The following is a 144179-nucleotide window of genomic DNA, read 5'->3' on the forward strand; positions in this document are numbered from 1 at the left end:
ATTTATATAATTTTTTAATGGCACAGCAAGAAGCAGGTGGGGTCAGACTGACCACATTTCCCCCCTGAAACTATGAAATTACCTCCTGAGGGAAAATCTCCCCTCGTTGAGAATCTCTACTCTAAAATTTCAGTTAATTTTAATGCATTATTTATACAAAAAGTAAATTTTAACAATAATTTATGTAACATATATAATAATAACAGCCATATAAAAATCTATAAATATTTTATGTTTTATTATAAAGAGGCATGCACTGAGGATTATGTTTAAATTTGCCTTTGTTTTCTAAAATGCTGGAAGGAGAACAAATCCAAGGATCATTTGTTCCTCTTTGCCAATTAAGTAAGGAAAATTTCAACTTTCTTTGTACTGATTCATAAAAGGGATTCATTGCAACATTATTTAATTCATACGGATCTATTTTTAAATCATATAATTCCCACTGCGATCTGTAATAATAACTAGTAAGATTTTTATACCAATTAGTTTCAATTTTTTCTTTTGTTCTATTTAACAAATCCTGAAATGTAGGAGAAATATAAAAGTCTTGATCTATTGGAAATGGCATTTTAAAATTTAAATTATGAATCAATTTATAATTCTTGGTGCGTATAACTCGCATTGGATAATACATTGTTATTTCATGTAAATTGTGACTGCCAAATACAACATCATTTGTTGAGATTTTTGAATTCGTATGAAGCAGAGACTTCCCAGTAAGTTTCACAGTGTTTCCATTGATTTTATAGTCAGGATATGTGATATTAAACCATTCAAGAATAGTTGGTGTTATGTCTAATAAGCTGACCATTTCATCAGATATCTAAAAAAGCAATAAGTGAAACAAAATTTAAGAAAAAGTGAAATAATCGATTACTAAATTATATTTAATATGCAATTTACTAATAAATTGCGTAAATTTTACACTTACTTTATTCCAGCTGTTTTCCTGCTGAGGAATATGTAACAGAAATGGTTCTGCCATTCCTGGATCATATAGATTAGTTCGACCACTTGGAAAAGGAATTCCATTGTCTGACGTGTATATTATTAAAGTATCATTCTGATAATTATGGCTTTGTATTTCCTTTAACACTAATCCAATCCCTAATAATAATAAATTTGATACAAATTTTAAAAACAAAAATGTAAATGCAAATGATGGAGGGGGGAAAGAAAGGATGGAGGGGGAGGGAAAAGAAAATTAGAAATTCCTTTCTAATGTTTTAATTATTTCAATCTTTGAAAAGTTATTTTAAATAATTTTCCAAAAAGGAAATGCAGAATATATAATAAAAATATTTATTAATTTCATTATAGCTACCAAAAACCACTCTGAAATAACTGTTGTATTTAACTGAAAAAATAGCATTTTTAAAAAAAAGAAATAAGAATATGAATAATTTTAAAATATCAGAATTTTAAAATACATTTTCATATTCACACTGTACTTTTAGGGGAAAAAATAATATTAAATTAAAAGGATTTTTATTACATGCAGCAAATTTCTATTAAGAACAGACTTGATATGAGGGAAAAGAGATGAAATAATATGATTTCCTTCCAATATAGAATTATATGATATATATAATATATATATATAATAGTATTAGTATAAAAATTACACCTTACATTATTTATACTAAGAAGTATATTAGTATAAAATATATATGGTTCTAATATGCTAAAAAATGTTTTAAAAGATCTTAAAAAAAGGGGGACCAGGAATAAAAGTAATTCAAAATATACTTAAAACTATATAATTCACTGTCTAGTACTTAACAAATTACACAAGATGAAAATTTTGCTATATGATAATGCTGAATATTATTTAATGTAGAGAATGATGTAGAATATATCAGTATGAAAGAAAAGGTACTTAATACATACTTCTTACAACAAACAATAATGTGGAAATAATTTACACTTCAATGAACTAAGAAAAAATTAAAGGAAAGCATAAAAAATCTGAGTTTTCAGATAATTCTTTTATATTACAAAAAAAAATTAATTTAATAAATATTAAAATAAATAATGTTTAAGCTTCTCATTGTTTTATTGACGTAGTTAATACAATAATATATTAAGAAGAGGAAGTATATGATATTTTTTCCGTTAGTAGAAGATGAAAAGACCTGTGATATGCTTAACTCATGTCATCGTCAATAAGTATCATAACTAGATAAGAAATTTAAATAAAATTATTAATGGATATATACACACATACATGCATAAAAATGAAAATAAAAATTATAATTTAAATTAGCAATAGCCCTTTGAATATTCAATTTAATTTGGGGATTTCCCTCTCTATTCAAAAAACAGTAATTGCTCATAATAATTTTCTCTGGACTGCATTATTTATAGATTGATCCAAATCATGACTTTTACATAATGCTGATAATGTATATTGAACTTCTCTGACAGACAATAAGTTTACAGCATTATTAATTATCTAATCAAAATGTATTGAAATTGAAATTAAACCACTCTGAATTAAGATTTCGTCCTAAACACACTGCGCTTTGCTTCTGCATTTTGGAATAGCTAGACTGATGCTTGCTGCCTCTTTCTTACCAAAACAATATAAAAATAAAATCATCAGGAACAGGCAAAATTAGTGTGGCAAGTTATCCATGACTGCACATGGTTAACTAAAATAAAGAACTATTATTTAAATCTGCTATGACTGCTTTTTATTAGATCAGCTACATCAAATTATTGCTTCATGCTTCAATATCTCATGCCTGCGACATTCTCAAATCATCATCCAAATACACACATACACATATATAAATAAAATAGCTATGGATATATATATATATATATATATGATATTTTGGCAGTCGGGCACTGCTTGGCTGAGTGGAATACAGCAGAAATAATGACACAGAAGAATTTCACGTTTTACTATTCCGTATCTTTATTCCAATTTTCAACGCAGATCATTTTTACTTTAGATGAAATTTTCCAAATTACATATTCAATAGTGATTTTAACTAAATACGATTAAATTTAGACTTTCTGCATCATAACTATTCTAACAAAGGAAAGATGGGTTAAGCACCAGCGAAGCGTTGTAGCGCAAGAGGATAAATGCAAAATGAAGCAATGGGCAGCATGTAGCATTTGGTAGCATGTATCTGCTACATGCTGCCGCTTTAACTGCCTAAGTGAAATAATGGCCTCAGGCGATGCAAAGTGTGGGATAAGGGCGATATGCCCCGCCTTGTAGGCGAACCAACATGAGCACTTTCAGTACACAAGTGGAAAAAGACAAAAATCAAACACCTGGCAAGCCATTCAAGCTGCTGATCAAGAAAAATCAGTAAAAAGCAGTTATAGTGGCATAATCGAAGACAATGGTGATGTAAAATTGAAGAAATGCTGACACAAGGAGATGGAATGTGGATTGAATGGCACAGAAGGGAAGTGGTCAAACAACAAATACAGGTAAGCATTATACATTTGGTAATAAAGTCCAAGCATTTAAAAATTTTAAAACACCAGGTAACTTTCCAAGCTTTAACATTAGATATAGTTAGTAAGTCTGAAAATTAAAATAAAGTCTTTGTTGAAACAGAGCGAGTTGGAGAACAGTAATAACAAGATACAAATTCTTGTTGTAAGTGAGCGTGGTCAGTTCAAGACCTTGATGAATAAAGTACACAATAAATCTATGTATTGGTGGGAGATTAAAATGAATGAACGACCAGGCAAAGTCTCTATCTTTGCAGAGACACGGTCTATAATACCCCCCCCAAAAAAAAGACAAAGTTCATCTTTGCGGAGGTTGAAAAATACACAAAAAGTACAAATACACAAAATATGAAAAGTTGACAAAGTCTCTATCTTTGTAAGCACATTACACTATACACAGGTGTGCAAAAATTAAGGACGAGACGGTTTTTTCAGTATAACTTTGTACAAAAGCTTTCCAAATAAACACATTTAATACCGTAAGATCCCCAATACGTAACGACATGAGTAATGTAAGCAACACTTACTAAAAGGGAAATCAGAGGGATAAAGAGAAGCTTTATTGAAAAAGTAGCATGGAGCGCAATGCGACTGAAGGCCGAAACATCCCTGTGATGGGTGTCCAGCAAGAAACATCCGGTCTTTAATAGGGGATATGATCTCCCCTGACTGCTAGGCAGGTTTCACAGCGTTTGCCCATGCTGACAATGAGTTGTTGACGCATTGCTGCCCATTCATCTTGCAGCGCCAATCAAAGCTCCGGAATCGTTACTGGTGGTAAGGTACGAGCTGCCAAGCGTCTGCCTAGAAAATCCCATACATGCTTGATGGGATTGAGATCCGGAGATCGTGCCGGCCAATCCATACGTTCAATATCCTCGCTCTCTAAGAGCTGTTCGGCAGCTACTGTGCGATGACATGGTGCATTGTCGTCCATGAAAAGGAACTGCGGACCCATAGTGCCTCTAAAAAGATGCACATATGGAAGAAGTATCTCGTTACAATAACGGGTCCCGTTGACTGAACCTGCGTCGAAGATGTAAAGGTCTGTACGATTACCAAGCATGATGCCTCCCCAAACGAGAACACTGCCACCTCCATACCTGTCCCTTTCAATGATGTTCGAGGGATGATTGCGGCTTCCCCGCTCTCTCCAGATGAGTATGCGATGAGAATCGCTACTCAGACTGAATCTGCTCTCATCTGTAAAGAGTACTCGTCCGCATTCATTGTCTCTCCAATTCCGGTGTTCCAGGCACCACAGAGAACGCCTTCTCCGATGGGCAGGCGTTAGAGGTACACACCGTATAGGGCGTCGTGCAAACAGACCACCACCGTGCAGTCTTCTGGCCACGGTAAAACGCGATATCGATCGTCCAGTCGCCTATGTCGTGTGTCTAGCGATTTCTCTCGCTGTCTGTCGCCTGTTTCTTCTGGCCTGTAAGGCAATATACCGGTCATCTGCGGGTGTGGTTCCTCGTGGATGACCACTACTAAACCCCCGGATAGCTGTTCCTGTAGTTTGAAATTGTCTCCAAAGTCGTGAAAAGACGCTGTGAGCAATTCCGAACTTTGCAGCCACACTGCGGCCTTCCTTCAACTTCTCAATGATTCGACCTCGGGTAAAAGCATCCAGATGTCATCTAACAGATTGATGATTCGCCATTTCTCGCTGAGGCAGCAACTCTGTGTGATTTTAACTGCTATACGGCATGCAATCTCTTTGCCAGAAATACTGATCTTACACCGACAACATGCTTTATACTACTCAGACACTCCCCCATTACGTCTACCTGCATATGTGCACATGTGCTACCGTACATCACCTTACTTAATCTCCTGATTGGTCTTTCTGTCTGCTCTACCTCTTCGTTTAGCTGATATGCTAATTTTTCGACTTCGTCCTTAATTTTTACACACCAGTGTACACAAAACAAGTCTCTATCTTTGAAGAGGTACAGTAATTAAGATACAAAGTCTCTAGTTAAAGCACAGTTTAAAGTAAAAATATCATTTAAAAACACAATTTTTTTACTCCATGTAAAGTAAAAACATGTGGTTATGAAATAAAGTTCAAAGAGCACAACACAGGATGTAAATCACTGGCGTTAAAAAGTCAAATGGCTTTGAAGAACGTCAAAATCCTTGAAGTTGAGAAAAATAGCCGATTGGCTAAGTCCATAACATATCAAAGTAGATACACGTAAGGTTAAAATCAAATCTTTGTAGTATAGGTAAAGTAGTGAAAATTGTAGTGAAAATCTTAAATCTTCACCAACTGGGGTTGTGAAAAATTTCATGGGGCCTTTTGGCCGCATTTTTCCCTTGACAGATTGTGGCAGGTGGACAAAATTTGGTTGTCAATGGATTTAATCTTCAAATCTTTGTGTATTTGCAAATTTCGAATAAACCAATGTTCTCTGAGAATCTTGTTTTGAAAGATCTGAAGTTTTCTACGATAAGTTTTAAAGACAGGAACAGCATAGAGCAGAACAGGATGGATTAAGGTTATGTAAATTCTCTTCTTGACTCTAATACTTAAGTTAGATTTCCTGCCAATAAGCGGTAGAAGTGAGATTTTAGCAGCAATTGCTTTATGATAAGCTTTCATAGTATGTTTTTTTTAAAGTAATTGGGAATCTAATTCAAATCCAGGATATTTGGTGCTAGAAACAATAGGTACAGGCTGTCCATTAATTTTAATATAGATTTCGACTGGAGTCAATTTTTTACTGAAAAGGAGGATGTTACTTTTAGAAGGGTTTATTTTCAATTTCCAGGTGTTCAGATAATATCTGATATGATTGACAGCAAATTCAAGTTTTTCAACAGCAAGTTGTGTTTTGAGAGATTTGGCCAAAATTGCGGTATCATCCGCATATTTAAAGATTCTAGAATTTATAGATTAGGAGTGAGAACGCTGCCTTGAGGGACGCCACTTTTCATGACTTTTCTTGAAGAGAAGGTGTTATTTATTTTGACTTGAAAGGTTCTATGCTTGAGGTAACTTTTGATGAGCTTAATGAAGTTAGTGGGCAATCGAGCAAGGTATAGCTCGAAGAGCAAGCCCTCATGCCACAACTTGTTGAAAGCCTTTTCAAGATCTTAAAAACAACTAGCTATGGTATTTTTTTTAGTTAAAGCATCTGCAATGTATTCAGTCATATTTAAAAGTTGATGAACAGTGCTATGTCCTGGTCTATATCCAAATTGCTCATTTTCAATAATGTTATTGTCAAGATGATCAGAGAGTCTCGTTTGGAGAACACATTCAAAAATTTTTCCAATACAGTACAATGTCCGTAATACAGACTCGTTGGAACTTCGGCGATTCCGGATTATGGGTTTTTCCAGAGAGAAGAAGAGGAGTGGTCAAACAACAAATGCAGGTAAGCATTATACATTTGGTAATAAAATCCAAGCATTTAAAAATTTTAAAACACCAGGTAACTTTCCAAGCTTCAACATTAGATATAGTTAGTAAGTCTTTGAAAATTAAAATAGAGTCTTTGTTGAAACAGAATGAGTTGAAAAACAGTAATAACAATATAAGCAAACAGTAATAACAATATAAGATATAAATTCTAGCTGTAGATCATCAATTTAAATCTGGTAAGATGGCATGCAGAAATTATACAATTAAAAATATGAAATCGTAATTTATGAAATAAGGAACAATTATGATCTAAAGGGTATCAAAATTTACCAAAAATAGCTTAATATTTATTTGTAAACTTTATTAAACATTTCTTTCAATGTAGGTTGTTTAAGATGCTTAAAATTCAAAAGTTCCTTTTTCTTGTGTCCTATATTAATGGACTTTCTAATGCCATACTTCTCGCATAATTTTGAGATGGATAGGCCTTTATCCATTTTTTGCAGTAATTCCACTTTTTGTTTAATGGACATTGAAACATGCTTCACTTTGTAGATCTTTTGGCAGCTCCAGAATTGGAAACTCTTTTTGACATAATCAAAAGTTCAAGCTTAATTTTTATGAAATTATTCTAACAGTCTGCAAAAAAATAATAAGACGGATCCAATTAGAATATTAAGGAACAGCGCAATCTGCAACATTAACTGAAATGCCTTAGAATCAGTAAAGAATATTTTAGCTTAGCTTATACCGTCCATTATACATTAAAAGTGCATGCGTAGACGTAGAATGCGTTTACGCATGCGCATAAAGTTTGTAGCTTTGAGGTCCGGATTATAGACCATTCCGGATTATGGACATCCGGATTACAGACTTTGTACTGTCCTAGGCAACAAGCTGATTGGACGATAGGAATTTGGTTCCTTGGGTTTTCTACCTGGGTTGAGAAAGGTGATAATGCTGGTATGCTTCCATTGCTGTGGATAATAGGTAAGGCACATGCAGTCATTAATAATATTAGTAATCAAAACAATATAATTAATAGGAAGAGCTTTGAGAACTTGATTTGAAATACCATCAAAGCCAGAGGCTTTTCTAGGTTTAAGTTTTTTAATATTTTTAATTTCAGTTGGAGAAGTGGGATTCATATGTTCAGTGTCGGTGTCTTCAGAAAGATGAGAATTAAAGCTGTAAACCTCTTCTTCAGTGTCATTGTCACTAATATTGTCATTTTTGAAGGTGTTTTCCAGATAAGAAGCCAAGACTTCAGACATAGCTTTTTCGGAGTATATTAGACCATTAGGAGTGTTAAGTGGGCCGATGTTGTAATCTTTATTTTTACGTAAGTCTTTAGAAATTTTCTATACCGTGGTATGGTCAATATCCATTGTGTCTAAAAGATCATCCAAAGTTTCAGAACGATAATCATTTAAAAGAGTGTGGATCTCTCTGTTCTTTCTGTTAAGCATGGTTTTAAGAGCAGGATCTGCTATACAACGTCAAAGTTTAGCAGTTCTGTTTTTATCTTTAATTTTTTCAATGATATAATTAGGGAGTTTATTTTTCTTAAATTCTTCCAATCGGGTAGATTTCTCAAGGGCATTGAGGATTTTGGTATTAATTCTAGTGATCTGTTCTTCAATATGGAAGATGTAAGATAAAGCAGGATGAGCAGGAATTTTTTCTAAGTAATAATTAAATTTACACCAGTCTGTGACTTTTTTAAGTAGTAAAGATTGTTCAAATCCATAATAAGTAAATTTGACAGGAAGATGACCAGATTGTAATTGGTGGGCAACTTGTAAATAACGAGTTTGTTGAACATTTTTAGTAAGAATGATATCAAGAACTTCACCTGTACCAGTATAATGATATTTAGTGGGCTGATTAGGGCCAATAATTTTAATATCATTAGTAAGAGAAAAATTATACAGGAAGTTTCCATTGTTGTTAGTTCTGCGAGAATTCCAGTGAGGATGAGTTAAAAACCCCAGCAACAATAACAGGGTGAGGGACATTAAGAAATCCAAGAAGATCATTATTATTAATAATAATTGTGTGGAGGATTGTAAGTAGCAATTAAAACAAGAGGATCATTTGTACGAGAATGTATTATAATAGCAGTATTTTCAATGCTACTATGACAGGTGAGAATCTAAGGAGTAGTCTGGAGGTAGTTCTTGGCAAGAATAAGAGTACCGCCTCCGAGGTTATGATGTCTATCAGAGCGATAAGTTTTATAGCCCTGTATCCTGAATTTATCGTTGGGATTCAAGTGAGTTTCGTTTACAAGAAAAATGTCGATATCATGATGGTTTAGAAAATTCTGTACTCCAAGATTTTTATATCTAATACCATTAGAATTGAAGTCAGCAATATTTAAACTACTTGGTGCAGTTATTTAGATATTAGTATAATTATTGTAAGGTCTAAAATTCATAATTTAAGTTTGATAGCAGTTCAAAGGCTTTGAAACCAACTTGTAATTTTTTTATTAGAGATTTACTTTTAATAAATTACTTCGAAGAGATTTTTGAGCCACGAAATGAACTCCTGGATGGAGCTACTTGAACTGTCAGAGCTCGGTGGCTCTCGAGTAATTGGGTTTTGATCTTTAGTGTTGCTATTCTGGTGGGTAGAGGTGGAAGTTTTCAATGTTGTTGACCGGTGGTTCTTTCAATCTTCTTCGATTTTCTTTTTTGCATCCTTTTGTGCTTTAATTTACTTAACATTATCTGGATGCTTCTTACATCCACGATATGAAGAAATATGTGGCCCGCCGCATAGGCAGCACTTGCCCAGCAAATTTCTATCTTTTTTACACTTAAAAGTGGCATAGTTCTCTCCGCATTTTAGGAAATGTGTAGGGTGATGACTATGAGCCTTGCTGTGTCCATAACGCTGGCAATTATGACACTGCTTTGGTCCAGAGGTGTTATTAAATCTTGAGATTTTTATACCTAAATCAAGTACAGATGCTCTTGCCAGCTAAGTTATGTTCCGTCTCAACGACAAAAGTCAGTAATTTGACTATTTCTCCATCAACCTTTTTGGTAATTTGATGAACTGAAACAACAGGAATTTTATTAGCAATTAATTCTTCTTTAATGTCCTCAATTTTGGTGAGAGCGGGAAGTTGTTTTATAACAACTATAATGAGTTTTTCTGCTGGTAACAGGAAAGCATGGTAAGAAATATGCTTTTCGTCAAGATAGTCATTGATTTTTCTGTAATCATTAGAATTCTTCAGTTTTATATGGATGTCTCTTTTGAACGCAATCCCTTTTGAACTTTTTGAATGCAATCCATATGTTGCATGAACTCTTTTATTTTGTCCCTAATGGGCTTCCACTCCTGAAATCCAGAAATAATGATTGGTGGAATACACTTTGAAGTTTTATATGGTTTAGCAAAACCATCTTGTGGTAATTCTTGGGAGTTTTGCGAACTTATAATATTAGTGTCCATATCATTGTCAACGGCAAGTTTAGCACACTTATTTTTAACAGAAGTAACTGAGCTGTTACTAGAATTACTTAAAGTTCTTTTGTGAGCATTTTTAGGGATTTTCCAGACTTTGTTAGAAGTAGAAGGTACACTATCAGGATTATTCATAATGGAATTGTTTAAACATGGATTACTCAAGTTAGGATGAGTATTTGCATTATCAGGATTATTTACAGTAGAATTATTTGGACATGGGTTACTCAGATTAGTATCTTATTTAGCCTTTTCAAATTGTATTTTTAATTGCGAAACAGTAAGATCATTGTCTTCTAATTTTAAGACATGTAGTGTTAATCTAACAATTGCTTCATCTAGCCAAGCAGCTATGTCAGGGGTAACCTGCACCTCTCCATTCAGAATTCTATTTTTAGATAGATAAAATTCTGCATAAACCTGTCTAGCTTCCTCTAGTGTGCCATTTTTGAGGAAAGATTCACATTTGTCCTTATCTCTGACATGATCAAAATCATTCATCATACAAAAATATCCCTATCGTAAATAAATACAAAAAGGTATTGCCTATCATGAAATCAAATGAAAGTCAAAGCAAACTTACCGAACGATGCAATGAAAAACTCAGAGCAAGTCGCGTTAAAAAAGACAACCAACTCAAAGTAAATCCAAAGCCCAACCGATGCGTTGAAAACTCAGATCTAGATGCGATTGACGCAAAATGGCGCGACTTCGTTATTTATAGAAGCGGTTACGTAATTGGCTCAAATGTTCTGGAAAATACTGATCTAGGGAGAAGATCCTGAATTGCAGAAAGTTAATTAAAGGTTGCTGGTCCGATCAAAGCTGCCTTATTTTTTATATTCTACATCTCCCCCCCCCAAAAAAAAAAAACAAAAGGCTGGGTAAGCAAAGCATTAGTAGATTAGTGAAGCAAGAAGTACAAGGAAAGATATGAAGAAACATTCAGGACATAGCTTACAGGTAGTAACTATGTCCTATCATAAATCATGATCTTTCTCATATAAAGTTTTTGAATTATACAATTTTACAATGATTTATAAGTAAGCATATAACTAAAAGACAATAATATATTGAATAATAATAATAAATAAATTACAAGCATAAAAGTCCTCAATTTTTCTCAAAATTTGCATTGAACAGTCCTGTTCATCAAATGAAGATATTGGTGAAGTCTCTTGATGCTAGTAAGTCCACAAGATAAAATAAGCTCACAAATATTATGCAAATTTTTCAATGAATATAGTTCCATAATAATTTTTGAACAGAAGATGTTTAAAATTTTTGCGAGGAACATTTTTTCAGATAAAACTTAAAAGATATACAATTTATGCATAATGTATTACATGCAATCATTCTTCTCATTGTAGGTAATTAACAATACATTGATATATCTTAAAGTAATTTAAAAATTCAATATGAAACATTATGGTATAATACCTTACGAAAACAATTCGAAATAAATCACTAAGAATATAATGTAATATTTCATAAAAAAATAACACTTTGAATAAAAACTTTGACATGTCCTCTCCAACAGATCACTGTGACTAGTTTGCTGATGGTTGGGGGTTGCTAGGTACAAAATATCAAAAAACCTCCATTGCCTAATAAAAGGTAACTGGTTTTTGACATTGTACATTGTATCAAAGCATTTTTTGAAAAAATACAAAATTAAAATTTAAGACAAATAAGTTGTATGGTCAAGTTAGATGTAAAATATAGAAAATACAACAGCTTTGCTCTGAGCGAACCAGCAACCTTTTATTAACTTTCTGCAATTCAGGATCTTCCCTCTAGACCAGTACTTTCCAGAACATTCGAGCCTATTATGTAACCGCTTCTATAAAATAACGAAGTCGCGTGAGCGAAGGACATTCCCTCAGCTAGCTGCCACATTGTTGCTTATTTTGCCAAAGTTTACCATCATCCTTTCCTGCAACCTGAGAAATGGTCATTATGCAAAGTTATCATTTTGTTCCCTGTAGAATCACATCTCCCACAGAATTTAATTCTGCCTTGAATATGTAATTTGGAGAATTTCATCTAAAGTAAAAATGATCTGCGGTGAAAACTGGAATAAAGATATGGAATAGTAAAAAGTGAAATCCTTCTGTGTCATCATTTCTGCTGTATTCCACTCAGCCAAGCAATGCCCGACTGCCAAAATATCACAGTTTATTAACTAAACGGCAGGACTTATCCTCTAGGTGGGAAAAAAGCTCTTCTGGATTTAAATCTAACACGCTTCTAAATTAAACGTCTACTGTAAAACGGGTTAAGGACATTGCATCATGCGTCAATCATCTGTAGATAGAATCTCCCTACGCTTTGATTTTCGTCGACTACGAAATGAGATGTTTTCAAGTGTGCTGCGACCTGCGTTAAGTGTAAAGTGATTGGTGAAAAAATTCTAGTAATATGAAATTGTATTCAATAATCAAAATTAGTGCTTTAAATTTGAATTTTTGTGTAAACTGATTATTGGTGCTTAAATTATGAATATAAGAGCTAAAGCCGTGCTGTCAACCAAAATAACGCAAGAATCAACAACCACTATAGATATAACAAAATTCCAATTTCTTGTTTTTGATAGATCAAAAAGTGATATTCCTATTGATTAGTACATTCTGCTATTTGAACAATTTAATGTCAAAAATATTTAAGATAAAGATACACGATTGATTTTTTTTCGGAATGCTTATGAGGAGAGAAGCAATCACTCTGATGCAAAATGGCGCGATTTAGTTATTTATAGAAGCGGTTCCGTAATAGGCTTGAATGTTCTGGAAAGTACTGATCTAGGGGTATGGTGATTCCTATCATATTGTTACCTATATGTTTTACCACCAATCTTCGCATTTCACATCACAGATTATGTTCTTACTGCATTAATATAAATATTAACAAGACATAGTGCACAATAAAAATTAAACTTTATTTTGGAACTTCGTGCACACGACCCCGACAGCCGGTCTGTTTCGCTCTGCTCACTATTCGTAAGAAACTTCTCCTCTAGGGTTGCCACACATATCGGAGGGCGCAAGGCACGCTCCTTATCGCCATCACCACAGAGTTTCCCCCCAGTTCCTTTGATGGCTATTCAAAGGAACGACATCAGGTTATGAAATTATCTCACAGGATCCGTACTGTCAAGTATTTTTTTCATGATTACAAAATTAGAATATAAAATTAGAAAAGATCAAAATGAAATTCAATATATAACAAGGTATTGACACATATAATAAACATGAAATAACAAAAAATGTGTTACGATATGAATTTTTTTAAAAAAAAAAGGTTTTAAATTGTTATGTAAGAAGCAAGTTTCTTAGGGAAGTGAACATGTCTTCCCAATCTGGTGACAGTTTGTGTCTTAGAGAATTCGTTTGCAGATTTATTCTGCTGAACTGTCTTTAAGTCTTTATTTGTTTTCAGTTCAGGCAAATTAGAGTCCGAAAGCAAATAGGCTGGTTTCACACGGTCTATAGACACAGTACATTTCAGACCGTTAATATCAATTGTGAAAGTTTTGTCCGTTCTAGAAAAGACTTTATGCGGACCTGTATATGGTTGGCACAGAGGTGGCTTTATGCGATCGACACGTAAGTATACATGCATACACGACTTTAAGGTAGCACTTTCGTAACACTTTTCTTGGCAATGTGCAGATGTTGCTATTGGATTTGATTGTTGCATTCTATGGTGAAGATTCGTTATAAATTGAGTGTCATACAGAGATATCTTAGATGACGTTCTCATATCACTAGGCAGCTTGAGAGTTGTGCCGTACACCAATTCAGCACAAGATGACTGTAGATCCTCCTTTACGGCTGTCCAAGTACTAAGCATAACAACTGGTAGTGTTTCAGTCCAGTTATTGGTCTCGTGAGCCTTGAGAGAAGATTTTAAATGTCGATGAAATCGTTCAACAATGCCGTTGGACATTGGATGATAGGCTGTTGTTGTGATTCTGTTCGTACCCAAAATGCGCATAAATTCTGCAAAAATTGCGGATCTCGTTTGAGAACCTTGGTCTGTTGTTATGATCGATGGGCAGCCAAAACGAGATATCCAACAGTTGAAGATGGCTCTGCAAATGGTTTCCATTTTCATATCCGGAATGGGAATGGCTTCAGGCCATCTGGAGAATCTATCTATTTTAGTCAAAAGGTACACGTTGCCTTCTGATGGAGGTAATGGTCCGACGATATCCATATGGATTTCTGAAAAACGTGCATCAGGAAGAGAGAATGTGCCCAGTGGTGCTTTAGTATGCCTAGTAATTTTCGATTTTTGGCAAGATTCACAGGATTTCACCCAATTTTTGATACGACGTTTCATACTGGGCCATACATAACGAGAACAAATAACCTTCGTAGTAGCTGCAATTCCTGAATGTGACAGATTATGCAGATAATTAAAGATGAGTCAGCGAAAGGAATTCAGAACAAATGGACGAGGAATGTCCGTTGATATGTCACAAAGAATATTACCATCAGAATACTGGCACGGTTTAAATTCCAGTTTCAAAGATGATGTGTTGTTTTTAAGAAGGTCTTGTACCTCCGGATCATGGCATTGAGCTTCCGAAAATTTTTCAAAATCCAAAAATGCAGATTTTGTTATGGAATCAATTTCGATTCTTGAAAGAGCGTCAGCAACGATGTTTTTTTAACCTTGCACATGCCTAATATCAGTAGAGTACTGAGAAATAAAATCTAAATGGCACAATTGTTGAGGTGAACATTTATGAGGGTTCTGTTTAAAAGCGTATATTAACGGTTTTTGATCCGTATAAATTACAAAATTTCTGCCCTCTAACCTGTGTCGGAATTTCTTAACTGCAGAATAAATTGAAAATAATTCCCTGCATAAGTGTGCCGCCTATTGCGACGTCTGAGGCATCTACCCAGATGCTTAGCTGGCCTTCGGGACTAGGGTATCTCAAAAGGGTAGCCTGAGCAATCGCATTTTTAGCAGCAATAAAGGCTTGTTCAGCATTCTCGTTCCAATTTAATTGTGGAGATGAATCCTGAACATGAGAACGAGATTTCTTTTTATTGATATAGCCTTCTAACAATTTTATTAAAGGAGAAAGAATATGCACTGCTTTAGGTATGAAACATCTGTAAAAGTTAAACATGCCTAAAAATCAGCAAAGCTGAGTGAGAGTGGTAGGTTGAGAAAAATCTAAAATACATTTGTTTCTGTCAGGAAGAGGTTCAATTCCATTTTCACTATGGTGAAAACCTAAGAAATTAATAGACGTTTGACCAAAGGTGCATTTTGATACATTTATGCAAAGTCCATATTCCTGAAGTTTGGAAAATAAAGCTTTCAAATGCCTGCAGTGTTCCTCAGAATCTTTAGAGGCTATGAGCAAGTCATCGACGAAACCATAAACACCTTCTAAATCCCGCGTGACTTCATCTATAAAATGATGAAAAGTCACGGATGCATTGCATAAGCCGAATTGCATACGGGTACTTTCAAATAAACTGAATGGTGTCCATATAGTGGTTTTGTGGATGTCGGCTGGGTTAATTGGTATTTGATGGTATGCCTTAATCAGGTCAACATGACTAAAAATTTTAGTACCGTGCAATCCAGAAGTAAAATCGGCTAAGCATGGAATAGGGTATTTGTCTTTTATTGTTTGAGCGTTCAATGCTCGATAATCTCCTACAGGTCTCCATTCCAGATTTGACTTTTTTGGAACCATGTGAAGTGGGGATGCATAATTGCTGCTCGAAGGTCTCAAACGCCTCAATTGCATCATAGTTTGAAATTCTTGTTTTGCTATTTTTAAGCGATCTGGAGCTAACCGATGAGGTTTTGCAACCACAGGTGGACCTTTAGTTATGATATAATGAACGATGTTGTGCTTAACAGGTTGGTTAGGATCTGGTAATCTAATAACTGAAGGAAATTCTTTTAAAATTTGTGATATGGTGTATCACTAAATAGATTTTACTGAATAAATGCTTGCATTTTTCACGCAGCCGACGGTTTTAAACTGCATTTTTAAATCTTTGAGACATTTGTTTCTGAGATCAGGCACCAATTCAAAGAAATGGAGAAAATCTGCTCCAAGAATGGGTATATTTCATTTGCTATAAGAAAAGTCCATGTAAACTTTGTCTTAATTTGAAATCCAAAGAAAGTGTTTTTTTGACCATAAACATGAATAGTGGAAGAATTAGCAGCAAAAAGTGTTTGTTGGGGAGAATTCTGTTATTGAGAATTATTTGCTGGAAGTAAGGACACGTCAGAGCTGGTATCGACCAAGAATGAAAGCTTTGTTCTACGGTCACGAACAAACAGGCGATGTGAAACTTGAAGCAAAGAATAAGCTGCCTCTATTCTTTGCTGGTTTCGTTTCCCAGCTATGAACAAGGTTTTGTACATTTGTCTTCTCTACACTTTTTTCCAAAACGTCTATGATACCAGCAAACAGAATAATCTCTCCTTTCGGAATTGCTTCTTTCCTTATTGCGATCTCGTGATTTGGCGAGCGACCACGAGAAAGAGAAATGCGATCAATATGTTCGTTTAATTTTTCTATTTCTTTAAATAATTTATCCTCAAAAGACTGATCAACTGTGCGAGAAACGGCACAAGTCCTTGGGGTTGGATTTACTTCTAAAATTCTGTCGGCAATTTCTGCAGCTTTAGCTACAGTTAATTGGAAACCGCTGCCAAAATAGACTGAACAGTCGAAGGCAAATGTTGAAGGAATAATTCTAACATTAAGTTATCAAGAACATTTAAAGATTCTGCTCGACGTTTCATATTTCTAAGCAAATCGGAAGGTTTTCGAGAACCTAATTCTTCTCCAGATAATAATTGGTGAATTTCTTGCTGAGAAGATTCTCCTGAACGATTTATTAACTCAGTTTTGAGCTTTGTATATGGATCAATAGGGTTTCATAAGTAAATCCCTCACTAGTGATGCAATATCTGGAGGAAGATGAGAAACTACATAATTATATTTAGTAATGGATTCTGTGATAAGTTTGGGAGTGGCAAGAGCAAAGGTACTTTCACACAGAATAAACCATAAAGATGGGTCTGATCGGTTATAAACCGGAATTTGGACGGCATGAACATCAGACATTGTGCAAGGTTCTTGCCAAAATAAAAGCAAAAATGTATCTAAAGAAAATGAAATTAAATGATAAGTAGAAAACAGAATTATAAAATGATCTATAATTACTACTCATCTGTGATCTGGAGGATGAAAACCGATGTAATCCATTACTTCTGGTTTGAAGATCTTGAGCTATGGCTTGTAGTCAAAACCGAAAGTGCTTGAGAACTATTCATACGGCCTGATTTAACACAGTCCGGGTCACCATTATGGTAATTCCTATCATATTTGTCACCTATATGTTTTACCACCAATCCTCGCATTCCATATCACAGATTATGTTCTTACTGCATTAATATAAATATTAACAAGACATAGTGCACAATAAAAATTAAGCTTTATTTCGGAACTTCGCGCACACTCCCCAACAGCCGGTCTGTTTCGCTCTGCTCGCTACTCGTAAGAAACTTCTCCTCTAGGTTTGCCACACTTATCGGAGGGTGCAAGGCACGCTCCTTATCACCATCACCACAGGGAAAAGATCCTGAATTGCAAGTTAATTAAAGGTTGCTGGTTTGCATAGAGCAAAGCCGTCCTATTTTTTATATTTTACACACACACATATATATAACACATTTTATATTATATTTTATATTATATTATATCCATAGATATAATACATTTTATATTGATATGTACATTAAAACACATTTGTACACAAACATATATTATTCCTAAAAATGTAGTTTTCGTTTTTCATGATATACCTCTGATGTATCATGAAATGTTTGGCATGTGGCCTACATTAAATCACATGTTCATCATTATTATTACTATCTGCTTATTCTTTACTTATCAATAGAATGACTTGATTAATTAGACTTCCCAATGGTTAACGGATAATAGAAACTGACAGATAATTGACTTTCTACTGTACATTTTTAAGTTCCAAGAATAAGATTCCAAGAATTTTTTTTTTTTTTTTTTTTAGTGTGTAGATGCAAACATAAACTTTTATCAGAAAACAATGATACCAACATGAATTAGCTTATGTAAAAATACTGCAAGCATTGTATAACACAGTTTTGGAAAATGAGAAGAGAAACTGTAGTTAGCTCGCCAAAAAGTTACCAAAAGTTGTGGCTCCAAGGAAAAGTTCAACACAGTATTAAAAAAACAATGACATTGAATGAGGTGAGATATTAGGCTACTTGCGAAATAAAATGCAAATTATAAAACACAGTAAAATACTAATCATTGGAAACAAGTTAAAGGCAAAAAATAAAACACAGTAAAAAAACCAATTGATGGAACAAGTTAAAATCATATAAAAAAAGTTTAAAAATTAAAAAGCGGAAAATGGTAAATTACCTCAATTCGAGGTCAACCCTGGCTTTTCAAGGGAAATTTCTGGGTGAACATCGAACCAAACTAACTCCATTACGCGTTTCGCCGAAACAAACAATTGAAGCTTTGCGTTACAAAATTTTTTAATTAATTAAATAAACTGTCCTAAAAATTTTTTTTTTAGTCTCAATTCTCTGTTCCAATTTCCCGACGCGTCCGCTCAAATTGACACATTAAGGTGTAAAAAATGTAAATGCAACTCCGATGTACAGCAATAATAAAAATAAAAATAAAAATAAATAGTGGTCTGCTTTTAGTCAAAAAGAAACACGCAAGAGCAATTAATCAAAACATAACACACCATACAAATACACTGAACTTGTAAAGAGACAATCACTTAGTAGATACATATACATTTAATAAGTGGTTGATGTTTTATACCAAACATATGCATGCCTTTAAAAAATACAGATTTAACAAAGGGGAAAAAACATTACACTATGCTAATTAAAAAAAAAAAAAAAAAAAAAAAAAAAAACATATTTCCTTGCAATATATACAATATTCAAATCTAAATGAACTAATAAATGAAAACAGCAGTAGTAGTTTGCAGGTAAACAGAATAACCCCCCCACCATAAATTCATTTCATTAATTTAAGTTGCTGCCCAAATTTAAATCTTACATTATTAAAAATCAATGCAATACAATAGAAATGTACCATTGAAAAGTAATTAACAATTATTTTTAACTATGCACTCAACTATTAAAAATCACATATAGTCAAATTGAAGTAAGCAGGAAGACAGTTTCAAGTTTATGAAGGTTTTCACATAATTTGTGCCTAAAAAACAACTCACATACTATGTAGATATGCAAGTAAATGTCTTTAACAAAATAAGAAGATAACAATTATTATATTGTAGGGTTATTATTATTTTGCATAACCAGTTATTTTATGATTTAGATCTTTACTGTCACTTCTCCTTTCCATTTTCCTACCAGAATACAAACTGGTTTGAGAGCATTTAAGCTGGGGTTTTGAAATTTTAAGATAAAATGTGTTTCTGCTTCTCAAGGCCACATTACTAGTTTTTGCTAGCTCAGATAAGATAGTATTTAGTAGGCTCTGCATTATTGCTGTTGATATTTAAATTATAATGCCTGTGAGAAATTTTCAGCAAACTCTGTACTACACAAATTCTACAAAAAAGTCTTTGACTACTAGACTTAGCTTTAATTTGAATTTGACTGTTTATTTATGTTACATAGCCATGAGTTGCAGTTGCTTATGTGAGCACAAGAGGTGCCATTTATGTTCAAAGTTCTAATTTAAAAACAAGATTATTTTTTAACCTTCTCATGTCTTTGTCAGTATCTCCAGACACAGTGATAGTTTAATCAATATCTACACAGAGTTTGGATATAGTTTATGCTTTCAAAGAATACCAAACTCTATAACATTGTAGAGACATTAGGTATTTTTGGAAGTGGGCAAGATGAAAGAATGAGCAAACGCCTTCACTGGGAATTGAACTACGGACGTCTGGAATACCGGCCCAGCGTGCAGAACCACTACACCATGAAGGCATGCTAGAAAGGTGAATGAAATACCTCATATACTCCCCTTTTAAAGGGCGACTGAGGTTTTTTTAGGGGACCCAATCACCAAATCCTGAGTGAGGAGAATCATCATCCAACACCCTTTTAATTTGAACGCCACAGTAGAGACATTAAGTTATTTGGAAGCAGGAAAGATGAAAAATGAACGCCTTCGCCGGGAATCAAACCGCGGACCTCTGGAATACGCGCCCAGCAAGCAGACCACTACACCACGAACACATGCTAAGAAGGCGAAAGAAATACCTTATAACATATATTAATGATTTAAATCATTTCAATGCATGAAAAATATTAAAAAATAATTAAATTCGAAAAATTAAATTTTTGACTTATTTTAATTATGTTAAATCAAAAATTTAACTTTTTGATCACTTTTAATTATGATTTACGCAAGAAAACTGTAAAAAAAAGTGATAATGGCAAGAAATGATAGGACTCTGATACAGAATAAAAGGACATAAATCCATCTAAAAGTCAGCACAATAATTAGTAAACTGCATTCTTTGGATTTATCAATATTTCTTTTTCTTTTAGTAGAAGAAAGATTAATGTAAACAGAGCAATAAAATCAATATTATTATCTTTTTAATTTCTTAAAGAAAATATACTAAATATTGTTGCATTCTACAGGTTCATGGATTTATAGTGATTGATGACAAAACTTGATGAAAAATCAAAGCACAAGTTATTCGTCAGTATTACACAGGGCAGTTCCAAAGACATGTTATAGTCTTCAAAAACTCTGGTAAACATGCTGAAATAATCAGCCTCATTATAGCCTGACAGCCTTCAGGCTATAGCGGTGAAGATAGCTTCATGGTAAACACTAAAGTACTGTTCCCGACTCGGTTGATCACTCTTGTAGAAAAAGAGATAGAGGGTGCTGCGCCACCCATATGTTTAGCTAATTAAGAGTTATCTCCAGAGAGAGAGTGGATGAGTGTTGTCATACAGAGAGGTGTGGTATTAAACAGTTATTTAAATCCAGCCAATATGTAATACACTTATATATAGTATTTGATTCATAAAGTAGTTAGTTTAAAGAAGAGTGTTTATTTACCAATATGACATTAAGATCCACCGATGTTATTATAGAATATAAGCACGTTTATTCCAAAAAAATTAGTTGTGGTGACATCTGGCCATAAGAAAGGTGAGTAACTTAATTTATCTGCATGATCCACCGATGTGATAATAGAATATAAGCACGTTTATTCCAAAAAAATTAGTTGTGGTGACATCTGGCCATAAGAAAGGTGAGTAACTTAATTTATCTGCATGCAATTTATTTTTGGAAATTAAAATGAGTTTGGAAGAAACTCCAGAAAGAAATAGAAAAATTAAGAGCTTCGGGTTGAACTAGTGTAACAAAATTAATAAGGAAACTGGAAGATGAATTGCAAAATGAAAATCCAAACCTAGAAGTATTGCAGGAATCGCTTTTAGTGTTAATCAAGAGAGAAACTAGTTTGTTAAAATATGATGAAGTTATTAATGCTCAAAGCCCTGTGCAAGAATTAGAAACAGAAATAGAACATTCTTTAGAATACAGCAAATCCATCATTAGATGTAAATCGATAGTTAATAGATATATTCAAAATGTGGGTAAAACCACAACAACTTCACAAGTTTCTGAAATCAAAACTAATTATAATACTAAATTACCTCACATTACCTTAAAAACTATTTAATGAATTTTGGGCTCAGTATAAAGCTACCATTCATGAAAACAATACGCTTTAAGATATTGAGAAATTTAATATTTAAGATCTATACTCATCGGTTCAGCTGTAAAAGTTATAAGCGGATTGCCATTAATAGGAGAAAACTATAAAAAGGCCATCTAAATCTTAACTGACAGATTTGGCAAAAAAGAAATATTAGTTAGCGCGCACATGAACGTTCTCCTAGCTTTGGAGCCAGTACATTCAGTGATGTATCCAGTTAAAGAAAACTATATGATGAAATAATGGTTCAAACAAAAAGTTTAATTCTTATGCCAATCTACTAATTCCTATTTTATAAAAGTGTATATGGTAAGATTTAGTGTTAGAGTTTGGTAGGGAGCAAAAAGTCGGCAAAGAGTCAACAGTGTCAGATTTATTGTTGTTTTTAAAGAAAGAAATAGAAGCATGTGAAAAGTCAATAACTCTGGGTCTTAAACAACAAACACTTTTGATAACAAGCAAAAGATATACTGACAATTATCGTAAGAGTTTTGCTCCAATTAAAAAGAAAATGGTATCGGCGGTGCTGCTTAATACATCAGTTGAGAATTATATTTGTGACTTTTGTTTTAAATCTCACCTCTCAAAAGACTGCGATGTAAGTATTTTAGAGAAACACAAAGCATTATATGAAGAATTTAAGTGCAAGAGCTGTTTAAAAAAAGGTCACAAAAAAGCTTTTGTAAGGCAAAATGGGTTAAATGTAATATTTGCAAATCTATGTTGCATTTAGAGAGCCTGTGTGACGCAAATGTGCAAGAAAATAAATCCATAAAAAATGCTGCGAGCGCAGTAAAAGAGACAAGCATTAGTTCACTATTCCTTGAAACACTGAGTAAGTAAATTCCTAATGATGTGATTTATTATCAAACATTGAGGGTCCAACTAGTCGGAAATAACTGCACATTTAATGTTACGTTGTTATGAAATTCTGCTTCCGAATGATTTATGTTTGTCAGTCTATTTCCAGAACGGCAAGTTTACCAACTATTTATTGGTAAGGAAAGATTAAGAATTCATACATTTGCAACTTCGAATCCACCAGTAAAAGAGTTCAAAAGGAGGAAATATGGGAGAGATTTCGAGTGGGATTCAGAGTTGCCAGAAGTGTTATGTTACAAATGGATAAAGAGGTGCACTGAAATCAAAGAATTACACTCATTGAAAAAACAGAGAGGTACTACTTTACAGAAGTTCTAAGTAAAGGTCATTCGGTTGAAATTCATATTTTCAGAGATGCCTCAGTAGTGGCATATGGAGCATTGGCATATTTTAGATATAAGAATGAGAGAGGAGACGTATGTACGTCATTTAAAATGTCAAAGAGTAGGACAGCTCCATTAAGTGGAAGCAGTTCGTTTGAAATAGAGTTGCAAAAATACAAGACTGTACTTCACCTGATAAGTGGAAATATTGTCCAGGGTCGGAAAACATAGCAGATAATTTAACTCGTGGTGAAACAGTAAATGCATTGGTGAAGGATAATAATTGGTGGTATGGGCCATCATGGTTGAAAAATTCTGAAGATCTATGGCCTGAGCAGAAGTTTAAAGTAGAAACTGATACTCAAAATTTGGAACGTTTAAACACTTATGTTCAGGTGATTGTTCCAGAAGGAGAAACTGCATTAAACATTACCAAATTCAGCAGTCTGGAAAAATTGTTGAGAGTTACAGCTTGGGTAAGGCGGTTTGTCGTCAAGCTAAGAAAACGTACCTGTGAAGAAGGTCATACTGTATTGGAAACCTAAGAAGCTGAGGAGTTCTCAATAAAACAAACACAGAGAGAGAATTATTTTTTGGATATTCAACAACTAGAGGGGAATAATCTAATAACACCAGATTCGAAGCTTTACAGTTTAGCACCATATCTGGACAGCAGAGGTATTTTGCATGTCAGAGGTCCTTTGGAACAAGCAGAATTAATAGATGATGAAAAACACCCTATTATACAGCCAAAGTCGAAGCTCACCGAACTAGTTATATTTAGTGAACACGTAAAAGTATTCCATTCAGGAGTTATGGCAACTTGTCCAAACTCAAGAATAAATTTTGGATACTTAAAGGAAGACAAGTAGTAAAGAAAGCTATTAATGCTTGTCTAATGTGTGAAAAGTTTGCAGTGAAGCCTGCCAAACAGTTAACAGGTCAGTTACCAAGAGATCATGTAGTCCACAGTAATCCTTTCACAGTAGTAGGTATTGACTTAACTGGAACAATTACTATTAGAAAAAAGGTGGAAATCCACAAAAAGGTGTACATAGCCTTATTTACATGCACCGTCACTCCTGCTGTACACATTGAAGTGGTTTCAACTATATCAGCAAAAAGTTTCATTTTTTCATTACAATGTTTATTAGCAAAAAGAGGGAGCTACAAGATAATACATTCAGATAATGCCAAGAATTTCTGCAGCACATGTGAAATAATTAAGGGATTTAAAAGAATCAGCATAAAGCCAAGTCAGAGTTTTTTGACATCTGAAGGAATAACACAAAAATTCATACCTGAGCGTGCCCCATGGTGGGGAAGGTTCTGGGAGCATTTGATGAGAAGCGTCAATGAACGTCTAAAGAAAATCTTGGAGAAAGTATTACTGACTTTCGAAAAGCTCTCTACAATATTAACTGAACTCGAGTGTGTGTTAAACAATAGGCTTTTAACATATGAGAGCAACAAGCTGGGTGAACTTTGCCCGCTCACACCTTCACAGTTTTTACTGCCAGGACATGATACATTTAACTTTCCCGAGCATTTTTTGGAAATTTTTAACAAGGTGTCAAACAAAGATACTTACAAATCTAGGCTCTTAAAATTAACATGGATCAAGTGGAAAGAACAATATTTACTCAATCTTAGAAATGTGCATAACTTTTCTAATCCTACAACTGAGCGGAACCTTAAGACTGGAGACATTGTAATGGTAGAAGGACCAAAACAATCCAAACTACTTTGGGACATAGGAGTGATTGAAAACGTAATTGTAGGATGAGATGGACATGTTCGAACATGCCTCGTTCTCACGCCAAAAGAAAAATTCAGAAGATCAATCCAAATGTTATATCCTTTCGAAATTTAATTTAGAACTTTTGATAATATTTGAGTTTTTACATTATTATATTATTATATTCATTTTGTTTTGATGTATACCAGTATAGATTATTCATTTATATATGTCCTACTATTTAATATTAAACCATTATAAATTAATGTTAATATTGTTATGTAAGTAAGTTTGTATCTATGTAAGTAAGTAGTCTTATGTAAGTAAGTAGTCTTATTAAAGAGTACAGGTGGGAAATGATGTAGAAAAGAGATAGAGGGCTTTGGGTTGCCAGTATGTTTAGCTAATTAAGAGTTTTCACCAGAAAGAGTTGAGAGAGTAGATGAGTGTTGTCATATAGAGAGGTGTGGTATTAAACAGTCATTATGTAATCCAGCCAACATGTAATACACTCGTATATAGCATTTGATTCACAAAGTAGTTAGTTTAAAGAAGAGTAATTAAGACACAATAATATGCTGAACAAATACTAATTCAGAAGTCAAACCACAAAAATCAGCATTATATTTTCAAATTTTCACAGGACTAGTTTCGATGGTTTTACCGAACCACCATCCTCAGCTGCAAAAGCACAAATGAATGTGATAGGATATAATGATTAGATAATATAAGAAAGCCTGGACAGAAAATAAGCTAGTGGCACTATCTGTTGATGAAACCAGAACTAAAACATAATTTCTTTAAAGGCCAAAGGCAAAGATGGATTAGAATTAGGGTCGTTAACTAGAACAGAAATATTTTTTTGAATGTGGAATGCCTCTAGAAAATCCAGTTCTCCAATGGAAGATGTTTTTTGAATAATTCTGGCAGCAGAAAAATTGAAAGTGTGATTTTCGGACCAGTAATGTTCGGCAACAGAAGACTTCTGTGTTTTCTTTTTAACATATGCCTCATGTCCCTTGACATGAAATTTTAAGGCTCTCTTAGTTTGGCCAATGTAAATTAAACCACAGTGGCAAGGAATCCTATAAATACCCCAGGAATTCATATCCGGAATCGGGTCCTTGAGTATGGAACTCAGAATTTTATTGATAGGAGAATAAACAACCTGAAAGTTAAATTTCTGCAAAATATGCGCAACGTTATAGCTAATTGATAGAAAGAAGGGAATGACAACAGAATTTTTATAATCTCCTAAAATAAGAGTGTGCCTTTTAGTGTGTTGAGATGCGAATTTTTTAACTGCTTGATTAATAGTGTAGGGTGAAAAGCCCCTGTCAATAGCTATTGCTTTTAAATAATTTAGTTCTTTATCAAGGGATAGTTTGGAGGAGCAAACTTGAAGAGCATGGAAAATATAGGAATAAAATTAAGCTAACTTTTGCTTGACTTTGGATTAACTTAACTTTGGATGACATGATTTAAATTGTGGTAGAAGGCAAACCGATGGAGGGTTAAGGTAAACCGTTGTACTGAAGTTGGATGTATTACGTGTGACCAGAATGTCGAGAAACAGAAGAGAATTGCAAGTCTCAAGTTCAAAAGTGAACTGAATGGCAGAATCAATAGAATTCATTGTTGAAAGAACTTTATTTAAATCTTCTTTATTACCTTCAAACAGGGTAAAAGTATCATCTACATAGCGGAACCATACCGGGAAGTTTAAAGTTTCAAACAATTTTGATTCATAATAATGCATGTAGATATCAGCCAGGATGGGACTGAGGGGGCTTCCCACCACTAATCCTTCAGTTTGCTTGTAATATTTATTTTGGAAAACAAAATGTGTTTGTTTCAAACAGAATTGAGTGAGAGAAATTAGCTCATCAATTTCGATGCAAGAGAAATGAAATTCGCAAAGTCTGCTTTCTAGACATCTTAATGCACCCTCCACTGGAAAATTGGTAAATAATGACTTTACATCAAAAGAAACCATGAGTAAATTTCTAGGAGAAGTGTTTTTAACCTTTTTCACAAACTCTATTGAATTTTTTATATGTATCTTTTATATGTTTTATGGTGTAAATGTTATTGTATAATATAGTTGAAAATGTAGAAACTAAATATTTAGCTAATGGATACAAGGCAGTATCTAAATTTGATACAACAGGGTGGAAAGGAATACCACTTTTATGAATTTTGGGAAGAGCATATAATCTGGCACAATTCGCAACAGATGGGATAAGTGAATGTTTTAAGTTGCTTGAAATGATTTGTGAAGCTTTGATTGCAGTTTTTATTTTTGACAGGTCCGAAGGTGAAGGATCTTTAGAGATCGGATTATATGGTCCTATCCCTAAAGATCTAAACACACTAAAAGGCACACTCTTGTTTTAGGAGATTATAAAATTTCTGTTGTCATTACCTTCTATCCATCAATTAGCTATAAAGTTGTGCATATTTTGCAGAAATATAACTTTCCGGTCATTTATTCTCCCATCAATAAAATTCCGAGTTCCATACTCAAGGACCCCATTCCGGATATGAATTCCTGGGGTATTCCTTGCCAGTGGGGTTTAATTTACATTGGTCAAACTAAGAGAGCCTTAAAATTTCACATCAAGGAACATGAGGCATATGTTAGAAAAAAGAAAACGCAGAAGTCTTCTGTTGCCCAACATTGCTGGTTTAAAAATCACACTTTCAATTTTTCTGCTGCCAAAATTATTCAAAAAACATTTTCCATTGGAGAACTGGATTTTTTAGAGGCATTTCACATTCAAAAAAATATTTCTGTTCTAGTTAACGACCCTAATTCCAATCCATCTTTGCCTTCGGCCTTTAAAGAAATTATGTTTTAGTTCTGGTTTCATCAACAGCTGGCGCCACTAGCTTATTTTCTGTCCAGGCTTTCTTATCTTATCTAATCATTATATCCTACCACGTTCATTTGCGCTTTTGCAGCTGAGGATGGTGGTTCGGTAAATCTATCGAGACTAGTCCTGTGAAAATTTGAAAATACAACGCTGATTTTTGTTGTTTGACTTCTGAATTAAAGAAGAGTGTTTATTTACCAATATGACATCAAGATCCACTGATGTGATTATGGAATATGAGCAACTTTATCCCAGAACTCTCGACCTTATCTCTGAACTCAAGGCACTACTACTGAACTCACATACTCTAGATACTCTCAATACACACCTACTCAGCGTACAAACAGGATATATCTATATATATGCTAAAGAAAATGCTAGAGAAAAGTCAGTAAGAATTTGTTCTAGAATGTTCTCGCTCTGTTTATGGCATATCGCCGATTTTGTCGCAAAGTGGGTGATTTCACGCCAAATCCGGCAACTCTAAACCCACTTTGTGGGGCAGCTAACTTACTGCAGCTGGGGATTTTGTAACACTGCCCCCTCTCAAGGAATGTACGTCCCGAGCAGCACAACCCTTGGTCAGAAGCCAAATTTAGTACAAACTAAAGGTAACAAAGCAAACAAATAAGCTGAATACATATAATAAACAAATATTTACACTATTTACAAGTTATATACACAAATTATACAAATACACATAAAATAAAGTTATATACACATAAAAATTTTAAATTATATAAATTAAAGTTCAGAATAAATTTCAGTCTCGGGCATTTCATTAAATTATTCCAGGTTAATTACTTTTTCACTGCCATTCTCAGATGTATTTCTGTATCACAGTCTGAAGATTCAGTCCTTTCAGATTTTTTCAGCCACAAGAAGACCTGAAAAAGTTTACTCACAACTTTGTAGTTTATTCGCATCATAAGTATAGTTCACCTCGGTATTTTTAACAGCTGGTACATGCTTATTTTGTTGTATTTCCTGAAAATCACTTCTGATTTTTGCATTAGAGCTATGAATAGAATTTGATTTTTTACAAACAGAAGTGTCCTGGTTTAGAATCAAGTTTGTGTGTGCACAACTTGTATTATGGGATACACACTTAGTTTGTGAAGAGGGTGTATTTCCTTGAGAAAACTGGAACACTCTGCTTAAATTGTACATCAGCTTCTCCCATCTCTGCATCACATGAATTTTCAGATGGTTCAATACTTGCTAACTTCGACTTCATAACCTCACTATCAGTTTCTACAATTTTTACAGCGCTGCATTTTCACTTTATTCCATCTTTACTCCTGGCACTTTAAAATCTGGAATATTTCCATGAATTATTTCTTCGCTTTTTTCAGATGCTCTACTAGCCACTTTTTTTATTTCTTCACCTTTATAAATGGTATTATCTCTTTCTTTACAAACAGTATTTCCAATTCAGGCACTTGAGAATCAAAAGCTTCTTTCCCATCTTTCATTTCTTCATCTTTTCGTTCTTTTTCTTCAATCTCATTAGATGTTCCATTCTTCATTTCTTGATCTTTCTCAGATACTTCACCATCTACTTTCCTCATTTCTTCATTCTTTGATTCTTCTGATGCCACTACTACCATTTCCATGTCTTCTATTTTTACTCCAATTTTTCCCTCTAAACTGCATGATGTCTCTTCTAATCTTCTTTTTAGTGAGTGTTTTGAGCTCAGAGGTTACCTTGAGAGCGACTGAACTGAAACGAGAGCTATACTTTAGCGCTATGCCATGAAGCAGTCTTCATCGCTGTAGCCCGAAGGCTGTGTTGCTGACTGTTTCAGTGTGTTTTTTGTAGTTTTTTGATGATTATAATGCTTTTTCTGAACTGTCCTGTATAATACTGGCAAATAAATTGTGTTTTGATAGTTCATAAAGCGTTGCAACCAATCACTCCAAATCCACGAACCCGGATTGCAACAACTGGTGTCAGAAGTGGGGCTTGCAAGTGAATGCAGGCAGGTATATATATAGCTTTTGACCTTTCTTTGAGAACATTGTCAGGAAAACCGTTAAGAATTCATTCTAGAATGTTCTTTCTCCATCTATGGCATATCGCCAAATGAGAAATTTCATGCCAAATTTGGCAACCTTGCCTTTCTTTGCCACTTTATGGCAACTCTAAATCTGCTTTGTGGGAAAGCTATATTACTGCACCTGGGCATTTTGTAACAATATTTTTCAAATTTGTAAATGGTAAAATAATTCAGTTTTGCTTAATCCCATATAAAAATGCATAAATTATATTTTCCAAAATAAATTACAGATTTCTTTAATGTTTATTTTATTAGCATAATATTAACAGTAGTAAGAATATTATTTCTTATGGATGTAACTACATGGCCCAGAAAATCATGAGAATGTAAATTATTTTACATGTTTAAGGATTCTAAAAAAAAAAAGTTTGGAGCTTTCCTTCTGTGATTTGGAGATGTCCAATTAACTCTTATTGAGAAATCGATAGAGAAATTTACATAAATATAATTTCATGTCACTTAAAACTGTTCCCAAAATCTCAGCTATTTTAAGTAAATGAAATTCAACTTAACTGAGAAAGCATTAACTTTTAGTAATGAAAACTATCAAAGTTTTGAAGATGTAGAAAAGCTCTCGTTAAAAATTAAAAAGGATGTTATTATTTAAGATTTAAGCTTTATAAAAAGTTATGAGGGCATAATTTCACAAATAAACAAATAAATATAAATTTCTTTATATTTTAGGCTGATTGAACTAACTTCATAACTTCAGTTTAACTAATTCAGATATTACTTTTACCAAACTGCACATGGTTTGATTCATTAGTTAATATATAATCGTGCTTAGACTATTGACTGGGCTTGACTACCTTGGTGCTCATTTGTTTTGTTTTAATCTGACCCCCTCACCTTTATGTGCTTTTTGTGACTCTGGACAAGTGCTCTGAATTACTGGACTAGTGCTTAAAAGTTTGGACTGTATTGTAAAGAAGTATTGTAGAGCTTGTTCCCTAATGACCTGATGGTCAATGACCAGGCATTTGATAAAAAACATATGCATAATTGTGCAGATAAATACTTCAGCATTTTTGCATAATAGAGTCAACTTAAACAAAAATTATTATAATTCTGTGAATTCAAAATTACTCATATATATATATATGTAACAGATGAAGTATGAAAAACAGTAAAATAAAGCAGTAATAATTAAGATCAAATTCAACTAATACCCTTCTTGTAAAAATTATATATTATTTACATCACAGTAAAATATATGTTGTTTATCAGTAAATGATGCGTTCAATGGGAAAATTGAAAAGATTCATATCTTAAAATAACATTTTAAAATATTTTCATTGACAAAAACTCTCACCTGGGAAATTAGTTCTTGGTATTAAAATAAATATTGCTATTATGGTAATCTATAATAAATAATCCTATTATTAAGAAGATTTAAAAGAAGTGATGCATAAAAGGTTACAAAAATTTTAACTAACAGACATACCTTGATCAAGACGACTCAAGGTAGTATATTGGGCAGCTATGTCTTGCCTTGCAGCTAGAGTATCAGGTATGAAGTAAGGCACAAGTACATCTTCTGGTTTATAATGGACTGGACTCCAATCTGGTATTAATCCCATTCCCTTTTCACCATTTCCAAATTTTTCACAAAATTCTCCATATTCAGGATTTGTGTGGCCACAGCGATGAGGATCATGAAAAGCGACATACAGAAAAAAAGGTCTACAACAATTACATGAAATAAATGAACTGTACAAATGAAAAGTATAAAAAATAGCACATATCATCATACAACAGCAAAAAGAAAGTCTTGAGTTCTTTACTCATTAGTCTCAAACTTCACAAAAGAGAAGTAACAAGTTTAAGAGAGTTAATAAAAGATAATCATGATAGCTAGACGAGCTGATCAAAGTACAGAAGAGAGGTAATAAGTTAAAGAAAATTAACAAAAGACAAATCAAGATAGCCAGATTGAGCAGATCAAAGTATTTCTGTTATGATAAAGTAGGTACGTAGAATGGTTATAGCGGAACTTTATTTTTTCAACGTGTGGTTCATGGAGAGGCAAACCATAAAACATCAGGAAGATATGGGCATGGTTCATTGCTTTGGATACAAGTGAAAATTATCCATATGGTTCATGTAAGCATAAAGAAGTTGTATGTGACATAAATAACTATTAATTTAATTAAGAAGATATAAGCATAGTATCATTATATATAAGAGCAAAGACCTTTGACCTGGATGAGGACTGCATTCAAGATCAGCTCTACATTGATAGGTACTTCATTAACTCATCGATTCTCAACTATTAACTAGGTTTAGATAATGTCAAATTACTCATAAAACTCACATGATTATCCAAAATAACCATATGTGGCAATCATGCTATTTCCTTTTTTTATGGGGCATAACATGTTTTGAGAAAATTTAATGATAATGGACATCTCCAAGGATTCTACTTTAATTGGGAGCAACATAAAAACCTGAGTCTAGTGTGCAGACTGAGCCCAATATTGACACCACCAAGAGTTAAGAAGGCCGTATCACTCCCCTTGCTACATCATGATGAGGAGACCTCTTGTGACTCGTAGCTTTGACCTTTGACTGATATGGTTATAAGGTCTCAGTTTGTTGGTATGACTGACTACCATTACTATATTTTTATATCTCCTGTAGAAAATGATTTTCTCTTCCATATGTTTTTCGTTTTCATTTTGGATTAAACTACACATCATGCCAGCTAGATGTTGCATCCCTGGATGCATAGGAAACTGTAAGGGACAGCTAAAAACAATCAGATTTTGTTTCCTGAGGGATCCAGATCTCCAAAGAAAATTGATAATGGCAATCCATCGAAAAAACTTCCAGCCTACGAAAGCTTTTAGGTAAGAATTATATGTTTTCTTAATTACTGTTTAGCAACTGAATTTTTTTTTCTAGGTAAGAAATATTTTCAAAAAAATTAAGAAAGCAATTTTAGTTATATAATTTTATATGCAAAATGTCAGATGATTTGAAAATTTCAGTTGTCACCTTTCACAACTTAATAATAAAATACTTTTTGGTGAACATAAATTTGTAATGAAAAAATTTATGATTATTCTAGTTATATTTCTAATCCTTTTAAGAGCTGTTAATTTTAGAAAATGTTAATTAAATCATTTAATAATTTAAATATTGTAACTAACAAATATTTAGAACATGCCATAGTAATATAGAGCGATACTGACATAAGAAAACTCCAATATTAATTATAATATATATTAAAAAAGTAGTATTTTAGGTCCAAAATAATTTAAAATTTAGTTTTCATAAAAACTGAACAATTGATGTCTGTTCTCAAATTGAGCAATATTTAAAAAAGACCAATAAAACATTATGAAGTACAATAATCAAAATTATATTTATAATTTAAATAATGTAAACAAAAGAAGAAAATTTCCATTAATTATACTATTGAACTACAATCATAAGCATTTTAAAAACTATATGTTCACAGAAATTTAGCTTCAAATTTAAGCTAATAAAGAATTAAAAACCATTCAATTTTTAATTAAACATATTTTGTTTTCTTGTTATAAGAAGAAATTTTTTAAACTTATTGAATAATGAAAATTCTTGGTTTTCAATTAAGATAACATTTTCTGCTGTACAATACACTTATTGCAACATTTTAGGAAGGTTAAAAAAAAGGGGAATTTTTGTTCCTTAAAGAATTTTTATGAAGACTCTAATTGTCTCTTTTATTTCATTAGGCCTGTAAGCTTCATTTTGTTGCATGCGACATCGAAAGAATTTTGAAAATGTAAGATGAAAGAACCGGTAGAAAAGTGACAGCAGTTTTACAGCATCCTCGTCTAGCATGCAGTGTTGTTCCTACAAAACTTCCTAACTGTGCTGTTCCTACAAAATTTCCTAATTGTGCTGTTCCTACAAAATTTCCTAATTGTGCTGTTTATTTGTCGAAACGCTGAGAGAAAAGAGAAAGTTTCAACTGCAAGAAAGAAAGATTGAAAAACAAGGCTTTAGAAGCTGCAATTACTGAAAGCATAAAATCCCCCCCCCCTGAAAAAAAAAAAAAAAAAAAAAAGGTATTTACTAGTCTTTCTGAGCTCTCTGAAAAGTTGTGTTTAATTAGTCTACCAGAACAGTTGTCAATCATTCAGAAATTGGAGAGAACATTTCAGAGAACATTATCGTTTCTGCTTTGATAATGTTACGAACTGCACCATGTATTGTAGCTTTGCTAGTGGTGACTGAAGGGCTTGATTGAAATATTTACAATGAAGGCATTCAAGCAACAAATTTAGAAAATACTGTCATACCTAAAAACATAAGTAACTGTAATGATTTTACAACAGTTATTCAGAAAACAAATGCTGTTTGTTGTAATCTTTCTCATAAAAACAATTCAAAACTACATATGGTACAAATGCTAGTAGATGACATAACAGAAACTAATTCAGGCGTTGATAACTTGCATACAATACAGTTCATAAATGACCAAATAGGTCTTTTAATTCACAAAAAAGTATGAAGGTGTTACAGTACAGATGTCTTAATCTTTTGTTCAATGCTTTATACAGTATTCCTTCATGGATATTGTTTCATAATGTCTTCAGGAAATATGATCTTGCCACATCCAAATACCCTGCGTACATTATGTTCTTCATTTCAACCAAACCCAAAAATGGAATGGCATGATAGTAATTTTTTGTCATATATTGAATCTAAGTTCCCATTATTACACCAAAAAGACTCATGCATTGCACTTTTGTTGGATAAAATCCATATTAAGTCCTTTTTGGAATTCAAAGGAGGAAATATTTATGATTCATCACATGACAGTGTCCATGCAGCTACCACAGCATATGTATTTATGATTCTGAGTTTTTCGTCATCTTATAAAGATGTTGTTCATATTTTAAGAATTGGAAAAATAATAGCTGAAGAACTGTTTTTGTGCCTAAAAAAAAGTAATTCTCAAGCTGGAGGAAACTGGTTTTATGGTTATCACAGTGGTGAGTGATAACAATTCTATTAATTCAAGAGCAATTTCTTATTTTGCCATTCCACCTAAAATATCTATAGTTTATAAATATCCTCCCAATATATTGAGACCATTATTTTTTCCTATTGACAGCGTTCACATCTTAAAGTGTGTCGAAAGTAACTGGCTCAACCAGGGAAAAAAATTCGCAATGTTTTCATTTTCCAGACTTTAATGATTGTTGTTTTGACTCGGATTCAAATGAATCTATTCTTATGGAAAATATGCAAATGCTAACTGTATCTTTTTCTAATTTAAAACAAATGCATCAGCTAAAAGATTGTGAACCATTACTTAAATACAGTTACGGCTTGACTTTAGAAGCTCCTAATCCCTCAAATTTACAGCAAAAAAATGTAGTTTTAAAAATATTTAACAAGTTTGTTTCTGAAGGACTTCAGGACTTGGGACACAAATATGATATTCCATACTATTCCCTAACTGAAGACTTCATAGAAATAATAAGCACATGGTTTGATTTTGTAAATATGAAAACACCATTCAAAGGTATTAGATTAAGAAATGTGTATCAGCAGCCTATGACTTATGACACAGGTAAAAGATGCCTTTTACTGAAAAAAAATCTTGCCTGGATTGACACATGGTGTTATAGAAATTGTTCTATGGAAGCACTTACCAAAGAAACAAATTTTGCCTTTTCTCATACAACACATGCTCTCCTTGAATTAACTAGGTATTATATAGAGGAATTAAAATTTAAGTATTTTCTGCCAGGTAAAGTTCAGACAAATGCTCCCAAAGACAGATTTGGCCGGTATAGGAAATTATCTGGTTCACAATATAATGCAGCAATAACTCAGATATATGAATCAGAGGGCAAGCTGGTGGTGCAAAATTTCTTACCGTTGACTCTTGGATAAAAAAAGTTTGCAAAAATTGAAATCAAAAGTTTTGATGCAAATAATATTGACCTGATTAATACTGACAAGGATTTTATTAGTGCCTTCTGTACATTACAAGTAACTCAAAATGAGCTGGATTCCATTACTGTTCTGCCACTCATAACACATCTTGTTGGGTATTGCATATAGAGGTTTCTGAAGACTGTGCAATGTGAGTGCCATCAGGAAAACCTTACCTTTGACAAAACTTTGGAGTTGGATGAAGAATATGGAATGAGGTGGATTGCTATGTCCACAAACAGACATAATAACTGTAGTAGTATCATATACCTTAACTGTAGTAAAAATATTAGTGTCTGAAGAGCATGAAAACAGTTTTTTAAAGGTATGCAATTAGCAATCTCTTCCATGGGCATTAATGTATCGAATTTTAATGGACAGTGAATGCATAACCTATGACCAATGTAATAAAAGACAAACCTTAGAAAATATTCTAAATTTTGTTATAAAAGTATCATGCACTACTTTTCTTAAAAACTACTGTACTCAAAAGAATAATGCGCTGAGAAATACTTTAAGGAAACGAAAATCTCAAACTTTAGTAAAATAGATAATTTGTGTTCAGTTTAAAGGAAGCTTTCCGTTTATGTAGCTGACTGGTAAGTTTTATTTATGTTTGTATAAAATGTTATAATGAAATATATATGCATATTTTTATGGCAATTTGAATGGATTATTTATTTTGTCGAACTACAGTACAAAGTCTGTAAGCCGGACGTCCATTATCCGGAATGATCTATAATCCGGACCTCAAAGCCACAAACTTTTTTTGTATGCTTTTGCGCATGCACATAATGTGTTTACGCATGCGCTTTTGATGCTACGCATGTGCGTTTAATGTTTACGCATGCACATTTAGCACAAAAACGAAGCACCTTAAACAACTTACATTGAAAGAAATGTTTATGTAAATAAAACATTATATTTGAGTTGGAGCATAAGGTGCCAAAGTGAAGCCAAGCTTCAAGAAGAAATGTTTAATAAAGTAAACAAATAAATATTAAGCTTTTTTTTTTTTTTTTTTTTGTAAATTTTGATACCCTTTAGATCATAATTGCTCTTTATTTCATAAATTATGATTTCATATTTTTAACTGTATAATTTCTGCATGCCATCTTACCAGATTTAAATTGATGATCTATAATCCGGAAAAACCCTTAATCCGGAATCGAAATCCCAACGAGTCCGGATTACGGACTTTGTACTGTATATGCAAAATTCATAATTTAATGGAAAATTTTTAATTAAAAATTTAGATGACTTGAATATATTTTAATTGTATTTTAAGATTTCTACTTACAGCTGAAAAGAGAAAGCATTGTTATTAGTTCTGATTAGTGTGATAAAAGAATTATAAATATAGGTGTTCGAGCTAGTGCTTGTGTACTCACAATATTTTTCATTCTTCAGTTTACATGTATACTCAGAGATTTCTCTAAAAACATGCAATGCATGTTTCGGCATTTGTTGAATATTCATGTTAAACTTTCAAATGTCATCACAAACTCTAAATGTTGATTTTAGAAAAAAAAAAAAAAAAAGGCATTTGTAGCAAATACCAGTATCAAAAATTAAGAAAAAACTGAACATTTGAAAAAAACTGATTTTTGAAATTTTCTAATTTAAGAATTAGGAAAGATTGATAAGTAAGAATTATGATTGATTTTACTGATATAGCAAAGATTGATAAGTAAGAATTATGATTGATTTTACTGATATAGCAATCTATATTACCTAATGGACGATAAATAATGGAAACAGTGATAAAATTTTAATGTAATTTACCAAAAGAGCCAAGGAATGTTTTTTTTTGGTTATGTTATACTTAATTAAACTTTAAGTCCTTTATTATTATGTAACTAGCATTATGAATATTCTTAACCAATAGTTCTAAAAACAGATTTATTCTAAATTTAAATGGGGAGAAATAACAGCTTATTTCTATGTATATCATAAAACTCAAAGCATACCATTCTTATTTATCTGTTTATAATTTCTTATGTCATTTCTCTAAGTGCAGGAATCTTAATAGGCTGCTGCAGCAGTATTAATATGCAAATGTATACTATTATTTCATTTTTTGCTAATTTAGTTTTTTCAAGTGGTTTTCTAGAAAAATAAGTATAAATAATTTGAAAAAAAAATATTCATAGAGTTAATTTTATTTCAGTTTTACTAATATAAATATGCTATTTCTATTATTATAATGATCAACAACACTTATGATAACATACAAATTTATTATAAATGTGTGGAAATGAATTCTATAGATCTGATGGAGAACCTTCTGGAACAAATTCTTACCAGTTTAGCCCAGAATGTTCTCGAACATAAGCTGAAAGCTATATAAACCCAGCTACTCCGCAGACAGTGAGTGTGTGTGCCTCACACAGAGTGCGAGAGAGTCAGTTACGAGTAGTATTGAGAGTGAGTTTCGTCTAGCGAGTCAATCCCTGCGGAGTCGATCGAGTTGACAGCCGGGCAGCGAGTGCCGAGTGGGTCGTCGAGTGCACTGAAGGAGTCTGTTAGTGTATCGCGGTTTGTGCATTGTCGAGAGAGCTTGTTGAGCTCTGGGAACGACTGAACTGAAAAGTCGGGAGCTGTGCTCATATGTCGTCGAGTGCATCGCGAGTTGTAGCGTGGAGAGTCTCGAGAGTACGTAGAGTTCCGAGAACGACCGAGGAGAGTCGGGAGCTGTATTCTGGTGCTTTGCAGGAAGCTGTCTCCACCATGATAGCCTGATAACCTGAAGGCTGAGTCGCTGATTGTTCCAGCGAGTGTATATAGTAGATCTCAGACGACTGTAAAATGGAGCTGTCCTGACAATACTGGCAAATAAAGTGTGTTTTGGTACTTCATCAAGTGTCATTGTTATTCACTCCAAATCCACACGAACCCCGTATGAACATGAAGGAAGTGAAAAATGTAACAACTGGTGTCAGAAGTGGGTTAATTGTTACGGTTTTTTCTTCCTTCTGACAGCAGTTCGTATGGGGTTCGTAGATTTGGAGTGAATAACGACACTTGATGAAGCATTGAAACACACTTTATTAGTCAGTATAGCTCCAAAACACATTTTACAATCGTCGATGAACTACTTTAAACATGCTGGAACAATCAGCGACTCAGCCTTCAGATTATCAGGCTATCACGGTGGATACAGCTTCCTGCAAAGCACCAGAGTGCAGCTCCTGACTCTGCTTGGTTGTTCTCAGAACTCCACGTACTCTCGAGACTCTCCACACTACAACTCGCGATGCATTGACGACACACGAGCACAGCTTCCGACTCTCAGGTTAAGTCATTCCTGGAGCTCAACATGCTCTCTCGACGATGCACTAACCATGATACACTAAGAGAATCCTTCGGTGCACTCGGCACTCGTTGCCTAGCTGTCAACTCGATCGACTCCGCACGGCTCGCTAGACAAGGCACACTCTCTGAGACACACACTAACTGACTGCGGACCAGCAAAGGTTATATAGCTTTCGGCTTGTGTTCGAGAACATTCTGGGCTAAACCGGTACGAATTTATTCCAGAAGGTTATTCAACCGTCCATGGTATATCACCAATTTTGTTGCCAAACGAGCAATTTCTTGCCAAATGGGGCAAGCCTGCCTTCCCTTGCCATTTTATGGCAACCCTAAAACTGCTTTATGGGGATGCCATATTACCGCACCTGTACATTTTGTAACACTGCCCCCTCCCAAGGACTGCACGTCCCGGGCAGTAAAACCCTTGGTCAGAAGCATAATTCGATACAAACGAAAGGTTCTAAAACAAACAAATAACATAACTAAAGAAGCAAATATTTACACTATATACAAGTTATATACACACATTAGATACATAACAATTTTAAATTATATACATTATAGTTTAGAATGAATTGCAGTTTCAGTCTGCATAAAATATACCCAGGTCAAATACTTTTCCACTGCAGTTCTCAGATGCATTTCTGTTTTGCATATCACAGTATGAGGATTCAGTCCTTTGAGACTTTTCATCCACAGAAAGATCTGAAACAATTTGTTCACCACGCTGAAGTTCATTTGCAGCATGCATACAGTTCACCTCGGTATTTTTAGCAGATGCTACATGCTTATTTACCTTTATTTCCTGAAAGTCAGTACCAATGTTTGCGCCAGGGTCATGAATAGAATCCGATTCTTTACAAGCAGAAGTATCCGGGTTTAGAATCAAGTCGTCGTTTGTAAAACCTGCACTATGAGACGCACACATAGTTTGCAAAGTGGGTGAATTTTCTTGTAATACTGGAGCACACTGCTTAAGCTGCACATCAACTTCTGTCATCTCTGCATAAGATGCATTTTCAGATGGTTCAATACTTGCGAACTGCGACTTCATAACTTCACTATCAGTTTTTACGAACTTGACAATCGCATTTTCACTTTCTTCCACTTCAGGCACTTGAGAATCAAAATCTACTTTCCCATCTTTTATTTCTTCATGTTTTCGTTCTTTATCTTTAATCCCGTTAGTTGTTTTATCTTTCATTTCTTGATCTTTCTCACACAGTTCATTAGCTACTTTCTTCATTTCTTCATCTTTTGATTCTTCAGAAGCCACTTCTCTCATATCCACATCGTCTTTTATGGCTCGTTTCTTCTGTAAGCTCCACTTTCACCTGTTGGAGTTGTTCTTGTACCTTTTCTTGCCGACATTTATTTCTTCTCATCAGGCGTTCTTCATTTCCAGTGTAGCTTTCATCTCCTTCAGTATTGCTTTCAACTCAGCTTTGATCTCTTGATATCCAGGTTTCATCTCAGCCCTCATCTTGGCTAAGAAGTCCATCAAAGTCTTTGTTTCCTCCGCCATAGCTTTTTTTTTTTTTTTTGCAGGCGGGTCACTGACATTCACTCGCGAATCCCACTTCTGACACCTGTTGTTACGGTTTTTTTCTTTCTTCTGACATAGATTTGAAGTGAATAACGACGGCACTTGATGAAGTACCAAAACACACTTTATTTTCCAGTATTGTCAGGACAGCTCCATTTTACAGTCGTCTGAGATCTACTATATACACTCGCTGGAACAATCAGCGACACAGCCTTCATGTTATCAGGCAATCATGGTGGAGACAGCTTCCTGCAAAGCACCAGAGTACAGCTCCTGACTCGGCTTGGTCGTTCTTGGAACTCCACATAATCTCGAGACTCTCCATGCTACAACTCGTGATGCACTCGACGACACACGAGCACAGCTCCCGACTTTTCAATTCTGTTGTTCCCGGAGCTCAACAAGCTCTCTCGACAATGCACAAACCGCGATACACTAACAGACTCCTTCAGTGCACTCGACGACCCACTCGGCACTCACTGCCAGGCTGTCAACTCGATCGACTCCGCAGGGATAGACTCGCTAGGCGAGACACACTCTCAATACTACTTGTAATTAAAGAACATTATTAAATATTAACAATAGCATATTCTTTATCAACTTAAGAGAAGACCAAAACTGTTTGCAATTATTGGTGATCATTTCAGAAAAATTTCAGTAGACAACTGTCACAAGTGGGCAGAAGGTATCTGTAAAAATTAAGGCAAGTGCTATTTCATTGCATCAGTTTAATATGACTTAGTTAATTTCAATTCACTTATTTACTTATTCATTTTATTTCTTGCTATGTTCAAATTATTTCACCTTTATATTCAATAGATAAAATCTTATAGAAGACTGGTATTTCATTCATTTCAAAACACAGTATTACCATATATTGCAGTGTTTAATGTGCCCTTTTCGGACAAAATATACTATCGAAATTTACAGGTGCACGTTATCTGTTGGCTATAAAAATGATGGATTTAAAAATAAAAGAGGAGCATAAGAAATGACATTTCTTATGAATTTCAAAAATTTTCTTATTTTGATAACATGAAAATTCTATTATAATTTTCTTCTGTTATATCTTCAGGCACATCATCGAATTCAGTTTCATCTTTACCATCACTGTTATTCTGACCCATAAATAAATAATCATCTTCCATTCCATCTAGATTCTTAGACGTATTATATTTTTTTAATGACCTCTGGATTATATCATGCTTTTATTATCCACCCACACACTATTGCATGACTGACATAATGCATTTAGCCTCCTTTTCCTTCCTTGCCTTTGATGTTCACTTCATAACCACAGTTTCAAGTGACTACAAAAAGAGAAAACATATAACTGCTAATTCTGCGAATTCATTAAAGTCGGAACTGCATTATTATATCTAATATCATCATTTTCTTGAAACACTGGAATAGTATTCTTGTGCACACTTGCATTGAATACAATGCACCCCCTCTTTGCAGACTTATTTATCTCTCAAGCATTCCCCCACACAGATACTGCTCCCCTTTGTCAATTCAATATACCATTGTTCAAAAGCCTGGGAAAGATCTTCAAATAAATTACTTCAAAAGATTGAACATATATCTTTCAATTTTTTTCATACGGAAAAAGGTGTATGTTAGTATGAAATTACAGGTGTGTGTTTTATGCCAAAATATACAATAACTGGAATTTTTACACCAGTTTTTTTTTCTTTCTTTCTTTCTTTCTTTTTTTTTTTTTTTCTTAATTTTATTTTGGTAAAATCTTTTTATTTGACTATAAAAATTATGTTCCATATTAATCTTTTAATGGTAAGAAATGAATTTTTAAAATGTTTACCCACATTCATCACGTTAATCAATTACAATTATTAAAAAATAATCAAAATTTCATACGGTACTAATGTACTATCCCATTGACTGGCTAAATAGCATAATTTAAAACAATTATGGATGACCACAGTAATAACTGGCATGTGAATTCCACAGTCATCACCTGGCCAATTGTTTCTGATAATTCCGCCAACAGTTGATGAGATAATACATAAGTACCTTTCATACAGATATTCTAATGTAATGTATAATTATTTGATTTTAAAAATGAAAAAAATTGAACTAAAGCTTGAAAATTTACGTTTAAAATAAAATATGCATAGTGTTTGTTGAACATACCTGCTACTGTTTTCTTCAAGGAATTTATGAACAAGATCCCGTATTCTTGAAATATTTCTTCCTACCTGATTAATTGAATTTGTTTCTTCAGTATATGCAAAATCAAATGGATATACACTGCTTGGGCCAACATGTTTTTTCCCTATTATACCTGAAATTTGTTAAAAATATTACTAAACTTCTATGATTCTTATCGAAGATAAATTTTATCATGTTTCTTAAAGTATGAATCACAACGTATGCACATATACAATACAAGAATAAAAATGTAACAATTTTATTTGTGTTAGAATATGAAAAAATTTACAATATTAAAAATAATACAATATACATGATAAGAATAAATATGTAACAATTTATTTGCATTAGAATATAAAAAAATATAACAATATTTAAAAAAAGGAATCTGCAGTTTTCAAATGAGCAACTATATAAAACAGAACTTACAGATTTGATTTGTTGGAATATGTATTATATACGCAACTCTATACAATGGAATGTGATCAATAGCAAAAATCAAATTACTGACCACATAACAAATTATTTAAAATTTATTTATCTGAAATTTATTTATCTGCACAAAAATATAGTTTATTTCTATAATACACTTTCTTTTCAATGGCATATCCTTTGGACCTCTCTATTTATAACTTATTTACAACAGTACATTAATTTTGAACGTTAATTGATCTAGCTGATTTGTACATCAAAGATATGATTTGTGATATGTTCATTACAATATTCCATATAACTGATGTGTAAATTAACTCGTGATTTATTTTGTCATATTTTGAAGAATAAAAAGTAATCTTTCGATCATTTTAAAGCAACCAGATGTGTTAACATACTAAAGTATCTAGATTTGTAACTAAAAAAATAAAAATTGACAATAAGAATTTGGTGGTTATTTTAGTCTTTCCTTTTCTTAAGGATCCTATCTTAGATCTCAATTTATGACATCAATTAAAATATGCAAATGATTAATAAACCATTAACACTTCCATGCTGCAAACTATTATGGATTTTATGTAAATACAACAACTCTTCACTTTTTACTTTTATTTGAACTTACTTTTACCATTTTAGTAATATTCAATTATGTAAAAGCAAAACTTAAATATATTTAGCTGAGATATAAAATTCCTGCTCATTTAAATATTTATAAGTAAAATGTAGATAACATGTTTACAGAAGTACACTCATGTCCATAAATTAAGGATAATGAAAAATCAGGCAAAGGAAGAGTTAGAAGCAAAACAAATTTGACTTATTTGTAAAGCTCATTTATTAAACAAAAGGTAAAGAGCAAAAAAAGATGCTACATGTTTGATATTATTAAAACAATTAGCAATTTTTTCTCACTGGTACAAATTGCAAAAAAAAAAAAAAAAAAAAAAAAAAAAACCTATTAACAAAAAAAAAAAAAAAAAAACCAATATTACATGGTTGGTATGATTGTTAATACATTGTATGTCTCCCAGACGATGCAATACAGTCCGTACAATGCCTAGGCATGTTGAGTATCAAATTATCGATCTGATCTTGGGGTATATTACACCACTCAAAAAGCAATGCTCTCCGAAGTTCCGGTAGACATGTAGGAGGAGGCTGACGCACTGCAACTCGTCGGTCAAGCATGTCTCACATGTGCTCTATCGGATTCAAGTCCGGTGAGAATACTGACCAGTCCGTATGGGTGATATCCTCTAATTGAAGGCATTCGCTTACAATGTTTGCACAGTGAGGACAGGCGTTGTCATCCATAAACACAAATTGTGCGCCCATGATGCCCCGAAACAAACGTACATGTTGTTCCAGAATGACGTCCCGATAGATTTGGCTTGTCATGGTTCCAATTTGAACATGAAGGTCAGTTCTGGAACCCAGAATAATTCCACCCCAAATGTGCACTCCTGCAAAACCGTAACGGTGTCGTTCAATGATATTTTCTTGGTGGTAATGGGTACCTGGAACTCTCCATATGAAAGTCAGACTTCAAGCTAAACCTGGACTCATCGGAAAACATCACACAAGCCCACTGTTGCGGTGTCCACAATGCATGCTCTCTACTCCAGGCTAACCGCAATCGACAGTAAGTTGCAGTAAGTGGAACGCATCTGACAGGTCTACGAGCTTATAGACCAATCTGCCCTAAGCGTCTATACACGGTCTGCCTTGAAATTGTCGTACCAGTGGCTGAAGAGAGCTGACGAGACAGGTCTGAGGCTGTGCTCCGCCTGTTTCTTTTGGCAGTAACTGCCAAATACCGGTCCTCATTCGGCGTGGTAACTCTGGGGCGACCTGTGCTGTAACGTCTACTCACATTACCATCATCTTGGAATCGTTGCCAAAGCCTGGAGATGACACTCTGGGCAATTCCAAGTTTGTCTGATACTTCCAGTTGGGTACGCCCATATTCCAGACAACCGATAACTCTATCACGTAAAAAATCATCCAAATGCGTCCTTTGTGTCATAACTATTCGGTTATTGCACTGAAATGCTTATAAAGCGCCTGTGAACAATTTTACTCCTTTGCCTGTATTCTTTATACATCACTCTCTTACACTCTCGTCATTGTGACGTATCATCAATGTCATCTGGTTGCTTCCTGAAATTTGCATATGATTCTTGAAGATGTGTGTAGTGATTTTACAGGTGATATATTTATTTTAGAGTTCGATTTCTGCGTCACTCCGAGTTATCCTTAATTTATGGACATGAGTATAAATAAAATTTAATTTATTAATTCTTTTTTCTAAATTTAATCAGTTTTCATCTTTCCTTAAATAACATTCCTAAAAATTTTAGGTACTCCATCAATCACAAAACTGTTGCTAAGCAGCAGTCATGAATAAGCATGATATCATTACACATTTATAACATCTGAACTTAGAAGGTAGTTTCTCCCTCTTTCTAGCATGCCTTTGTGGTGTAACGGAAGCACACTCGTCACATATTCAAGAGATCCAGGTCAAGTCCTAGCGAGGGCATTGCACATTTTTCACATTTCCTGCTTCAAAATAACCTAATAACTCTATAGTGGTGTCAAAACTAAAAGGTGGAGGATTATAATTTGTCACCACCAGGATTTGGTGATTTGGGCCCATAATATCAATCACCCTTTAAAAGGGTAAGTATGTAAGGTACTCTCTCCCTCCTTCCAGCATGCCTGTGTTGTGTAATGGCAGAACACTCAATTGCATATTCAAGAGGTCCAAGTTCGAGTCCCAGTAACAGCAATGCACATTTTTTACATTTCCTGCTTCAAAATCACCTAATGACTCTACAAGTTTTTGTTTAATGTAACCTCAATTGATTCTTGATAAACCACATTTTATTTTTATGAACAAGAATATAAATTAACTGTTAGTGCTGTATTTTCCCCCTTGTATTCAAAAATGTGAAATGCATTTTAAAAGACATGATTAAATTTGGAACTGCCTTGTACAAAACCGCAAGCAGTAGATTATTTTCAAAGTTATGGGATCTTGAGACCTGCCTTGTATAGAACAGCAAGCAGTAAATGATTTTCAAAGTTATGGAACATTACCCTCAAAAAACGTGCACATTAATGGATATGATATGGTCAGCTGAATATGGCTCACAAAACAGCAATGTATTGGAAGAATTACCTGCGAGAAATTTGTATTTATAGCATACTAAACACAGTTTCTAGAAAAATCAGAGATCCTAAAAAGAGTAAAAATCCCAAACATGTCTTTTTATGAAGTGCTTACGAAGCACAAAAATGAAGCAAGTTGAATGCTGATTCTTTATTAAACAAAGAGGCATTAGTTCCTTCAGAATTCTGCTGGAATTATTTAAGGAACTTTCACAGTATCTTTGCCAAAATTCATAGTTTGATGGTAGCCACTTTTCATGGTTGACTAGACAATGAAAGACAATGAAGTACCAAATTTTAATACATAGAGGGAGTTTACACATTTTCAGAATGATTTTGATAAAGAAACAAAAAAAAGGGAAATGTTTTGGAAGAAGAACTTATGATACAGATTATTACTTAATCAGAAATACTGTCTGCTACTTTTAAATTTATTCTTCTTTAAAATGTAGCCTGTGAATTGAAGGATATATGTTTTTATGTTTTCTGAAGAGAAATATTCCTATCCATAATTCAAAAATGTGAAATGCACTGCATTCAAATTTAGTGCAAAATAAATAACATTAAGTGCAACATAAATTACATTATTAACCAGAAACGAAAATCCATCAGCAATTACTTTTACATGGATGCAAGATTCCAAATAAATACCCCAAAAAAGGTATGTACTGTTTCTAAAATTAAATTGCTGCTAATAAAATTAATTAAATTATGAAGATTAAAAATAAGACTAGGAGAAATTTTAAAAATCAAACATACTATTAAGAGAAAAGTTTTATGGCCAATTTTTATAGAAGAAATTCCATTTCTTTATCCTAATGACTAAAAATCACTTTGTAAAAAAAAAAGAAAAAGCAGATCAAAAAATAAAAAATAAATAAATAAATTTAAATAATGCAAAACGGAATGTTGTTTGGCATTGTTATTGCTTTTAATTCTATAAAAATTTTAAAATCTTTAAATTTAAATTTACATATGTCCACAAATTTTTTGAATAAAAAATTCTAATTTTTATGAAATATGACTTAAAATATATTCACTTTAAAATGGTGTGAAAATTTTTATAGTTCACAATTCAAAATACTTTTTGAAAAATTTATTAAAATTACTGAAAAAAATTCTTTTTAATAAATTAGAAAAAAATGTCTGACTTTTATTTAGATTAAAAGTAAATTTCAATATATTAATAAAGAAAGGAAGGACCTACCCAACCAGGATAGTGATTAGTGACTCTGCATACCGAAGGGTTGGGTTTGAATTCCGAAGGCATGGATGTTTGCAAATGTATGATGTCTGTGTGGCACGGGGGCATTCTAAATATGCGATGCGCTAGCAGTCATCTCGAGAAGGTGGTGGTAGGGGATGTAAGCCAATAATGAAAGATAATGTTCAATCAGCCATGACTGCTGTTCATCTACTTCACTACATACCAAACTCCATAATCAAGCCTCTTTACCACCACTGAAAATATTTATTATGACATATGTTTATGGCATACATATATTTACTTGACCTGGAACTTCACCTGGTTTTTGTGCTAGCTTTCTTTTTATTCAAGTATTACAAATACACATAACATGACATTTTTCCACCTAATGACCATGTCATATGGAGGTTACTAGTAATTTTATTTTTTGTCAGGTAAATATTTTTGTATTTTGCTTATGGAAATAAACATATTTCATTTTTGAGGGTATAATCTTCATTGAAATAAAATACTGTAAAACTCAAATTAACCAATCATCAAAAATAAAATTCTCTAACTTACATTATGGTAAATATTAAACATAGAAAAAAGGGGGAAGCAGAATTTTAAATTTTTAAATAAGCAGATTACTGAATATGTAATTAGATTGGGGTCTCAGTTAATTTATATTGGATTAGTTGAATTATTTACAGTGCTGAGCTTATGTGGCTCACAAGGACCCTTGAATAAAATTATCTCTGATTTGTAAGCCACCTGCTCCTTTTATTTTCTTGTTTATTTATTCAAAGAAAAACATGCCTTGTGTGTCATAATCATTATTTTACTTTAAACTGATTAATTTAAATGATTTGATTTTGATTTTAAACATACTTTATCTGTCTCTAACATAACAGAATTTTTAAGATCAATCATTGTAAAAAGAGTAAGAAATTTATGTGTGGCAGCTTCTGGAATAACTAGTTCTAGAATAACTTAAGAAAATTAAGTACACTTGTTACATTGCAATATTTTTTACTTCCATAAATTTTTGAAATTTTTATATAAAAATAGTTTCTTCTTTATGTACATTATTTGTACTTCTGCAAAAAATAAAGCATTTTACTAAAATCTGACATTCTATTTTTACATGATAAAGCATTTTTTATTTTTATAAGATAAAGTTGTTAAAAATTTCACACCTTCCCACTAATTACTTGGGTTATGAGAAAGCACACAAGATCTATATTTCTAAGGGAAGTGATGTGTTTGTGAATGATTTTCTAAGGAAAACTCGCTCATATTTATGTTGCACATGGAAAAAAAACCCATAGAAATTTTCATGCTGCAGCTCATTTATCAGGACATGAAATGGAGTCAATTTATCATGTTCAGGATAAAAGTATATTTACGAGTACCCCTTGGCGAAAATTGGCGATCTTTGGCAGTACATGGATACCCAGTTTGTGCCATTCATTGACTAGGCATTGCGCACTCCCTTGACTTTATCCATGTACACATCAACCTATTTTCACGTACAAAAACATCAGAGGATTGCACAAACTTGGCATTGCACACTCCCTTGACTTTGTCCCTGTACACATCAATATATTTTCACTTAAAAAGTCAAAGGAGCACCCAATTCTAGGTAAAAGTATATTTACGGAACATTCAACTACTCAAGTTACCATAATGAAACAACAACTTGGCGATAAATGAAACAACAACTTTAAAAATGTCAGACATTTTTGTATGCGATAATACGAGGGGTACCCTTCGATCTACTCTAACCCATGTTCAGTGATTTTATCGTCAGTCACTGTTGAGCCAATTAATCTACATATTTGATGCAAATTCTTCTTTTAAGTGTACACAATTTAGAAGCTTATACCTAAAGTTTCTCTGAATAAAAAAAATAGAATTACATCAATTTAATTTATTAAAAAATAATTTTAAAGCATTAAAAGTGATATAGGTTCTTGCTTTTATCAAGAAAACATCGGTACTATTCTGTTTTGAGGACCGTAAAATAATTGCAGTGAAAATGTATGCGCAAAAGCGCCAAATCTAGCAAACGTGTCCATTTAACAGCGCACCAAATCTAGGGTACGCACTGATTTCCCATTGTGTAAGTTTATATAGTTCTATATTTCTTAAGATGCCATTGAAATACTAGTTTAATTTTTAAATCCTTTTTTAATATCCTATAGATTTAACAATTTGGGAATTGCCCATAACGAAAAGTGTGCAATAGAATTTTGGGTAAAGTGCAGAATCACCCGCTGCCTGACGTGTTTTTAAGTATTGCACATACTCGGTATCCATGTACACATCGACCTATTTTCACTTAAAAAAAAATCCCAGAAATGCACAAAAATGGCACTGCGCACACCCTTGATTTTATCTATGTACACATCGACCTATTTTCACTTAAAAAGTAAAAGAAAATTGACAAAAATCCAATTGTTTTTACCCTTGTAAAAAGCGGCAAACAAACAAGTGAGCGATTCTGCACTTTACCGAGAATTTTTCAAAGAAAAGGCACCATTCATTACAGAAAATTATGTTTGAACAACCAATGAGTTGAAATTATGCTTTAGCGGAAACTCGGTAGCGAAATAGCGATGGAGGCATCCATTCAGTTATGTTTAGCAATTTTTTATAAATTATAATAATGATCTGAAATAGTTATTTACTCTTATGCTTCCATTCAGTCATGTTTAATCTTTTTTATATAAATTATAATAATAAAAAAGTATTATATGAAATTAACCTTTCATCTAAATTAAAATATTAATCTTAGATAGTTATTTACTATTATATTTCCTTTCTTGCATTAGGATTGCTGCAATTATTTTTGGCACCACTGACATCAACAATAGTTTGGCGATTTTTTGTGGCCCTCAAAACCGAATAGTACCAAAACATCATATCATCAAAGAGAAACATTTTGGAGAAATCCAATACATGAAAAACAATTTTATCAGCATAATTAAATGGTTAGAGTAGATTTAAGGGTGCTACTTGGATTATCGCTAAGTTGTTGTTTCATTTATGGTTACTTAAGTAGTTGAATGTTATGAAAACCCTATTATGATGTAGATGGTTGCATGATTGTGGTGAATTTGAATGATTTGGAAAGGTTTGTTTGTGCAACGGATTTTGGATAAGAAGTATGTTGTTATTTTGTGGTTTACACTGTAAAATGGCTGAATATAGTAAAATTAATTTGAAGTTTCTGTACGATTTGGAATGAAAGGGAAAAAAGCATTAACTGACTGGTGTGTAAATCAAGGTTTACTTAGTAGCCATTATAAGTGTCCTGTCTGTAGAAAGGAAATGCGTATGGTGGAACGTTACAGGATACTGGCACTACGGAGAATATTTTATACTCTTATTTTTGTGAATTTATGTGCCGATGCCAGTATACAGATAATTTTAGTGAGTTTTTGGAGGCTGTTAAGAAAATTTGTTTGACTGAAGATACGGAAATTTGTAAATAAGGTAGTGGCTATTTCCTTTGTGTAGTGCTAAGATGAATTTCCTTTTTTATGTTATGCTATTTTATTGTTTGATTTAAAATATAGTTTATTGAGATTATATATTTTTTGTTGGCTGCTCCTTTGACTTGTTAAGTGAATATAGATTGATGTGCGCATGGACAAAGTCAAGGGAGTGTGCAATGCCTATTTTGTGCAATTCTCTGATTTTTTGGGAGTGAAATAGGTCGATGTGTACATGGATACTGAGTTTGTGCAATTCTTGGACTTGTTATTTTGGATTTGTGTAGCATTAATTTTTGGTGCAAAAATTGCTGCTACACAAAGCCAAAATAACAAGTCAAAGAACTGCACAAACTCGGTGTCCATGTATCACCAAAAATCACCACGGGGCACCAACAAATATATTTTTATCAATTAAATGACTGATTAGTTGCCTTTTGACACGCATTTTTAGAAAACAAGTCATATGAAAATTTGGTACTTACATATTAATGCCACTGTACTTATATATTAATGCCACCGCAGCAGAAGTTGCGCTAACATGCCAATAAAAAGCAATCCTGCTGCTTGCACGCAGTTATCTTTTGGATTCCTTTTTGCCTTGTTGTTTGCTGATTTTTGACGCCATTTTTTAGTGCTACGAAAATGCGTCTTTGAGATTTGCCAAACACAGAAGGAGATGCTTTTTTTTTTTTTTTTTTTTTTTCCCCCCAAGAGCGAAATATAAAAAAAAAAAAAAAAAAGAAAAAAAAAGAAAAGAAAGAAAAAGAAAAAAGAAAATGTACAAATTTGCATGATATGAAACTTTCAGGGTTCGTACACATTTCTGCGCATGGAAATTAAGTACTTTTAAGGACTTTTAAGGACCATTAATGAAAAAAATTAAGGACCTATGAGCGAATGGGAAGTGAATAAATTCAATTTAAAATATTATATATCACTGAACTTCACTTTTGTAATACCATCATAAAAATAAAATAGATCCGTAAGTAGGATGCATTATTATTATATTAAACACGACTTAATTAACATAATTATTATTAAGTCTGAGAATAAAATATATGAAATTAATTAAGGAGCATTATATATTTTACACTTAATAAGAACTGAACATATTTGAAAGGATATAAGTGACATTTTATTTATGTTTTACTAACAGTTAGTTTTATGTTAATTCTATTTTATATCTCATTTTGTCACATATATGCTCAGTCTAGAGCTTTAGTCAATAGTACGCAGATTTTATGTCAAGTGGTATAGGTTAAAATGAGAAGCAAAATCATAATCAGCACGATTCACAACAAAAGGCTGGCTGTTGTCACTGCTACTGCTTACCTAGAGAATGACCTATTGATCAGAACAAACCTGAAAGGCCTGATGTAGGCACAGTTGGCAAGTTCTGAAATTTAACTGGGCTCTGTCTGACGTCATTAATGTTGTAGCTTCGTGTAGAGTTCCAGGGGTTGTGACTCAGTTAATATACTTTAAGGTTCTAATAAGCCTCTAAAGCACCAGAGGTGATAAGTTTTAATATTTATTAATATAATTTAATATTTATTTATTTATTTATTTACCATCAGATGTGCAGCTGCACCACCTTAAAAATTATCTCTGCATATTAAAGCTTATTCGCTTTAATATGCAGTTTTAAGTAATTAAATTAGGTATACGATAACCTTAGTCATTATGGATTTGCATGGCCACCATTAAATTTTATTTATTTTTTAACAATATTTGTTAAAAAAAGGCCCTATTAAAATCCCAATTTAATAAAATTTCACAGTTTAAAATACATGTAATTTATGACATTGATTCTTAAACGATATTCGGATTAGCACACATTAAAAGCTACGAAACATCTATGTTTTGTAGCAACAATACTCAACAAAATATTTATGCATCTTTTTAATTTGAAGCCATCCCAGACATTTTGGCTAATTTATATCAATTTCCTTTTCTTAAAGCACCTTTTCTAACAATTAGAAATTTGTCTCAGTACACAAAAGAATGCTCTCACTAGTTCCTGCATGTTTTTATCTCCTAACCTGTCAACCTGTCCACAATGTACCTATGAGGGTTTATTTGATTTGGTAAAAGTTAAAAATAGTCCAAAACATATCAACAGATAGCAAGCAAATTATCATCTGAAAGTAACTACAATGTCCGACAAAGGTTTACAGAAGATTCTTATTTATAAAGAACATCAAAAATAAAGGCATGTTCTTATGCTAACAAAATCAATTACAGCTCGTAGTGATGTAATGAAACAAGAAGAGTGAAATTCAAACTAAAAATATGGATTAGAGGTCAAAGACTATACAATTTAATTTCATTTTAGGCTGGCTCAAAAAATCTATCATCATAACAAACTCAAATGTCGGCAACGGTAATCCAAGACGAATAATTACAAATTATCAGAGCTGGCAGGAACTAATGCAGGGAGCAAGTGGAGGTCAGAAATACACTCTTGTCTTACATAATCAGCACGATTCACAACAAATTTCGGTTTAAAAACTGTCTACGTGATTTATTTGCATTCTGGGGAGAAAATGGAAACGGGAAATTATAGTAAGGGCTGAAATTGTAAACAATTGGGTAATTTACAGAATAATAACTGTACATATCTTTGAAGAATAATTTTGTTTTTCTTTATGCATTCAGTTTCTTTCTTCCACGTTTCCTTTTCATTTTAGAATTTCTGGATTTAGATAAAGAATTCTGATATTCTAAATAAATTAAATGTATTTAGAATGTATAGAAAAAGCTGCTAATTTCTATTTCTTTAGTAATATGAATATTCAGAAGAAATATGAAATATATATGGTAAGCTTCAGTTAGAGAGCTGATGTAGCATAACTTTTAGAATTTAGTGACACACTGAGCAACAGGGGCGTAGCTAGAGGGGGGCATCTGTCCCCAGGTGCAGAATCCAAGGGGCGCCAAACTGATGTTACGACATTTTAGAATTAAATGTTTTCCATCCTTGGCAAGCAGTAGGGGGCGCGAAATCTTGAGTTGTCCCTGGGCGCTGAAAACCGTAGCTACGACTCTGCTGAGCAATAAAGTCTAGAAATGGCAAAACATTTAGAATTTAGAACAGGCATTGGAAGCAGAATTTAGAAAGGCACCAGGCAGCAGAATTTAAGATCCACAGAGACTTCATCAGATGGGAAAATGCCTAGTGCCAGCCCTGTGTATGATGCATTAAGATATATTAGATTATCTTTTAAATTGTCAGTTTTCAATATCTTTATTAATAAAAGAATTCCTTTCTATTATGCCAATCCATATAATAAAAAGCACTTTTGATATTTTCCATGTTTGTGTCTAGTGAAAAGTAGTGAAAATAAAGGGAAGATTAAAATGTTAAGAAAAAGATTCTAGTATCAGAAGTAAAACATTCAACTATAATATTTTCATTGTTCTTCCAGACATTCTCCAAATAGTAAAAAATTACGTGTTAATACTATGGAGACATTTTTCATTTTGTCACATTTTTCTGGAATCTGCTGGAATCATGGGCCTATAAATCTTGCCTTTATATCTTTCTAAACTTTTCAAGCTGCAATGTCTAAAATCCTAAAAAAAAATTACCCCTATCAATTCCATAACAGCATTAAGCCAGAAATACTTGGAAAAAAAAAATCGGAGGAAAAAAGTGTAAAATTAATTTTATAGAGAAAAATAGGACTTAATTTCTGAAATGAAATGTGCAGGAGCCCCTTGGAACACCGTCAGGAAAGAGGTACAAAAATAAATAAAAATGGATAATAAAATCACTAATAATTAAAAAATTAAATATTAAAATAATTCAATAATTAATGCTTAAAGAAATTAAATAGTTTAAGTAATATAATTTTATTACTAAAAATATAATTTTCGATATCAAATTTCTACTGAAATTTTGTTCAGGTACAAAAAAGAAGTGTCACAGCTTTCTCATTTAGGGCTCCGAGTAGAATTATGATTTATCCCCAAAACTAAGAAGTAGCGCAGCAGGGCTCGGGTGCAATTTAAGCTCTGGAGAAAACTGATGTATATTTTAAGAATTCTGAATATTCTAGGACAATTACAGAGGCAACTCTTACCATGAAAATATTAAAAATATGTTTTTAATTAATTACATAGCTAGTTTGCTTTTGCTAAGAACTGTTTCGTAAATGGTACTTCACAGCATTATACCTTGCTTATTTTCCACATATAATAAATGGCCAAAATGGAACTTTATAATATCACGGCAAAAATAAAAATGCTTTATTTTAATCTTATCTCATAAATATAATTAAAAAATATTACCATTATTTAAATGAGATTTATCAATGTTACAATGTTATAAAACAAAAACTGCTGAAAAATTACTAGATCTCGGAATTAAAAATTTTCTATAGAAACACATCTTAAAATCGCCAAAATTTTGATAAGTCGCCAAATTTAGAACGGTTTAATTAAAGAATTCACATCCCCAAAAGCGAAAAGTTGTTTAAGAGTTCTTTATTAGAAAAAAATTAAATAATTTCGAAATGCTTATGTTTCACTTCTTGCTCAGAAACTCGAGTATCCCACCATTTATATTAGAAAAAGGAACAATTATAACTCATGAACCCATTCAAAAAATAACCTTATTTGTTAGCAAATCGCCAAAAATACAGGGTGTTTATAAAGTCCCAGACCCATTTTGATGTTTAATAACTCATAAAATAATGAAGACATAACTTATGGCATTTATTGATGGAATAACTTATATATTTTCCTTTTCAGGTTTGAATATCTTTACTTTTGTAAATATCATCTGCGCATGCGGTTAATTTCAGATAATTTCATTTTCCAGTCTAAATATCTGTACTTTTCTAAATATCATCTGCTTATTAATTGCATTTTTTTGTCTTTTGTTTTTGGCAACTATTGCAATGTTATGTTTACTTTTGATGTGTTTGTTCTAGTACGTTTGTATGTGATGTTTTATTCCAGAATTTATGCCAGAATTACAACCGAAATAGCCTATGTGGATGCCGACATGCTTGCCGGTACCTGACATGAAATTGAATATCGACTTGATATTCTCCGCACGACGAAGGGGGCACACGTGGAAGTTCATTGACAAGGGTCATGAAACTTTTTGAGTCTATCTAACCATATATGTTATTAATTTTAATCTATCTTTATTATTTTATGAGTTATTAAACATCAAAATGGATCTGGGACTTTCTAAACACCCTGTATTACTCCAAAATGTTAATTCACACTCAAAATGGCAGTCGTAAAAACAGACAGAAATTTCAGACGATTAAAATTAAGGACCTTCTGATGAGTATGGTATTGTGCACTTTTTCCCAATTTTGCAGTGAATATTTGTCATGATTAAGCAGTTTTGTTTGATAAAATTTCTAGCATAAGTGTAATTCGGCTAGTAGATTGTTGGAAGAAGTGTTCAGTAGATAAAAAGAAAAGAAACATGTCTTTACTTCGTGAAGACAAAATGGCGGCGGGAAAAAAAAAATAGAGGGTTGCTGTAGGAGAGTTGGTTGCCAAATTTTCGCCAAGTTACCATAATGTAAAGATCAACCCTTGATTTATCAGATAAAACTGTTATAAATTGGAACACAGAGAATAAACCAAACAAGAATGTAGGTGGACCAGACTGCATTGTGGAAATTGATGAACATTTGTTTATTAAGTGTAAAAATAATTGTGGTCGAGTATTACCCGAACAGTGGGTGTTTGGTGGTATATGTAGAGAAACAAAAGATTCGTTTGTTGTCACTGTTCCTAATAGAACTGGCTCTACCCTTCTTAATAAAATTATTGAAAAGCAGCACAATTTATTCTGACAGTTGGAAAGGTTATCAAACAAATAGAATAGAAAAAGGATTCCTACATGCTAAAGTTAATCAAAAATACAATTTTATTGATCCTGATACAGGAGTTCATACACAAACAGTTTAGAGAATGTAGGGCAGTGCTAAATGCAGGAACAAAAGACATAGGGGGACAGCGAGACATCATTTAGAATCTTATTTATATGGCGACATCATTGGGTACTTATTTATATGGCGGCATCATTGGGTACAAATAGAGACTTTTGAATTTAAGTTAAACTCTATATCGACTCATTTTCACCAAAAAGTGATTGAATACTTTGATTTTAAATAAAGTGTTTTGATTTTTGAAAGTATTTTGATTTTAAATACAGCGTTTTAATTTATAATTTGTCACAAGAATTTTAGGTGTAGATTGGCGGCACTTAAAAACTGCCAAATCTGCAGCTGTAGTGGTACCGAAAATTTTATCATAAAGCCTAGAAGAAAGTACAGTTCAGTAGCACTTTACAAACTTTATTTTAAAACAATATCTTGTAGTAGTGACAAATTTACATACAATGATTGAATCTTAGCACACAATAATACAACGAAAAATATTATATAATAATATTCCAGAATAGTTTAAAATCATAACAACACATAAAGTACTTCAAATTAATATGAAAACTTTTAATTATATATGTAAAACAAATAAAATAGACAAAAAGTTGATAAAAAATTACATTTTTACCTGTACGTATGTTTCTTTCTTTCAATAAAGCAGACAAACTTTTCACTTCATCAAAGGAATTGAAATGGTGTTCTGATTGATGTAAGCCGTACATTCCATTTTGATGTTGAGGCAAACCCGTTAAAATAGATGAACGACTGGGTGAACAACTACTTACAGATGTAAAGGCATTACGGAATATTGTACTTCTAGAAGCTAATTTATCCAAATTAGGAGTTTTACAAATTGGATTCCCATACACTTGCGTTTCGAAGCCACCATCATCCACTAAATTTTTAATAAAGATATATGCAATGTAAGAAATGACATCTTCTTCAAAAACAGGAAAGGAGTTTAAAAATATTTTGTGTTAACAAACAATGGAATCAAGAGGGCCAAGTTGGTCCAAATTGTAATACAGTACAAAGTCCGTAATCCAGACGTCCATTATTCAGAATAATCTATAATCTGGACCTCAAAGCCATATACTTACGCATACGCACTTGATATGCACGTCCGCTACGCATGCGTGTAAAGCCAGTAAAGTGTTTACCCATGCGCGCTTCCGATAGTGAAGAGAGTTACATTGAAAGAAATGTTTAATAAAGTAAACAAATAAATATTATGCTTTTTCTTTTGTAAATTTTGATACCCTTAGATCATAATTGCTCTTGATTTCATAAATTACGATTTCATATTTTTAATTGTATAATTTCTGCATGCCATCTGAGCAGATTTAAATTGATGATCTATAATCAGGAAAAACTCCTAATCCGGAATCGCTGAAGTCCCAACGAGTCCGGATTACAGACTTTGTACCGTATTATTAATTGACAACACTTACTATGATTATTATTTATACTGTCTACCATCCAAAATTCAAAACAATAAAGGAACCATACAAAAGGCTTGACATCAGCTCCATGAATAGACCTGGTTAGGACTAAAAATATATTTAAGGGTACGCCTTGCGAATAATTAGCAACTGGCCAGCAAGGCACAATTTCAAGATGGCTGTTACACAAAACCAAAATAACAAGTCAAATAATTGCACAAACTCGGTATCCATGTACACATCGATCTATTTTCGCTTCAAAAAACATCAGAGAATTGCACAAACTCGGCATTGGGCACTCTCTTGACTTTGTGCGGTAAAAGTATATCTTAGGGTACCCCTTGGCGAAACTTGGCTATTTTTGGCGGTACATGGATACCGAGTTTGTGCAATTCTTAAACTTATTATTTTGGCTTGCATAACGGCGATTTTTGACAAAATAAAAAAATTAAGAATTGCACAAAGTCGGTATCCATGTACACATCGACCTATTTTCACTTTAAAAAAATCCCCAAATTACACAAATTGGCATTGCACATTCCCTTGACTTTATCCATGTACACATCGACCTATTTTCACTTAAAAAAAATCCCAAAATTACACAAATTGGCATTGCACAAACTTGCATTGCGCACTCCTTTCACTTTGTCCATGTACACATAATATACAATCAAAAGTCTTTAATCCGGACTGTCGGACTTGTCGGGACTTTGGCGATTCCGGATTATCGGTTTTTCTGAATTATAGATCATTAATTTAAATCTCATAAGATGGCATGCAGAAATTATAAAATTAAAAATATGAAACCGTAATTTATGAAATAAAGAGCAATTACGATCTAAAGGGTATCAAAATTCACAAAAAAAAGCTCAATTTTTATTTGTTTACTTTATTAAACATTTCTTTCAACGCGCGCATGCGTAAAGCATACATTACGCATAGTCGAAATTAGAAAATTGCAACCAGAAAACTATTTGATGTGTATTCGTGATATTTATAATGACGAGTAATTTGATTTGAATCATATCAAAAACGGAGTACATCGAGATAAAATACTACATTTAGTAAGGAATTATAAGCCGAATAAAATAAAAACATCTGCTCTGAAGATAAGGATAGTGCTGACAGATCAACTTCCAGTTTAATGCGCACCGCGACGTCCCCCCCCCCCCCGCAGAGCAGCGTGAAATTCATAAACAGATTTCGGAATGGTTAGAGAAACAAATAATATGCCTTTATCCATTTTTTGCAGCAATTCCACTTTTTGTTTGATGGACATTGAAACATGCTTTCGCTTTGTAGATCCTTTGGCAGCTCCAGAATCGAAAATTCTTTTTGACATAATCGAAAGTTCAAGCTTAGTTTTATAAAATTGCTCTAACAGTCTGCAAAAAATAATAAGCCGGATCCAATTAGAAGATTAAGGAACAACGCAATTTGCAACATAAACTGAAATAGATAATTTTAGCTTAACTTATACCATCCATTACATTAAACGCATTATGCGCATGCGTAAATGTATATGCACATGAATAAAGGTATTATGCGCATGCGTACTTTGTAGCTTTGAGGTCCGGATTATAGATCATTCCGGATTATGGACTTTTGACTGTATTTTCACTTAAAAAGTCAAAGGAGCACCCAATTCTACAATACAGGCAAACAAAAAATACATAATCTCAATAAACTACATGGGTATAGTAGACTTTAAGATGGCGAAGTTGTTGTTTGATTTATGGTAGCTTGAGTAGTTGAATGTTATGGAAACCCTATTGTGATGTAATCGGGTGCATGATTCTGGGAAATTTTGAATCATGGGATGTTTTGTAAGTGTTTTTGTGGTGTGTGTTAAAACCATTTAGATGGATTTGAATGGGTTTGTAGGAAGAAAGGCTCAGATGGTCACTATGTAAAGCGTTCGATCAGAACGAGTACCTGGTTTGAAAAAAGTCATTTGAGTATGATTGATATTTTGATTTTTACGTGGCTCTGGGTGTACGAAGCGAACTCGAAAATCATGGTAAGTGAATATTTGCTTTTGGTAGTGCTTAAATGTATAACATGTTTTTCCTTTTTTATGTTATTTTATTGTTTGGTTTAAAATGTATTTTATTGAGATTATGTATTTTTTGTTTGCTATATTGTAGACTTTGGTGCTCCTTTGACTTTTTAAGTGAAAATATATCAATGTGTACATGGACAAAGTAAAGGGAGTGCACAATGCACGTTTACCTTTCTTCCTACAAAAACATTCAAATCCATCTAAACAGTTTTTATGCTCGACTAGATGCATATCCTTCCTACATTCAGGACACTAATAATGACTACTAAGTAAACCTTCATTTACACACCAGTCAATTAACGCTCTTTTCCCCTTTCATTCCAAATCATACAGAAACTTCAAATTAATCTTACTACATTCAGTCATTCTACCGTCTAAACAATAAAACCAACACACACAACAAAAGCGCCTACAAAATATTCCATGATTCAAAATTTCCCAGAATCATGCACCCGATTACATCACAATAGGGTTTCCATAATATTCAACTACTCAGGCTACCATAAATGAAACAACAACTTGGCGATAAATTAAACAACAATTTCGCCATAATAAACCTTGTATTATGGTGAAATTGTTGTTATGGCAAAATTGTACCTTAAAGTCTACTCTAACCCTTTGTATACATCAATATATTTTCCCTTAAAAAAAAAATCAGGAGAATGACGATGTCACGTAATATTAAAACAAAGCTACTTATCACCACAAATGACAAAGTTTGTAGCCAATCGAAGCTCAATAAACTGCAATTTTAAATCCCACAATGAAATAACATAAAAAAAGGGGCTCAAGTGCAGAATCGCCTACTTATATGGCACGTATTGATGTGTACATGGACAAAGTCAAGGAAGTGTGCAATGCCAAGTTTGTGCAATTCTCTGATGTTTTTTAAGTGAAAATAGGTCAATGTGTACATGGATACTGAGTTTGTGAAATTCTTTGACTTGTTATTTTCAAGTCGGTGATTTTGAGAAATGTGCGAAGTAGTGGGCGGATCTGCACTTTCCTCCCCAAAGAAAATACATATATACGCACTATAACAAAGAAATATTGACTTGTCATATTTAGAAATTTTGGCTGATCTTTGGAATATGGTAACTGGTAGTTTGGCGACGTTTTGGAGGCAATAAAGGTTACTACCTAGGACTTTGGTAATAATGTGAGAAGCACTCAGTTCCGATTACGCATTATTTTGTGTGAGGGAAATGAGAGATCATGAGATATGTCATGTGACATTAATGGACGAATTACAGTTGTTTAATCGGAAAAGGGGGAAATCTGGAAATTTCATATTTAGCTATATTCTGAGTTGTGTGAAACGTGATATTAATGGATGAATTACAGTTCTTTAATCGGAAAAGGTGTTAATTTGGAAAAGCTTCATTGTGTGTTGTGTGAAATAGTGTTGATTAATTTTCGGATTGCATGGCGCTATGTAAAGTGAATTATAAATTTTTAATGCATTTATCTGATAATAATAATAAGTTGAGATTGTGTGAAAGGAAGGATATTACAAGTTTAAATGGCGGTGCAAGAAATATGGTGAAAATGGACATTTTGTGAAAAGGAGTGTAAGGAAGGGTACGTGGTTTGCTGAAAGTAGTTTGAGTATAGGTGAAATTTTATTAATTTCTTATTACTTGGTAAATAGACTTTGAGTTGACTACTGGATTTAGGATTTAGAAATTAGCAGTAGTACTGCAGTGACGTAATGAAGATTCTGAAGAAGATTAGGTAAGTTAGTATTTTTAATCATTTAAGGATATTATTTTTATGCATTGTTCTAAATGTAAGGAGTAAATAAATTAAAATGGTATTATTTGAAAATTGTTATTAGCAATGATTTAGTTTAAAGTAATTAGGATTGTAATCTAATTTTTATTAATTTAATGTATGTGCTTATTTATATTTTAAGTAGTGTTTTTTAATTTAATTATATTTTAATTTAATGATCGTGATTTTGTGAGTTATATGTTTGTAGTGTTTTGGAATATGTTTTGAGTAGTATACGTTGGGTATTTTCATGCATTTTTGTGAAATTTTTCTAATTTATGAGAAAAAAGCAGTGTACATGGATATAGTGAAGAGTGTGCGCAATGTCATTTTTGCGCAATTCTGGGATGTTTTTTTTAAGTAAAAATAAGTCGACGTGTACATGGTTTAGTGTGAAATTGACTGATATTTTAATTAAATGATAGTTATTTTGTGAATTTTATGTTTGTAGGAATTTGGTATACGTTTTAGTTGAAGTAAACGTGCATGGAAATAATTTAAATATTTGACACTAAGTATTTGTAATGTTTGCGGTATGAATTCGTTGGTGACGTTTATAATATAATAGATAATTTAGAGGTAAAAGTTTTTAGATATTTTATTTATTTTATACGCGGAAACGTTCATATTTGGAAAGGGTATATAGTTTTTTGCGATGAGGTAATTTCATATATGTTCTTTTTACCGGGTTTAAAGATTCAGAAAATTGTCATGCATTTTCGTGAAATTTTTCTAATTTATGAGAAAAAAGCAGTGTACATGAATATAGTGAAGAGTGTGAGCAATGCCATTTTTATGCAATTCTGGGATGTTTTTTTAAGTAAAAATAAGTCGATGTGTACATGGTTTATGTGTATGTGTTATTGTGAAAACCGCGCAAGGAGTTTGCGATTGTGCACTTTTTCCCAATTTTGCAGTGAATATTTGTCATGATTAAGCAGTTTTGTTAGATAAAATTTCTAGTATAAGTGTAATTTGGCTAGTAGATTGTTGGAAAAAGTGTTCAGTAATAAAAAGAAAAGAAACATGTCTTTACTTCGTGAAGACAAAATGGCGGCGAAAAAAAAAAAATTGAGGGTTGCTGTAGCAGAGTTGGTCGCCAAATTTTCGCCAAAAAATCGCCAAGTTACCATAATCCAAAGTTCAACCGAAATTTCTGTGTTTTCAGTGTGGCACACAAAATTCCTTAACAGCATGCAAAAACTTTCAAAAATTATCTGAACTAGAATATCCATACTGCCATCACCACATAAATTCACAAAAATAAAAGTAAAAATTATCCTCCGTTGTGCCGGAATGTTGGTAGCATTTCTGCATGAATCTTTCTTACGACAAACCCATTCAAAGCCATCTGAATGATCTTTACGTTTGACCATAGGCATTTCCTTCGTACAAGCAAGACACTTATAATGACTACTAAGTAAATCTTCATTTATACACCAGTTAATTAATGCTTTCCCCCCTTGCATTCCAAATAATACAAAACTTCATATTAATCTCATCACATACAAACCATTTTTATGGTGTACAGCACAAAATAAGCAATGTACTTCCTAACTGACATCCAATGCAGAAATAAGCCCTTATAAATATTTTCTAATCAGTCAATTTCACCGCAATCATGCAACCAATCACATCATAATAGGGTTTCCAAAACATACAATTACTCAGGTTACCATAAATGAAACAACAATTTGGCAATAAATGAAACAACAACTTAATGATAACAGAATGGACAACCTAAAATATAGACTACCCAAAATAACTAGCATTATATCAATGAGCCAGTAACACCACCTAGAAGCCCTACATAAAAGGAAAAAAGTAGTCTCTTTTAAGTTTTCAAATTACATGTTTTCCTGCAATTTCCTTTGTATGGGAAGCTTCAGTATGCCTTGATGAAAAAAGGGCAAGTCATTCGAGCACGTTTCTGAGTTTGACACAGTAAGAATCAAAGATGCCATAGTGATGCAAATATAGAATTTATGGATCCAAAACAGATGGATATGTAGGATTTCACATTAATTAATCAATTTTGATTACCTGAACCTTTAACTTCTTTCCATAATCCTCATCAGAATGCAAATTGAATATTTAAGCTGATAGTTACAATGTTTTAGATTTAAAGCTTTAGCCTTGCACTGCAAATACATATTATTGCCAGCGCTGCCAATAATTCCGGCTTTAACCATTACCATAAGTAGCACAGTTACATTCTGTAGAATGAATGGCACCTTTTTTTAATTCAACTTTGGCCTTTGAAAGCAGAATGGAGCAATAACTTGCTTATCAGTGTACAAGGCTCAGTCAGAATCTGTGTTAGAATAGGCTATCTGCTGAGCAGCAGAATCTTTACAAGGCATCTACTGCTGTGATTACTGCTAACTCTTCACCAGAGGCATACATGCATTGAATGTAGAACATAGATAAATAAAAATTGCAATATTGTCTTTTCAGATGAATCTTGATTCTGTCTACAGTGCCACTATAACAGAATAACATTCTGAGAGCATCCCAGTAACAAACATCCATTTTACTCTGATACTTGCTGTATATGCACTGCCTGCACATTCAAGAGACAGCAATATGTTCCTGAAATAATGAAACCTTTAACCTTGCTACTACGTTTAAACAGGGCAATGTGCCCCTGCACGAAGCATAGCAACGTTCAACAAATCTTACCCACCATATCACATTGCTAGGCTTTAGTGTAGAATTGGGTGCCCCTTTGATTGGCGACATTGTTTTTTAAATTTTGGCGATGAAACCTCACTTCTGGTTATCACGATAGTTTTGTTTTAGCGTCCCAATTTTATTTAAATGAAAATAGATTGATGTGTACATGGTCATATTTAAGGCAGTGCGCAATGCCTAGTTTGTGCAATTCTAGGATGTTTTTTTAAGTAAAAACAGATCGATGTGTACATGGACACAAATCTTATGCAATTCTTCGACTTCTTATTTTGGTTTTGTGTAGTGGCCATCTTGAAATTGTGACTTCCTGGTGCCGATCTTGGTGTAAAAAAAGAATCGCCAATAAACAAGGGGCACCCAAATGTAAACTTTTACCCATTGCTGCTATGGTCTTCTAATTCTTCTTGCACACATCCGGTTGATAATTAGCAAATAAGTGACTTTGCATTATCTCTGGCTGTGAAAGAATTTAGGGTGCTATTTTGGTAAAGCAGGTATTCACAACTTCTTTCTATCAATACTGAAGCATGTTGCTGAAGTTATTACCAGGCTTGGCTGCTACATAAAACGCTAATTTCTTCGTGTTCCGAAAAACAACCAGAACTACAATTTCAAGCAAGACACCGTTGGGGGAAAGTGCAGAATCGCCCACTGCTTGGCGCGTTTTTAAGAGTTGCACATACTCGGTATCCATGTACACATCGACCTATTTTCATTTAATTCCAGAATTGCATAAAAATGGCATTGCGCACTTCCTTTACTTTATCCATGTACACATTGATCTATTTTCACTTAAAAAGTCAAAGAAAATTGACAAAAATCCAATTCTTCTTACTCTTGTAAAAAGCGCTAAACAAACGTCAATCAAATAAGTGGGGGATTCTGCACTTTAGCGGTGTTGTGCCTAATACTATTTGCTCAGTAAATATGCCTTTGTAAGCCGTTAATTTATAATATAAGATAAGCAAATTTACTCAAGCCAAATTAGCTCATATTCAGTTATCTACTGATGAACAAAATTTAACATAACCATAACTTACATTAAATGGATACAACATATGACAACTCATTAACTCACCAACAATCAGAAGTACATTTTTTTTTAAAGCAAAGGTTCCCGAACACCAACAAAAAGAATAAAATATGATAAAATAAACAAATAAAAACATTGCAACCGTTAACTATTTCAAATTTAAATATAAAGTATGATTGCAAGGAATTGTCTCTACGTAGTTACTGCCAGAATGTAAATAAACAAATATGCGGTTGTTAACAGCATTGTCAGTGTCAGCGCTAAATCCCCAAACGCGCAGGGAGGTCATGTGACATTCGAACTACGTGTAAGATGGTGTCACATCAAAGATACGCCCCTTAAGGCCCATCCACACGAGTACGCTCGAAACGTAGCTGACGAACGCGCTTTTACGTTACCAGCGTTAGAGCCTTACCAGCTAGAGCTACTAGAGATACAGGCTGACTCGTCAGCCATTTTGAATCTAAGCTTTAGGGTTGCAATTTAGGTGTGGAGCGGCAACTTTGGCTCTTTAGCGCTGTCCGCTAAAATTTAACATTCTAGAGAATCCGAATTTCAGCTTTTTTCTGCACTCCTATAAAGATGTGTGGCTTTGGCTTTTTCCCCTTCTTTTGTCTGAAGTGCAGATTCTTTCTCGTATTTTTTTTTTTTTTTAATTTCCAAATTTCTCGTATGATTCAAGTTATTTTAAAAGTTTCTAAAACATTTTCACATATCCTATTTCAAATTTGTATCTTTAGTTAAAAATACTTTCTTTTTGAATTCCTTTATTGAATTTTCAATTTTTTCTTTTAAATACACGCATAATGTTATTCATCTCAAAATGTATTTTTTGACAAGAGCTTTCCCTCAACCACATTCTTAATATGGTTGAGGGAAATCCCTCAACCTCCATTAATTTAGGACAAGATTTAATCTTTAATTCTTGTTTTTTATTTTTAATATGTTATTTGAATTTTGCTCACATGGAATCAAACGTCTATTACTGTAGCAAATTTGTTAAAAATGTTATTTTGTGTGTGTTTCCAGAAAAAGCTGCTAAACACTTTATGATTTTAAATACTGATTCAGGATATACACCTTTAAATTATAATGCTTTTAGAATGAAGTGCAGAATGCTATAAAAATTACTTCAATGCTCAGATGACTGTGGGATTCATAGATTTAATAGAGTAAAAAATTCCATTAAATATATATATTTTTTTCTTTATTTAGTTAAAAACAATATTAAAATAATACACACACAAATAAATAAAAATAAAAATAATACCTTTACATACAGAATTTACAGATACTATTTACTTATAAGTTTATTTGTTGTTGATAGTTACTTTTTATTACACTTGGAAAAATTATACTTACATACATATGCTCTTAATATTACACGTATCTGAATATTTAAATGATAATTCCATAACATAATAAGATTCAATCTATATCACAGCAAAGACAATACTTAAATCACAGTTCTTTTTATTAATTAATTTGCATAAGTAAAAACATAAATATATTATTTAGCTTCAAATCTATAAAATAAGTCCTCTAGTAACAAACATATGACAAACACATATAGTGAAAATAAAGATAAATAAATAAAAATGTTTTGCTTTTTTGTCTAATGTAGTGCAATTCAGTCTATTATATTCAAATTTTATTAAAACATACTGCAGTAATTGAATTTTTTCCATTATACATCAAACAGCTTTATATAGAATGATATTATATTAGTTTTACTTTTAAAACTAATATAATATAATTAATTGTCATTTATATGCAAGATGTCTGAATAAATGCAAAAAACCATCTGAATAAATCTTAGCCAACACTATTCAGATAGTATTCTTGTTTTCAAGGTATATCATTTTTATTTTGTTCTTTTTCCATTAAAGGAGCTAACCTAAGAGACTTATTTCATTTATATATATCTCATTGATATATTATAAATATAGCTTAAACATGTTTGATGTGCATACTCAAAGGGGGTGGGAAGTAAGCCTTGATTCAAAATCTGTTTTAAAGCAATAAGTAAATAAATACACTGGTTCTATTAGAATGTCAAAAAATACTGTTATGTATTCTATAAACAAATCCAAATTATCACATCATACTACATAACCCTGGTACAAAAGAAGAAATGTCGGATTAGGAACATACTCTATTTATTTGGTAACAAAGAAGAGTAAAACATATGCAACATCACATTATGAAAAATCCTGCAAGCCATTACAATACTATAAGACATTGATTAGTAAGGTAAACATCAGTTGATCATTCTTTCACAACAGCAATAAATGTTTCATTCAAAATTCCTAATAACATGCCAAAACAGATTCACAATTGATGCCTCATTTAAGGTCACACAAAAGTAAATCCGATTTAGCTGACTATGAGATCTTCTATTGTAGAGGACTTTGTAAGGAGAACTGGCTTGTATTCACATTACACATGGGGAAAAACCACAAAAAAAACCAACCATGCAGCCAGCCTGTTCGGAAATAGAACAGAAGATGGAACTCCCAGCATTAAGTAACTTTAACCATTCAGCTGTTGGTGGGCCTAATTATTATTCGAAGAGACAAGCAGCAATTTTTCAGTGACAACTACTCTACTTTTTTACAGACAGAACTGAACAGCAAAAACTTCTTAAACTCTTGATTAGATTCTAATTTACTTTCTTCCTTTTAAAAGCAGGAGATGCAAAACTTTGCCGCTGCTGCCTTTTATTTTGAAGAAGCTTCTTGAGACCAATTCCACGGGCAGTCAAATAATATTTTATTATCTTTGTTTTGATATTGCAACAGGAGGGAATATTTACCTCGCCTGCTTTCTTACAAATCATATTAACAAATTCCACATCCATAGTTACATTTCCATGTATTATTTCGTCTCGAAAATTTTGAATTATTTTTTCACACAGAAGGCACAATTTAAAAATTTCTGGAGAAGGACATTTAAGCCCACCTAAATTTGCAAAATTAATTATGTACTGCTTATTTTCATCAATGGAAGGAGTATTTTGCTCACAAACTAAGAGAAACTATGAGCATGAATTACAAGCATTTTTCAAAACAGAATTTATTGCAGCTCCTGCAATATAACAGACGTGATTTTCCTCACTAAGGGTGAGATTCTGTAGAGATGCATCAGAAACTTCTGGTATGGTAACAGGCTCTAAAGCTTTTTTCTCCTTCAGAAATTCAAATTCACCTTTCGCATAGTTTAATAAATAAATATCTGAATCAGCAGCATAACTGGAGTTCTTAATGTCAGATATAAACTGAGATAAACAGATAAGCTTTAATGCTTTCAGAGCTTGCAAAGCACTTGGCCTCAAACCAGCTTTTCTGTGTATCTGAGAAAATACATTTTCTAGAGCATCTTGTGTCAATCTGCTCGTCAAAATAAACTGAAAATCATTCAGAAAACATGCCTCTGCTAACTGTATGGCTGATAAAGTAGAGAGAATCAAACCAGTATGTAATGGTTTCCACCCTTTACCAATTTCTATAAGCTGTATAACATTAATAAATTCAAAAAGTAACTCAATTTTTTTGCTTTTATTTGTCACAGAAATTGAGTTCTTTCTACATCTAGAGGATAGCATTTGAAACCACAAACATATAAATCTTATCCATCATGCTGTTGTAAGAGCATTAGGGCTTATCTCTTTTAAAGCTACTGCCTTCTCCAATCCCACAACTGTTTTAATTTAAAAAAACTCACAGCAGAAGCAACATTCATTTTATCAAAATGTGAGGGGAAGAGGTCTTCTTTACTGAGATGATGCATAGTTCTCAAACCACAATTTTGGTTTGTTTCAGTAAACCAGATATCTTTTAATAAATCCTGCAGATACATGCAAAGTAACGAAATTTTCTTTACTGCAAACATAACTGGGCAGTTTTATACTATGATTGAGAGTTGCAGACCAGAGATTTTTTAAAAGATGTGGCACATCTGCAAATACATAAATAATTTTGCCCTTAATTTCAGTAGTGAAATTATTTCTTTGGTTTCGAGAAACAGATATTCCCAAAGAATTCCACAGGCTTCTATTTACTGCTGCCATATCGCTAACAATACCAACAACATTAAATCCAACAGAAATGACAGCTTCGATAACATTGACAACAATTTGTTTCAGCTGGCATCCTGTTACCTGTCCAGTTATCTCATGGGCAACCACTTGCTTCCATTTCAGCTTCAGACCTCTTAGTAAAATAACTAAATAGTGATTTCCTGCATCCTTTTGCTTTCCTAATGTACATTTACCAATAAATTTACGTTTTGAAATATCAAAATCAGGATTGCCAGAAATCTCCATTTCATCCAATGATAAAATACAGTCTTTATCACTAGCATTCATTTTTTCTCCTTTAATTTTCAAAAATTCAATCATGTCACTGATGACTCCAAAATTCATTTCAAGACCTTGAAGTCTTTTATTTAAAGTGCTGTATGAAGGCACAGGAAAACCTATTCTGTGCAAGTAATTATAACCATGCTTGCCCAAGGCAAATCTAACTTTGAGGCCTTTTATTATTCCCTCGTTAGACCATTTTGCAATGCTTCTACGAGGAATTTTCAACATTGCTATTTGTTCATCTGAATGAAATGTTTTCACTCCTTTCAGCAATTCCTCATGCTGTACTTGAAGGTCATGAAGTTGAATTTCAGTGCTATGCCATTTTTTTAAAACAATAATTTCATTTTTTTTGGGGGGGGGGGTTGCTGTAAGTTCTTTCAGTAATATTTTGTTCTGGCATTGCAGAAGCGAGATCAATTCAGTCTGCTGTTTTATAAAATTCCTTAAAAGAACATCCTGGAATAAAGAAAAAATCTATATGAATAATCATCAAAGAAGGGGGGAACACAACAAACAAAAAAGATCTGAAAGGTTTCAGATTTTAAATTACACCCAAAGGGGCTTTTTTTAACATTTTGTGTTTTACCTTTATTTATTAAATATCAAGTTTTTCGCACTTAAACTATAAAATTCAGTTCAACAGCAATATTGCAAGATAATTTTAAAATGAGCATATCTTCAGAATTCCCGATTCATTGTCTCACGCGCTGGAGATAAAAGTGTCTTTTCTGTACAACACTGCCATTGCTCGCTTTGAAATACTCAAGTTTGTTAATCAAAAATTCGTTAAAGTTTTACAACATATAAAATCTATATTAAAACAAATTCCGAATTTCAAATTCGGGCTTCCAGATGTCCATATTCACAGTAGAATTAAGTCATTCAAAATTTGATGGCTCTAGGTACCGTTGTTTTATCAGAATGCGAAAACATACATGCATTTATGCAGATTCTTCACTATATAATTTCTTTAAATATAGTACAGGGTGATAATATTTGGTGGCAACAATTTGAAAAGTGATGCAACCGTTTATAGTGTTTCAATACAAAACGAAAACAATAGTCCTTCAGGGACAAAGCCCCTTTGGATTAAATGCCAAACTTAAACAGATAATAAATCCACAAAATAAAAATGAAACTTCCAGGTCTCTTTCCCTATACTGTGGTGGGTTTTTAAATTTGACTCTATTGTTTTCAGCATTTTCTAGATTATTTTTGTTTTATTTTCTAATATTTAAAATTTATTTCACTTAAAAATAGATTTTTAAAATTTATTTCCAGCTTTTCAAGGGATCGATTATCTCCTGTAACAGCTTTAATATCGTTATTAATCTCTCGTGCATTTGAAATAGATAAATAATAAATAATGTACAGATTACTGGCAATATTGAAATGCAGGCTCAAGAGCTGCATGCATTTTCTCGCACGAAGCATATAATTATTTTTTTTTTGAAAATAAGTTTATAGAATGTTTTCTCTTCTTGTCTGTATGTCGCCATTTTTTTTTTTAGTGTTAAATAAAAGTTATTGCTGTGTTCCATCATTGGAGTTGCTTCATTTCGCCAAAGAAGTATCACAGTCTTAATTATTTTGGAGGCACCGACCGAGATCGAATAATCGTGCATATTTTTATTTCATTAGTTCATCACTGAACATAATATTAGTGATACCAGATTATTACTTCCTGTTAATATTGAATTGCTTTATTTTATTAGTTCATCACTGAACGCAATATTAGCGATACCAGGTTATTACTTCCTGTTGATATTGAATTGCCTTATTTTATTAGTTCATCACTGAATGTAATATTAGTGATACCAGATTATTACTTCCTGTTGATATTAAATTGCCTTATTTTATTAGTTCATCACTGAACGTAACTTCCTGTTGATATTGAATTGTCTTATTTTATTAGTTCATCACTGAACATAATATTAGTGATACCAGGTTATTACTTCCTGTTAATATTGAATTGCCTTATTTTATTAGTTCATCACTGAACGTAATTAGTGATATCAGGTTATTACTTCCTGTTAACACTGAACTGCCTTATTTTAATCGTTTATCACTTGAACGTAAACTTAGTGATACCATTTTAATGCCGTTTCTACTAGAGCTCAAAGGAAAAGAAAAATAGCTGAAGAGCAGATCTTGGAACCGATGAAGGAAGAAAATAAAGCATCCAGAGATGTATTTGAAGAAAAAGTTAAATCACCAGAATTAAACGTGGAAGATGTTCATGAAAATTTGAAAAACGATAAAGAAATTAATATTGAGAATCATTTTGCAATGCAGCGTTATCATCATCTTTCGGCTTTTGATTTAATATCAAAGCCGATACTAACACACGAAGAAAACAATTGTCGAAAGCAAATGACAAATGAATATTATCCGAAAGGCACAGATGAACTGAGGAAAGGCTTTGCTGTGAATTATAGCCAAGGAACTGGTCCACCATGGAAGAGATCTAGGCGCCGTCAAGAAAAAAAAGGAAGACTAATTTGAACACTGTCCATTTTCTTCTTATTTAAATGTGGTGTAAAAATATTTGTTTAAAACTTAAAATTTTCGGTCTGAAAATTTGGAAATTTATAAAAGAAATTACCTTTTCTCTTTAAGCATTTGAGCAAGCCGAGCTTATTAAACTGTCAAATTTTACAGAACTTTTCCCTTCGGAAAAAGTCTCTCCGTTGGGGAAGAGGTTGTAACAGCTTTAATATCGTTATTAATCTCTCGTGCATTTGAAATAGATAAATAATAAATAATGTACAGATTACTGGCAATATTGAAATGCAGGCTCGAGAGCTGCATGCATTTTCTCGCACGAAGCATGTAATTATTTTTTTTTTTAAATAAGTTTATAGAATATGTTTTCTTTTCTTGTTTGTATGTCGCCATTTTTTTTTTTTTTTTTTTTTTTTTTTTTTTTTTTTTTTAGTGTTAAATAAAAGTTATTGCTGTGTTCCATCATTGGAGTTGCTTCATTTCGCCAAAGAAGCATTACACTCCATAATCATGAGCAATTTAATAACACAAATTATCAACTTATATCACAGCCTTCACAAATGCTGATGAAATTAATTACAATTTGGTTGCAAGATGAGACTAAAGGTTGTTTTTGCGAACAAAACTGAAATTTACATAGAGAATTTGCAACTATTGATGAAATTAATTACATTCCTTTTACCAAAAAATTACTTTATAGAACATTTTAAATGTATATAAGGAAGCAATTTAATTAATTATACATTAGTTATAAACTTACATCAGAGCTTTCACAAATAGATGGTATTTCATTGCAAAATGAGGCTAAAGGCTGTTCTTGCAAACAAACCTGAAATGTACACAAAGAATTTGTAAATGCTGATGAAATTAATTACATTCCTTTTACCCCCCCCCCAAAAAAAGTTTATAGAAACGTTTTGTATAAGCAAGCAATTTAATAATACACTAATTATCTACTTACATGAGATCCTTCACAAATAGATGGCATTTTATCACAAGATGAAGTTGAAGCTTGTTCTTGCAAACAAACCTGAAATATATATATAAGAAATTTAGAAATACAGATAATATAAACTACATTCATTTTAAGAAATAATTATTTTACATAACATTTTATAATTCATGAATAGATAATAAATTGTTAACACTCAAAATTCAAAAATAATTCCATAGCACAACAGCCAGATATAGTACAGCTGTTTAGGAACCATAAGACAAACAATTTCATATTTCAGAAATCGTATAAAAATTCATCAATATATGTAAAACATATGACATTTAATAGCTGCTCAAATGATCACATAGCATAGATTCTTTACTAGCAGCTGTTATTTAATCAGAAGGTAATGCTAAATGTTGTTGCAAACACACCTGAGATGTACTGTAATGTACACATTTGCAACCACTGGTGAAATGAAACAAAGTGCATGATTTAATAGTGCATGGAAACATTTAAAGAAACATAGTACAGTTTACGAATAGATGTTAAAAAACTATTAAAATTTTTTAGAAGTGCAAAATGGCAATTTACATCAAATACTTCGGCAGCAAAATTTATTTCTCCAAAATATGAAGCTGAAGGTTGTTGCAAATGAATCTAAAAGAAATTATAATATATGAAATATGTGGAAGTGAAAGAAATTATAAACTCTGATCAGATAAAAATAAATACAAATAATCATTACCATTTTAAAAGTAACTTATAAAAAAGCATAAATACATTGGACTGTTCATAGCATTCATACTTCTTAAACATAAGTAAATATTACGTTAACATATTTTTAAATTTTAGAAACAGCGTTAATACTTTTTAGAAAAAGTTTATAATACTAAATATTTAATAACTGTTCAAATGAAGACTTACAACAGATGGTTCAGCAACAGAAATCGCTTCAGTTAATAAAGGTAAACTGTGCAGCAAGCCACCCTGAAGATGCAAAAATTATGAAATTATAAGTAAGGATACCTGAAAATGCTGATAAATAAAATATACTTAATGTAATTTTAATAATAAATAATATAAATAATCCTAATAAGTTTTGTAAATCTTTAAACAAAAAATAACAACATTCAGACAAGACATATAAGACATTAAAATATACATTTAAATCAATGTATTATAACTATATTATTGTATTACTCAAGATTAAAGTTATTAATTTCAATATTATTTCTTTTACTTATACATATTTCTCTCTATTTATCTGGAATACATATTTCTCTCTATTTATCTGGAATTTAAAATTAAGCAAAAAAGCAACTTTAGTTTAATACAAATTTTGATTTAAACTCTTTTGACTTTGAAGGCAATCAGATACAGGTTTCTTTCTTTTAGGAGCAAACTTGAAGAAACCAGACCCATGTATGACTGTCCTTGAAAAACTACAAAACCTTTATCCAAAAACTACATCAAATTGAGGTTTTATGCCTAATTTTCAATATATGATTATAATAACAAAGTACATACTTAATTATATATATAACAACAGCAAAATTTTAATTTTTTAATCTAATCTTAGGGACTGTAATTACAGCTTTATCACATAATGCCTTAATTTCAGTATTTTGATTCTTTTATAATGCAACTTAGTCCATTTTTAATAAAAACATATTTTTTTATGAAAACTATAAAAATAAAAAACACATACATTACAAAAATTGGATGTAACTGAACGGTGCTTTGGTAAACCAATGCCTTTTAGACGCTGTGGGGTCAACAGTTGTGGGGGATTAGGCACATTGAAAAGAGTTGGCACAGCATTGGGCTTGAGCTTTTTACGCCCATCTTGCCTAGAGCATTCAAATTGATTTTCTTCAAAATGTACCTGCATATTTAACACAAGCATGCATGAAATTTAACATTAAAATCAAAAGCACTAGTATTTAATTACAGTTACATATATTATATTAATTTAAGAATGTAATTTTCTGATAAATTTAATTTTTTTTTTTTGTGAAAATAAAACAAAATTTTAAAAAAGTAATCATGTTTGTAAAACTACTTAAAACATATTTCCTGCTCACACACTAAAAATAAATTTAAAGGACCTATAGTTAAAAATACATTAAGATTTACTACTACAATAAAGGATAATAATGGGATCAAAACGATTCATCGAATATTTAAATTAATATTTAACTTCTTAAAAATGTCTAAAAATACAGAATATATTTACCTTACTATAAAGAAAAAACAAAATCATTTATTATTTGGATCATACCATCCAGTTTTTAACATTGGCGCCAAATATCCGATTTGGCGACAATACATCAGAATCAAAACATAGATCGCTACTTTAAATAACCAATTGTACAGTACAATTAAAGAAAAGAAAAAGGCACATCACATTTCTAACTGAGCACAAAGTTTACATGAAATGTATGATACAAATTTTACAAACGGTATAAACTTTTCACGATAACAAAAGAAACAACGATATTTTACTGCACAAACACATACACATTCCGCAGTTGATTTTGTACTTATTGTAATATTTAATAATTTGTAAATGGTAACATTTAATATTTAGTAACTTGTAATTGGCAACATTTTGGATAGAGATTGAAAAATAGAACTATGCTGGTATTGCAGTTCTCTGTGATTATACATTCTAAGATTGTAAATAAATAGTTTCTAAAAATTAAAAGTGTACCCTCATAATTTTATATGGTGTCAGAAGTGTTTTGCTTTCAAAATGGAAAGTTTAAAACCACCAGAGCCGATGAAATTTGATGGAAATCTGGCTTCGAATTGGCAGAGATGGCTGCAATCATTTGAAATATATGAAGTAGCTAGTGGATTACATAATAAAGAAGAGAAGGTAAGAGTTAATACTTTTCTTCATGTAATAGGAATTCGTGGTCTTGAAATATATAATACATTTCCTATAGAAGAGGGTAAAGAAATTAAATTAAGTGAAATTAAAACAAAATTTACAGAATATTGTATTCCTAAGAAAAATATTACATATGAAAGACATTTATTCTTTACTAGAAATCAAACCGCGTCAGAAACCATAGATGAATACGTAACTGATCTTCGAAATAAAGCTAGAACATGCGAGTTTGCACAATTAACGGATAGTTTAATAAAGGATAAAATTGTTTGTGGTATTAAAGATGATATAGTGAGAGCAAGATTGTTACATGAAACAGAATTAACATTAGAAAAAGCTCTTGATATATGCAGATCTGCTGAAATAAGTGCACATCAAATGAAAATCATAAAGGATGAGGAAACTGCTGTAAACTTAGTGAAAAAGAAACTAAGTAAATATAATAAGAATACCTACAAAGAGGTAAATACCAATAAACAAAAGACAAAAGTTTGTTCTAAATGTGGAACATCTCATGAGTATCGAATGTGTCCAGCATATGGAAAAATCTGTCATAAATGTAAAAAGGCAAATCATTTCGCGAGTCAGTGTAAAAGCTATATAATAAAAAATGAAGCAGTCAAGGTAAACAAAAAAGATAGACAAATTAAATTAATAAATCATGACTCTGAGAAAGAGTTAAATTTTATGTTGGCACATTAAACCTTAATTCAGATAACAAGGAAGAGAAATGGACTGTTGACGTTAATGTAAATAAAAGTAAACTAAATTTGCAGTTAGATACTGGAGCAATGTGCAATGTTATTTCTAAAAGCAAACTGAAATTGCTAAATGTTCCGATACAGAAGTCTGAAATTAAAAGATTAGTTACATTCTCTGGGAATAAAATGGATACTTTAGGAAAAGTAGTACTTAACTGCCAATATGGAAAAAATAATTATGTTGTGGAATTCCAAGTTATTGACAAAGAAGTACCTTCTATATTAGGATTAAAATCATGTTTGCAACTAGGTTTGATTCAGAAAGTAATGTCTGTTTACACTGAAGACTTACTGGAGGAATACAAAGATGTATTTGAAGGCTTAGGTTGTTTGAATGGAGAATATAAAATCCAGTTAAAACAAGATGTAACGCCAGTCATTCATCCTCCAAGAAAAATACCCATAGCTATACGTGATAAAGTTAAGAAAGAATTACAAAGAATGGAAAATTTAAATGTTATTGAGAAAGTAAGAGAACCAACTGAATGGGTAAATTCAATGGTTACAGTTGTCAAACCGAACAAAATAAGAATATGTTTAGATCCTAGAGATTTAAATAAAGCTATAAAACGAGAACATTATCCGATGTTAACCATTGACGAAGTTGTCACTAGAATGCCTAACGCAAAAATATTTTCTGTTTTAGATGCTAATAGTGCTTTTTGGCAAATCCAGCTTGACGAAGAAAGTAGTAATTTGTGTACATTCAATACACCTTTTGGCAGATACAAATTTAAAAGATTACCTTTTGGCATATGTTCAGCTCCAGAAATTTGCCAAAGAAAATTAAGCCAAATAATAGAAGGTCTAGATGGTGTTGAATGTATTATAGATGATATCTTAATATGGGGATCTAATGAAAAGGAACATGAGCTACGACTTAAAAAAGTACTCCAGAGAGCACGAGAAAATAATTTGAAGTTCAATAAGGCTAAATGTAAAATAAAAGTTAATCGTGTGAATTATATAGGACACGAGTTAAGTGAAAATGGACTAAAACCTGATTTTTCTAAAGTGGAAGCAATTGTTAAAATGCCAGAACCTACAGATGTGCCTTCGCTACAAAGATTTTTGGGAATGATTAATTATTTAGCCAAATTTATTCCTAACTTAACTACTATTACTGCACCATTAAGACAGTTACTTGAGAAAAATGTCCTCTGGCACTGGACTGAAAAGCATCAAAAAGCTTTCGAAACACTTAAAGAACTGATTGCAAAAGCACCCGTATTAAAATTCTATGATGTTAATAAGGATGTAACTCTTTCAGTAGATGCAAGTTCTGAAGGATTAGGTGCTGTTTTACTACAAGAAAACCAACCAATTGCTTATGCTTCCAGAGCTCTAACAAAAAATCAGAAAAATTATGCTCAGATAGAAAAAGAGCTTTTAGCTATTACTTTTGGATGTTCTAAATTTCATCAATATATATATGGCAAACGTATTACAGTTGAAACTGATCATCGACCATTAGAAAGCATAACTAAGAAACCTCTTTTTAAAGCACCACAGCGATTGCAAAGAATGCTGTTAAATTTACAGAAATATGATCTAGATGTACGATACAAAAAGGGGAAACACTTATTAATAGCAGACACTTTGAGTAGAGCATATTTGAATACAACAGAAGAAGATAATGATGAAGATACAGAAATTTGTACACTGATTCCAGCATCTGATGACAAAATTTATGAATTAAAGAAAGAAAGTGAATGTGATGCTACACTACAGTGCTTAAAGAAATATATTCTGAGAGGCTGGCCAGAAAGGAAACATCAGGTAGAACCTCAAGTCAAAGTATTTTGGGACTACAGAGATGAGTTGACAATGGAAAATGATTTATTTTTCAAAGGAGGAAGGGTAATTATTCCTTTATCTATGCAAAAGGAAATGTTAAATTTAATTCATGAGGGTCATTTTGGTATAGAAAAATGTAAGAAAAGAGCTAGAGATGTTTTGTTTTGGCCATTTATGAACAAGCAGATAGAAGATAAAATTTCAAAATGTTCTATATGTAATGAATACCAGAACAAAAACATAAGAGAGCCTATGATACCACATGAAATTCCCAATTTACCTTGGTATAAAGTTGCGACAGATTTATTTGAGATTAACAAAGATGTATATTTATTAATTGTAGATTACTATTCCAACTTTTTTGAAATCTGCAAACTACCGGATACTCGAAGTCAGACAGTGATCAGTTACATGAAATCTCATTTTGCAAGATACGGTATACCATTGATAGTGATATCTGATAATGGACCTCAGTTTGCAAGTAAAGAATTTTCAGAATTTGAAAAGAAATACCAATTTAAACATATAACAAGCAGTCCATACCATCCATAGTCGAACGGATTAGCAGAGCGTTCAGTACAAACGGCGAAGAAATTGTTAAAGAAAGCTCAAGCAGATCATGCTGATCCTTATTTAGCATTGTTAGCTCATAGGAACACTCCAACTAATGAGATGCTAGGATCACCAGCTCAACGACTTATGAGTAGAAGAACAAGAACGATTCTTCCTACATCTGAAGAATTACTTAAACCTCAAGTTGTGAGAAATGTAAAAGAAAAAATCAACCAAGAAAGAACTAAACAGAAGTCATATTATGATCGTCATACAAAAACATTACCATTGCTAAATAAAGGAGATTGTGTTCGGGTATATCAAGATAATCGCTGGAAACCAGCAGTTGTAGAAGAAGTGCATAAGACGCCTAGATCATATATACTTAGATCAGGTGGATCAGTATTGAGAAGAAATAGAAAAGATATTAGAGGAAACAGTTTAGCTGTTGATGAGAATATCAGAGGAACAGAACAAGGAGTTAATACACAGAAAACAGATGTAAAAGGATATGATTCCAGATATTCTCAAGGGCAAAGTTTAGAAGATCAACTACCAAACTCTGCTAACTCAGAAACAAGGAACGGTGAGCTAAGAACTAGAAGTGGGAGACTGATTAGAAAGCCGGCCAGGTATTTGGACTGATTTTAGACTGTTAAAACTTTTGAACTTTTTAAAAAAACGGAAGATGTAATATTTAATAATTTGTAAATGGTAACATTTAATATTTAGTAACTTGTAATTGGCAACATTTTGGATAGAGATTGAAAAATAGAACTATGCTGGTATTGCAGTTCTCTGTGATTATACATTCTAAGATTGTAAATAAATAGTTTCTAAAAATTAAAAGTGTACCCTCATAATTTTATACTTATAAAATCAGTTGATCGTCAATAAGTGACAGTTAAATGAAAATACATATTTTAAAGTACCAAGAAGAGTAATTTTTCTAACATTTTATGGAAAAATACGAAGCTGAACTTACCTCACAAAGATACGCTCCTGGTCCCGGGATCCATTGATCTCGACGAGAATTAACTATCCATTTTCTTCGTCTTTCTTCATTTCTAGGGAAACGAAACATCCTAAAGTTATTTTGAGACTGATTCGAACAATTTGGTGCAGCACAACCACCCATATTTCTGAAAATTAGGTCGGAATCGATCCACAAATATGTCAACAAATCAGTGCAAATCCAATAGCGAATACCAACAAGTTAGCTTCAAAATGGATGATGATTCAGCTCCCAACAGCGTAAAAGCGTCCAAGCGAGTACGCTTGCGAAGAGTGTGTTTAACCAATAGAATTATTTTACGCAAAAATCATGTGACGCTGTAATATAGCGTCAACAAAGCGGTATCTTATTACTTCGCTGTGCTTCTGTATAGGCCCGTCTGTCTTTGTCTTTTGAATGGTTAGGAGCCTCTGCTGCTTTAACCTCCGCTTTTGAAAAAGATGCCCTTAGGCGTTGGTATATATAATTGAAAAAATGGGCGTGTAACGCCGCGCCTACTAGGCGAAGCTGAAGCAAATACGAAGGTATGTAGAGTGAAAAAGCATCTGGGAGCTGTTCGAGCTGTGACAAAAGATATAACTAGCTGAAAAGTATGCTTAATAAAGCATTTGAAAAAATAAACATTAAGTAATTTAAATTAAGTATGCTTTTGAAACAGGTTCAGAATGAAATGGATCGTAATTATACTGGTGGGAGTGGCTCAAATGAGGAATAAGTCAACAGTAACATATTTCTGGTGAATTTCAAGAGTTCTCGTACGAGAAATGTTAAAGTCATATAAATTAACAGTATTCACAAACAGTTCACACTGTACAAAGTTGTGGAATAAACACACTTTTTAAGAAACACTTATAATTTTAAAAGACACAATATTTCAGCATAAGTCACAGTTTAGAAGGCGGGATGGTGAAACACACATAATTAATTCAGTTTGTGTGTCCCTAACAAAGTCTTTTTATAGGAACACTAATAAAATATAAAATTCTTGAAAATAATGATATAAAGTAATAATCCACTGAGCTTTTTTAAGTCCTAAATAAGTTGAAAAAAAACACAAAAGTCTCTAGTGGGGAAATATTTACAGTATGTACAGCTATTTACAAGTTTCACCACCTTGGATTATGAAAAATGCTCCTAGGACGCTTAGCAGCATTTTCAAGTGTTGGATCATAATTGATTAGTTCCTTAATATGATCATATTGAGACTGTTCAATTTTACTATAAAAGTTGTGGCAGGTTGAAATAATTTGGTCAGCAATTGGTCTGATTTTTAATTCTTTGTGTATTTGCAAATTTCGAACGAACCAAGGAGAATTAACTATTTCTCTTAGAATCTTGTTTTGAAAGACTTGTAACTTGTGTCTGTACGTTTTGAACACTGTAGCCCATATGGGAATTGCATAAAGTAGTGTCGGTCTAATCAGCATCATGTAAACTCTTTTCTTTAATTGAATGTTTAATTTTGAGTCTCTTTTGATGAGCCATTTTTGCGGCTGTAGCTTTCCGTAAGGCATATGCAGTCTGTTCCTTGAAGAAGAGTTGTGAATCGAAAATGACACCCAGGTATTTAGTACTATTGACGACTGGGAGTGGCTGATCTTCTATCTTTATATTTACGTTTACTGGAGTAAATTTTCTATATCTTCTAAAGAGCAGAATTTGACATTTAGTCGGATTGACTTTAAGTTTCCAAGATTTGAGGTAATGTGCGATGATGTTAACTGCTTCTTCTAATTTGTCTACTGCAAACTGTGGTTTTAAAGATTTTGTAAAAATAGCGGTGTCATCTGCATATTTCACAAGTTTTGAATTTAGTGGGATTGGCATATCATTAGTAAAGATATTAAAGAGAATTGGCTCCAAAACACTTCCCTGGGCGACGCCGCTTTTGATTCTTTTTCTTGAGGATAAAGTATTATTGATTTTGACATGAAAATTGCGATTTTTTAGATAACTTTGCATTAGTTTGATAAAATTTATAGGCAGATGAGCAAGGTATAGCTTAAAGAGGAGTCCCTCATGCCACACCTTGTCAAATGCCTTTTCTAAATCTAGGAAACAGCTTGCAATAGTATTCTTTTTGGAAAAGGAATCGGCAATAAATTCAGTAACATTGAGAAGTTGATATACTGTGCTATGCTGTGGGCGAAAACCAAACTGTTCATTTTGAATTATCCCTCTATCTTCCAAGTGTCTGGTCAGCCGTTTCTGTAGAACTCGCTCAAAAACTTTGCTAAGACTTGGAAGCAGGCTAATTGGGCAATAAGAGTTAACATTTTTTGGATCTTTGCCAGGTTTAACAAAAGTAATGATATGTGCCATTTTCCACTGCTGCGGAAAATAGTTAAGCCTTATGCAGGCATTAATTATGTTGGTAATTAGGACAGTATATCCCTTGGGGAGAATTTTGAGCACTTTATTTGTTATCCCGTCGTAGCCGGGGGCCTTTCTATTTTTCAGATTTTTTATGATGTTTTGAATTTCAATGGGCGAGGTGTAACCAATATGCTGTCCATCTGTTCTATCAGGAAGGTGAATAATGAAATTAAAACCTTCCTCTTCTGTATCTTCATCTTGTGAGTTATTTGTCGTGAAGGTTTTTTCAAGATGTGTTGCAATAACTTCTGCCATATCTTTTTCAGAATATGCGATTCCAGTATCGGTGTGCAACGGTCCAATGTTGTCGCTATGAGTTTTTCTGAGCGCTTTCCCAATACGCCATACTGTATCAGGGTTGAAGTCCATTGAGTCTAATAAATTATTCCAACTATCAGAGATGAATAAACTTATTTTTCTTAAAGGTTATTTTTTATCGACGGACCAGCTTCACTGCTTCGTTTTTAATTATTTTATTTAGAAAAACATCATATACAAATATTTACAGTGAAGCAAAATACAATTTAATTGTGAGCTTCGGTTACAAGTAATTGCTCACGTCAGAACGGTTAGATTTCTTCTTCAAGTCTGCTGCCTCAATCGTAGGAGGCGACAATTTGGCGAGATTCGTTGGCGTAAAATGCGCCAACATCCCGCCCGGCCTTGTTATGTTCACATGCAAGAACTTAACATAAATTTAATTATGAAATACCAGTATTAGAGTTTCAGTTATTCATGTAAACAATAAAATATGTATAGAAAAATATAAAATAAGTAAACAAAACATGAATACAAAATTATTGAGAAAAATAATTTTCAATATAATTACTAACAACTGAGTAACATAATTCACAACTTGCTAAACTTCAATAGGCAATACAGCTATTTTATTAATTGTCCTTTTAAAGTCCCCTGTTTTGGTACGAACTTTTACAACACGGACTTTTCCATCAGAACCGTGGTACAATGATGTTATTCGCCCTAAAAGCCAATTGTTAATTGGCAGAAAATCTTCTTTAATCAAAACCATTTGGCAGATCATCAGATCATTTTATTCAACCATCCATTTTGATCTAGACTGTAAAGTATTCAAGTAATCAGACTTCCATCTTTTCCAAATAAGTTGTATAGTTTTTGTAGTTTTTTGCCAAAGACTTAAGCGCTTTTCCTTTAAATCCGTTAAAAACGGCTCAGAAATTGCTGTTATAGGTCGCCCTATCAAGAAATGACCTGGCGTCAGAACTTCGAAACTTTCTGAATCACTAATCTTCCGAATCACTTTCTGAATCTGAGTAAGCGGTCGCGAATTTAATATTCCTTCTATCTGAATGACAATCGTTTCGAATTCTTCGTAAGTGAAATGAAAATTGCCAATCGTACGTTTAAGATGGTACAGTCGGTCACAAAAGTATTCGAACACCGGTACCCATTCAGAAAATTTACTTTTCCGTTGAGAAACAAAATTGTCTCCAGAGTCTATCTTGGTTCGATAGAAAAAAAAACAAAAGGATGGCTCATGTCCAAAATTGGCTAGGTGTATGAAACAAAATACAACATGACCTATCTGGGTGAGATGGGAAACAAAATGGTTGCTCACGTGATCCATTATTGCGCTCAGAGAAAACGCAAAGTGTCGCTGAGGCTCGTCTCGGTTCGCGAAGAGTGAAAACCCAAAACGGTCTGTAGTGTCTATCTTTGTTGGATGAGAAAACAAAAGGACGGCTCATGTCCAATTTATTTAGGTGTGGGAAAAATATAACGTGACCTATCTGGATGAGATGTCTCCAGCGATCCAGTATAGACTTTTTCCCCATCTGCAATAGGTGACATCTATAAACAATTTCATTGAAATCTCCTCGAAATATAAGAAACAGCTAGCTCGTGAAATTATAAGGTATTCCCAAAGAATTCCACTTCTTGAAGAAGGAAAAACATCCTAGATGCAGATGAGGTAGAGAGAAAGAAAAAGCATGTTGCACTATGGAGAGCCCGCACGGTTCTGAACAGAAAACGTGGAATGCTTTTATAGAAAAAGAGTTGAAAGTGAAAGTAAAAGCCGATTGGAAATTTTTCACTTGGTTGCCGACTGGGAAAAAATTTTCAGAGCTCAGAAAAAAAAATTCTGAGATGTAAAAAAAAAAAACTTTTTGTTAATTTTTATCATGTTTTCTAGACATGATAAAAATTAACCCTACCCCCCTTTTGTGTGGGTTGTCTCACTGTTTCTAAAAATAGACCATGACTCATTCTAGGAATTATATGTTTTAAAAAGGATGAGTTTAAAGTTTATAAGATAAGATAAGTTTTTAAAAAGGATATGTTTTAAAAAGTCTTTGGGTTTCTCCATTCCAAAGTAAACAAAGTGAAGACATCAAATTAATAGAAAAAAAAAGGAAGAGTTTTTTTTTTTTTATAGCTCTGGAAATATTTTTCCAATTCAACAGCCAAGAAATATTTCCAGCCAATACAATTTCATTTTTACTTTCACTTTCAATTCATTTCTTATATCTATAAGAACATTTCATTTTTCTGTTCAGATAAGTGTGGGTTGTTCAAGATGCAGCAACTCTACTCCATCCCACAACCAGGAAAAAAAGATGTTCTTTCATGAGATGTTCTTTTGGCTTTCGAAAACAATGATGACATGATGATTGTAATACATTTCTGTTCTCATGTCCCATGCTTGAATTCAGAATTATTTCCAGAACTCTGAGAATTTTTCCTAGTCAGCTCGATAACCCAACTTTCGTATATTTATTTTTTAAGCCACTCGAGTTTCGACTTCCCATCCGTGTGTGCTGCGCATTCAACCTGGAGACACATTCCCTGAGCTCTAAGAAAATGTTTCCCAGTAGACTCAATCCCTGAAATGGATTAAAAAAATTCTTTCATACATTTTTAAAGCTCAAGAGTGTTAGGTGTCATGGAAAGAACCTTTTTTTCCCCCTGAGCTCTAAGAAAATGTTTCCCAGCAGACTCAATCGCTGAAATGGATTAAAAATAAATTCTTTCATACATTTTTAAACCTCAAGAGTGTTAGCTGTCATGGAAAGAGCCTTTTTTTCCCTGAGCTCTAAGAAAATGTTTCCCAGCAGACTCAATCGCTGAAATGGATTAAAAATAAATTCTTTCATACATTTTTTAAACCTCAAGAGTGTTAGCGGTCATGGAAAGAGCCTTTTTTTTCCCTGAGCTCTAAGAAAATGTTTCCCAGCAGACTCAATCGCTGAAATGGATTAAAAATAAATTCTTTCATACATTTTTAAACCTCAAGAGTGTTAGCTGTCATGGAAAGAGCCTTTTTTTTACCTGAGCTCTAAGAAAATGTTTCCCAGCAGACTCAATCGCTGAAATGGATTAAAAATAAATTCTTTCATACATTTTTAAAGCTCAAGAGTGTTAGCTATCATGGAAAGAGCCTTTTTTTCCCTGAGTTCTGAGAAAATATTTCCCAGTAGACTCAATCGCTGAAATGGATTAAAAACAAATTCTTTCATACATTTTTAAAGCTCAACCGTGTTAGCTGTCATGCAAAGGGCCTTTTTTTTTCCCCAGCCCACTCAATCGCTGAAATGGATTAAAAATAACTTCTTTTATACATTTTTAAAGCTCAAGCGTGTTAGCTGTCAAAGAAAGGGCCTTTTTTTTCCCCAGCCCACTCAATCGCTGAAATGGATTAAAAATAACTTCTTTCATACATTTTTAAAGCTCAAGCGTGTTAGCTGTCATAGAGCTGCAGATGAGGTAGAGAGAGAAAAAGCATGCTGCACCATGGAGAGCCCGCACGGTTCTGAACAGAAAACGTGGAATGCTTTTATAGAAAAGAGTTGAAAGTGAAAGTAAAAGCCGATTGGAAATTTTTCACTTGGTTGCCGACTGGGAAAAAATTTTCAGAGCTCAGAAAAAAAAAATCTGAGATGTAAAAAAAAAAAAAAAAAAAATCTTTTTGTTAATTTTTATCATGTCTTCTAGCCATGATAAAAATTAACCCTACCCCCTTTTGTGTGGGAATGTTGTCTCACTGTTTCTAAAAATAGACCATGACTCATTCTAGGAATTATATGTTTTAGAAAGGATGAGTCATAGTCTTTGGGTTTCTCCATTCAAAAGTAAATAAAGTGAAGACATCAAATTAATAGAAAAAAAGGAAGAGTTTTTTTTTTTCCAGCTCTGGAAATATTTTACCCATTCAACAGCCAAGAAATATTTCCAGCCAATACAATTTCATTTTTACTTTCACTTTCAGTTCATTTCTTATATCTATAAAAATATTTCATATTTCTGTTCAGATCAGTGTGGGTTGTTCAAGATGCAGCAACTCTACTCCATCCCACAACCAGGAAAAAAAGATGTTCTTTCATGAAGAATTCTTTTGGCTTTCGAAAACAATGATGACATGATGATTGTAATACATTTCTGTTCTCATGTCCCATGCTTGAACTCAGAACTATTTCCAGAGCTCTGAGAATTTTTCCTAGTCCACTCGATGACCCAAATTTCGTATATTTATTTAAGCTACTCGAGTTTCGACTACCCATCCGTGTGTGCTGTGCATTCAACCTGGACACACATTCCCTGAGCTCTAAGAAAATTTTCCGAGCCCACTCAATCGCTGAAATGGATTTAAAATAAATTGTTTCATACATTTTTAAAGCTCAAGAGTGTTAGGTGTCATGGAAAGAGCCTTGTTTTTCCCTGAGCTCTAAGAAAATGTTTCCCAGCCCCCTCAATCGCTGAAATGGATTAAAAATAAATTGTTTCATACATTTTTAAAGGTCAAGCGTGTTAGCTCTCATGGATGAAATGGATTTAAAATAAATTGTTTCATACATTTTTAAAGCTCAAGCGTGTTAGCTGTCATGGATGAAATTGATTTAAAATAAATTGTTTCATACATTTTTAAAGCTCAAGCGTGTTAGCTGTCATGGAAAGGGCCTTTTTTTCCCCAGCCCACTCAATCGCTGAAATGGATTAAAAATAAATTCTTTCATACATGTTTAAAGCTCAAGCGTGTTAGCTGTCATGGAAAGAACCTTTTTTCCCCAGCCCACTCAATCGCTGAAATGGATTAAAAATAAATTCTTTCATACATGTTTAAAGCTCAAGCGTGTTAACTGTCATGGAAAGAGCCTTTTTTTCCCAGCCCACTCAATCGCTGAAACGTATCAAAAATAAATTCTTTCATACATTTGTTTAAACCTCAAGACTGTTAGCTGTCATGAAAACTGAAATTTATGTCACGGTTTGTGTGTCACACGTCGTCAACGGTATGATTTGAGGTGAAAATTGAAAACCCGGTATGAAAAATCTCTTTAACTTCACTTTAGAAGAAGGTGTGGGATAGAGAGATTTCGTCATGGGAAAATGTCTTTCAATGTCCTTCATGGGAAAATGTCATCTCCTTTCAAATAGGATTGAAGGATTTTTCTTAAACTATGTTGAAATCCTGATGCATAAAAACTACGGATGGGAAATTGGATGATCCATGGATGGATCATCCAATTTCGCTAGACCCTGATAAACGGTTGCTGATGAAATCCAAACGAGGGTTCCTAGCTTTTCAAATGGGAAACATTTTCCCCTAAAAGGAGGAATGATTTCTATTCTGTGAGAAGTCAAAAATTGGAAAGAAGCTTGTGTTCACAGAAGCTCTTTCTAGAAGAGTGGTCCTGGGTCCAGATGCAGTAGAGAGAGAAAAAGCATGCTGCACCTTGGACAGCCCGCACAGTTCTGAACAGAAAACGTAGAATACTTTTATAGAAAAGTGTTGAAAGTGAAAGTAAAAGGCCAATCGTCTTGGCTGTAGAATTTTCACTTGGTTGCCGACTGGGAAAAATTTTTCAAAGCTCAGAAAAAAAAATTTGAGATGTAAAAAAAAAAAAAAAAAAAAAAAAAAAAAACTTTTTGTTAATTTTTATCATGTCTTCTAGACATGATAAAAATTAACCCTACCCCCCTTTTGTGTGGGAATGTTGTGTCACTGTTTCTAAAAATAGACCATGTATACCAATATACTACAAACGGACTTGAACGCCTGTTCTCAGTAGGTAGCTATACAAATTTGAAGGTAAAATTAAAAAAAAGACATCTTTTTGGGGGAAAGGGAGTAAATTTGTATAGGAATATACTACAAACGGAATTTAAGGCCTGTTTTCAGTATATAGCTATACAAATAGGAAGGTAAAAAAAATACGGGGGGGAAGGCAGTGAATTTGTATAGGAATATACTACAAACGGACTTTAAAGCCTGTTTTCAGCATATAGCTATACAAATTGGAAGTTAAAAAAAATAAAAAAAAAGACATCTTTTTTTTTTCGGGGGGGGGAAGGCAGTAAATTTGTATAGGAATATACTACAAACGGACTTTAAATCCTGTTTTCAGCATATAGCTATACAAATTGGAAGGTAAAAAAAAATAAAAAAAAGACATCCTTTTTTTTTTCGGGAAATTAAGTGAATTTGTATAGGAATATACTACAAACTGACTTTAATGCCTGTTTTCAGTATATAGCTATACAAATTGGAAGGTAAAAAAAATAAAAAAAAGATATCTTTTTTGGGGAAAAGGAGTGAATTTGTATAGAAATATACTACAAGAACATCAAGAAAAGAATATCATGGGTCCAAGAATTGAAAGTGAAAGTCCAAAAACGAAATGTTAACGACTGGGAAGAAAATTTTCAAAGCTGAAAAAAGATTAAAAAAAAAATACTTCCTTTTTCTTTCTTAATTTGATGTCTTCATTCTTTTGACCTTGTAGAAATAAAAAAAGTGAAGACATCAAATTAAGAAAGAAAAAAGGAAGTTTTTTTTTTTTTTTTTTAATGTGTTAAAATTTTTCCAGAGCTCTGAGAATTTTTCCCAGTCGGTTTCTAGAAGCAACTCGTTAATGTATTTAAACCACTCGCGTTTCAGTTTCAGATCAGTCCGTGCTGTGCACTCAACGTGGATACACGCTTCTCATTCTCCTGGGAAGAGCTTCTGTGAAGGTATGTGAACATTTTTTTCTTACTCTTTTGTATTTCATAGACTACAAATATTTATTGAGTCACCCATTTTATTGAAATGTATTCTTATTTCCTTTCAATACTTTGAGGTAGGTTAATATTTTCCCCCCTGCTACTGTTTTTGTTTGTTTTTCAAGGCTAGAAATGTTTTACTCAATAGCTGTTTTTATAGAAAACATGCTATTATTTCATATACTGATATATTTTGTGAAACTTTAACAAATTCCTTTCAAGAAGCCAAGATCTCGTGATCCACAGCTGGCTAGATACGTCAGTGTAATCGGATCACGATTGTTCCATCATATAGTGATATATTTTGTGAAACTTTAACAAATTCCTTTCAAGAAGCCAAGATCTCGAGATCCACAGCTGGCTAGATACGTCAGTGTAATCGGATCACGATTGTTCCATCATATACTGATATATTTTGTGAAACTTTAACAAATTCCTTTCAAGAAGCCAAGATCTCGTGATCCACAGCTGGCTAGATACGTCAGTGTAATCGGATCACGATTGTTCCATCATATACTGATATATTTTGTGAAACTTTAACAAATTCCTTTCAAGAAGCCAAGATCTCGTGATCCACAGCTGGCTAGATACGTCAGTGTAATCGGATCAAGATTGTTCCATCATATACTGATATATTTTGTGAAACTTTAACAAATTCCTTTCAAGAAGCCAAGATCTCGTGATCCACAGCTGGCTAGAGCAGTCAGTATAATCGGATCACGACTGTTCCCTCGTATACTGATATATTTTGTGAAATTTTTAACAAATGACTTTCAAGAAGGCAAGACCTCGTGATCCAGAACTGACTCAATCAGTCAGGATTAACGGATCACGATTGTTACATTGTATACTGATATATTTTGTGAAACTTCTTTAACAAATGACTTTTAGGAAGGCAAGATCTCGTGATCCACAGCTGACTAGACCCGTCAGAATTAACGGATCACGATAGTTCCATTGTATACTAATATATTTTGTGGAACTTTAACAAATTGTTTTCAACAAGGCAAGATCTCGTGATCCAGAGCTGACTCAATCAGCCAGGATTAACGGATCACGATTATTCCATTGTATACTGATATATTTTGTGAAACTTCTTTAACAAATGACTTTCAAGAAGGCAAGATCTCGTGATCCACAGCTGACTAGACTTGTCAGAATTAACGGATCACGATAGTTCCATTGTATACTGATATATTTTGTGGAACTTTAACAAATTGTTTTCAACAAGGCAAGATCCTGTGATCCACAGCTGACTCCATCAGTCAGGATAATATATCATGATTTTTTTCAATCGTATACTGATATATATTTTGTATATTTTGTGAAACTTTAACAAATCCTTTTCAAAAAAGGCAAGGTCTTGTGATCCACAGCTGACTCCATCAGTCAGGATAACGGATCATGATGGTTCCATCTTATACTGATATATATTTTGTGAAACGTTAACAAATGACTTTCAAGAAGGGAAGATCATGTGATTCAATAGAATTGTTCAATCGTATACTGGTATATTCTGATAAAACAACAGAATGATCCAATTTTGAATACGATCCCAATATGTTTTTATAAAATCCATTTCATATTTTGTATAAAACGTGAACGACTTACTTTCAAGCTGGCTGCATGGGTGTTTTTTTTTCGTGGTTTTTCCCCATGTGTAACGTGAATACGAGCCAGTTTCCCTTCCAAAGTCCTCCACGAAGGCATTTCTTAAGGCAAATAGCCCTCAAATGCTTTACCGTCCTCCGAATCGACTTGAGCTCTCTCCAACTTCCACGGTGTCATTTGAACGATCGAGTCGGCTGTTGGAAAAAAATGTCTAACAGCTGAAAACAATATCTTCACAAAACCTCTTTCCAGGAGGAAGAAGCGTGTATTCAGCTCCAGTGCACAGCACAGACTGATTTAAAGCTGAAACGCGAGTGGTTTAAATAGATGAGAACCCTCTATAGAAAAAATTTGAATATATCTGGTTTTTGTGAATCAAACCGACTGGGAAAAAATTCTCAGAGCTGAGAAAAAATTCTGAGATGCAAAAAAAAAAAAAAAAAAAAAAAAAAAAATCTTTTTGTTAATTTTTATCATGTCTTCTAGACATGATAAAAATTAACTCCCTTCTCTTTTTCTCTGGGAATGTTGTCTCACTCTTTCTAAAAATAGACTATGACTCATTCTTGTGGAATTCTGTTGGGCTTTTACTTTCGATTGGGTTTTGACTTTGTTTCAATTCCCCAGTTATCTATAAAAGCATTCCGCGTTTCACTTCAGATCCGTGTGGGCTGTGGAAGAGGCAACACATCTCTCTCTTTACCCAATCTCATGGTATTCTTTAAGAATTTCTTAGCCATTTGTCAAAGAAGGGGACTATAATTGAAGAATTTATGAATTTGGGAACATGTCACCCATGGCAAATCTAAAATCTTGGAAGTGGCTACTGGAAAGCCCCGCTCTGATTATAATTCTGAGTTCTAGCATGGGACATTTTTTAAATCAATAAGCTAAACTATTCCGCGTTTCATTTCTGATCCGTGTGGGCTGTGGAAGAGGCAACACGTCTCTCTCTTTACCCAATCTCATGATATTCTTTAAGAATTTCTTAGCCATTTGTCAAAGAAGGGGACTATAATTGAAGAATTTATGAATTTGGGAATATGTCACCCATGGCAACTCTAAAATCTTGGAAGTGGCTACTGGAAAGCCCCGCTCTGATTATAATTCTGAGTTCTAGCATGGGACATTTTTTAAATCAATAAGCTAAACTATTTTTCTAGTCTCATATTCTCTCGTGACTAGGGTTCCAGATTTGGGTAGAGAGAGACATGTTGCCTCATTAACAGCGCGCACTGTTCTGAACAGAAACGTGGAATGCTTCTATAGAAAAGTGAAGAGTTGAAAGTGAAAGTCGAAAAACGAAATGGGATCGGCTAGGAAAAATTTCTCAGAGCTCAGAAAAAAAAATTCTGAGATGTAAAAAAAAAAAAAAAAAAAAAAAAAAAAACAATCTTTTTGTTAATTTTTATCATGTTTTCTAGACATGATAAAAATTAACTCCCTTCTCTTTTTGTCTGGGAATGTTGTCTCACTCTTTCTAAAAATAGACAATCACTCATTCTTTCTAAAGAATAGAATTGCAAGAAAAGATTGGATGAGTCATGGTCTATTTTTAGAAAGTGGGAGACAACATTCCCATACAAAAAGGGGGGTGAGTTAATTCTTATCATGTCTAGAAGACATGATAAAAACTAACAAATTTTTTTTTTGTTTTTTTACATCTCAGAACTTTTTTCTGAGCTCTGAAAATATTTTCCCACCCGATCTCATTTCGTTTTTCGACTTTCACTTTCAACTCTTCTCTTTTCTATAAAAGTATTTCGAGTTTCTGTTCAGAACACTGTGTGGGCTGTTGAAAAGGCAACACGTCTCCCTCTCTACATTAATTGGGAATCCAAGATGTTCTAAAAAAGAATTCTTTGAGAATCTCTTAACCTTTCTGAACTTTAGACGAGCTAGCTGGATATTTCTTCATTTCTTTTTCAAGTATGGGTTCAAAGGATTCTTTTAAATAGTTGCAAGTAAGACGTTGTATTATTTTCTGTTGATCATGAATCTATTAAAAAATTTCAATGCCTAATGTAAGGCTACCTATACCCGACATGATTCATATGTTTTACTCTACGTTTCAGATAAGACCCTCTCTTAAAAACATGATTTTCCTATTCAAAGTTGAAATGAGTTTCCAAAAGCATGATCCTTTTAAAAAAACATGTGTGTTTGTGTAGGTGTGGTGGGACGGTTAGCTTTCTTTCTTACGAGATAGTCATCTCCACGAGATGTGTTTTGGATATCTTCTCCAGTCTCTCTCTTTACCCAATCTCATGATATTCTTTAAGAATTTCTTAGCCATTTGTCAAAGAAGGGGACTATAATTGAAGAATTTATGAATTTGGGAACATGTCACCCATGGCAAATCTAAAATCTTGGCACTGGATACTGGAAAGCCCCGCTCTGATTATAATTCTGAGTTCTAGCATGGGACATTTTTTAAATCAATAAGCTAAACTATTTTTCTAGTCTCATATTCTCTCGTGACTAGGGTTCCAGATTTGGGTAGAGAGAGACATGTTGCCTCATCAACAGCCCGCACTGTTCTGAACAGAAACGTGGAATGCTTTTATAGAAAAGTGAAGAGTTGAAAGTGAATGTCGAAAAACGAAATGGGATCGGCTAGGAAAAATTTCTCAGAGCTCAGAAAAAAATTCTGAGATGTAAAAAAAAAAAAATCTTTTTGTTAATTTTTATCATGTCTTCTAGACATGATAAAATTAACTCCCTTCTCTTTTTGTCTGGGAATGTTGTCTCACTCTTTCTAAAAATAGACAATGACTCATTCTTTCTAAAGAATAGAATTCCAAGAAAAGATTGGATGAGTCATGGTCTATTTTTAGAAAGTGGGAGACAAAATTCCCATACAAAAGGGGGGTGAGTTAATTTTTATCATGTCTAGAAGACATGATAAAAATTAACAAAAAGTTTTTTTTTTTTTTTTTTTTTTACATCTCAGAATTTTTTTCTGAGCTCTGAAAATATTTTCCCAGCCGATCTCATTTCGTTTTTCAACTTTAACTTTCAAATCTTCTCTTTTCTATAAAAGTATTTCGAGTTTCTGTTCAAAACACTGTGGGCTGTTGAAAAGGTAACACGTCTCCCTCTCTACATTAATGGGGAATCCAAGATGTTCTAAAGAAGAATTGTTTGAGAATCTCTTAACCTTTTTGAACTTTAGAAGAGCTAGCTGGATATTTCTTCATTTCTTTTTCAAGTATGGGTTCAAAGGATTCTTTTAAATAGTTGCAAGTAAGACGTTGTATTATTTTCTGTTGATCATGAATCTATTAAAAAATTTCAATGCCTAGTTTTAGGGCTACCTATACCCAACATGATTCATATGTTTTACTCTACGTTTTAGATGAGACCCTCTCTTAAAAACATGATTTTCCTATTCAAAGTTGAAATGATTTTCCAAAAGCATGATCCTTTAAAAAAACATGTGTGTTTGTGTAGGTGTGGTGGGACGGTTAGCTTTCCTTCTTACGAGATAGTCATCTCCACGAGATGTGTTTTGGATATCTTCTCCACCCTCTCGTGGTCACTGAAATCTCGTGATGGCTCAAGTGAAAAGGGTTCGTTTATTTTGACTCACAACCACGTTATATTTTTTTGGATATCTCCTCCAACGACTCGTGGAACTCTTTTCCCTGAAATGAGGTATGTTTAGCAGCGCACGCCCTCTGAAGTGAAGCTCGGAATACTTTGACAAATCCTCTCGAGTGGATTCTGAAACCATTTTTAAAGGATCTCAGAGAAACACCCATGAAGACGATACCAACGTGTCGTTTTTCAGAAAGCATGAAGGTGGCTCATGGTGAGAGATGAGGTGGTAAAATAGTTTTTTTTTTCTTAGAAAGATGAAAAAAATGGAGAGTAGTAAGACAGTCTCTTTTTTTCGAAACTGAGTAGGAGGGTCATTTTGAGATGAGCTGGAAAAATATTTTCTGAGAGATTTGAAAAAAAATTTTAAAAAAATAAAAAATATATATATTATATAATATATATATTATATAATATATATTATAAATACTTTTTGTTCGTTTTTATCATGTCTTCAGACATAATAAAAATGAACGACATCTCTCTTCTTTTCTTTGAAACCTCTCTCAACCTATCTCGTCCTGTTTCTCAAGTAACATTCCTTTCCTGAAAAGCTAATTTCTTTAGACACCTAAGACAACAGGTAGAGACATACTTCGAACCAAAAAGAGTGTAGAGATCCTTTTGAATAATGTCGAATAGACAAAACACGAGTAGCCATTTCAGTTCTATGCTTTTTCCTAGGGACGATCCACGAAGGGTCCTGTTTTGTTCACGACCCGTGGTTCACCCATGAATTAAACACGTAGGCTCGAAACATCTCTACCTCCACGGTGCAGTTTGAAAGGAAGGTGACCCACCCATCACCCCAGCTATGAAATGAAACGTCAAAACAGTGCACACGTTCTAGAATAAGAATCCTTCTAGACATTTGGGAGCTCTACAGCACAGACTCAACAGAAACAAAACCATAAAAACTTTCATAGATCCCAGAGAGTGGATGCTTAAAAATAAGGTGATGTCTCGTCGATCAAATCAGCTGGAAATAAATGTCTAAGAGCTGTGAAGAATGGATGGCCTACCTTCACAAAAGCTCTTTCTAGGAGGGAAAAGTATGTATCCAAGCAGAATACACAGCACAGACTGATGTTAAGTCGAAACTGGAGTGATTTCAATACACAAGTATGAATTCGTTCTAATAATCCTTTAGATAGGTCTCATTTGACTCATCGAGTCGAGGGGGAAAACATTGACGTGTTGCCTTTCCAACAGCCCACACTGTTCTGAACTGAAACGTAGAATGCTTTTATAGATAAGAGAAGAATTGAAAGTGAAAGTAAAAAACGAAATCGGATCAGCTGGGAAAATTTCTGAGCCGGGAAAAAATTCTGAGATTGAAAAAAAAAAAAAACCTTCCTTTTTTCTTTTTTAATTTGATGTCTTCAGTTTTTGACTTTCTACAAGGTCAAAAAAGTGAAGACATTAAATTAATAAAGAAAAAGGAAGAGTTTTTTTTCTTTTTTTCAATCTCAGAATTTTTCCTGAGCTCTGAAAAATTTTTTCCCAGCCGATCCCATTTCGTTTTTTGACTTTCACTTTCAATTCTTCTCTTTTCTATAAAAGTATTCCACGTTTTTGTTCAGAACAGTGTGGGCTGTTGAAAAGGTAACATGTCTCCCTCTCTCTTTACCCAAATCTGGAACCCATGATGATCTTAAGAAGAATTCTTTAAGAATCTCTTACAATTCCTGAATCTTAGACAAGCTGAATGTTTCTTTTTCGTATTTCGAAGCTATTGATGGATCAAAGAAGAAAATTTCAATGGAATGACTTCATCGTTCTAGGATAGAATATTTTTCGAAATCTCTTCCTACTTTCGTCTACACAGAAATGCTTTCAACGAAAGTTAGGTCCTCTTTTACATTTCCTTTTTAAATAGTTGTTCAAAGGGATTTTCGTTCTGCTGATTCAGGTTTCCCGCGCTTCACGCTACCCATCCTCACCCATTCCTAAAGGATCTCAGAGAAAATTGAAAGGGAGATCGCAAAAAAGAAATACCCTCCAGTGAACACAGTTCCAACGACAGTGGATAGATTTTTTCGGTCCTTCCAGATATATCCCCGGTGACCGATAGGTTGTTCAGCCACATGGGTGTCACGAAAAGGCACACCATGCCTGTTTCCCTCCCTAAAATGTTTCTTCGGAAAAGGGAAAGTTTTTTTCCCACCCCTTTGGAGATTCCTTTTCCGAATCGATACCCAAACCCATCGGCCAGAAAAATTAATTTTTTTAAGAACTTGCCGTTTCTGAAATATATTACAAATATACGTATTCATTCTAATATTGTTAACAAATTGGATGAACTAGTCTGTAAACTCAAAATTTCTTAACTGATTCCAACAACATGAGACTTTAGTGTTATTTCATCAATCTTTTAAATACTATTTGTGTCTCGTCAAATCCTTTTTATTTGAGATGGCTCATTGCTAAACAAAATGGTTGAAATAGCATGATAAGAAGGAAACGAAACACGTGTTAGCAAATATTTACGTGACATAAATATTATCTAATTATTTCCACGGATCCAGCTAACTCAAACTGCCTATATATTAATTGTTTTGGGGAGTTAAACTCATCTTGTCACAGGCTTTAGCTAAATACACAATGTATTAGAAATTCCTTAGAAACTTTAAACAATATAGTTGTAAGAGGTTCATGGAAAGAGCCTTGTTTTTCCCTGAGCTCTAAGAAAATGTTTCCCAGCCCCCTCAATCGCTGAAATGGATTAAAAATAAATTCTTTCATACATTTTTAAAGCTCAAGAGTGTTAGGTATCATGGAAAGAGCTTTTTCTTTCCACAGCCCACTCAATCGCTGAAATAGATTTAAAATAAATTGTTTCATACATTTTTAAAGCTCAAGCGTGTTAGCTGTCATGGAAAGAACCTTTTTTTCCCCAGCCCACTCAATCGCTGAAATGGATTAAAAATAAATTCTTTCATACATGTTTAAAGCTCAAGCGTGTTAGCTGTCATGGAAAGAGCCTTTTTTTCCCAGCCCACTCAATCGCTGAAACGGATCAAAAATAAATTCTTTCATACATTTGTTTAAACCTCAAGACTGTTAGCTGTCATGAAAACTGAAATTTATGTCACGGTTTATGTGTCACACGTCGTCAACGGTATGATTTGATGTGAAAATTGAAAACCCGGTATGAAAAATCTCTTTAACTTCACTTTAGAAGAAGGTGCGGGATAGAGAGATTTCGTCATGGGAAAATGTCTTTCAATGTCTTTCAATGTCCTTCATGGGAAAATGTCATCTCCTTTCAAATAGGATTGAAGGATTTTTCTTAAACTATGTTGAAATCCTGATGCATAAAAACCACGGATGGGAAATTGGATGATCCATGGATGGATCATCCAATTTTGCTGGACCCTGATAAACGGTTGCTGATGAAATCCAAACGAGGACTCCTAGCTTTTCAAATGGGAAACATTTTCCCCTAAAAGGAGGAATGATTTCTATTCTGTGAGAAGTGAAAAATTGGAAAAAAGCTTGTGTTCACAGAAGCTCTTTCTAGAAGAGTGGTCCTGGGTCCAGATACAGTAGAGAGAGAAAAAGCATGCTGCTCCTTGGACAGCCCGCACATTTCTGAACAGAAAACGTAGAATACTTTTATAGAAAGTGTTGAAAGTGAAAGTAAAAGGCCAATCGTCTTGGCTGTAGAATCTTCACTTGGTTGCCGACTGGGAAAAATTTTTCAAAGCTCAGAAAAAAAAATTTGAAATGTAAAAAAAAAAAAAAAAAAAAAAAAAAAAAAAAAAAAAAAAAAATTCTTAATTTTTATCATGTCTTCTAGACATGATAAAAATTAACCCTACCCCCCTTTTGTGTGGGAATGTTGTCTCACTGTTTCTAAAAATAGACCATATATACCAATATACTACAAACGGACTTGAACGCCTGTTCTCAGTATGTAGCTATACAAATTTGAAGGTAAAATTAAAAAAAAAGACATCTTTTTGGGGAAAAGGGAGTAAATTTGTATAGGAATATACTACAAACGGAATTTAAGGCCTGTTTTCAGTATATAGCTATACAAATTGGAAGGTAAAAAAAAATTAAAAAAAAAGACATCTTTTTTTTTCGGGGGGGAAGGCAGTGAATTTGTATAGGAATATACTACAAACGGACTTTAAAGCCTGTTTTCAGCATATAGCTATACAAATTGGAAGGTAAAAAAAAATAAAAAGAAAGACATCTTTTTTTTTTCGGGGGGGAAGGCAGTGAATTTGTATAGAAATATACTACAAACGGACTTTAAAACCTGTTTTCAGCATATAGCTATACAAATTGGAAAATAAAAAAAAATAAAAAAAATGACATCTTTTTTTTTTCGGGAAATTAAGTGAATTTGTATAGGAATATACTACAAACTGACTTTAATGCCTGTTTTCAGTATATAGCTATACAAATTGGAAGGTAAAAAAAAAATAAAATAAAGATATCTTTTTTGGGGAAAAGGAGTGAATTTGTATAGAAATATACTACAAGAACATCAAGAAAAGAACATCATGGGTCCAAGAATTGAAAGTGAAAGTCCAAAAACGAAATGTTAACGACTGGGAAGAAAATTTTCAAAGCTGAAAAAAGATTTAAAAAAAAAAAAAATACTTCCTTTTTCTTTCTTAATTTGATGTCTTCATTCTTTTGACCTTGTAGAAATAAAAAAAGTGAAGACATCAAATTAAGAAAGAAAAAAGGAAGTTTTTTTTTTTTTTTTTAATGTGTTAAAATTTTTCCAGAGCTCTGAGAATTTTTCCCAGTCGGTTTCTAGAAGCAACTCGTTAATGTATTTAAACCACTCGCGTTTCAGTTTCAGATCAGTCTGTTCTGTGCACTCAACGTAGATACACGCTTCTCACTCTCCTGGGAAGAGCTGTGAAGGTATGTGAACATTTTTTTCTTACTCTTTTGTATTTCATAGACTACAAATATTTATTGAGTCACCCATTTTATTGAAATGTATTCTTATTTCCTTTCAATACTTTGAGGTAGGGTAATATTTTTCCTCCTGCTACTGTTTTTGTTTTTCAAGGCTAGAAATGTTTTACTCAATAGCTGTTTTTATAGAAAACATGCTATTATTTCATATACTGATATATTTTGTGAAACTTTAACAACTTCCTTTCAAGAAGCCAAGATCTCGTGATCCACAGCTGGCTCGATACGTCAGTGTAATCGGATCACGATTGTTCCATCATATACTGATATATTTTGTGAAACTTTAACAAATTCCTTTCAAGAAGCCAAGATCTCGTGATCCACAGCTGGCTAGATACGTCAGTGTAATCGGATCACGATTGTTCCATCATATACTGATATATTTTGTGAAACTTTAACAAATTCCTTTCAAGAAGCCAAGATCTCGTGATCCACAGCTGGCTAGACCCGTCAGTGTAATCTTATCACGATTGTTCCATCATATACTGATATATTTTGTGAAACTTTAACAAATTTCTTTCAAGAAGCCAAGATCTCGTGATCCACAGCTGGCTAGAGCAGTCAGTATAATCGGATCACGACTGTTCCATCATATACTGATATATTTTGTGAAACTTTAACAAATTTCTTTCAAGAAGCCAAGATCTCGTGATCCACAGCTGGCTAGAGCATTCAGTATAATCGGATCACGTCTGTTCCCTCGTATACTGATATATTTTGTGAAATTTTTAACAAATGACTTTCAAGAAGGCAAGATCTCGTGATCCAGAACTGACTCAATCAGTCAGGATTAAGGGATCACGATTGTTCCATTGTATACTGATATATTTTGTGAAACTTCTTTAACAAATGACTTTCAAGAAGGCAAGATCTCGTGATCCACAGCTGACTAGACTTGTCAGAATTAACGGATCACGATAGTTCCATTGTATACTAATATATTTTGTGGAACTTTAACAAATTGTTTTCAACAAGGCAAGATCTCGTGATCCAGAGCTGACTCAATCAGTCAGGATTAACGGATCACGATTATTCCATTGTATACTGATATATTTTGTGAAACTTCTTTAACAAATGACTTTCAAGAAGGCAAGATCTCGTGATCCACAGCTGACTAGACTTGTCAGAATTAACGGATCACGATAGTTCCATTGTATACTGATATATTTTATGGAACTTTAACAAATTGTTTTGAACAAGGCAAGATCCTGTGATCCACAGCTGACTCCATCAGTCAGAATAACGGATCATGATGGTTCCATCGTATACTGATATATATTTTGTGAAACGTTAACAAATGACTTTCAAGAAGGCAAGATCATGTAATTCAATAGAATTTTTCAATCGTATACCTGGCATATTCTGATAAAACAACAGAATGATCCAATTTTGAATACGATCCCAATATATTTTTATAAAATCCATTTCATATTTTGTTAAACGTGAACGACTGACTTTCAAGCTGGCTGCATGGGTGTTTTTTTTCGTGGTTTTTTCCCATGTGTAACGTGAATACGAGCCAGTTTCCCTTCCAAAGTCCTCCACGAAGGCATTTCTCAAGGCAAATAACCTGTCATTTGAACGATCGAGTCGGCTGTTGGAAAAAAATGTCTAACAGTTGAAAATAATATCTCCACACACCTTCACAAAACCTCTTTCCAGGAGGAAGAATCGTATATTCAGCTCCAGTGCACAGCACAGACTGATTTAAAGCTGAAACGCGAGTGGTTTAAATAGATGAGAACCCTCTATAGAAATAATTTGAATATATCTGGTTTTGTGAATCAAGCCGACTGGGAAAAAATTCTCAGAGCTCAGAAAAAAATTCTGAGATGTAAAAAAAAAAAAAAAAATTTCATTAATTCGTACCAATGGGTTTCAGCAGCAGAAACCGTTACAAATAAAGTAGGTAACCCAAATTGCCTGATGGCTGCAAATAGTCTCGTCTTCTCCTTCTCCCAATGAGCCGGAGCATTCTTTATGTTCTTCAGAAATTTGTAAGCATCATTATGATCGATCAATCTCTCGACAAAGTCCTGATTCAACACATTTTCCGCCGTCAGTGATCCTTCTAATAACTTCTTTTTACGAACAGCTATACACAAGGCATTTCTCAAATTAATCCGCAGATATTTAAAGTAAGCATAAAGAAGATGATCGGGTCGAGCTGCTCTTCTATCCGATCTTCTTATTTCAGAGTTAGCTATTTGCGTATAAGTTGGCAAGGTCTCAAAATGTCTAGCTTTACCACAATATATAGTAGGAAAGGCAAATTCCTCACCAAACGTATCGTTGAGCAACGATATGGGAACTTGATTTTCTCCTGGGGCCAAGCATAAGCCATGATCTTGCTGGATGAGGGTATGCCCGGCCCCAGGATTTAAATCAAGGTACCTATCGTTCTCTCCACCCTCCTCTTCTTCTTCTTCGTCAAATTCTGTTATAAGCTTATCCACATCAAACGTCTTTTGCTTAAAGTTTTCATACCACTCCATTGAAAGTGTAATGTTACAATGTTTGTAAAGCTCTTGCTGCAATAGGTAATGAGCCGCTTTAAATACACTATCGGGATTAATGATCTCATACATGTAATCAGATTTAAATGTTAAACGTTTCTTCAATTTTACATGAACGGTATAGCCATCATCTAAATTTCTCGGCAGCTTATTAACCGTCGCTTCTAAATCGATAGGAACATTCACGACATTTCCGACAATACCTAACTGTCGGTCTCTACCGAGCTTGTTAATTTGCATGAATGGTAATCGACATGAAACTAATCGTTCTTCTAAAGGTGTCAGATCTTTTAAACAATCAGGAATTTCGGGAAACTTAAAGCCGTTACATACAGCCAACTTAGGAATATCGAGTGATAAAATTGTTTGATAACAGGCCGCACAAAATTCACCCGTATCGCCTTTATCGATATAGAAAACCGATTTTATAAAATCTTCTTCGGCTCCTTTGGAAAGAAGAAAGGTTTTTGTTAGAGATTTTATCGATTCTTTAAACCACAAACGATCACAACAATAGCAAACGTAAGTAGGTCCTTCGGATATGGCTTTAAAGAATTTTTCAGACAATTTTTGAAACTGAGGAGTTAAGACCGTAAAATTCAAATCAAAATCTCTTTTGAAACGTTTCATCTCGATCTCGTAAGCTTGACATGATTTGCGTTTCCTATATTCTCTCTTAGATGCAGCCTCTTTAGATCGATACTCTTCGCTAGAACGGCATTGATTTTTTAAATCGCGGGATATTATCAATCTTTCTTTGCGCCATGGCATATTTTCATCGACTCTGGATATAATGTCTAATTCTTCAGTTTCCGTGTTGTCTGATTTACGTTTCTTACGTTTTTTGTATTATTTCTGAGATGCGGCTTCTCTAAGCCGATATTCTTCATTCTCTCGTTTTCGTTTGATGTTTTCCCGCATTTTTTCTAATCGTTTCTCACGAGATCGAAGCTTTTCCTCTTCGGCCAACTTACGTCGTGGCATCTCTTTATTTTGAAAAGTGATACAGCCTTCTTACGGTTTCCGACGCAAAACGCCCAAACGAAACTAATAGTCCTTCGGGGACAATGCCCCTTTGGACTAAAAAAAAAAAAAAAAAAAAAAAAAAAAAAAATCTTTTATCATGTCTTCTAGACATGATAAAAATTAACTCCCTTCTCTTTTTGTCTGGGAATGTTGTCTCACTCTTTCTAAAAATAGACTATGACTCATTCTTGTGGAATTCTGTTGGGCTTTTACTTTCCATTGGGTTTTGACTTTGTTTCAATTCCCCAGTTATCTATAAAAGCATTCCGCGTTTCACTTCAGATCCGTGTGGGCTGTGGAAGAGGCAACACGTCTCTCTCTTTACCCAATCTCATGATATTCTTTAAGAATTTCTTAGCCATTTGTCAAAGAAGGGGACTATAATTGAAGAATTTATGAATTTGGGAACATGTCACCCATGGCAAATCTAAAATCTTGGAAGGACATTTTTTAAACCAATAAGCTAAACTATTCCGCGTTTCACTTCAGATCCGTGTGGGCTGTGGAAGAGGCAACACGTCTCTCTCCTTACCCAATCTCATGATATTCTTTAAGAATTTCTTAGCCATTTGTCAAAGAAGGGGACTATAATTGAAGAATTTATGAATTTGGGAACATGTCACCCATGGCAAATCTAAAATCTTGGAAGTGGCTACTGGAAAGCCCCGCTCTGATTATAATTCTGAGTTCTAGCATGGGACATTTTTTAAATCAATAAGCTAAACTATTTTTCTAGTCTCATATTCTCTCGTGACTAGGGTTCCAGATTTCGGTAGTGAGAGACATGTTGCCTCATCAACAGCGCGCACTGTTCTGAACAGAAACGTGGAATGCTTTTATAGAAAAGTGAAGAGTTGAAAGTGAAAGTCGAAAAACGAAATGGGATCGGTTAGGAAAAATTTCTCAGAGCTCAGAAAAAAAATTCTGAGATCTAAAAAAAAAAAAAATCTTTTTGTTAATTTTTATCATGTCTTCTAGACATGATAAAAATTAACTCCCTTCTCTTTTTGTCTGGGAATGTTGTCTTACTCTTTCTAAAAATAGACAATGACTCATTCTTTCTAAAGAATAGAATTCCAAGAAAAGATTGGATGAGTCATGGTGTATTTTTAGAAAGTGGGAGACAACATTCCCATACAAAAAGGGGGGTGAGTTAATTTTTATCATGTCTAGAAGACATGATAAAAATTAACAAAAAGTTTTTTTTTTTTTTTTTTTTTTTTTTACATCTCAGAATTTTTTTCTGAGCTCTGAAAATATTTTCTCAGCCGATCTCATTTCCTTTTTCGACTTTCACTTTCAACTCTTCTCTTTTCTATAAAAGTATTTCGAGTTTCTGTTCAGAACACTGTGTGGGCTGTTGAAAAGGCAACACGTGTCCCTCTCTACATTAATTGGGAATCCAAGATGTTCTAAAAAAGAATTCTTTGAGAATCTCTTAACCTTTCTGAACTTTAGACGAGCTAGCTGGATATTTCTTCATTTCTTTTTCAAGTATGGGTTCAAAGGATTCTTTTAAATAGTTGCAAGTAAGACGTTGTATTATTTTCTGTTGATCATGAATCTATTAAAAAATTTCAATGCCTAATTTTAGGGCTACCTATACCCGGTATGATTCATATGTTTTACTCTACGTTTTAGATAAGACCCTCTCTTAAAAACATGATTTTCCTATTCAAAGTTGAAATGAGTTTCCAAAAGCATGATCCTTTTAAAAAAAACATGTGTGTTTGTGTAGGTGTGGTGGGACGGTTAGCTTTCTTTCTTACGAGATAGTCATCTCCACGAGATGTGTTTTGGATATCTTCTCCAGTCTCTCTCTTTACCCAATCTCATGATATTCTTTAAGAATTTCTTAGCCATTTGTCAAAGAAGGGGACTATAATTGAAGAATTTATGAATTTGGGAACATGTCACCCATGGCAAATCTAAAATCTTGGCACTGGATACTGGAAAGCCCCGCTCTGATTATAATTCTGAGTTCTAGCATGGGACATTTTTTAAATCAATAAGCTAAACTATTTTTATAGTCTCATATTCTCTGGTGACTAGGGTTCCAGATTTGGGTAGAGAGAGACATGTTGCCTCATCAACAGCGCGCACTGTTCTGAACAGAAACGTGGAATGCTTTTATAGAAAAGTGAAGAGTTGAAAGTGAAAGTCGAAAAACGAAATGGGATCGGCTAGGAAAAATTTCTCAGAGCTCAGAAAAAAAATTCTGAGATGTAAAAAAAAAAAAAAAATCTTTTTGTTAATTTTTATCATGTCTTCTAGACATGATAAAATTAACTCCCTTCTCTTTTTGTCTGGGAATGTTGTCTCACTCTTTCTAAAAATAGACCATGACTCATTCTTTCTAAAGAATAGAATTCCAAGAAAAGATTGGATGAGTCATGGTCTATTTTTAGAAAGTGGGAGACAACATTCCCATACAAAAAGGGGGGTGAGTTAATTTTTATCATGTCTAGAAGACATGATAAAAATTAACAAAAAGTTTTTTTTTTTTTTTACATCTCAGAATTTTTTTCTGAGCTCTGAAAATATTTTCCCAGCCGATCTCATTTCGTTTTTCAACTTTCACTTTCAAATCTTCTCTTTTCTATAAAAGTATTTCGAGTTTCTGTTCAAACACTGTGGGCTGTTGAAAAGGTAACACGTCTCCCTCTCTACATTAATGGGGAATCCAAGATGTTCTAAAGAAGAATTGTTTGAGAATCTCTTAACCTTTCTGAACTTTACAAGAGCTAGCTGGATATTTCTTCATTTCTTTTTCAAGTATGGGTTCAAAGGATTCTTTTAAATAGTTGCAAGTAAGACTTTGTATCATTTTCTGTTGATCATGAATCTATTAAAAAAATTTCAATGCCTAGTTTTAGGGCTACCTATACCCAACATGATTCATATGTTTTACTCTACGTTTTAGATGAGACCCTCTCTTAAAAACATGATTTTCCTATTCAAAGTTGAAATGATTTTCCAAAAGCATGATCCTTTAAAAAAACATGTGTGTTTGTGTAGGTGTGGTGGGACGGTTAGCTTTCCTTCTTACGAGATAGTCATCTCCACGAGATGTGTTTTGGATATCTTCTCCACCCTCTCGTGGTCACTGAAATCTCGTGATGGCTCAAGTGAAAAGGGTTCGTTTATTTTGACTCACAACCACGTTATATTTTTTTGGATATCTCCTCCAACGACTCGTGGAACTCTTTTCCCTGAAATGAGGTATGTTTAGCAGCGCACGCCCTCTGAAGTGAAGCTCGGAATACTTTGACAAATCCTCTCGAGTGGATTCTGAAACCATTTTTAAAGGATCTCAGAGAAACACCCATGAAGACGATACCAACGTGTCGTTTTTCAGAAAGCATGAAGGTGGCTCATGGTGAGAGATGAGGTGGTAAAATAGTTTTTTTTTCTTAGAAAGTTGAAAAAAATGGAGAGTAGTAAGACACAGTCTCTTTTTTTCGAAACTGAGTAGGAGGGTCATTTTGAGATGAGCTGGAAAAATATTTTCTGAGAGATTTGAAAAAAAATTTTAAAAAAATAAAAAATATATATATTATATAATATATATATTATATAATATATATTATAAATACTTTTTGTTCGTTTTTATCATGTCTTCAGACATAATAAAAATGAACGACATCTCTCTTCTTTTCTTTGAAACCTCTCTCAACCTATCTCGTCCTGTTTCTCAAGTAACATTCCTTTCCTGAAAAGCTAATTTCTTTAGACACCTAAGACAACAGGTAGAGACATACTTCGAACCAAAAAGAGTGTAGAGATCCTTTTGAATAATGTCGAATAGACAAAACACGAGTAGCCATTCCAGTTCTATGCTTTTTCCTAGGGACGATCCACGAAGGGTCCTGTTTTGTTCACGACCCGTGGTTCACCCATGAATTAAACACGTAGGCTCGAAACATCTCTACCTCCACGGTGCAGTTTGAAAGGAAGGTGACCCACCCATCACCCCAGCTATGAAATGAAACGTCAAAACAGTGCACACGTTCTAGAATAAGAATCCTTGTAGACATTTGGGAGCTCTACAGCACAGACTCAACAGAAACAAAACCATAAAAACTTTCATAGATCCCAGAGAGTGGATGCTTAAAAATAAGGTGATGTCTCGTCGATCAAATCAGCTGGAAATAAATGTCTAAGAGCTGTGAAGAATGGATGGCCTACCTTCACAAAAGCTCTTTCTAGGAGGGAAAAGTATGTATCCAAGCAGAATACACAGCACAGACTGATGTTAAGTCGAAACTGGAGTGATTTCAATACACAAGTATGAATTCGTTCTAATAATCCTTTAGATAGGTCTCATTTGACTCATCGAGTCGAGGGGGAAAACATTGACGTGTTGCCTTTCCAACAGCCCACACTGTTCTGAACTGAAACGTAGAATGCTTTTATAGATAAGAGAAGAATTGAAAGTGAAAGTAAAAAACGAAATCGGATCAGCTGGGAAAATTTCTGAGCCGGGAAAAAATTCTGAGATTGAAAAAAAAAAAAAAACCTTCCTTTTTTCTTTTTTAATTTGATGTCTTCACTTTTTGACTTTCTACAAGGTCAAAAAAGTGAAGACATCAAATTAATAAAGAAAAAGGAAGAGTTTTTATTCTTTTTTTCAATCTCAGAATTTTTCCTGAGCTCTGAAAAATTTTTTCCCAGCCGATCCCATTTCGTTTTTTGACTTTCACTTTCAATTCTTCTCTTTTCTATAAAAGTATTCCACGTTTTTGTTCAGAACAGTGTGGGCTGTTGAAAAGGTAACATGTCTCCCTCTCTCTTTACCCAAATCTGGAACCCATGATGATCTTAAGAAGAATTCTTTAAGAATCTCTTACAATTCCTGAATCTTAGACAAGCTGAATGTTTCTTTTTCGTATTTCGAAGCTATTGATGGATCAAAGAAGAAGATTTCAATGGAATGACTTCATCGTTCTAGGATAGAATATTTTTCGAAATCTCTTCCTACTTTCGTCTACACAGAAATGCTTTCAACGAAAGTTAGGTCCTCTTTTACATTTCCTTTTTAAATAGTTGTTCAAAGGGATTTTCGTTCTGCTGATTCAGGTTTCCCGCGCTTCACGCTACCCATCCTCACCCATTCCTAAAGGATCTCAGAGAAAATTGAAAGGGAGATCGCAAAAAAGAAATACCCTCCAGTGAACACAGTTCCAACGACAGTGGATAGATTTTTTCGGTCCTTCCAGATATATCCCCGGTGACCGATAGGTTGTTCAGCCACATGGGTGTCACGAAAAGGCACACCATGCCTGTTTCCCTCCCTAAAATGTTTCTTCGGAAAAGGGAAAGTTTTTTTCCCACCCCTTTGGAGATTCCTTTTCCGAATCGATACCCAAACCCATCGGCCAGAAAAATTAATTTTTTTAAGAACTTGCCGTTTCTGAAATATATTACAAATATACGTATTCATTCTAATATTGTTAACAAATTGGATGAACTAGTCTGTAAACTCAAAATTTCTTAACTGATTCCAACAACATGAGACTTTAGTGTTATTTCATCAATCTTTTAAATACTATTTGTGTCTCGTCAAATCCTTTTTATTTGAGATGGCTCATTGCTAAACAAAATGGTTGAAATAGCATGATAAGAAGGAAACGAAACACGTGTTAGCAAATATTTACGTGACATAAATATTATCTAATTATTTCCACGGATCCAGCTAACTCAAACTGCCTATATATTAGTTGTTTTGGGGAGTTAAACTCATCTTGTCACAGGCTTTAGCTAAATACACAATGTATTAGAAATTCCTTAGAAACTTTAAACAATATAGTTGTAAGAGGTTCATGGAAAGAGCCTTGTTTTTCCCTGAGCTCTAAGAAAATGTTTCCCAGCCCCCTCAATCCCTGAAATGGATTAAAAATAAATTCTTTCATACATTTTTAAAGCTCAAGAGTGTTAGGTATCATGGAAAGAGCTTTTTCTTTCCACAGCCCACGCAATCGCTGAAATAGATTTAAAATAAATTGTTTCATACATTTTTAAAGCTCAAGCGTGTTAGCTGTCATGGATGAAATGGATTTAAAATAAATTGTTTCATACATTTTTAAAGCTCAAGCGTGTTAGCTGTCATGGAAAGAACCTTTTTTCCCCCAGCCCACTCAATCGCTGAAATGGATTAAAAATAAATTCTTTCATACATGTTTAAAGCTCAAGCGTGTTAGCTGTCATGGAAAGAGCCTTTTTTTCCCAGCCCACTCAATCGCTGAAACGGATCAAAAATAAATTCTTTCATACATTTGTTTAAACCTCAAGACTGTTAGCTGTCATGAAAACTGAAATTTATGTCACGGTTTGTGTGTCACACGTCGTCAACGGTATGATTTGATGTGAAAATTGAAAACCCGGTATGAAAAATCTCTTTAACTTCACTTTAGAAGAAGGTGCGGGATAGAGAGATTTCGTCATGGGAGAATGTCTTTCAATGTCTTTCAATGTCCTTCATGGGAAAATGTCATCTCCTTTCAAATAGGATTGAAGGATTTTTCTTAAACTATGTTGAAATCCTGATGCATAAAAACCACGGATGGGAAATTGGATGATCCATGGATGGATCATCCAATTTCGCTAGACCCTGATAAACGGTTGCTGATGAAATCCAAACGAGGACTCCTAGCTTTTCAAATGGGAAACATTTTCCCCTAAAAGGAGGAATGATTTCTATTCTGTGAGAAGTGAAAAATTGGAAAAAAGCTTGTGTTCACAGAAGCTCTTTCTAGAAGAGTGGTCCTGGGTCCAGATACAGTAGAGAGAGAAAAAGCATGCTGCTCCTTGGACAGCCCGCACATTTCTGAACAGAAAACGTAGAATACTTTTATAGAAAGTGTTGAAAGTGAAAGTAAAAGGCCAATCGTCTTGGCTGTAGAATTTTCACTTGGTTGCCGACTGGGAAAAATTTTTCAAAGCTCAGAAAAAAAAATTTGAAATGTAAAAAAAAAAAAAAAAAAAAAAAAAAAAAAATTCTTAATTTTTATCATGTCTTCTAGACATGATAAAAATTAACCCTACCCCCCTTTTGTGTGGGAATGTTGTCTCACTGTTTCTAAAAATAGACCATGTATACCAATATACTACAGACGGACTTGAACGCCTGTTCTCAGTATGTAGCTATACAAATTTGAAGGTAAAATTAAAAAAAAAGACATCTTTTTGGGGAAAAGGGAGTAAATTTGTATAGGAATATACTACAAACGGAATTTAAGGCCTGTTTTCAGTATATAGCTATACAAATTGGAAGGTAAAAAAAAATAAAAAAAAAAGACATCTTTTTTTTTCGGGGGGGAAGGCAGTGAATTTGTATAGGAATATACTACAAACGGACTTTAAAGCCTGTTTTCAGCATATAGCTATACAAATTGGAAGGTAAAAAAAAATAAAAAGAAAGACATCTTTTTTTTTTCGGGGGGGAAGGCAGTGAATTTGTATAGGAATATACTACAAACGGACTTTAAAGCCTGTTTTCAGCATATAGCTATACAAATTGAAAGGTAAAAAAAAAATAAATAAAAAAAAAAGACATCTTTTTTTTTTCGGGAAATTAAGTGAATTTGTATAGGAATATACTACAAACTGACTTTAATGCCTGTTTTCAGTATATAGCTATACAAATTGGAAGGTAAAAAAAAAATAAAATAAAGATATCTTTTTTGGGGAAAAGGAGTGAATTTGTATAGAAATATACTACAAGAACATCAAGAAAAGAACATCATGGGTCCAAGAATTGAAAGTGAAAGTCCAAAAACGAAATGTTAACGACTGGGAAGAAAATTTTCAAAGCTGAAAAAAGATTTAAAAAAAAAAAATACTTCCTTTTTCTTTCTTAATTTGATGTCTTCATTCTTTTGACCTTGTAGAAATAAAAAAAGTGAAGACATCAAATTAAGAAAGAAAAAAGGAAGTTTTTTTTTTTTTTTTTAATGTGTTAAAATTTTTCCAGAGCTCTGAGAATTTTTCCCAGTCGGTTTCTAGAAGCAACTCGTTAATGTATTTAAACCACTCGCGTTTCAGTTTCAGATCAGTCTGTTCTGTGCACTCAACGTAGATACACGCTTCTCACTCTCCTGGGAAGAGCTGTGAAGGTATGTGAACATTTTTTTCTTACTCTTTTGTATTTCATAGACTACAAATATTTATTGAGTCACCCATTTTATTGAAATGTATTCTTATTTCCTTTCAATACTTTGAGGTAGGGTAATATTTTCCCCCCTGCTACTGTTTTTGTTTTTCAAGGCTAGAAATGTTTTACTCAATAGCTGTTTTTATAGAAAACATGCTATTATTTCATATACTGATATATTTTGTGAAACTTTAACAAATTCCTTTCAAGAAGCCAAGATCTCGTGATCCACAGCTGGCTCGATACGTCAGTGTAATCGGATCACGATTGTTCCATCATATACTGATATATTTTGTGAAACTTTAACAAATTCCTTTCAAGAAGCCAAGATCTCGTGATCCACAGCTGGCTAGATACGTCAGTGTAATCGGATCACGATTGTTCCATCATATACTGATATATTTTGTGAAACTTTAACAAATTCCTTTCAAGAAGCCAAGATCTCGTGATCCACAGCTGGCTAGACCCGTCAGTGTAATCTTATCACGATTGTTCCATCATATACTGATATATTTTGTGAAACTTTAACAAATTTCTTTCAAGAAGCCAAGATCTCGTGATCCACAGCTGGCTAGAGCAGTCAGTATAATCGGATCACGACTGTTCCATCATATACTGATATATTTTGTGAAACTTTAACAAATTTCTTTCAAGAAGCCAAGATCTCGTGATCCACAGCTGGCTAGAGCATTCAGTATAATCGGATCACGTCTGTTCCCTCGTATACTGATATATTTTGTGAAATTTTTAACAAATGACTTTCAAGAAGGCAAGATCTCGTGATCCAGAACTGACTCAATCAGTCAGGATTAAGGGATCACGATTGTTCCATTGTATACTGATATATTTTGTGAAACTTCTTTAACAAATGACTTTCAAGAAGGCAAGATCTCGTGATCCACAGCTGACTAGACTTGTCAGAATTAACGGATCACGATAGTTCCATTGTATACTAATATATTTTGTGGAACTTTAACAAATTGTTTTCAACAAGGCAAGATCTCGTGATCCAGAGCTGACTCAATCAGTCAGGATTAACGGATCACGATTATTCCATTGTATACTGATATATTTTGTGAAACTTCTTTAACAAATGACTTTCAAGAAGGCAAGATCTCGTGATCCACAGCTGACTAGACTTGTCAGAATTAACGGATCACGATAGTTCCATTGTATACTGATATATTTTATGGAACTTTAACAAATTGTTTTGAACAAGGCAAGATCCTGTGATCCACAGCTGACTCCATCAGTCAGAATAACGGATCATGATGGTTCCATCGTATACTGATATATATTTTGTGAAACGTTAACAAATGACTTTCAAGAAGGCAAGATCATGTAATTCAATAGAATTTTTCAATCGTATACCTGGCATATTCTGATAAAACAACAGAATGATCCAATTTTGAATACGATCCCAATATATTTTTATAAAATCCATTTCATATTTTGTTAAACGTGAACGACTGACTTTCAAGCTGGCTGCATGGGTGTTTTTTTTCGTGGTTTTTCCCCATGTGTAACGTGAATACGAGCCAGTTTCCCTTCCAAAGTCCTCCACGAAGGCATTTCTCAAGGCAAATAACCTGTCATTTGAACGATCGAGTCGGCTGTTCGAAAAAAATGTCTAACAGTTGAAAATAATATCTCCACACACCTTCACAAAACCTCTTTCCAGGAGGAAGAAGCGTATATTCAGCTCCAGTGCACAGCACAGACTGATTTAAAGCTGAAACGCGAGTGGTTTAAATAGATGAGAACCCTCTATAGAAATAATTTGAATATATCTGGTTTTTAGAATCAAGCCGACTGGGAAAAAATTCTCAGAGCTCAGAAAAAAATTCTGAGATGTAAAAAAAAAAAAAAAAATTTCATTAATTCGTACCAATGGGTTTCAGCAGCAGAAACCGTTACAAATAAAGTAGGTAACCCAAATTGCCTGATGGCTGCAAATAGTCTCGTCTTCTCCTTCTCCCAATGAGCCGGAGCATTCTTTATGTTCTTCAGAAATTTGTAAGCATCATTATGATCGATCAATCTCTCGACAAAGTCCTGATTCAACACATTTTCCGCCGTCAGTGATCCTTCTAATAACTTCTTTTTACGAACAGCTATACACAAGGCATTTCTCAAATTAATCCGCAGATATTTAAAGTAAGCATAAAGAAGATGATCGGGTCGAGCTGCTCTTCTATCCGATCTTCTTATTTCAGAGTTAGCTATTTGCGTATAAGTTGGCAAGGTCTCAAAATGTCTAGCTTTACCACAATATATAGTAGGAAAGGCAAATTCCTCACCAAACGTATCGTTGAGCAACGATATGGGAACTTGATTTTCTCCTGGGGCCAAGCATAAGCCATGATCTTGCTGGATGAGGGTATGCCCGGCCCCAGGATTTAAATCAAGGTACCTATCGTTCTCTCCACCCTCCTCTTCTTCTTCTTCGTCAAATTCTGTTATAAGCTTATCCACATCAAACGTCTTTTGCTTAAAGTTTTCATACCACTCCATTGAAAGTGTAATATTACAATGTTTGTAAAGCTCTTGCTGCAATAGGTAATGAGCCGCTTTAAATACACTATCGGGATTAATGATCTCATACATGTAATCAGATTTAAATGTTAAACGTTTCTTCAATTTTACATGAACGGTATAGCCATCATCTAAATTTCTCGGCAGCTTATTAACCGTCGCTTCTAAATCGATAGGAACATTCACGACATTTCCGACAATACCTAACTGTCGGTCTCTACCGAGCTTGTTAATTTGCATGAATGGTAATCGACATGAAACTAATCGTTCTTCTAAAGGTGTCAGATCTTTTAAACAATCAGGAATTTCGGGAAACTTAAAGCCGTTACATACAGCCAACTTAGGAATATCGAGTGATAAAATTGTTTGATAACAGGCCGCACAAAATTCACCCGTATCGCCTTTATCGATATAGAAAACCGATTTTATAAAATCTTCTTCGGCTCCTTTGGAAAGAAGAAAGGTTTTTGTTAGAGATTTTATCGATTCTTTAAACCACAAACGATCACAACAATAGCAAACGTAAGTAGGTCCTTCGGATATGGCTTTAAAGAATTTTTCAGACAATTTTTGAAACTGAGGAGTTAAGACCGTAAAATTCAAATCAAAATCTCTTTTGAAACGTTTCATCTCGATCTCGTAAGCTTGACATGATTTGCGTTTCCTATATTCTCTCTTAGATGCAGCCTCTTTAGATCGATACTCTTCGCTAGAACGGCATTGATTTTTTAAATCGCGGGATATTATCAATCTTTCTTTGCGCCATGGCATATTTTCATCGACTCTGGATATAATGTCTAATTCTTCAGTTTCCGTGTTGTCTGATTTACGTTTCTTACGTTTTTTGTATTATTTCTGAGATGCGGCTTCTCTAAGCCGATATTCTTCATTCTCTCGTTTTCGTTTGATGTTTTCCCGCATTTTTTCTAATCGTTTCTCACGAGATCGAAGCTTTTCCTCTTCGGCCAACTTACGTCGTGGCATCTCTTTATTTTGAAAAGTGATACAGCCTTCTTACGGTTTCCGACGCAAAACGCCCAAACGAAACTAATAGTCCTTCGGGGACAATGCCCCTTTGGACTAAAAAAAAAAAAAAAAAAAAAAAAAAAAAAAAATCTTTTATCATGTCTTCTAGACATGATAAAAATTAACTCCCTTCTCTTTTTGTCTGGGAATGTTGTCTCACTCTTTCTAAAAAGAGACTATGACTCATTCTTGTGGAATTCTGTTGGGCTTTTACTTTCCATTGGGTTTTGACTTTGTTTCAATTCCCCAGTTATCTATAAAAGCATTCCGCGTTTCACTTCAGATCCGTGTGGGCTGTGGAAGAGGCAACACGTCTCTCTCTTTACCCAATCTCATGATATTCTTTAAGAATTTCTTAGCCATTTGTCAAAGAAGGGGACTATAATTGAAGAATTTATGAATTTGGGAACATGTCACCCATGGCAAATCTAAAATCTTGGAAGGACATTTTTTAAACCAATAAGCTAAACTATTCCGCGTTTCACTTCAGATCCGTGTGGGCTGTGGAAGAGGCAACACGTCTCTCTCTTTACCCAATCTCATGATATTCTTTAAGAATTTCTTAGCCATTTGTCAAAGAAGGGGACTATAATTGAAGAATTTATGAATTTGGGAACATGTCACCCATGGCAAATCTAAAATCTTGGAAGGACATTTTTTAAACCAATAAGCTAAACTATTCCGCGTTTCACTTCAGATCCGTGTGGGCTGTGGAAGAGGCAACACGTCTCTCTCTTTACCCAATCTCATGATATTCTTTAAGAATTTCTTAGCCATTTGTCAAAGAAGGGGACTATAATTGAAGAATTTATGAATTTGGGAACATGTCACCCATGGCAAATCTAAAATCTTGGAAGTGGCTACTGGAAAGCCCCGCTCTGATTATAATTCTGAGATCTAGCATGGGACATTTTTTAAATCAATAAGCTAAACTATTTTTCTAGTCTCATATTCTCTCGTGACTAGGGTTCCAGATTTGGGTAGAGAGAGACATGTTGCCTCATCAACAGCGCGCACTGTTCTGAACAGAAACGTGGAATGCTTTTATAGAAAAGTGAAGAGTTGAAAGTGAAAGTCGAAAAACGAAATGGGATCGGCTAGGAAAAATTTCTCAGAGCTCAGAAAAAAAATTCTGAGATCTAAAAAAAAAAAAAAAATCTTTTTGTTAATTTTTATCATGTCTTCTAGACATGATAAAAATTAACTCCCTTCTCTTTTTGTCTGGGAATGTTGTCTCACTCTTTCTAAAAATAGACCATGACTCATTCTTTCTAAAGAATAGAATTCCAAGAAAAGATTGGATGAGTCATGGTGTATTTTTAGAAAGTGGGAGACAACATTCCCATACAAAAAGGGGGGTGAGTTAATTTTTATCATGTCTAGAAGACATGATAAAAATTAACAAAAAGTTTTTTTTTTTTTTTTTACATCTCAGAATTTTTTTCTGAGCTCTGAAAATATTTTCCCACCCGATCTCATTTCGTTTTTCAACTTTCACTTTCAAATCTTCTCTTTTCTATAAAAGTATTTCGAGTTTCTGTTCAAACACTGTGGGCTGTTGAAAAGGTAACACGTCTCCCTCTCTACATTAATGGGGAATCCAAGATGTTCTAAAGAAGAATTGTTTGAGAATCTCTTAACCTTTCTGAACTTTACAAGAGCTAGCTGGATATTTCTTCATTACTTTTTCAAGTATGGGTTCAAAGGATTCTTTTAAATAGTTGCAAGTAAGACTTTGTATCATTTTCTGTTGATCATGAATCTATTAAAAAAATTTCAATGCCTAGTTTTAGGGCTACCTATACCCAACATGATTCATATGTTTTACTCTACGTTTTAGATGAGACCCTCTCTTAAAAACATGATTTTCCTATTCAAAGTTGAAATGATTTTCCAAAAGCATGATCCTTTAAAAAAACATGTGTGTTTGTGTAGGTGTGGTGGGACGGTTACCTTTCTTTCTTACGAGATAGTCATCTCCACGAGATGTGTTTTGGATATCTTCTCCACCCTCTCGTGGTCACTGAAATCTCGTGATGGCTCAAGTGAAAAGGGTTCGTTTATTTTGACTCACAACCACGTTATATTTTTTTGGATATCTCCTCCAACGACTCGTGGAACTCTTTTCCCTGAAATGAGGTATGTTTAGCAGCGCACGCCCTCTGAAGTGAAGCTCGGAATACTTTGACAAATCCTCTCGAGTGGATTCTGAAACCATTTTTAAAGGATCTCAGAGAAACACCCATGAAGACGATACCAACGTGTCGTTTTTCAGAAAGCATGAAGGTGGCTCATGGTGAGAGATGAGGTGGTAAAATAGTTTTTTTTTCTTAGAAAGTTGAAAAAAATGGAGAGTAGTAAGACACAGTCTCTTTTTTTCGAAACTGTGTAGGAGGGTCATTTTGAGATGAGCTGGAAAATAGTTTCTGAGAGATTTGAAAAAAATTTAAAAAAATAAAAAATATATATATTATATAATATATATATTATATAATATATATTATAAATACTTTTTGTTCATTTTTATGATGTCTTCAGACATCATAAAAATGAACGACATCTCTCTTTTTTTCTTTGAAACCTCTCTCAACCTATCTCGTCCTGTTTCTCAAGTAACATTCCTTTCCTGAAAAGCTAATTTCTTTAGACACCTAAGACAACAGGTAGAGACATACTTCGAACCAAAAAGAGAGTAGAGATCCTTTTGAATAATGTCGAATAGACAAAACACGAGTAGCCATTTCAGTTCTATGCTTTTTCCTAGGGACGATCCACGAAGGGTCCTGTTTTGTTCACGACCCGTGGTTCACCCATGAATTAAACACGTAGGCTCGAAACATCTCTACCTCCACGGTGCAGTTTGAAAGGAAGGTGACCCACCCATCACCCCAGCTATGAAATGAAACGTCAAAACAGTGCACACGTTCTAGAATAAGAATCCCTGTAGACATTTGGGGGCTCTACAGCACAGACTCAACAGAAACAAAACCATAAAAACTTTCATAGATCCCAGAGAGTGGATGCTTAAAAATAAGGTGATGTCTCGTCGATCAAATCAGCTGGAAATAAATGTCTAAGAGCTGTGAAGAATGGATGGCCTACCTTCACAAAAGCTCTTTCTAGGAGGGAAAAGTATGTATCCAAGCAGAATACACAGCACAGACTGATGTTAAGTCGAAACTGGAGTGATTTCAATACACAAGTATGAATTCGTTCTAATAATCCTTTAGATAGGTCTCATTTGACTCATCGAGTCGAGGGGGAAAACATTGACGTGTTGCCTTTCCAACAGCCCACACTGTTCTGAACTGAAACGTAGAATGCTTTTATAGATAAGAGAAGAATTGAAAGTGAAAGTAAAAAACGAAATCGGATCAGCTGGGAAAATTTCTGAGCCGGGAAAAAATTCTGAGATTGAAAAAAAAAAAAAAAACCTTCCTTTTTTCTTTTTTTAATTTGATGTCTTCACTTTTTGACTTTCTACAAGGTTAAAAGAGTGAAGACATCAAATTAATAAAGAAATGGAAGAGTTTTTTTTTTTTTTTTTTTCAATCTCAGAATTTTTCCTGAGCTCTGAAAAATTTTTTCCCAGCCGATTCCATTTCGTTTTTTGACTTTCACTTTCAATTCTTCTCTTTTCTATAAAAGTATTCCACGTTTTTCTTCAGAACAGTGTGGGCTGTTGAAAAGGTAACATGTCTCCCTCTCTCTTTACCCAAATCTGGAACCCATGATGATCTTAATTAAGAATCTCTTACAATTCCTGAATCTTAGACAAGCTGAATGTTTCTTTTCCGTATTTCGAAGCTATTGGTGGATCAAAGATGAAGATTTCAATGGAATGACTTCATCGTTCTAGGATAGAATATTTTTCGAAATCTCTTCCTACTTTCGTCTACACAGAAATGCTTTCAACGAAAGTTAGGTCCTCTTTTACATTTCCTTTTTAAATAGTTGTTCAAAGGGATTTTCGTTCTGCTGATTCAGGTTTCCCGCGCTTCACGCTACCCATCCTCACCCATTCCTAAAGGATCTCAGAGAAAATTGAAAGGGAGATCGCAAAAAAGAAATACCCTCCAGTGAACACAGTTCCAACGACAGTGGATAGATTTTTTCGGTCCTTCCAGATATATCCACGGTGACCGATAGGTTGTTCAGCCACATGGGTGTCACGAAGAGGCACACCATGCCTGTTTCCCTCCCTAAAATGTTTCTTCGGAAAAGGGAAAGTTTTTTTCCCACCCCTTTGGAGATTCCTTTTCCGAATCGATACCCAAACCCATCGGCCAGAAAAATTAATTTTTTTAAGAACTTGCAGTTTCTGAAATATATTACAAATATACGTATTCATTCTATTATTGTTAACAAATTGGATGAACTAGTCTGTAAACTCAAAATTTCTTAACTGATTCCAACAACATGAGACTTTAGTGTTATTTCATCAATCTTTTAAATACTATTTGTGTCTCGTCAAATCCTTTTTATTTGAGATGGCTCATTGCTAAACAAAATGGTTGAAATAGCATGATAAGAAGGAAACGAAACACGTGTTAGCAAATATTTACGTGACATAAATATTATCTAATTATTTCCACGGATCCAGCTAACTCAAACTGCCTATATATTAATTGTTTTGGGGAGTTAAACTCATCTTGTCACAGGCTTTAGCTAAATACACAATGTATTAGAAATTCCTTAGAAACTTTAAACAATATAGTTGTAAGAGGTTCATGGAAAGAGCCTTGTTTTTCCCTGAGCTCTAAGAAAATGTTTCCCAGCCCCCTCAATCGCTGAAATGGATTAAAAATAAATTCTTTCATACATTTTTAAAGCTCAAGAGTGTTAGGTATCATGGAAAGAGCTTTTTCTTTCCACAGCCCACTCAATCGCTGAAATAGATTTAAAATAAATTGTTTCATACATTTTTAAAGCTCAAGCGTGTTAGCTGTCATGGATGAAATGGATTTAAAATAAATTGTTTCATACATTTTTAAAGCTCAAGCGTGTTAGCTGTCATGGAAAGAACCTTTTTTTCCCCAGCCCACTCAATCGCTGAAATGGATTAAAAATAAATTCTTTCATACATGTTTAAAGCTCAAGCGTGTTAGCTGTCATGGAAAGAGCCTTTTTTTCCCAGCCCACTCAATCGCTGAAACGGATCAAAAATAAATTCTTTCATACATTTGTTTAAACCTCAAGACTGTTAGCTGTCATGAAAACTGAAATTTATGTCACGGTTTGTGTGTCACACGTCGTCAACGGTATGATTTGATGTGAAAATTGAAAACCCGGTATGAAAAATCTCTTTAACTTCACTTTAGAAGAAGGTGCGGGATAGAGAGATTTCGTCATGGGAGAATGTCTTTCAATGTCTTTCAATGTCCTTCATGGGAAAATGTCATCTCCTTTCAAATAGGATTGAAGGATTTTTCTTAAACTATGTTGAAATCCTGATGCATAAAAACCACGGATGGGAAATTGGATGATCCATGGATGGATCATCCAATTTCGCTAGACCCTGATAAACGGTTGCTGATGAAATCCAAACGAGGACTCCTAGCTTTTCAAATGGGAAACATTTTCCCCTAAAAGGAGGAATGATTTCTATTCTGTGAGAAGTCAAAAATTGGAAAAAAGCTTGTGTTCACAGAAGCTCTTTTCTAGAAGAGTGGTCCTGGGTCCAGATACAGTAGAGAGAGAAAAAGCATGCTGCTCCTTGGACAGCCCGCACATTTCTGAACAGAAAACGTAGAATACTTTTATAGAAAGTGTTGAAAGTGAAAGTAAAAGGCCAATCGTCTTGGCTGTAGAATTTTCACTTGGTTGCCGACTGGGAAAAATTTTTCAAAGCTCAGAAAAAAAAATTTGAAATGTAAAAAAAAAAAAAAAAAAAAAAAAAAAAAAAAAAAAAAATTCTTAATTTTTATCATGTCTTCTAGACATGATAAAAATTAACCCTACCCCCCTTTTGTGTGGGAATGTTGTCTCACTGTTTCTAAAAATAGACCATGTATACCAATATACTACAGACGGACTTGAACGCCTGTTCTCAGTATGTAGCTATACAAATTTGAAGGTAAAATTAAAAAAAAAGACATCTTTTTGGGGAAAAGGGAGTAAATTTGTATAGGAATATACTACAAACGGAATTTAAGGCCTGTTTTCAGTATATAGCTATACAAATTGGAAGGTAAAAAAAAATAAAAAAAAAAGACATCTTTTTTTTTCGGGGGGGAAGGCAGTGAATTTGTATAGGAATATACTACAAACGGACTTTAAAGCCTGTTTTCAGCATATAGCTATACAAATTCAAAGGGATTTTCGTTCTGCTGATTCAGGTTTCCCGCGCTTCACGCTACCCATCCTCACCCATTCCTAAAGGATCTCAGAGAAAATTGAAAGGGAGATCGCAAAAAAGAAATACCCTCCAGTGAACACAGTTCCAACGACAGTGGATAGATTTTTTCGGTCCTTCCAGATATATCCCCGGTGACCGATAGGTTGTTCAGCGACATGGGTGTCACGAAAAGGCACACCATGCCTGTTTCCCTCCCTAAAACGTTTCTTCGGAAAAGGGAAAGTTTTTTTCCCACCCCTTTGGAGATTCCTTTTCCGAATCGATACCCAAACCCATCGGCCAGAAAAATAAATTTTTTTAAGAACTTGCCGTTTCTGAAATATATTACAAATATACGTATTCATTCTAATATTGTTAACAAATTGGATGAACTAGTCTGTAAACTCAAAATTTCTTAACTGATTCCAACAACATGAGACTTTAGTGTTATTTCATCAATCTTTTAAATACTATTTGTGTCTCGTCAAATCCTTTTTATTTGAGATGGATCATTGCTAAACAAAATGGTTGAAATAGCATGATAAGAAGGAAACGAAACACGTGTTAGCAAATATTTACGTGACATAAATATTATCTAATTATTTCCACGGATCCAGCTAACTCAAACTGCCTATATATTAATTGTTTTGGGGAGTTAAACTCATCTTATCACAGGCTTTAGCTAAATACACAATGTATTAGAAATTCCTTAGAAACTTTAAACAATATAGTTGTAAGAGGTTAGAGGAAAGAAATAATTATACGGTTCTTCCAAGCTACTTTACGTAAGATTCACGAAGCATTGCAAGAAACAATAAATAACCTCGTAAAATACATGTATGCATAATTTATTAAAAATATTACAATGAATACGTATCTTATATTGGGTTTCAAGAGTAGAAAGGTTCTTAAAAAATTTATTTTTCTGGCCGATGGGTTTGGGTATAGATTCGGAAAAGGAATCGCCAAAGGGGTGGGAAAAAACTTTCCCTTTTCCGAAGAAACATTTTAGGGAGGGAAACAGGCATGGTGTGCCTTTTCGTGACACCCATGTGGCTGAACAATCTATCGGTCACCGGGGATATATCTGGAAGGACCGAAAAAATCTATCCACTGTCGTTGGAACTGTGTTCACTGGAGGGTATTTCTTTTTCGCGATCTCCCTTTCAATTTTCTCTGAGATCCTTTAGGAATGGCTGAGGATGGGTAGCGTGAAGCGCGGGAAACCTGAATCAGCAGAACGGAAATCCCTTTGAACAACTATTTAAAAAGGAAATGTAAAAGAGGACCTAACTTTCGTTGAAAGCATTTCTGTGTAGACGAAAGTAGGAAGAGATTTCGAAAAATATTCTATTCTAGAACGATGAAGTCAGTCCATTGAAATCTTCTTCTTTGATCCATCAATAGCTTCGAAATACGAAAAAGAAACATTCAGCTTGTCTAAGATTCAGGAATCGTAAGAGATTCTTAAAGAATTCTTCTTAAGATCATCATGGGTTCCAGATTTGGGTAAAGAGAGAGGGAGACATGTTAGCTTTTCAACAGCCCACACTGTTCTGAAGAAAAACGTGGAATACTTTTATAGAAAAGAGAAGAATTGAAAGTGAAAGTCAAAAAACGAAATGGGATCGGCTGGGAAAAAATTTTTCAGAGCTCAGGAAAAATTCTGAGATTGAAAAAAAGAAAAAAAACTCTTCCTTTTTCTTTATTAATTTGATGTCTTCACTCTTTTGACGTTTTAGAAAGTCAAAAAGTGAAGACATCAAATTAATAAAGAAAAAGGAAGAGTTTTTTTTTTTTCCTGACTCAGAATTTTTTCTCGGCTCAGAAATTTTCCCAGCCGATCTGATTTCGTTTTTTTACTTTCACTTTCAATTCTTCTCTTATCTATAAAAGCATTCTAAGTTTCTGTTCAGAACAGTGTGGGCTGTTGGAAAGGCAACACGTCAATGTTTTCTCCCTCGACTCGATGAGTCAAATGAGACCCATCTAAAGGATTATTAGAACGAATTCATACTTGTGTATTGAAATCACTCCAGTTTCGACTTAACATCAGTCTGTGCTGTGTATTCTGCTTGGATACATACTTTTCCCTCCTAGAAAGAGCTTTTGTGAAGGTAGGCCATCCATTCTTCACAGCTCTTAGACATTTATTTCCAGCTGATTTGATCGACGAGACATCACCTTATTTTTAAGCATCCACTCTCTGGGATCTATGAAAGTGTTTATGGTTTTGTTTCTGTTGAGTCTGTGCTGTAGAGCCCCCAAATGTCTACAAGGATTCTTATTCTAGAACGTGTGCACTGTTTTGACGTTTCATTTCAGAGCTGGGGTTATGGGTGGGTCACCTTCCTTTCAAACTTCACCGTGGAGGTAGAGATGTTTCGAACCTACGTGTTTAATTCATGGGTGAACCACGGGTCGTGAACAAAACAGGACCCTTCGTGGATCGTCCCTACGAAAAAGCATAGAACTGAAATGGCTACTCGTGTTTTGTCTATTCAACATTATTCAAAAGGATCTCTACTCTCTTTTTGGTTCGAAGTATGTCTCTACCTGTTGTCTTAGGTGTCTAAAGAAATTAGCTTTTCAGGAAAGGAATGTTACTTCAGAAACAGGACGAGATAGGTTGAGAGAGGTTTCAAAGAAAAAAAGAGAGATGTCGTTCATTTTTATTATGTCTGAAGACATGATAAAAATGAACAAAAAGTATATATAATATATATTATATAATATATATTTTATAAAACATATATATTATATAATATATATATTTTTTATTTTTTTAAAAATTTTTTTTCAAATCTCTCAGAAAATATTTTTCAGCTCATCTCAAAATGACCCTCCTACTCAGTTTCGAAAAAAAGAGACTGTGTCTTACTACTCTCCATTTTTTTCAACTTTCTAAGAAAAAAAACTATTTTACCACTTCATCTCTCACCATGAGCCACCTTCATGCTTTCTGAAAAACGACACGTTGGTATCGTCTTCATGGGTGTTTCTCTGAGATCCTTTAAAAATGGTTTCAGAATCCACTCGAGAGGATTTGTCAAAGTATTCCGAGCTTCACTTCAGACGGCGTGCGCTGCTAAACATACCTCATTTCAGGGAAAAAATTTCCACGAGTCGTTGGAGGAGATATCCATAAAAATATAACGTGGTTGTGAGTCAAAATAAACGAACCTTTTTCACTTGAGCCATCACGAGATTTCAGTGATCACGAGAGGGTGGAGAAGATATCCAAAACACATCTCGTGGAGATGACTATCTCGTAAGAAAGAAAGCTAACCGTCCCACCACACCTACACAAACACACATGTTTTTTTTAAAAGGATCATGCTTTTGGAAAATCATTTCAACATTGAATAGGAAAATCATGTTTTCAAGAGAGGGTCTCATCTAAAACGTAGAGTAAAACATATGAATCATGTTGGGTATAGGTAGCCCTAAAACTAGGCATTGAAATTTTTTTAATAGATTCATGATCAACAGAAAATGATACAACGTCTTACTTGCAACTATTTAAAAGAATCCTTTGAACCCATACTTGAAAAAGAAATGAAGAAATATCCAGCTAGCTCGTCTAAAGTTCAGAAAGGTTAAGAGATTCTCAAACAATTCTTCTTTAGAACATCTTGGATTCCCCATTAATGTAGAGAGGGAGACGTGTTACCTTTTCAACAGCCCACAGTGTTTTGAACAGAAAGTCGAAATACTTTTATAGAAAAGAGAAGATTTGAAAGTGAAAGTTGAAAAACGAAATGAGATCTGCTGGGAAAATATTTTCAGAGCTCAGAAAAAAATTCTGAGATGTAAAAAAAAAAAAAAAAAAAATCTTTTTGTTAATTTTTATCATGTCTTCTAGACATGATAAAAATTAACTCACCCCCTTTTGTATGGGAATGTTGTCTCCCACTTTCTAAAAATAGACCATGACTCATCCAATCTTTTCTTGGAATTCTATTCTTTAGAAAGAATGAGTCATTGTCTATTTTTAGAAAGAGTGAGACAACATTCCCAGACAAAAAGAGAAGGGAGTTAATTTTATCATGTCTAGAAGACATGATAAAAATTAACAAAAAGATTTTTTTTTTTTTTTTTACATCTCAGAATTTTTTTCTGAGCTCTGAAAATATTTTCCCAGCCGATCCCATTTCGTTTTTCGACTTTCACTTTCAACTCTTCACTTTTCTATAAAAGCATTCCACGTTTCTGTTCAGAACAGTGCGGGCTGTTGATGAGGCAACATGTCTCTCTCTGCCCAAATCTGGAACCCTAGTCACGAGAGAATATGAGACTAGAAAAATAGTTTAGCTTATTGATTTAAAAAATGTCCCATGCTAGAACTCAGAATTATAATCAGAGCGGGGCTTTCCAGTATCCAGTGCCAAGATTTTAGATTTGCCATGGGTGACATGTTCCCAAATTCATAAATTCTTCAATTATAGTCCCCTTCTTTGAAAAATGGCTAAGAAATTCTTAAAGAATATCATGAGATTGGGTAAAGAGAGAGACGTGTTGCCTCTTCCACAGCCCACACGGATCTGAAGTGAAACGCGGAATAGTTTAGCTTATTGGTTTAAAAAATGTCCCATGCTAGAAGTCAGAATTATAATCAGAGAGGGGCTTTCCAGTATCCACTTCCAAGATTTTAGATTTGCCATGGGTGACATGTTCCCAAATTCATAAATTCTTCAATTATAGTCCCCTTCTTTGACAAATGGCTAAGAAATTCTTAAAGAATATCATGAGATTGGGTAAAGAGGGAGACTGGAGAAGATATCCAAAACACATCTTGTGGAGATGACTATCTCGTAAGAAAGAAAGCTAACCGTCCCACCACACCTACACAAACACACATGTTTTTTTGAAAAGGATCATGCTTTTGGAAACTCATTTCAACTTTGAATAGGAAAAGCATGTTTTCAAAAGAGGGTCTTATCTAAAACGTAGAGTAAAACATATGAATCATGCCGGTTATAGGTAGCCCTAAAATTAGGCATTGAAATTTTTTAATAGATTCATGATCAACAGAATATAATACAACGTCTTACTTGCAACTATTTAAAAGAATCCTTTGAAACCATACTTGAAAAAGAAATGAAGAAATATCCAGCTAGCTCGTCTAAAGTTCAGAAAGGTTAAGAGATTCTCAAAGAATTCTTTTTTAGAACATATTGGATTCCCAATTAATGTAGAGAGGGAGACGTGTTGCCTTTTCAACAGCCCACACACTGTTCTGAACAGAAACTCGAAATACTTTTATAGAAAAGAGAAGAGTTGAAAGTGAAAGTCGAAAAACGAAATGAGATCGGCTGGGAAAATATTTTCAGAGCTCAGAAAAAAATTCTGAGATGTAAAAAAAAAAAAAAAAAAAAATCTTTTTGTTAATTTTTATCCTGTCTTCTAGACATGATAAAAATTAACTCACCCCCCTTTTTGTATGGGAATGTTGTCTCCCACTTTGTAAAAATAGACCATGACTCATCCGATCTTTTCTTGGAATTTTTTTTTCTGAGCTCTGAGAAATTTTTCCTAGCCGATCCCATTTCGTTTTTCGACTTTCACTTTCAACTCTTCACTTTTCTATAAAAGCATTCCACGTTTCTGTTCAGAACAGTGCGCGCTGTTGATGAGGCAACATGTCTCTCTCTACCCAAATCTGGAACCCTAGTCACGAGAGAATATGAGACTAGAAAAATAGTTTAGCTTATTGATTTAAAAAATGTCCCATGCTAGAACTCAGAATTATAATCAGAGCGGGGCTTTCCAGTAGCCACTTCCAAGATTTTAGATTTGCCATGGGTGACATGTTCCCAAATTCATAAATTCTTCAATTATAGTCCCCTTCTTTGACAAATGGCTAAGAAATTCTTAAAGAATATCATGAGATTGGGTAAGGAGAGAGACGTGTTGCCTCTTCCACAGCCCACACGGATCTGAAGTGAAACGCGGAATAGTTTAGCTTATTGGTTTAAAAAATGTCCTTCCAAGATTTTAGATTTGCCATGGGTGACATGTTCCCAAATTCATAAATTCTTCAATTATAGTCCCCTTCTTTGACAAATGGCTAAGAAATTCTTAAAGAATATCATGAGATTGGGTAAAGAGAGAGACGTGTTGCCTCTTCCACAGCCCACACGGATCTGAAGTGAAACGCGGAATGCTTTTATAGATAACTGGGGAATTGAAACAAAGTCAAAACCCAATGGAAAGTAAAAGCCCAACAGAATTCCACAAGAATGAGTCATAGTCTATTTTTAGAAAGAGTGAGACAACATTCCCAGAGAAAAAGAGAAGGGAGTTAATTTTTATCATGTCTAGAAGACATGATAAAAATTAACAAAAAGATTTTTTTTTTTTTTTTTTTTTTACATCTCAGAATTTTTTTCTGAGCTCTGAGAATTTTTTTCCCAGTCGGTTTGATTCACAAAACCAGATATATTCAAATTATTTCTATAGAGGTTTCTCATCTATTTAAACCACTCGCGTTTCAGCTTTAAATCAGTCTGTGCTGTGCACTGGAGCTGAATACACGCTTCTTCCTCCTGGAAAGAGGTTTTGTGAAGATATTGTTTTCAGCTGTCAGACATTTTTTTCCAACAGCCGACTCGATCGTTCAAATGACACCGTGGAAGTTGGAGAGAGCTCAAGTTGATTCGGAGGACGGTAAAGCATTTGATGGCTATTTGCCTTAAGAAATGCCTTCGTGGAGGACTTTGGAAGGGAAACTGGCTCGTATTTACGTTACACATGGGGAAAAACCACGAAAAAAAACAGCCATGCAGCCAGCTTGAAAGTCAGTCGTTCACGTTTTACAAAATATGAAATGGATTTTATAAAAACATATTGGGATCGTATTCAAAATTGGATCATTCTGTTGTTTTATCAGAATATACCAGTATACGATTGAACAATTCTATTGAATCACATGATCTTACCTTCTTGAAAGTCATTTGTTAACGTTTCACAAAATATATATCAGTATAAGATGGAACCATCATGATCCGTTATCCTGACTGATCGAGTCAGCTGTGGATCACAAGACCTTGCCTTTTTTGAAAAGGATTTGTTAAAGTTTCACAAAATATATATCAGTATACGATTGAAAAAAATCATGATCTATTATCCTGACTGATGGAGTCAGCTGTGGATCACAGGATCTTGCCTTGTTGAAAACAATTTGTTAAAGTTCCACAAAATATATCAATATACAATGGAACTATCGTGATCCGTTAATTCTGACAAGTCTAGTCAGCTGTGGATCACGAGATCTTGCCTTCTTGAAAGTCATTTGTTAAAGAAGTTTCACAAAATATATCAGTATACAATGGAACAATCGTGATCCGTAAATCCTGACTGATTGAGTCAGTTCTGGATCACGAGATCTTGCCTTCTTGAAAGTCAATTGTTTAAAATTTCACAAAATATATCAGTATACGAGGGAACAGTAGTGATCCGATTATACTGACTGCTCTAGCCAGCTGTGGATCACGAGATCTTGGCTTCTTGAAAGGAATTTGTTAAAGTTTCACAAAATATATCAGTATATGATGGAACAATCGTGATCCGATTACACTGACGTATCTAGCCAGCTGTGGATTACGAGATCTTGGCTTCTTGAAAGGAATTTGTTAAAGTTTCACAAAATATATCAGTTTATGATGGAACAATCGTGATCCGATTACACTGACGTATCTAGCCAGCTGTGGATCACGAGATCTTGGCTTCTTGAAAGGAATTTGTTAAAGTTTCACAAAATATATCAGTATATGATGGAACAATAGTGATCCGATTACACTGACGTATCTAGCCAGCTGTGGATCACGAGATCTTGGCTTCTTGAAAGGAATTTGTTAAAGTTTCTCAAAATATATCAGTATATGAAATAATAGCATGTTTTCTATAAAAACAGCTATTGAGTAAAACATTTCTAGCCTTGAAAAACAAAAACAGTAGCAGGGGGAAAAATATTACCCTACCTCAAAGTATTGAAAGGAAATAAGAATACATTTCAATAAAATGGGTGACTCAATAAATATTTGTAGTCTATGAAATATAAAAGAGTAAGAAAAAAATGTTCACATACCTTCACAGACGCTCTTCCCAGGAGAGTGAGAAGCGTGTATCCACGTTGAGTGCACAGCACAGACTGATCTGAAACTGAAACGCGAGTGGTTTATATACATTAACGAGTTGCTTCTAGAAACCGACTGGGAAAAATTCTCAGAGCTCTGGAAAAATTCTAACACATTTAAAAAAAAAAAAAGAAAAGAAAACCTTCCTTTTTTCTTTGTTAATTTGATGTCTTCACTTTTTTTATTTCTACAAGGTCAAAAGAATGAAGACATCAAATTAAGAAAGAAATAGGAAGTATTTTTTTTTTTTAAATCTTTTTTCAGCTTTGAAAATTTTCTTCCCAGTCGTTAACATTTCGTTTTTGGACTTTCACTTTCAATTCTTGGACCCATGATGTTCTTTTCTTGATGTTCTTGTAGTATATTTTTATACAAATTCACTCCTTTTCCCCAAAAAAGATATCTTTTTTTTATTTTTTTTTACCTTCCAATTTGTATAGCTATATACTGAAAACAGGCATTAAAGTCAGTTTGCAGTATATTCCTATACAAATTCACTTAATTTCCCGAAAAAAAAAGATGTCTTTTTTTATTTTTTTTACCTTCCAATTTGTATAGCTATATGCTGAAAACAGGCTTTAAAGTCCGTTTGTAGTATATTCCTATACAAATTCACTGCCTTCCCCCCCCCGAAAAAAAAAGATGTCTTTTTTTTATTTTTTTTTACCTTCCAATTTGTATAGCTATATGCTGAAAACAGGCTTTAAAGTCCGTTTGTAGTATATTCCTATACAAATTCACTGCCTTCCCCCCCGAAAAAAAAGATGTCTTTTTTTTATTTTTTTTACCTTCCAATTTGTATAGCTATATGCTGAAAACAGGCCTTAAATTCCGTTTGTAGTATATTCCTATACAAATTTACTCCCTTTTCCCCAAAAAGATGTCTTTTTTTTAATTTTACCTTCAAATTTGTATAGCTACATACTGAGAACAGGCGTTCAAGTCCGTTTGTAGTATATTGGTATACATGGTCTATTTTTAGAAACAGTGAGACAACTTTCCCACACAAAAGGGGGGTAGGGTTAATTTTTATCATGTCTAGAAGACATGATAAAAATTAACAAAAAGTTTTTTTTTTTTTTTACATCTCAAATTTTTTTTTTTTTTTTTTTTTTTACATCTCAAATTTTTTTTTCTGAGCTTTGAAAAATTTTTCCCAGTCGGCAACCAAGTGAAAATTCTACAGCCAAGACGATTGGCCTTTTACTTTCACTTTCAACACTTTTCTATAAAAGTATTCTACGTTTTCTGTTCAGAACTGTGCGGGCTGTCCAAGGTGCACCATGCTTTTTCTCTCTCTACCTCATCTGGACCCAGGACCAATCTTCTAGAAAGAGCTTCTGTGAACACAAGCTTTTTTCCAATTTTTGACTTCTCACAGAATAGAAATCATTCCTCCTTTTAGGGGAAAAAGTTTCCCATTTGAAAAGCTAGGACCCCTCGTTTGAATTTCATCAGCAACCGTTTATCAGGGTCTAGCGAAATTGGATGATCCATCCATGGATCATCCAATTTCCCATCCGTGGTTTTTATGCATCAAGATTTCAAAATAGTTTAAGAAAAATCCTTCAATCCTCTTTGAAAGGAGATGACATTTTCCCATGACGGACATTGAAAGACATTGAAAGTCATTTTCCCATGACGAAATCTCTCTATCCCACACCTTCTTCTAAAGTGAAGTTAAAGAGATTTTTCATACCGGGTTTTCAATTTTCACCTCAAATCATACCGTTGACGACGTGTGACACACAAACCGTGACATAAATTTCAGTTTTCATGACAGCTAACAGTCTTGAGGTTTAAACAAATGTATGAAAGAATTTATTTTTGATCCGTTTCAGCGATTGAGTGGGCTGGGAAAAAAAGGCTCTTTCCATGACAGCTAACACGCTTGAGCTTTAAACATGTGTGAAAGAATTTATTTTTAATCCATTTCAGCGATTGAGTCGGCTGGGGAAAAAAAGGTTCTTTCCATGACAGCTAACACGCTTGAGCTTTAAAAATGTATGAAACAATTTATTTTAAATCCATTTCATCCATGACAGCTAACACGCTTGAGCTTTAAAAATGTATGAAACAATTTATTTTAAATCCATTTCAGCGATTGAGTGGGCTGGGGAAAAAAAGGTTCTTTCCATGACAGCTAACACGTTTGAGCTTTAAACATGTATGAAAGAATTTATTTTTAATCCATTTCATCCATGACAGCTAACACACTTGAGCTTTAAAAATGTATGAAACAATTTATTTTAAATCTATTTCAGCGATTGAGTGGGCTGTGGAAAGAAAAAGCTCTTTCCATGATACCTAACACTCTTGAGCTTTAAAAATTTATGAAAGAATTTATTTTTAATCCATTTCAGCGATTGAGGGGCTGGGAAACATTTTCTTAGAGCTCAGGGAAAAACAAGGCTCTTTCCATGACACCTAACACTCTTGAGCTTTAAAAATGTATGAAACAAATTATTTTAAATCCATTTCAGCGATTGAGTGGGCTCGGAAAATTTTCTTAGAGCTCAGGGATTGTGTGTCCAGGTTGAATGCACAGCACACACGGATGGGTAGTCGAAACTCGAGTAGCTTAAATAAATATACGAAATTTGGGTCATCGAGTGGACTAGGAAAAATTCTCAGAGCTCTGGAAATAGTTCTGAGTTCAAGCATGGGACATGAGAACAGAAATGTATTACAATCATCATGTCATCATTGTTTTCGAAAGCCAAAAGAATTCCTCATGAAAGAACATCATTTTTTCCTGGTTGTGGGATGGAGTAGAGTTGCTGCATCTTGAACAACCCACACTGATCTGAACAGAAATATGAAATGTTTTTATAGATATCAGAAATGAACTGAAAGTGAAAGTAAAAATGAAATTGTATTAGCTGGAAATATTTCTTGGCTGTTGAATGGAAAAATATTTCCAAAGCTAAAAAAAAAAAAAAAAAAACTCTTCCTTTTTTTTCTATTAATTTGATGTCTTCACTTTGTTTACTTTGGAATGGAGAAACCCAAAGACTATGACTCATCCTTTCTAAAACATATAATTCCTAAAATGAGTCATGGTCTATTTTTAGAAACAGGGTGACAACATTCCCACACAAAAGGGGGGTAGGGTTAATTTTTATCATGTCTAGAATACATGATAAAAATTAACAAAAAGTTTTTTTTTTTTTTTTTTTTTTTAACATCTCAAATTTTTTTTTCTGAGCTTTGAAAAATTTTTCCCAGTCGGCAACCAAGTGAAAATTCTACAGTTAACACGATTTGGCTTTTACTTTCACTTTCATCGCTTTTCTATAAAAGTATTCCACGTTTTCTATTCAGAACCGTGCGGGCTATCCAAGGTGCAGCATGCTTTTTCTCTTTCTCTATCTCATCTGGACCTAGGACCACTCTTCTAGAAAGAGCTTCTGTGAACACAAGTTTCTTTCCACTTTTTAATGTCTCACAGAATAGAAATCATTAATACGTTTAGGGGAAAATGTTTCCTGTTTGAAAAGCTAGGGTTTTCGTTTGTATTGCATCAGCAACCGTTTATCAGGTTCTAGCGAAATTGGATGATCCATCCATGGATCAGAATTTCCCATCTGTAATTTGGATGGATCAAGATTTCAACATAGTTTAAGAAAAATCCTTCAATCCTATTTGAAAGGAGATGTCATGATATTGAAAGACATTTTTCCATGACGAAATCTCTCTATCCCACACCTTCTTCTAAAGTGAACTTAAAGAGATTTTTCATACCGGGTTTTCAATTTTCACCTCAAACCATACCGTTGACGACGTGTGAGACACAAACCATGACATAAATTTCAGTTTCTATGACAGCTAACACTCTTGAGCTTTAAAAATGTATGAAAGAAGTTATTTTTAATCCATTTCAGCGATTGAGTGGGCTGGGCAAAAAAAGGCCCTTTCCATGACAGCTAACACGCTTGAGCTTTAAAAATGTATGAATGAATTTGTTTTTAATCCATTTCAGCGATTGAGTCTGCTGGGAAACATTTTCTTAGAGCTCAGGGGAAAAAAGGCTCTTTCCATGACAGCTAACACTCTTGAGGTTTAAAAATGTATGAAAGAATTTGTTTTTAATTCATTTCAGCTATTGAGTGGGCTGGGGAAAAAAAGGCCCTTTTCATGAGAGCTAACATGCTTGAGCTTTAAAAATATAGGAACGAATTTATTTTTAATCCATTTCAGCGATTGAGTGGGCTGGGAAACATTTTCTTAGAGCTCAGGGAATGTGTCTCCAGGTTGAATGCACAGCACACACGGATGGGAAGTCGAAACTCGAGTGGCTTAAAAAATAAATATACGAAATTTGGGTCATCGAGCTGACTAGGAAAAATTCTCAGAGCTCTGGAAATAGTTCTGAGTTCAAGCATGGGACATGAGAACAGAAATGTATTACAATCATCATGTCATCATTGTTTTCGAAAGCCAAAAGAATTCCTCTTGAAAGAACATCTTTTTTTTTCCTGGTTGTGGGATGGAGTAGAGTTGCTGCATCTTGAACAACCCACACTGATCTGAACAGAAACATGAAATGTTCTTATAGATATAAAAAATGAATTGAAAGTGAAAGTAAAAATGAAATTGTATTGGCTGGAAATATTTCTTGGCTGTTGAATGGGAAAAATATTTCCAGAGCTAAAAAAAAAAAAAAAAAAAAAAAAAAAAAAAAAAAAAACTCTTCCTTTTTTTTTCTATTAATTTGATGTCTTCACTTTGTTTACTTTGGAATGGAGAAACCCAAAGACTATGACTCATCCTTTCTAAAACATATAATTCCTAGAATGAGTCATGGTCTATTTTTAGAAACAGTGAGACAACATTCCCACACAAAAGGGGGGTAGGGTTAATTTTTATCATGTCTAGAAGCCATGATAAAAATTAACAAAAAGTTTTTTTTTTTTTTTTTTTTTTTTTTTTTTTACATCTCAGAATTTTTTTTCTGAGCTCTCTGAAAATTTTTTCCCAGTCGGCAACCAATTGAAAAATTTCCAATCGGCTTTCACTTTCACTTTCAACTCTTTTCTATAAAAGCATTCCACGTTTTCTGTTCAGAACCGTGCGGGCTCTCCATGCTGCAACATGCTTTTTCTCTCTCTACCTCATCTGCAGCTAGGATGTTTTTCTTTCTTCAAGAAGTGGAATTCTTTGGGAATACCTTACAATTTCACGAGCTAGCTGTTTCTTATATTTCGAGGAGATTTCAATAAAATTGTTTATAGATGTCAATTATTGCAGATGGGGAAAAAGTCTATACTGGATCGCTGGAGACATCTCATCCAGATAGGTCACGTTATATGTTTTCCCACACCTAAATAAATTGGACATGAGCCATCCTTTTGTTTTCTCATCCAACAAAGATAGACACTGCAGACTCTTTTGGGTTTTCACTCTTCGCGAACCGAGACGAGCCGCAGCCACACTTTGAGTTTTCTCTGAGCGCAATAATGGATCACGTGAGCAGCCATTTTGTTTCCCATCTCACCCAGATAGGTCATGTTGTATTTTGTTTCATGCACCTAGCCAATTTTGGACATGAGCCATCCTTTTGTTTTTTTTCTATCGAACCAAGATGGATTCTGGAGACAATTTTGTTTCTCAACGGAAAAGTAAATTTTCTGAATGGGTACCGGTGTTCGAATACTTTTGTGACCGACTGTACTTCACCGATTTTATACCAGCTTCCCAAAGTCCTCCGAAGTGAGGCGATTTGGGTGGAATAAAATTCCAATCTATATTTTCTTGCGAAAAATGATTAGCTAATTCTTTGTCTGGGAAATTAATGAGCTTATAAAATTTTTTAAATTTTGAATTCGCTCCAACAAAGTTAGTAGCATTGTCGGTATAAATTTTGAAACATTTGCCACGTCTACTTGTAAAACGTTTAAGTGTTGCAATTAAAGCATCGGAAGTCGAATCTGTTAATGTCTCAAGATGGACGGCTTTTGTTGCGAAACATATAAAAATACAAATATACAATTTATTCAGAATACCTTTACGTTGATTTTTAAATTTCACTAAATAAGGGCCACATAAATCAATACCTGTAATAGAAAATGGAGCTGAAACATTAACTCTTTCACTAGGCAAATTACCCATAATTTGTGAAGAAAGAGTGGGCTTACATTTAAAGCACGTTACACATTGATGTACTGTTTTGCGTGCGAGACTACGGCCACCTAAAGGCCAAAATTTCAAGCGCACTGCATTTAGCAGACCTTGTGGTCCAACATGAAATAATTTCCTGTGTAAACTTTCAAAATAAATTTTACTTAATCTTGAACCCTTAGATAAAATAGGAGGATGTCTTTGAGAATATGGCACTGAAGCATTCTTCAGCCTTCCTCCTACACGTACTATTCCTTTGTCATCAAAAAACGGAAATAAATTCGAAATATTACTTGGCAGTTTCTTTCCTTCAAGGAGAACTCGTTGTTCATGCTTAATCAACACTTCTTCGGCTTCTCTTACTTCCTCCACTGACAGTGGTCCTGTGTTTTTTACCTTATTCCTGCAATTGAAAATAAACCTGAAAATATAAGACAAAACATGGTTAATTTTATAATAATTGTTTGAAAGTTCTAAGAGGTCGTCCACAATAAAATGTTGAGAGCTGTCATTTAGCAGGGCTGTCTCTTTACAAGTCTCATCTTCAAAAGGAATTTTCCTTTCTCGCCGCAAAGTTTCTTTTTCGACTTGTTCGATGGTTTCAATCTCAGGAATAAATGGTTGCAAGTTCTTGAAACTGTCAGGCTGCATCAAGAATTCTGGACCTGTCCACCATCTAGAATCTGTCACCAAGGAATCAGCATTCATTCCACGTGAGAGAAGATCGGCAGGATTTTCTTTACCTGCACAGTGATGCCAAGAGTTGGGATCTGTCAAGCTGGTGATTTCGTTCACTCGGTTTGCCACAAATTGCTTCCATCGGGTTTTTGCACCCTTTATCCAAAAAAGTGCAATCTTGGAATCTGTCCAATGGTATTCAACAGAAGATCTTTTCAGATTCACTATTCTCTTTACCTTAGAACTAAGACGAGCTGCAACTAGAGCACCCAATAGTTCTAATCTTGGTAAGGTTACACCGTTTAACGGAGCCACACGACTTTTTGAAGTTAGGAGTTTCACCGATATTCCACTGAGTGTCTTCACCTTCAAATATATGGCAGCGCCATATGCCTTTTTACTTGCGTCGCAAAAACTGTGTATTTCAACAGTATCTTCCTTTGATACAGAATCATTGACCAACCTAGGTATTTTCAAATTTTCTAAGTGATGAAGTTCAGCACACCACTTCTTCCATTCCTTTTCAATTTCCTTTGGTAAAGGTTCATCCCACTGAATTTTTTCATTCCAGAGATCTTGGATGAGGCATTTAACTCGAATGGTGAAAGGCGAAATTAATCCTAAAGGATCAAATATCTTCCCTATTGCTTGAAGTAAGAAGCGTTTCGTATTTTTGTCCATAGAAAGAAATTCCAAAAGATTTTTAGTATCCATAGTTAAATAATCTTCGTGCGTCTTCCAAGAAAGTCCCAAGATTTTAGTTTGGTGTGCGCCCAAGCTGAGAGTAGCGTCTGCAGGATAGGTATCAAATTCTTCATTCTTCCATTGCTCCATTAATTCAGCATTATTGCTAATCCACTTTCTGAGGACCATTCCAGCCTCTTCCATAATTTTCTTGGCATTTTTAGATACTTCAAGTGCTTCTTCAAAATCCTCACTTCCAGAAATGAGATCATCTACATAAAAACACTGGTCTAAAATTTCAACTGTTTCGGGAAAATCTTCCTTGTATTTTTTAATATGATGTCTAATAGTAGCTGCTAACAGGAATGGGCTCGAACTGACCCCGAAATTTACTCGATTGAAACGGTAAATCTGTAAATTGGGCCTTTTATCAACACTTGGATCATCACTACTCCAAAGAAAACGAACTGCATCCTTAAGTTCATCAGAGAGGCATATCTGCAGAAAAGCTTGTTTAACATCTGAACAAAATGCAATTTTGTTCAATCTGAAATTAATTAGTAAATCCAAAAGATTTGGATTTAAGTTAACCCCTGGCCACAAGCAGTCATTTAAAGAAAGTTCATTATTTTGATGACTACCCGCATCAAAGACGATCCTAGTTTTCGACGTTAAACTACTTTCTTTCCGCACAGCCTGATGAGGCAAATAATATATAGGCTTGTTTAAAGCATTTTCTTTTGTATCAGGATTTACGATGCTGATTATGCCTTCTTTTAAATAATCACAAATAATTTCACGGTATTGTTGATGTAACTCAGGATCATGACTAAATCTTCTCCACAAATTCTGAAAACGCTGCCGCGCCAAGGAATAATTATCAGATAATTCTTCATAATGTTTCCTAAAAGGTAGTTGTACTACATAACGTCCATTTTTAAATTCAACGGTGTCATTAAAAATTTCCATTGCCTGATCCTTTTCATGCAAAACTGGATCATCGCGAATACCAAGTCCCTCTAAATCAAAGAAAAGTTTTAAAGTATTTTGAAGAGAGTCATTTTGCACAAGAAAACAATGTCCCTGATAAGAAGGTTGTATTTCGTTAAGCTTCCCGCATGCGATCCATCCGAATTCAGACTCTTTAAATAATAAATCATCATTTATTTTATACGTATTATTTTTCAAAACCTTAAAAAATAAATCAGCACTTATAAGGGCATGTACCTCTGAAGCTTCATAAAATGATTTATCAGCTAAATTTAAAAATTGTGGAATTTCTACCTTCGAAATATCTAACGTAGTACACGGAGTTAGTCCTGTTATCTTATTTACAATCAAGAATTCAACTGGTTCATTAAAGGTACATTCTTCATTTGAAATAAATGTATTCACCTTCCATTTAATATTTTGAATTGATCCATTAAGACCTGTAACAGGCATTTTAATTTTCTCCCTTTTCATTCCTAAGCATTCACTTATTTCATCTGCAAGAACACATATATTAGATGCGCTGTCTAAAAGCGCACGGATTTTTATTCTTTGATTATTGGCGTCACGGACATAAATCTCTGCAGTAGAAAAAAGTACACTTTTTCTTTTTTGTTTATTCTTGTTACTTAAAACACTCAACGCTTTCAATTCTGAGTCACCTTTTCCAGCGGCGGCATCGAGCTCACTTTTGTTTTGTCTAAGTGGCGTCACCGAGCGACAAGGAGTCTTCGAATGACCTTCATTATCCATGCACATTAATTTATTGTGTTTTTCCCCGCAAACGCATTTAAATTTCGAGAGACACTGACTTTTCTTATGATTTTGCCTTAGACATAATTCGCAGAGTTTATGTGAACGAATTAATTTTAATCTTTCATGAACACTTAACTTTAAGAATGTATCGCAAAGGAAAATAGGATGAAGGCTCCTACACACAACACAGTTTTTACTTTTATTTTCATTTGTCAAAAGAACCTTCGATTTATGGGAAGGAGTGGAATTCTTATTTATATTAACCCTACTTCCGGGTGTAATATTTCTATTTATAGATAACAAAACTGATTCACGCTGTTCCAAAAATCTAATAAACTCGTCAAATGTTGGAACTACTTTCGATTTGTGAGATAATTCAAAATTTTTTTTTAGATTCTTTATCTAGTTTTTGAAGAAGAATATTTATTAGAAAAACATCACATAACTTGTTCTGTTCATATTTTAATACTTTCAAAGCGCGTAAATTCTTTTGTATACAATCAATCATACTTCTGATATTTTTCGCATTTTCGGATTGAATCTTTTCAAAATTTAAAATATTCTGCACATGAATGTCAACAATCAGACGTTCATTATCATAGCGAGATTCTAAAGCATTGTACAAAGATTCAAAATTATCAAAGTTACTACCTAAATGCTTAGCATCATTAGTAAGACAAGATCTTAGATAATACAATTTCTGTGAATGACTCAGCTGAACATTATTTGTAATTAAATCATCAAATTGAGTTTTAAATGAACTAAATCCTTCATATTTTCCTGAAAATTCAGGCAAAACTAACGCTGGGATTTTAGTTTTGATTTGAAAATTTTCATCTACATTACTTTCAGTAACATTTACTGCTTTTTCAGAATTTAACTTATTGTAAGAATTAATGAGAATTTCAATTCTTACCTCCAATTTTTCCAGACGATCATCACATTGGTTTAAGTCGTCATCAATTTTGGTCAGATCATCATCTTTCATTTCACTTTGCGAGTAGCACGCACTTCGTAGTTCATCAACTTTCTTTTGAAGAACTTGAATGTTTTTTAGTTTAACTTTAAGTTCAACTAAGTCCACATCATTATTTGCAGTTTGCACAAAAGTTTCGAATCTAGTTATTTTCCCCTTTAGGGATGCTTTGCTTTTCATTAATATATCCATACCGCTGAAGTAGGCTCCAGGGTCGACGGAGCCAGATGACTAAACTTATTTTTCTTAAAGGTTATTTTTTATCGACGGACCAGCTTCACTGCTTCGTTTTTAATTATTTTATTTAGAAAAACATCATATACAAATATTTACAGTGAAGCAAAATACAATTTAATTGTGAGCTTCGGTTACAAGTAATTGCTCACGTCAGACCGGTTAGATTTCTTCTTCAAGTCTGCTGCCTCAATCGTAGGAGGCGATAATTTGGCGAGATTCGTTGGCGTAAAATGCGCCAACAAGATCTGTATTCACTTAGAAGATTTTTAATATTCCTATTTTTCTGTTAAGAATTCTTTTGATATTAGGATCAGCAGTACGGCGCCAAATTTTAGCGGTGCGATTTTTGTCCTTAATTTTGTGAATAATGTTATCCGGAAGTTTTTCTTTTTTATGTTCTTCATATTTAGTAGATTTGTCAAGAGCACTTTTTATACAATTATTGACCTTAGTGATTTGATACTCAATGTCAGTAATATCGGCTAAAGCAGGATGCGCTGGTAGGTTTTCCAGAGAATGAATGAATTTATCCCAGTTTGTGATTTTTCTAAGTGGAATATTTTTATCAAAGCCGTAATAAGTAAATCTGACAGGCAGATGATCGGAAGTTAGCTGGTGTGAAACTTGTAGGAAGGGAATTTGTGCAATATTTTTTGTGATAACAATATCAAGAACTTCGGCACTGCCAGTATGGCTGTATCTGGTGGGATCCGTTGGTCCAAAGATACTTAAATCATTTGTAAGGGCATAATTATGAAGGAAGTTCCCGTTTGCATTTGCACGTCGAGAATTCCAGGAGTGATGCTTCGCGTTTAAGTCTCCGGCTAGTATTGTGGGAAGCATAATGCCGCTAAAGATGCTCATGTCACTGTTGCTGATATTATGTCCCGGGGGATTATAAGCAGAAATAATAACAATAGGTTCATTAGTGCGAGAGTGAGCTATGATGGCAGTAGTTTCAATATTACTAGAACTTGGGAGATTAAAGTAGTTGGCCTGCAAGTGTCTTCTGATGAGAATCAGGGTGCCACCGCCCCTGTTATTTTCTCTGTCTTTTCTAAAGGTTCTATAACCTTGGATGTTAAATTTATCACTAGCTCGAAGATGTGTCTCGTTAATTAAGAAAATATCAATGTCATGGCAATTAAGAAAGTTTATGATCTCAGTGTTCTTGCCGCGAACTCCGTTGGCATTAAAGAAGGTGAAATTTAAACTACTGGAGGCAGTAAGTTGGATGCTTGCATAGTTATTTACAATATTAACATTCATAATTTAAATTTGCTAAAAGTTCAAAGGCTTCCCACCCTATTTGGAGCTTTTCCATTATTGACTTGGCTTTAAAAAAGCGTTCAAATAGCGCTTTGCCTTGAGTAAATAGATTTTTGATCCATTTCAGGAAATCCGGGGCGGAGCCTAATTGTTCTCTTTCGTGAGCTTCATTCTGGTTGGCTGATGAGGGACTGGCTTCATTAACATTTTCGTTAGTGTTTCTCCTACTCGGTAATGGGGGGAAGTTCTCCAAGTTGTGTTCTGGAGGATTTGTTCTTGTCTTTCTCCAGGCATCTCTTTGATTTTCTTTTTCAGCAATCTTACGTTTAATATTGTCAGGGTGCATTTCGCAACCCCTGTAGGAACTGACGTGGGGTCCCCCACAAAGGCAACACTTTCCTGGAAGATTTCTATCTTTTGTACAGCTAGTGGTGATGTGGTTTAATCCGCACTTTAAGCATCTTGGTTTATGTTTGCAGTACGAGCGACTATGTCCATATCTCTGACAGTTATGGCACTGTTTATGTCCTGGGGTTGGTTGGAAAGAGGTAATTTTGACCGCAAGGTCCAAGATATTTGTTACCTGAAATATCTTTTTTCCTTCAACAGTCCGTGGGACTTCTATAAGGAAAGTTGGCAATTTGACAATTTCATTGTCAATCTTTTTGGTTATCTGTCTAACCGTTTTAACTGGAATTTTTAATTGTTGGAGTTCTTCTAATATTTCTTCAGGTTTAGTATGCACTGAAAGCTTCTTTATTACGACTCTAATAGGCTTATCCCTTGGTAGGGGAAATGTGTGATAAGGTATTTCCTTATTATCCAAAAATTTTGTGACTGAGCGATAGTCATCGTCAGATTTGACTTTTATGTGGATGTCTCCACCTTTTTGTACGCACTCCATAGCTGTGGTAAATTTTTTAATTTCATCTCTAAGGGGCTTCCAAGACTTAACATCAGATATTATAATCGGCGGTACACGGTTTGCAGTTTTTCTAGGGGCTATGAATTCGCCTTCTTCTGATTGGTCCATATCCTGAGGGTTTGTGTTGGGCGTTTGATTGACTTCCATGCCGTCATCTATTCTAAGGGTAGAATATCTATTTTTTATTGTTGTAACAGATGAGTTACTGCTATCACTTAAAGTACGCTTGTGCGTTTTTTTTGGGTTTAATCCAAGTTTCGCCCTGCTTAAGAGAGTTATTGTCTTGCACATTGACATTATTCATGTTTTGTTGGGTCAGAATCTGACCAATTCCTACAATCTCATCAATTTCCTTTGAAGATTTAACATTTTTTAATTGCCGTTTACTGAAGAGTTTGGCTACCATAACCTGAAACAATTTTTCAACTTCTGGATCAACTATTTTTTGACCACTATCAATAAGATTTTTTTTGGATTTGCAAATAGGTAGATATAGCATCTAATTCCTCTTCTGAACCACTTTCAATAAGCTTTTCAATAACATTTTTATCATTAATTAAGTTTAAAGTCTGAATGTACTGTAAGTTGGGATTCATTGCAACAGTCCAAAAAACCTACCGTCCCTAACGGAAAGGCAAGTCCATCATGAAAACACTTGGAAAAATCAAAAACCAAACTCGAAAACTACTTACGCGCACGATCGATCAGGAACACTTCATCAAGCGACCAGCTCGCAGTAACTCCAAAGCTCGAATTGCGGCAAGTTGTCCGAATCAGATGATTTTTTTATATATATATATATAGCTGAAACTTTATTATTAAGTGCAACTATTAAGCAGAGGCAAAACCGCAAAAAATGGCAGGAATGGGTCCGAAAGATTCATTTAGAGAGACCTCTTCAAAGAGTTTTTTTTTTTTTTTTTTAACTGCCCCGTTTGCGAAATGAATATCCGGAATTATTAAATTCCTACTATTAGCTCACACTCTCCCTATATCTTGTTCAAATTTTCAGTACATAAAATGCTTTTTATTCAGCCACTCAAGTTCAAATACAATTTTTTAAACTTGTAGTGAAAGACACTTGATGCTAATACAGCTTTTTCACGTATTAAAATTTTTAATTTCAAAAAATTCTGTTTGTATTTTTATTTATTTATTTATTTATTTATTTGTATTTTCGTAATTTTTTTTTTGTGGATCTAAGTAGGAATTGACTTTTTTTTTTTTTATATTA

General features: G+C 33.7%; 1 protein-coding gene across 2 annotated transcripts; it reads right to left on the bottom strand.

Moving 5' to 3' along the window:
* Positions 1-213: 213 nt before the first annotated feature.
* LOC118181979 (N-sulfoglucosamine sulfohydrolase-like) lies at positions 214-66513 on the bottom strand. 2 transcript variants are annotated; one of them, XM_035351228.2, is made up of 6 exons: positions 66240-66513; positions 57819-58085; positions 42960-43110; positions 31452-31690; positions 935-1110; positions 214-826 (listed from the first exon to the last, which is right to left on the bottom strand). In XM_035351228.2, the coding sequence occupies exons 1-6, from the start codon at positions 66328-66330 to the stop codon at positions 230-232; spliced, it is 1521 nt and encodes a 506-aa protein (XP_035207119.2). In that variant the 5' UTR covers positions 66331-66513; the 3' UTR covers positions 214-229. The 2 variants fall into 2 exon arrangements, with proteins under 2 accessions (XP_035207119.2, XP_035207120.2); XM_035351229.2 differs by having other exon boundaries at positions 66202-66329.
* Positions 66514-144179: the final 77666 nt, after the last annotated feature.

This window comes from Stegodyphus dumicola, chromosome 8, assembly GCF_044657685.1.
Source record: "Stegodyphus dumicola isolate Sdum_Otavi_A_Nest chromosome 8, ASM4465768v1".
NCBI lineage: Eukaryota > Metazoa > Arthropoda > Arachnida > Araneae > Eresidae > Stegodyphus > Stegodyphus dumicola.

Excerpts from the sequence above, each read along its gene's own strand:
- LOC118181979 (XM_035351228.2), bottom strand. The coding sequence starts at position 66,330 with ATGTTTTTATTTGTTTATTTTATCATATTTTATTCTTTTTGTTGGTGT. Across the intron at positions 58,086-66,239 it reads AAATGTACTTCTGATTGTTG|TGGATGATGGTGGCTTCGAA; the intron begins GTGAGTTAATGA and ends TTAAAAATTTAG. Across the intron at positions 1,111-31,451 it reads CTTGAGTCGTCTTGATCAAG|GGATTGGATTAGTGTTAAAG; the intron begins GTATGTCTGTTA and ends TATTATTATTAG.